The 105,776-nt window shown below is 47.6% G+C and overlaps 16 protein-coding genes, 1 long non-coding RNA gene and 2 pseudogenes across 25 annotated transcripts; 6 read left to right on the top strand and 13 right to left on the bottom strand.

Annotated features, from left to right (window-relative positions):
- The first annotated feature begins 1,406 nt into the window (after positions 1 to 1,406).
- Positions 1,407 to 3,048, top strand: LOC112900112 (NDR1/HIN1-like protein 12). Its single transcript, XM_025968854.1, has one exon. The coding sequence runs from the start codon at positions 2,013 to 2,015 to the stop codon at positions 2,670 to 2,672; it is 660 nt and encodes a 219-aa protein (XP_025824639.1). The 5' UTR covers positions 1,407 to 2,012; the 3' UTR covers positions 2,673 to 3,048.
- A 3,798-nt stretch (positions 3,049 to 6,846) lies between these two features.
- Positions 6,847 to 7,967, top strand: LOC112901212 (NDR1/HIN1-like protein 2). The gene has a single exon (XM_025970069.1). The coding sequence runs from the start codon at positions 7,077 to 7,079 to the stop codon at positions 7,695 to 7,697; it is 621 nt and encodes a 206-aa protein (XP_025825854.1). The 5' UTR covers positions 6,847 to 7,076; the 3' UTR covers positions 7,698 to 7,967.
- Positions 7,968 to 10,692: 2,725 nt separating this feature from the next.
- On the bottom strand, positions 10,693 to 12,566 carry LOC112900079 (probable aspartyl protease At4g16563). The gene has a single exon (XM_025968810.1). The coding sequence runs from the start codon at positions 12,480 to 12,482 to the stop codon at positions 11,055 to 11,057; it is 1,428 nt and encodes a 475-aa protein (XP_025824595.1). The 5' UTR covers positions 12,483 to 12,566; the 3' UTR covers positions 10,693 to 11,054.
- Positions 12,567 to 13,931: 1,365 nt separating this feature from the next.
- Positions 13,932 to 16,316, top strand: LOC112900080 (annotated as a pseudogene).
- Positions 16,317 to 16,666: 350 nt separating this feature from the next.
- On the bottom strand, positions 16,667 to 19,868 carry LOC112900081 (mediator of RNA polymerase II transcription subunit 7a-like). Of its 2 annotated transcripts, none has more exons than XM_025968812.1 (7): positions 19,522 to 19,868; positions 19,337 to 19,438; positions 18,565 to 18,719; positions 18,413 to 18,482; positions 18,047 to 18,213; positions 17,893 to 17,966; positions 16,667 to 17,110 (listed from the first exon to the last, which is right to left on the bottom strand). In XM_025968812.1, exons 3-7 carry the CDS (start codon positions 18,700 to 18,702, stop codon positions 17,041 to 17,043), a joined length of 519 nt encoding a protein of 172 aa, XP_025824597.1. In that variant the 5' UTR covers positions 18,703 to 18,719; positions 19,337 to 19,438; positions 19,522 to 19,868; the 3' UTR covers positions 16,667 to 17,040. The 2 variants fall into 2 exon arrangements, with proteins under 2 accessions (XP_025824597.1, XP_025824596.1); XM_025968811.1 differs by having other exon boundaries at positions 19,337 to 19,435.
- Positions 19,869 to 24,550: 4,682 nt separating this feature from the next.
- On the bottom strand, positions 24,551 to 25,883 carry LOC112901255 (transcription repressor OFP13-like). Its single transcript, XM_025970124.1, has one exon. The coding sequence runs from the start codon at positions 25,583 to 25,585 to the stop codon at positions 24,848 to 24,850; it is 738 nt and encodes a 245-aa protein (XP_025825909.1). The 5' UTR covers positions 25,586 to 25,883; the 3' UTR covers positions 24,551 to 24,847.
- A 4,312-nt stretch (positions 25,884 to 30,195) lies between these two features.
- LOC112899995 (probable CCR4-associated factor 1 homolog 11) lies at positions 30,196 to 31,265 on the bottom strand. The gene has a single exon (XM_025968686.1). It carries the CDS (start codon positions 31,184 to 31,186, stop codon positions 30,332 to 30,334), a length of 855 nt encoding a protein of 284 aa, XP_025824471.1. The 5' UTR covers positions 31,187 to 31,265; the 3' UTR covers positions 30,196 to 30,331.
- Positions 31,266 to 35,361: 4,096 nt separating this feature from the next.
- LOC112898957 (ubiquitin-conjugating enzyme E2 variant 1C-like) lies at positions 35,362 to 36,538 on the bottom strand. The gene is made up of 4 exons (XM_025967283.1): positions 36,388 to 36,538; positions 36,165 to 36,304; positions 35,921 to 36,046; positions 35,362 to 35,783 (listed from the first exon to the last, which is right to left on the bottom strand). Exons 1-4 carry the CDS (start codon positions 36,413 to 36,415, stop codon positions 35,625 to 35,627), a joined length of 453 nt encoding a protein of 150 aa, XP_025823068.1. The 5' UTR covers positions 36,416 to 36,538; the 3' UTR covers positions 35,362 to 35,624.
- Positions 36,539 to 38,075: 1,537 nt separating this feature from the next.
- On the bottom strand, positions 38,076 to 38,850 carry LOC112901395. The gene has a single exon (XM_025970302.1). The coding sequence runs from the start codon at positions 38,576 to 38,578 to the stop codon at positions 38,273 to 38,275; it is 306 nt and encodes a 101-aa protein (XP_025826087.1). The 5' UTR covers positions 38,579 to 38,850; the 3' UTR covers positions 38,076 to 38,272.
- A 1,082-nt stretch (positions 38,851 to 39,932) lies between these two features.
- Positions 39,933 to 46,486, bottom strand: LOC112899922 (pentatricopeptide repeat-containing protein At5g04810, chloroplastic). The gene is made up of 12 exons (XM_025968581.1): positions 45,636 to 46,486; positions 44,682 to 44,809; positions 44,322 to 44,462; positions 44,129 to 44,215; positions 43,833 to 43,986; positions 43,611 to 43,670; positions 42,864 to 43,292; positions 42,479 to 42,774; positions 41,826 to 41,955; positions 40,993 to 41,556; positions 40,503 to 40,711; positions 39,933 to 40,342 (listed from the first exon to the last, which is right to left on the bottom strand). Exons 1-10 carry the CDS (start codon positions 46,413 to 46,415, stop codon positions 41,071 to 41,073), a joined length of 2,691 nt encoding a protein of 896 aa, XP_025824366.1. The 5' UTR covers positions 46,416 to 46,486; the 3' UTR covers positions 39,933 to 40,342; positions 40,503 to 40,711; positions 40,993 to 41,070.
- Positions 46,487 to 46,767: 281 nt separating this feature from the next.
- On the bottom strand, positions 46,768 to 48,011 carry LOC112901248 (casparian strip membrane protein 1-like). Its single transcript, XM_025970119.1, has 3 exons — positions 47,523 to 48,011; positions 47,327 to 47,450; positions 46,768 to 47,177 (listed from the first exon to the last, which is right to left on the bottom strand). Exons 1-3 carry the CDS (start codon positions 47,885 to 47,887, stop codon positions 46,962 to 46,964), a joined length of 705 nt encoding a protein of 234 aa, XP_025825904.1. The 5' UTR covers positions 47,888 to 48,011; the 3' UTR covers positions 46,768 to 46,961.
- A 919-nt stretch (positions 48,012 to 48,930) lies between these two features.
- On the bottom strand, positions 48,931 to 55,173 carry LOC112899870 (probable serine/threonine-protein kinase BSK3). 2 transcript variants are annotated; one of them, XM_025968515.1, is made up of 12 exons: positions 54,986 to 55,173; positions 54,677 to 54,882; positions 54,059 to 54,279; positions 53,080 to 53,215; positions 52,828 to 52,961; positions 52,643 to 52,748; positions 51,957 to 52,042; positions 51,317 to 51,505; positions 50,843 to 51,007; positions 50,284 to 50,397; positions 49,720 to 50,006; positions 48,931 to 49,480 (listed from the first exon to the last, which is right to left on the bottom strand). In XM_025968515.1, the coding sequence occupies exons 2-11, from the start codon at positions 54,813 to 54,815 to the stop codon at positions 49,761 to 49,763; spliced, it is 1,536 nt and encodes a 511-aa protein (XP_025824300.1). In that variant the 5' UTR covers positions 54,816 to 54,882; positions 54,986 to 55,173; the 3' UTR covers positions 48,931 to 49,480; positions 49,720 to 49,760. The 2 variants fall into 2 exon arrangements, with proteins under 2 accessions (XP_025824300.1, XP_025824299.1); XM_025968514.1 differs by having other exon boundaries at positions 54,734 to 54,882; positions 54,986 to 55,169.
- Positions 55,174 to 62,585: 7,412 nt separating this feature from the next.
- On the top strand, positions 62,586 to 66,502 carry LOC112901408. Its single transcript, XR_003230275.1, has 3 exons — positions 62,586 to 63,256; positions 63,577 to 64,959; positions 66,367 to 66,502. It is a non-coding gene; the product is annotated as an uncharacterized LOC112901408 (long non-coding RNA).
- Positions 66,503 to 71,154: 4,652 nt separating this feature from the next.
- On the top strand, positions 71,155 to 73,416 carry LOC112901406 (AT-hook motif nuclear-localized protein 9-like). Its single transcript, XM_025970320.1, has 5 exons — positions 71,155 to 71,713; positions 72,191 to 72,258; positions 72,385 to 72,552; positions 72,681 to 72,848; positions 72,986 to 73,416. The coding sequence occupies exons 1-5, from the start codon at positions 71,155 to 71,157 to the stop codon at positions 73,211 to 73,213; spliced, it is 1,191 nt and encodes a 396-aa protein (XP_025826105.1). The 3' UTR covers positions 73,214 to 73,416.
- LOC112901407 (probable phospholipid hydroperoxide glutathione peroxidase) lies at positions 73,262 to 75,523 on the bottom strand. Of its 3 annotated transcripts, none has more exons than XM_025970323.1 (7): positions 75,179 to 75,357; positions 74,882 to 74,958; positions 74,728 to 74,789; positions 73,984 to 74,102; positions 73,717 to 73,884; positions 73,572 to 73,645; positions 73,262 to 73,484 (listed from the first exon to the last, which is right to left on the bottom strand). In XM_025970323.1, the coding sequence occupies exons 1-6, from the start codon at positions 75,236 to 75,238 to the stop codon at positions 73,616 to 73,618; spliced, it is 516 nt and encodes a 171-aa protein (XP_025826108.1). In that variant the 5' UTR covers positions 75,239 to 75,357; the 3' UTR covers positions 73,262 to 73,484; positions 73,572 to 73,615. The 3 variants fall into 3 exon arrangements, with proteins under 3 accessions (XP_025826108.1, XP_025826107.1, XP_025826106.1); XM_025970322.1 differs by adding an exon at positions 75,367 to 75,523 and having other exon boundaries at positions 73,335 to 73,645; positions 75,179 to 75,280; XM_025970321.1 differs by having other exon boundaries at positions 73,335 to 73,645; positions 75,179 to 75,356.
- Positions 75,524 to 75,818: 295 nt separating this feature from the next.
- LOC112901405 (FT-interacting protein 1-like) lies at positions 75,819 to 80,787 on the bottom strand. Of its 5 annotated transcripts, XM_025970316.1 has the most exons (4): positions 80,555 to 80,787; positions 80,226 to 80,295; positions 79,602 to 79,745; positions 75,819 to 79,115 (listed from the first exon to the last, which is right to left on the bottom strand). In XM_025970316.1, exon 4 carries the CDS (start codon positions 79,079 to 79,081, stop codon positions 76,043 to 76,045), a length of 3,039 nt encoding a protein of 1,012 aa, XP_025826101.1. In that variant the 5' UTR covers positions 79,082 to 79,115; positions 79,602 to 79,745; positions 80,226 to 80,295; positions 80,555 to 80,787; the 3' UTR covers positions 75,819 to 76,042. The 5 variants fall into 5 exon arrangements, with proteins under 5 accessions (XP_025826101.1, XP_025826099.1, XP_025826100.1 ...); XM_025970314.1 differs by lacking the exon at positions 80,226 to 80,295; XM_025970315.1 differs by lacking the exon at positions 80,226 to 80,295 and having other exon boundaries at positions 75,819 to 79,110.
- Positions 80,788 to 87,206: 6,419 nt separating this feature from the next.
- LOC112899342 (oxalate--CoA ligase) lies at positions 87,207 to 89,096 on the top strand. The gene is made up of 2 exons (XM_025967774.1): positions 87,207 to 87,513; positions 87,621 to 89,096. The coding sequence occupies exons 1-2, from the start codon at positions 87,304 to 87,306 to the stop codon at positions 88,986 to 88,988; spliced, it is 1,578 nt and encodes a 525-aa protein (XP_025823559.1). The 5' UTR covers positions 87,207 to 87,303; the 3' UTR covers positions 88,989 to 89,096.
- A 539-nt stretch (positions 89,097 to 89,635) lies between these two features.
- LOC112899341 (probable LRR receptor-like serine/threonine-protein kinase At1g63430) lies at positions 89,636 to 95,039 on the bottom strand. The gene is made up of 13 exons (XM_025967772.1): positions 94,485 to 95,039; positions 93,901 to 94,039; positions 93,422 to 93,493; positions 93,195 to 93,338; positions 92,946 to 93,095; positions 92,545 to 92,652; positions 92,400 to 92,470; positions 91,783 to 92,022; positions 91,494 to 91,699; positions 91,295 to 91,427; positions 91,042 to 91,199; positions 90,620 to 90,835; positions 89,636 to 90,318 (listed from the first exon to the last, which is right to left on the bottom strand). Exons 1-13 carry the CDS (start codon positions 94,600 to 94,602, stop codon positions 90,073 to 90,075), a joined length of 2,001 nt encoding a protein of 666 aa, XP_025823557.1. The 5' UTR covers positions 94,603 to 95,039; the 3' UTR covers positions 89,636 to 90,072.
- Positions 95,040 to 101,553: 6,514 nt separating this feature from the next.
- Positions 101,554 to 105,513, bottom strand: LOC112900198 (annotated as a pseudogene).
- Between the last annotated feature and the right edge of the window lie 263 nt (positions 105,514 to 105,776).

The raw sequence follows: 105,776 nt of genomic DNA, 5'->3' as shown, positions 1-105,776 counted from the left end.
GTCTCCTCCATGGGTTGTCGCGGGCGACGGCCGGCAGGCGGGGGCGGGGATCTCCCTCCGGCCGTCCGGCGGTGCACTTGCAGTGTGACCTAGCTGAATCCCTTCGGGGAGAGGCGGCGAGTAACTTGCTCCCGACTGCAATGCCCCTACCCTACCCATTTCGATCATGCTTTCCTTTTGTACGTGCCCATGCACTGTGCCGCTGTTTTTGCAATTCAGGTCTTGAGATTCTGCCCTGTGCTGCTGTATTTATTTTTATTGTGGGGCAAATCAAACTAGCTAGGATTGAGAAATCAGATCGTCTGCAGCTTTAATTTACGTACATGGAGCCATGGTAGCTTTCGAGTTGCATGCTATGGAGTACTAGTGATAGGCATGGGCTGGATGACAATGTATGAATTTGGTAGGCGTATCTGTGTAATTAAGCTTGTGCTGCACATTTGATACAGCTGCTAATGTTAGTGGTGATGATACGTTTGAGCTGGGAGGGACGCCATCGCCATCTGATCGATCTGCCAATGCAACAACCATGCTCATCGTAGCAGTTCAGTGCCCCAATCAAAGTTGTTGTGGCCCAAACTCGAAGAGGAGAAGCTTCCATTCCGTCGTGACGTGTCCGGTCATCCATTGACGTTTGTGCATGGATGATGATAGAATGAGCAGGTGATGCCGTGATGGGGAGGGACCCACATTTAATTTGAGTATGGATTTCCTGTTTCGCTTTGGGATGGGGATGGGGTTCGCCTCTTCGATCGATCTGATGCCGACGCGCCACCGGCCGTCACCTTTTCCAAGTTGCCAAAGTTTCTTTCTTTGCTGCTGCTGTCCATCCCGCTGCTCCGTTGCTATCTCCCAATCCTGCGGCTGCTCCGTCTGTGCCTGCCTGTCGGTGATTACATAAGCGCCGCCTGAAAGGAAGACGTACTTGGTTTGCAGGCAGAGATGAGATGAGATGAGATTAGTGGCGTACGTGACGTGTTTCGTGGACTTACTTATTGCTTGACGCGCGGCGGCCTTCTTATTGCTTCCTGTGTGTTTGATCATTAGATGAGATCACTCCCCATGAGGACTCAACGTCTAGAAAGCAGGATGGATAGGGGAGTGCCAACTGCCAACTGCAGTGCAGAGCATCAGGAGATGAAGGCGCTCTGCTCCTCGTCGCTGCACGCGCTCCGACCCCCCGGGCCAGACCTAACCAAAAAGAAAATGTTAGTTAGGCGCGCACAGCAGCACTCTTTGCGGCAAGGCAACTTAACGTTGCCCCTCTTTCTGTCTCGTTCACTTCCTCCTCTATTTTATCTTATTTTATAAGTACATCATCATCAAGGGAGCAAGAAAAAAGGCCGTCTTTTTGGCACCCAAATCTTAAGCCCGAAACTCGCCTCAATCATTGCTGCTTTTGGATCGCAGTATGTACTCGCTCCACTAGCCTCCACGCACGCATGATCCGATGCTTAACCAACTCCCTCCTCTGCTGCTACCTCTACTACTACAATTCCATATCATCATCCAATCAAGAATTTGGACACAGAATCTGGAAGTTGAGGCGCTGTTACGTTGCAGCAGGTACCAAGCATGCAGTGGACGGTGTAGTGGCACCGGTAGTTCTCCTGCCCTTGATTGGCACCAACTCAATCTGTCAGCCAGCGATCGATCACACTCCCAGATGCTGATCCCCTCCCTGCTCTGCTCCTCCTAACCCCAATTAATCACCCTGATCGATCCGTAGTCAGTCAGTCCCGTCGTCGTTGCCTAGCTCCTACCAATCACAGTCCCCTCTTGCGTTCCCAAGCAACTCCTAACATATATACTCCTCCACGGCCCGGAGCCCCGAGCTCTCCTCCCCCGATCCCTTTTCTTTTCTTCAGCAGAAGCTCTCGATCTCTCTCTCTTCTCTCCAATCTCCAGACATCCACACAGCCCAACTAGGTAGAAGCAAGTCGCCGGTGGCCAAGCGGCTAGTAATTAGCAATCACACTGCAGCAAAGGTAGCAAGCAAGCGATCGCCGGCCATGACGGTGAAGAACTGCGGCGGGCACAAGGGTTGCGAGTGCGACCGCGAGCGGCTCTACCGCAAGTTGTGCGCCGCGCTCGTCGCCTTGGTCCTGCTCGTCCTCTTCGTCATCCTCATCGTCTGGCTGGTGCTCCGGCCGCACAAACCCCGGTTCTACCTGCAGGACCTGTCCGTGCTGTGCCTCAACGTCACCCCGCCGGCGTCCACCTACCTCTTCACCACCATGCAGGCCACCGTCGCCGCCAGGAACGGCAACGAGCGCGTCGGCGTGTACTACGACCAGGTGGACGTGTACGCGCAGTACAAGGACGTGGCCATCACCGTGCCCACGCGCCTCCCCGTCGGGTACCAGGGCCACGGCGACCAGTCCGTGTGGTCCCCCTACCTGCAGTCCATGGACAGCGTCCAGCTCCCGCCGGCGCTCGCCGTCGCGCTGGCGCAGGACGAGACCGCCGGCTACGTGCTCATCGACATCCGCGTCGACGGATGGATCCGATGGAAAGTGGGCTCGTGGATCTCCGGCCACTACCACCTCCGCGTCAACTGCCCCGCGCTGCTCACCGTCAACGAGGGCAAGGGCAGCTACGGCGCCAACACCGGCGGCGGCAACGGCTACTTCAGGTTCCAGCAGGCAGCCGGCTGCGCAGTCGACGTCTAACTAGTTTTGGTGATATAATTTGAAGCAGGTAGCGATAGATCGCTCCAATTCATGGGTGGGTTCTGGGTTGGTTGGTTGCAAACTTTGAGTGCAAGAGAAGGGAACTATTGGGCATATTGATCGAGGAAGAGATGATGCGCGCGGATGATGAGCAGACGTGAAGGTTGCTCTTGCTCCACCAATAATATTGTGAATTGTTCATAACTTCATATATACACACACAAGTTTATCTTGGTCTAGCTAGTTGAATTCCCATCAGTTTAATTTGCTTTTTCCATGGTCGATATATGTTTGCTAGCTTTTTGATCGATCGATCGAGATCGATCGATTCCTCGAAAAGGAAAGGAAAAGGTTGGGCTTTCTTTGTCGCCGAGAATTGAAGGAGACGCTTAGCTTGTAGCGACTAGCTATATGGTCGTCCCTTTAATTTGCTATCTTGTGGCTGAGATAATTGACCTTTCTCTTGGATGGATCTGAGGCGGCAGCTTATTTCGCTGAAAACGATCATCAAGCTAGACTGATAACGAAAACCCTGCAGCTTAGTTAGTGATTGATCGAAGCAAGCATATATGAGACGAGCGAGCGAGCGAGCCCGGCAAATATAATGCATGGGCTCTAGCCTCTAATAAACTGGGAGCACGTCACCCGCACATGGCTACGGCGGCGGCGATGGTGATGCTGACGCGGCCGCGCGCGCCATGCTAGTTGCGAGGAAGGTCTTCTCGCACGCAACGCAAGCATGTACCCGCCCGTTTTGGTGACACCGCCGCTCCGAGCAGCAGCCACAATCAAGCTATATGTTTGTGATACAAGATTGTGACGAGTTAGCACGGCTTTCAGAAACATTCAGGAGCCGAGAGGATGGAGCGCGTGTGCAGTAGTAGCTAGGTGTCGACATGGTTGGTGAATGCTACCAAATGCTAGCAACTTCCGATCCACACAGGATTGAGTACTCGACAGATATAGAGTATAGACTATCCAGTACAAGAGAGTAGAAGATCGAGTCAGGTAGCAGAAACCCGGCGCAAAGGCTTTCTGTTGCAAGTCTCTTTCGTGTCATCGTCGCAGCAACTGCTCTGCTTCCGTAGGCGTAGGGCCTGGCCTGGCCTGGCCCTGGCTGCAGCATCGATCCGATCATAGCAAAACAAAGGACAGAACAAAGTGGCTTTCAGGTTGGTTGTGGTTATATATACTGTGCGCCACCAGCAGGCAGCAGGGTTTTCATCAATTCAATTGCGCGCCGCTCCGTGGAGTTGCCACATAATTCAGAGACTGAATATGATGCTGACAGACAGACAAGAGTGCAGTTACGAAAGGTTCAGTGAGATAAGAGTTTGCACTTTGCACACACACATGAATACATGATCCCTAGGGAAGAAAGAAATAAAAAACTGATGGTAAAATGCAGTGGTGGGAGGAGTAGGCGGAAGAAAGTGCAGCCAGCGGAACCCTTTGCGTTGCTCAGATGCTAAAGGCGTACTACTAGTAGACTAGAGGAAGGTGCAGTCTAAAGCGATCCTGGTGGCTTCCTTGCTGTTTCGCTAAAGCCAGGAGCAGGAGGGTCGTCTCGTCTGCTATTCCTATTCGGGCCTAACTTAGCTTGTAGGCAGGAAAAGTATTTCAAAAAAACTTGATCGGATGGGTACGACGGTCCAACCGTTTTTTAATAAAAGAAGCAACCGATTTTCCGATGGAGAAAATCTTCCGAACCCTAGTCACGCCAGCGAGAGGAAACTTTTTAATCTCAGCTTAAAATTCGCTCCACGGAGAGCCCGTTCAACACAAAATATAACAGAAGGGGAGCGAGCAACATGCATGATTGATTGATCTCGGCGAATGATAATGTGAAAAAGGCCATTAATGGAGCCGAGTGGGGTTACAGGTTGAGCGGACAAGTTAGAAGATTCCTTCCGTGGATTTGATCATCCAATCATGCAATTTTTGCAACCATGTACTGTGTGTGGGCCTCTGGCTTTTGGTTCCGGGCCCTGGTGGTGCGCTCCCCGGATAGTTAGTTGGTGGGCCGTCCGTAGCTGATGGATAAATCGATGCAACGGAAAACGGCCATAAAAGCTGTTGCGCTTCTCGGCGGTTTGCTGGCCCATCCGAGGAAAATTGGGAAAACGGCCCATGTACATTGCAGACGCGGAGCAGCTTCCAATTTTGAGATGAGGAGATGCTACGCGGCGCGATTACCTATCGCTTATTCGCTTGAGGTGTGCGCATATTAAATGGGGCTCAGACGTCAGCCCAATAAATCAAGCCTAGCATTCTCTAATTAATTTGCGTATATTGGCTGAAGTAGTACCACAAAAAGTACTCTCGCCCGAATAAAAATATAATAACATATGCATACGTACAGGTGCAGATAAATTGATGATATCACCCACAAGCAAGGAGAGTTCAAACTAAAAAAAATTTATAAATCTTATATCGTACATCCAAATTAAATTCTGATCACACCATTATAATAAGATTTTCAAAATAAGATCACACTTGTCTATATTTGCACGATATTTTTTAAAAATATTTTTTTAATATAAAAATTTAATTTCGGATTGTGAGAACAAATATTTTAACAACACGAACAAATAATTATTTTATAAAAAAATTAAACGTAATGAAAAAATAATAATATACAGCGGATAAAACACTAAACATCATGAATATTTGATTCTATAGGATAAATAATAAAAAAATAAATATCGTGAACAAATAAGTCAATATGGCCGAACAATTTCATCCACAAAGCGAACAAACAATTTAACACCGCGAACAAATTAGTTACACGCAAACAAATAATTTTATGTGAAGAGCAGATAAATCTAAACCGCAAAAAAAATTCTTACGAGCATATATATATATATATATAAACAAGTTAATATATAAAGAATCTAAATTTTAAAAAAAACTCTGCACAACACGTCCACACTTTACATAAATTCTAAATCATAATTAACAAGTTAGTTAAACAAAAAATAAAAATTAATGAAAAGAAAATAAATAATTAGCATTACTTAAATGAAGAGAAAAGGAGAAATGAAGAAGATAATAGTAGCTTTGTCTAATGAATAAAGAAAGTTAATAAGTTAGAAAAGACCATTATAATCTGTTCATAGAATATCTGTATTATGTTTAGAAAGAAGAAACAAAGAATGAAAGAAAGAGGAAAGAAAATGAATGAATGAATATAGAAAGAGAATTAGAGGAGAAAAGGTAAATAAAAATTAGAAAAAAGAAATAAAAAAGAGAGAATTAAAGGAATAGAAAACAACGTTAATGCTGAAACTAGCTTTAAGCCTGGGTTAAAAAAGAAACGGGCAAAAAACAAATATGCACCAGAACGGGAAGAGAAATAAATAAAAAGAAAAAACGTCGGTTGGTCCGTGAAGGCGTGTGCGCGGTGGGCTGGTTTGTGGCTGGATTGATGCTTCTGTTTGTTGGTTTCTCACAAGCATGCATGGCCACAGGCCTATTGGCTGCTGGCTGGGCTATTGCGCTATATTGGGTCTAATAACTAAAACAGTCCGAAGTGATGAGATTGCTTGCCCAGCTCCTGCTCAACAAAGAACCCAAAGACGGCGCTGAAATTTCGCAACACAACGTGTTGAGCGGAACGAGTGGAACTCAAGACATTGAAAACGACATGTGAGCGACGTGGCCGGCCTTGAGTGAACGGGAAAGGTTGCCGGGCAGAGCAGAAATGCAGAATGGATGGGGTCAAAAATATCCTGACGGTAACGGTGTCATACTGCCATTGATAAAAAGAAACGACGACGAAGAAGATGTATTTCAGCTTAGTGGCTGGGAAAAGAAAGTACCGTGACGGTAGTCGAAGGGATTTGACCTGCAACGGCAGGCAGGCTGTATTTCAGCTTTGGGGCCCGTGTTTGATGGGTTGAAGCAGAGGCGCCGTCGCAGTTGCTTTTGTGGCCGTCGTCCCTTGGTGTTTTTTGACGCGAATGGCCCTGGACGCTGATGAGATAAACAAATCAGATTCAGATGGATGGTGCCCAGCTTTGGGATGCAAACGGTCAAACCAAGCCAGGCCGCCCCCAACGGCTACAAGGAAGGATATGGTAGCCTGGGCAAGTGTCCGGGCCATATCCCATCACCTCCTCCACCGCGCCCGCCACTTCGCCGCACCTTCCCCTCCTCCCTAACCTTACACGACCCGGCCAAACCCCATACCAACACCGCACAAGGAAGGAGGAGACCAACACAACCTCCTTCCTCCGGTAGTCCAACCTCCCACGCGCTTACACAACCGCGTCGCCTCTCTCCCCGTCCGCCCATATAAACCGGCAGCCACAATCCCCGGCCTCACCAGATCAAATCCACCGGATTCCTCCTCATCGAATCGAATCGACCAAGACCACCACCACCACCACCACCGCCGCCAGCATGGGCTCCGCCAGCCGCGCCGTCTCCTGCCTGTGCTGCCCCTGCAAGTGCCTCGCCTGCGGCCTCTTCAGCTGCCTCTGCAGCATCCTCATCTCCCTCCTCGTCACCGTCGGCGTCCTCGCCCTCGTCCTCTACCTCATCTTCCGCCCCCACATGATCGCCGCCACCGTCGACTCCGCCTCCCTCGCCACCTTCAGCCTCTCCCCGACCTCCTCGCTCGCATACAACCTCACCGTCGCCATGACCGTGCGCAACCCCAACAAGCGCGTCGGCCTCTACTACGACAACGTCGAGGCCCTCGCCTTCTACAAGGACCAGCGCTTCGGTTACGAACCCATCGACGCCTTCTACCAGGGCACCGAGGCGTCCACCCAGCTCAAGCCCGAGTTCCACGGCCAGCAGCTGCTCCAGGGGGACGTCACCGCCGCGCAGTTCAGGCAGGAGCAGACCGACGGAAAATTCGCCATCAACGTCGGGCTCAACGCCAAGCTCAGGGTCAAGGTCTGGGCCTTCAAGGTCCGGGGGCCCAAGGCCAGGATCACCTGCAAGCTCTTCGTCCCGGCGCCGGGAGCCACCAACGGAGCCACGTTCCAGCCCACAGACTGCAGAGTCTGGTTCTGATCTGCTTCCGCTTGGTGCTTTGCCACCTGTTACTGCTAGCTAGTAGCTATTCATGATTCTTTCTGTTCTTCGGTTTTCGATTTGTTGGTGGGAGGATGTTGCTGTACATCGCCGGCTGCTATAGATTCTAGATTCCGTCCCGTACCCTTAGGCATGCACATATTTGTTTGTTATATCCATCCATGGATGACTCTCTTGTTTTGCCATTGGATCGATATTTACCAGTATACATTTATCTACCATCATCTTGCTATTGCTGTTCAGACGAGATATTCAGATTCTGTTCTGTTTTGTTGTGATTCATGATGCTTTGATGCCCGAATTCAGAGGATTCCTCCTCGAATTCGGCGATTCGAACCGGTTTCTTCCTCAGTTCTACGATGCTTAATTTGATGCCGGAAAATTCTGAGGATTCTTCCTGGGATTCGAATCGGTTTCTGCTCAGCTTTAGTTATCACAATGAACCAGGATGCAATTTTGCAATCACAATGGGTTGTCGCCTCTGAATCATGCGCTTTGGTGCTCGCAATTCGAAAAGTGGTTGGGCTTCACTATCATGAGACCTTTTGGGTGTTGCTGGATGAGCTTTGTTAGTCACGGGCGCAGGCAAGAGAGTAAGTAGATTGCACACGGAAAGCTTGCAACCTTTCTACTCAAAAACAGCAAACCTTTTCAGTGCTCTGTCTATCTATCAGGCAAGAGAGCAAGCAGCAACGTGTTTGGTTCCGGAGGCTAAACTTAGCCCTGTCATGTAATAAAAAAATATTATCATTTAGAAGTATTAAATAAAATTTAATTACAAAATTAATTGTAGAACCTATTTAATGAGATATATTAATCCATAATTAGCAGGATCATCTCGCGAATTAGCACCATCCGTGAAAAAAATTTATAAACAGATTTTATTTAACTAGCCTATCAACCCGTGCTCACCCACGGGCTAATTAGAATTAATATAAAAAGTAAAACTTATAGCTAATAATTATAATAATCTATCTCACATCCTCTTTCATCTACTAAATATTCTAACACATACTCTAAAATATATTTATCATTATCTAATTACAACAGATCTTATTTTGCATCACGTCTCTAGATGTGTTTAGTATATATTTAATTGAACCATTTGTTTGTGAATTGATATTCTTTTCTCCTCCATCGTATATAAATACACGGTGACATGTATGGTCGGTACTATTTTTATATAAGAATAACATAAATAATATTTTAATAATGATAAAAATATTAATTTAGAATTTTATATTGATGCACTTTAATATTTTATTATAATTATATAATCTAAATTCAGATTTAGGAGTTATTTTAACTTTTAATAATAATACAATTGGATAATTTATATGTAGATTTAGAGGATTATTTGTATTATTTTTATAATGGCAGAGATGGGTAATTTATTAGGAAAGATAACAAATCAAATTAGAGTTGTCGGATTGATGGCCGGATGCTTCAGATTTTTGTGAGAATTTCTAGAATTTCTCTATTTTTTTATTTTTTAAGTGTCCACCTAGGATCCTAGGTGACTTCATGTGAAGGTTTCGAAAAAAATCTTAAATAGTAATAGTAAGATACTACTAAACGATAATATTCTTGTTTCATGCGATGGACTAAAATTTAGCCCTCCGCAACCAAATAGGTCGAAGTTACAGTTAATCGGGGAGATCCATCCACTCAAACCAAGAGTGGAGCGGTGATGACAGCGCAGCGCTTGGTTTGTTTTGTTTCGCTGTCTGCGTCTCTGTCATCGGAGCCAGCTGACACAAAACCATTGGCGCTTCCATTGACGGGAGGGGGCATTCAGGCCAGGTCAGCATGCTTCTGAATCTGACATCGATCCTTCAACTGCAAGCCTGCAACTGACCGAGGAAAGAGCCATCGGTGGCTGGGTTTCAACTTAAAGCGATTTTGCAAGCAAAGAGCAATCTTTGTGGTGCTGCCGTGCTGGTGCAGGTGACCAAGAATAACAACCGGTCCGTCCTTGCAGAAAATATCAAGGAGGGAGTTGTTGGGTTGGCCATGTTCTGCTCACGAGCGCAAGCAGCAAATAATGCACGCGGCGATGTCGCCCCAGCTGAAAAGACGACGACAAGAGACGGACAGACAATGGTGGGACAGGACAGCGAATGCCGAATGATATGCGGTTCCAATTCCAAGGACCAAAGAACACCCACCATGGGCTGCGCCGATCCTGCTGGTGCCCTATCGGTGACTTGTTTGTACAATATGAATTCCGTTCTCGGCCTCGCATCGGTGACTAGGAGAGATTGAGAGATAGGCCACCAGCCCACGTTCATTTCGAGCTTTTCGTCCTTTTGTTCGACTCGGCCCACCATTAAGGCCCACTGTACAAAGGAGAGCGTGCTAGACCAGATAGGTGCGAGCCTGCCCATTCAGTACGTGTTGGGGTTCTGGAGTAAAATAGGCACAAAAAAACAGCACCAGCAGGACAGCAGGACAAAGACCTACCTTCATAGTTCATCCACACAAATTGCTCATCCAAATGCCAATTAAGCTACAACGTCTTTATTGAGGAATTACCGGCTCCACTGTAACCTTATTCGTTCATTTTTTAATATAAGAAATAACCTTATTCATACGCACAACGCTCTGATGCAAAGTTGGTGCAGATTTACTGCCGGCAGTGCGAGTCAGGACGAGCTTTAAACGCGAGGAGAAAATGCGCACATCAAAGAGGGGGGGGAGAGAGAGAGTACAGTGCCGACACGGTGAGGAATGGCACATGCTCATTTCATCAGTACCGTCAGAGTACTCCACTGAAATTAGGCCATATAGTTTCATGGTATGGTTATCAAGATGGGAAAATCAAGCACCTATATCAGATGAGTTTTATGTGATGAAACTCCTCTCACGTCCCATGAAACTCTAGTCTTTATCTCTCCTTATTAGCAAAATTGATGGTATGATATAAAATTTAATGCTACAAAGCTCACAAACTCGTGCTGAGACACACCTTGGGTGACAGAATTTAAAACAAGCAATGAAGCCACGCGACAAGAGATAGAAATGGCAAATTACAAAGAAAAGGATGATTACTGTGGTAGCACATGCTATCCCTCTTCCCAAAGCAATCCGTCCGTAAACAAAAGGAGGAAAAGCATCGCCGTCTTTTTGCTCGTCTTTTATTTCTCTAGCAATCTTTTACCTGCACGCTTATGGCTGACTATGCATCACGCGACAATGACATGGGTAAGCAAGCACACACGGTAGGTAAATGCAGTAATTTTATTAGCAGTAGCAGGACAACCCGAGCACACAATTAAAGAAAGCAAACACCTTTGCATTGTCATTAGCAGCAGTACGTGGCGGTGGAGCAAGCAATTAATTCATGGACGACGACGACGACGCGGCGCACGGCTGCCGCCGGAACCCCAGCCTCTCCTTCTCCAGGTCGTACTCCACGTAGTAGTTCTGCTGCTGGAAGCTCCCCAAAATGATGGCCGGGCCGCCGCCCACGTCTCCCGCTCCACCGGCCCCTCCCAAGTCGGTGACCACGGCGAGGCAGATGGCCTCGGCGGCGGCCGGAGCAGCGGCGTCGGCGCCGGGCACGGGAGCGCGGCCGGCGACAACGAAGTAGTTCTCCAGCGGGAGCTGCATCTCGGCGCCGCCCTTGAAGTGGAGCGACAGCTCCGGCAGCGCCATGGACTTGGCGCCCTGCGGCAGCGCGAAGCAGGGGCGAAGGCCCAGCCCGTCCTCCGCCTCCTTGGACCGCTTGTACCTCCCGCCCACAGCCGCGATCACGGCCTCCGCCACCGGCTGGAACACCGTCGGTTCCAGGTACGTGAACGTGGTGCCGGAGTCCACGATGGCGCCTCCCGCTCCGGCGGCGTTGGCGGAGAACGCCCGCTCCGGCAGCCGCACGGCCTTCCCGCCCACTGTCACGCCGGTCAGGGCCAGGTAGTAGTACACGGCGTACGGCTGCTTGTCGCCGGCCGCGCTCTTGACCAGCGGGACGTACTGCATCCCGCCGGCTCTGCCGCCGCCGAGGACCAACGAGCCGCTGACGGCGGCGTTGTCGTCGAAGCGGCGGGAGAGGAGGCAGTAGGAGAACTTGGTGAGGCCGAGCTGCGCGGGCACGGACGGCGCGCCGCGGCCGAAGCCCGCGAGGCCCGACGGCGGCTGGTGCACGGACACGAGGCTGCAGCCGACCACGAAGTTCCTAACGGCGCGGCCCGGCGCGCGGAGCGTGTCGGCGATGAGGAGCCCGCCGGTGGAGCCCGAGCCGTAGACGACGGCGTAGGGCGGGCAGACGGCGCCGGTGGTGCAGTTGCTGCCGGCGAGGCGCGCGGCGGAGTGGACCCAGAGGCAGGAGGGGTTGCGGCAGCCGACGAGGCGGGAGGAGGAGGAGTTCTTGGGGTGGAAGGTGGGGACGGCGGCGGTGGGGCAGTTGCGGCACTGGTAGCTGGAGGTGCAGGGCACCCAGGTGAGGTGGCTGCCGGTGTCGAGGAGGACGGGCAGCGGCTGCGGCGGCGTGCCGAGGGAGGCGGTGAAGGCGTAGCCGCCGTAGGAGTGCGGGTAGAGCGCGGTGGCGGAGGCGGTACCAGCTTGCCCTTTGTGGTGGGCGGGGCGCCTGAGGTGCGAGGCGCGGGCGAGCGAGGCGGCGGCCAGGCGGGAGAGCGGGTGGTGGTGCGCCGTCTCGGCGACGTGCGGGAGGTGGCGGTATAGAGGGAGCGTCGTGGTGGAAATGGTCGGCGCGGCGGTGGAGAGAAGAGGGAGGAGGAGGAGGAGTAGCGGCGGAGGAGGAGCCATGGTGGTGGCGCTGTTTCTGGAGAGAAGAGGGAGGAGGAGGAGGAGTAGCGGCGGTGGAGAGAAGGGGTTTGGGTTTTAAGCAAGCAGCTTCCAGCATCGTGTGCTTTGTCCCTGACGGAGGCATATGTGCCTTGCTTGTGTTGGAGGGGTGGGCGGTGGGGGCCATGCCCATCCCATCATGGTCACCATGGATTACACCACCACACCGCGGCACGCCGGGTAGTCACGGGCGCGCGGCGGGAGACGCAGGAAGGACGACGCGTGCGCGGCGCGGTGAAGTCACCACACCAACCAGGGTCTCCGCGACGCCGCCGCCGGGCGTACGTGGAGTCATGGGTTCGGACGAGCCAAGCTACCTGGCGTGCATGGTATGGACGACGGCGCCCGGTCGAGGGGAAGGCATGGTGCGGCCATCGGCAGTGTCAAGCTGTCGGTCGCCGGGCTGTGGGGATCAGAACGGAACTAGCAGGCTGGCGCCTTTTCTGCTGCTAGATTGGCATGCCCCTCCCAACTAGTGTCAGCATCACCATCAGGTCTATACTTATTGTTAGATAGATTGTTGGTTCTGACTCTCCGGCCCGGCCGGCTTGACAAAAGGAAACCGTAATACTGCTCAGCTCTACTGTCGAAACGAGGAACACATCGATCTTGGCATGGCAACCGTACGTCCGTACCTGCTACCGATTGAATGCAGATCTACCCGCGCCAACCACACATCTAATTGCTGGGCTCCATCAACATACCACTGAATTTAATTGAATCAACCAAACATACTGGCCTAGGTGCTCATATTTTCAGCTGATATTCGTTCAGTAGTAGATGATGATGAAGTACCTGTTGATAATCTTTTTTTTCTTTTTGAGAGGAAGTGCCTGTTGATAATCCAGTGCGGCTGAGAAAGCATAAGGGCTAATCATAGTAGGGGTTTTATGACGAGTTTTATGGCATTAATTACCATGATACATCAGCATTTTTGATGATGTGGCACTAATTTAATGAGGGAAGAGAAGGAACCAGTTTCATCCCCATAACACTCTGCTAACTCGTTTCTAAGATGTTGAAAGTGGCGTGAAACCACCACTGTGACCGCCGTTGTTTCATTGGAGATCCTGTGCGCATTTAATTACACTTAATTACACTGGTTACAAATATACATACCATACTAGATCAACTAGCATTTAATTACACTGATTAGTTTTGAAATCAGTAAAATAAAACTCTCCATTGAGGTATAGTATTTCATTTATCCCCAATCTGACGTGGTATTGTTGGAAACAGAATATGAAACCCTGGTTGGGCTACTCTAGCCCACATTATCGATCCTCCCTTTCCATTCTACGATGCTGGGCCGTTCAGTGGGCTTCGTGGGCGGCAGATTGGGCAGGCAGAAGACACGGCGGGCCACTAGATATATCCTTCCTAATCCTACCCAAGGCCCCAAGTAAAACCGTAGCTACTCGCCGCTTCGCTTCAGTTCTTTCCCCAACCGCACCGCCACGCACCGGCGCAGCCATGGCGGACGCTACGCCAGCCGCCGCCGCCTCCAGCTGCGAGGTGGACCTCGGCAACCTCATGGTGTACGACCCGTCGCACCACGTCTCAGCCGCCGCCAGGTTCGCCCCCGTCGCACCACCAAGCAGTTGCATGCCGTGCTTGCCTTTTGTGCTGTGTTGTAAACGTCCTGACGAAATTTGGGGTTGGCCGCCGGAAGCAGGGAGGAGCTGAGGCAGGAGTGCCTGCAGAAGGCGACGGAGCTGGCGCAGGCTGTGGCCAACTCCCTTTTCGCGCTGCCGCCCAGCGAGGACCGCGACGGCCCAATCGTCCACCTCCCGCCGCCAAACATCCGACTTCCGCGCGAGAAGCATGTGAGAACCTCTCGCTTCATCAATTCCTAGTGATCTAATCTGACCATCCGCTGACGATGATGTGCTGTAGAATTAGTCACACGGTCTCTGTTTCTAACTATCTAAATCTCGTCCCTAAATTATAATTTTTTTTTACTGCGAAACATGCACTAGTTGATTCAACTCTTACTGATTCGAAGAGACGTTTGCCATGAATGGGAGCGAAACCATTCTCAGTCGCCCAGTTCTTTAGCTTGATGTATGCCTTGAAGATTGTACTGTAATTAAAGGTGGTTTGCATGTTTAATAACCCTGTTCCTGTTCTCACCAGCTACCCAAGCCAAAGCCACCGACCAAGTGGGAGCTCTTTGCAAAGGCGAAAGGTGATACCATTGCCCATATTATATTTCCATGACTCTGTCGTGCAAATTGAAATTTACTTACTCTTTCATCCTTGACTGGGTCACCATGATGCAGGGATTACCAAGCGCAAGAAGAACAAGCGTGAATGGGATGAGCAAACTCAATCCTGGAAGCGGACTTATGGCTATGACCGTGTTAATGATGACAAAGACATTCCGATCATTGATGCCAAAGCCACTGATGGTTAGTAATTTGTCTTCATGAACTTTTGCCAACAATCCTGTTGACTGTTAAGCAACAAGAGTAGAAGACTGCTGTCTCTCCCCAATCCAGTAGCATACTGCCGGTTGTCATGGGCATCTGCTTGTGTTCGCTGATTTTGTCTAGCATTTTTATGCAATGCTTTACCCTCGAGAAGCAGTCATTTTATAGTTAAGACCTGAATCTGAAATACTTTCCCGTTGCCAATGATTCTCATCTAGAAGTGAATGTGTCCTAAACCTGGTTTGTCAATCTGATATACCCTTTAAATTGACAATTTCCCTTGTTACAGAGCCTGGTGTTGATCCTTTTGCACAAAGAAGGCAAGAGAAGAAGAAGCGGGTAGAAAAGCAAGAAAAGAACAGACTGAAGAACTCAAAGAAAGCTGCAAAAGTTGGTGCTTTGCCAAGGTTGTAATCCTTCCCTAGTTATTACTGCTGCCCCCTCTCTCCTATGAATTCTTCTTTGTATCAGTAAGGAACCTTGTAAAATTATCCAGTATAACAATCTAACAGCTCTTCTGTACCCCTCTTGATTGCAGTCATATACAGCTTGCTGCAAAGGCCTTGCCCATCACAGGAACTAAAGCTGATCTTCCGAAAAAAATCTAGAAAAGAGGATCTTGAGAATGTTGCTGGCATGGCTTCATCAGCAACAGCAAGTGGTGGCAAGTTTGATGAGAAGTTGCCTGGCGAGAAACCTCCAAAGCATCCTGGCAAACATAGACAGGTTTTTATATCTGGGTGGCTTTGATTTCTCAGCCTGCCTTAGCAGGCTGATTTTGTGCACTAGCTGAATCATGTCGTTTCTGCAGTTCCTCCCAGTTGCTGAAGGGAAAGGAATGGGCAACCTGGAGAAACAGCAGAACGACAAGATCCTGAACTCTCTACTTGCCAGAAACTCTGACGAGCAGCTTGATGTTGGCAAGGCAAGTTCCTGGACTCCATCGCGTCTATTAAATTTGTTTTTCCAATCATTATTGGTACTGCTCCTTGTTTGTTTGAGTGAGCTAACAGCATCTGTGAACAATTTTGTAAGCAGGCAATTACAATGTACAAGGTGAAGAAGGAAAAGCAAAGAAGGAAAGACAGAGAGACGTTCCCAAAATCTGATAAGCTTAAGCCTCAGAAGAAATCCCTGAAGAAATCATCGAAGAAAAAGGCTTAGGCTCACATCTTCCTTGTGACTTGCTTTAGGAGGTGACCACACTTTTGAAGGCTCAAGGAGACCTGTTGCATCTTGCTATTGTATTTGTCCGCTTGGAATCTATGGAAGAAATATTATTGTTCCGTTTACTGGTTATGACACAAAGACCTGAATGATATAACATATGCTGCCCTGATATGCGCATATTATATTTTTCAAATTTTGTTTGGATGTGGTTTGCAACTCATATCTATCGATTCCCGAGAGCCATCCCAAAGGAGCAAGTCCTGGCAATGGACAAACTGGTTTGTGTGTGTATGGTAGCCCAGAGCCAATCTGATGCCTGGTTCTCCAGTGCCAATCTGAATCATCTGATGACCATTGACCTGTTCACACTTCACGTGCTCCAGGCCTCCAGCACCTTCAGGTGCTCCCGTACCCCACCATTAAAAAACACACAAAAACGGGCATGAAAAATTGAACCAGAAATATGTATGGATAGAGGATGCAACACGCACTCAGTCCCGTCAAGAGAGTCAGAACACACTGGTTCTCGTAGAAACTAAGATAGGATTAATCCGTTCGTATTCCATCCACTTGCTTCGGCATGCAATCACATAGCAACAAAATAAAACAAACACATCTAAAGTACCGACATCAGTCTAACAATCCGCTAAGACTACAAACTAATTCAACAATCTCCAACTGAGAAAAAGCACGGAACGTAAACATCACAGTTAAGCATGTTAGCATCGACCATTAAAGTATGTACAAGATTCAGTGATCAAAGTTGAAAATACCAAAAGGCCCCAACAGATACCACAAGCCAGAAATATCTCAACGCCATCTCTTGGTTGGCTCCACAAGCTATTGATCTAAAGATTATTTAGATTTCTTTAACTCAGAGCACTTATCTGTCTTCTAACAGCCAAATTGGCATCAGCCTAATTAGTTTGGCTTCCATCTAAGACAAGCAGTGATTCACCAAGCAGCTTTTGCGCTTCCTCTCTCCTCCTGTAGTAAGAAAATACTCAGGGTCGTCAAAAGACTATAATTATGCAGTCACAATCTACAATGAAACCAGAAGACTTGCAAGCAAGCGCTTAATTGTTATGTTCCCTGAGACGAAGGTTACTCACGAAAAATACTCAGGGTTGTCAAAAGAGTCAAATGCTACAATTGCACAGTCACAGTCTACAATGAAACCAGAAGGCTTGCAAGCAAGTGCTTAATTGTTATGTTCCTTGAGACAAAGGTCACTTGTGGAAATAAAGCAAGCATATAGAATACTACGTAAAATGTGTATCCAAGTTAACAAAATCAACTTTATAGAATACCATGTTTTCTACAATTTCTTATAAAAACTATCAGTTAACCATCTCCTTAATTACATTATACATTTCAAACTGAAGCAGCAAAAAGTAGTTAAATGGTCCTTTTTGATATTGCAACGGATAACTATAGTCCGCTCCTTCAGTTCCTTACTATGCCAAAGTCGAAATGCGATGGCAAAAGAAAAGGAAAACACAAAAAGAATTTTGCAACATTTGTGAACTAGGAAACGTGCCTGGAAACAATCCTTTTCTAACTCTAATTATGAATATAGAAAAATTGAAAAATATATACGACAGCTTCAGTGTATAGTGGAGCATTGTGGGGGATTAACTAGTATAGTCAAACTAATAATAGGAGGCATTGGCGGAAAGCTCATAGGTCTACCCTTAAAATTTCTACAAACCATGTCAGATGAAAATCCTAACTTATGCAGCTGAGCTGAAGAAGAACTAGTTACTCACTGTTTTATATCTTCAATTGCCTGCTTGCGACGCTGAATTTGGCTCTCAAGCATGTGAATCAATGTGGCCCTTGCCTACAAGATATTAAACAATGTAATTACATTTTTGGCAATCGAAGAAAAATGCACCATATGGAACAGAAACTGAGGCTCACCTGATGAGGCCGTAGGGAATTGAGAAGATGGTGTAAGTTCTGGAATATGAGTGAAATATCTTCTACCCTGCGAGCATACTGAGATGGTCTCTCCACTAAAATATCTGCCAGCTCCAAAATATGCAGTTGAAGCTCTCTGTTGAGGGTCCTTAGCTCCTTCTTGAAATCTAATTTAACCAATTTTCCAAAGAGGCAGCTCATTAAAAGTTATCCAGTCCTCAAAGTTGTAGTAGCCACTTATTTGGTACATAAAAATTTCAACTAGCATATGCTTATAAATATCTCTAACATTCAACAAATCACAGATATTTGAGATACATATGCATATGCAGATAAACAGATCTGTTTCTCAAGAACTAGACGCACCAATATTGGGGCCCTTTGGATAAAGCTGACGAACACCTTGACTCTCCAAGCTTGGCAACACCTGATTTATCTAGATACCATGGTGGCAAATCACGGTAAGTTTAGCACAATCAATAACAAGAGTAGCACGAAAAGTACAATAAGCAACATACTTCGTGCTCAGCACCAAATACTGTATATTTTCCATCAATTGGCGGTGGAGGTTCTGGTGCAGATGAGGGATCCTGCTCGTAATCCTTGTAAAGTCGGTAAAATGGAGGAGGCGGAGGGTATGCTGATGATGTGGCCATTGCTATCCTGCCTTATGCTGCACAAAACCAGATACTAAATCAATAAAATTTTCTAGCTTTTCCGTTCTAGTCTATTTAAGCTCAATGGATCAAATGTAACCTTAAGATATGATTCACAAGTGAAATACATTATAAATTTAAGAATTTTCGGCATACTACCAATAATTCTTAATTTATAAGTATGGAGAAATTCCCAGGCCACTCAACTTTCTAACCACAGTTGTGGCTTAAGCACCATACATTACAAGACAATATACTCTAGACTCAAAAACCTATCTGATTTGATTTAATCAAAACAGCACAGTGTAGTGAGCACTTACTCCAATTACTATTAATTTATCCAAGTAAACCAACACAAATGCAAGGACAACTTACATGATCTAAGACGTCACCTGTAATTAGTTACCCTAGCAATATACAACAAAAATGACATTTCTAATACATGTAAATCTCAACAAGTATAACCAAGCAATCACAATCTTGAAACACAATCATTCCACGCGAACACTTCACAGCCCCTTACCTACCACCAAACAGTAATTTCAGCAACCAACAATGTACACAGGAAATGAGAGGATCACTTCCTGAAACACAATGTAACCCTAGATGCATACATATTTTCAGATGAGATTACCTCTAGTGCTGCAGTTCCTTGGACGATGGAGAAGAGGGTGTGCTGCTACTTGTGTTGTCCTTTACTGCTGGCGAATCGAGCGAGGACAGGGGCGTCGATCTGCTACAAACAAGAGAAGATAGGCATTAGCAATTGTGCAGAGGAGGGGATGCTGGAGGAGGAGGCCACCAGCCCGTTCTGCTCACCTGGACCGGCGGGCGGCTTGCTGCTGGGGGCGGAAAGCGGGCGGGGGTCGGGGTCGGGGGAAGAGGAGGGAGGGGTGGGGGCGGCGAGGCCGCCTGCTCCCCGCGCGGGAAGAGGAGGGATGGGCGGCGGCGCCCGGCGTCGAGGCCGCCAGCTCCCCGCGCGGGAAGAGGAGGACGGGGGGCTGCAGTGCTCGGAGGGGTCGGGGGAAGAGGAGGGAGGGGCGGCGGCGGCGGGAAGACCGCCTGTTCCCCGCGCGGGAAGAGGAGGATGGCGCACAGATGGGAACAGGGAGGGGGAGAGGTGAGAACGAGCGAGGGAAGCGGTGACTGAACGGAGCAGAAGCTGCCTCTGTGCAGGAAAATGAGGTGCTTTCTAGGCATGCTCCGTGCGTCTCACGAACGCTGTTCGTATACCCTTTATATTTTATACTATAAAGACTGTTCGTTTAGACTGTAGTAAAGTTTATCTAATTAAAATATCAAATTCTAAGAAATAATTGCAATAGAGAAGGGTATGTAACTAATCAAATGATTAAGGTTTCAATACATTTGTATTTATCGAGGATCTAGGGAATCAAATAAACAACGCGGTCTTCAATTACAACTGCTGTTACAACCACTGCAATTAATTAGGGGTAGCATGGTTATTTTCCACTACCAGTAACATATTTGAAAATTTTCTAAAGGAACGGTTTTTGAAACGGAGGGTGTACTTGTGAGTGGGTGCAACCTTCCCTTAAAATAGAAAAGTTTTCTATTGTGGATGTAAATCTTGCTACTCATATTCCTTTTGCTTATTGATAATATAGCATTTTCTAATACTAGCCTATCAACCCGTACTTCCGCACAGGCAAATTAAAAATAATATAAACATAAGGCTTATAGCTAATAAATATAATTATCTATCTTACGCCCTCTTTCATCTATTAAATATTCTAACATATATTCTAAAATACATATTTATCATTATCTAGTTGCAATAGATTTCATTGTACGTATTTAATTGAACTATTTATTTGTGAATTGGTATTCTTATCTCTTCCATCATACATCAATACATGGTGACACATCGTGGGTAGTATTTTGATTTAGGGGTTACTTTAACTTTTAATAATAGCATAGGTGGTAATTTATATGAAAATTAGGGGATTATCTTAGATTTTTTTATAATGGTAGAGGTGGGTAATTTAGATACATGTTTAGGGGGGGTACTTTAGCCTATAGCAGATGCGGGTAATTTATTAGGAAAGATAACAGATCCAATGACTATTATAATTTGAGTTGTCAGATTGATGGTCGAATGTTTCTGATTTTTATTATGAGAATTTCTAGAAGTTCTTTATTTTTAGAGTGTCCATCTATGATCTTAGGTTGGCTTCATATAGAGTTTTGAAAAGAAATCTCCAATTAGCAATAGTAAGATGGTGTTTGTGTAAACTTTTTTGAGTGGCGCCATATTTTTTTTTAGCTCAGCTTATTCCTTTTCAATGATCAGGATGGTGTTATCCTTATAAAGTGAATTTACCAGTCTCTGGCTTTATACTGATGAATATGTTCAACTTCCTCACTAAATTTTGAAAAGAAGTACACATGATATGATGTGTTAGCATCTCTATCTTGGTTCTCCGGTATTGTATCACACATGCACAGAAGTATAGAACCCGGAAGAGAGTGTAGATGCCTACTTTTGTAGCAAAAACATACGGTTTTAAAGTTTCTCCAATAATACCAACAACTGACAAATGATTCACACATCCAAAAATTCTTAACGTATACAAGATTGAGTAACTTCTACTGATGAACTCAAGATTTAATAGTTATATTGATCGCACTCAATCCTTTTTTTTCAATGTCCTTGCATGTTCTCATGTTCCAGCTAGTGTTTCCCGCTCCTTATTCTAGGAAGAGATGTACCCTTTTTGGTGATCACAAATTTACTGAACCTATTCTCGTATGGTCATTTTCTGTGCCACAATAGCACCGTGTTTTCCCCCCATCATATTTTATTAATTGCTGTTTGCCAATCAGCATGACAGCCGATGTACCAGTTATTGCAAACTGTAACATCAGTGAAGGTAAGACTGAAGCCGCTATTGGCAATGGTCAATTGAAGAGTTGGGAGTCTCATACTGATGACGAGAGAGCATGTCATTTTCTGCCTTAGACTTATATGCACAAGTGGCAGACTGGTGGTATATTCCGTTTTAGACAGCGAGAGAGTGTAATCTGCCTGCATCCTCTCGGCCAGCATCACCAGGTCGTCTTCTTTTTTGGAGCAGCGATCACCCCCGTGATTCGGTTCCCTTTCCTCCCTCCCCTGCAGAAATCACACCAAAAATGAACAACAGTACGCAAATGTCGTCCATGTAGGAAAAGACAAGCTAAGTAGGGTGTCGCTGAGTCTATCTAGTGCAGTAATGGCATTGGCTGTCGGAAAAATTAGGAGTTTCAGTTTTAAATTAATCCGAAGATAAATCATGACCACGATGAAAATTGTGTACAGAAAACGTATAGATCTAAACATGCTCATAATATGATAGAAGATAAAATATTGCAGCAGCAATATCAATCCTAACCAAATCATACTAGGTATGAAAAGCATAGTTAGGAACAGAAAGTCGTACGTGTCTTGCGTGACTGGAATAATCAGGCAAAGATGACGACGTCGATGATCAGCACCTCCGCGCGCTTGACGACGCCGAGTCGTGCCCCACTGACGAGGAGGTAGGCGAGCCGTGGTGACGAGGATGCAGAGCCGATGTGGAAGCGTTCGAGCAGTCGCGCAGAGCGCTTCCCAAAAACCTTATTCGCCCTCTCCCGGTGCAGGATCGCTGAGGACGAGGTTCCGGAGACCTGCTCTCCCGATCGCCGGTGCACGCCGACGAACGGGATGAAGTAACGTACGCGGCGGCGCAACAAGCAGGCTGAGGCGTGTTGTGCGTTGTAGTTTTTTTCTCTACGCTGTTTTTCTTGTGCTTGTTTCTGTGCTGGCACCCGTGCGTATTTATATGGGGAACCGCTAGGGTTTTGGCGTTCCAAAACCTAGTCAGTTATGAGTCCCAAAAATCCGCGCGTGAAATCCGTAACAGATTCAAAGTGGCAAAAAAGGAAGGAAGCCGCCGGGCTTTCTACAGCCTTTTACCCGGATTTTGGCGGACCATTCACGCGCACGTCGCGTGCGCGCGCCCTTCGCCCGAAGCCCAAGCCCGGCGAGGCGAGGCGAGCGAGCGCGCGTGTGTTCTTTCTTCTTCCTCTCACCCACACTTGCAAGAGCATGGAGAGCATCCAACTATTTAAGTTAGGTTCCCTCCACCTCCACTAGTAAGGTGGGACTAACTTGTTACTATGCACCTATGCACTAATGGGCCTTTGAGATTTTACAGGAATTATTTAGATTTACATGGCTAGGCCCAAATATTCCAACATTGGCTCTCTATATACGATGATGACTAGGAGGAGGGATGGAGGAGGTGGTAGGGGCCTGTTTAGATTCCAAATTTTTATAACTTTTGGCACTTTTCGGTACTGTAGCGCTTTCGTTTGTATTTGACAAATTTTATCTAATTATGGACTAACTAGGCTTAAAAGATTCGTCTCGTGATGTACAATTAAACTGTGCAATTAGTTATTTTTTATATACATTTACTGCTCCATGCATGTATCTCAAAATTGATGTGATAGAGAGAGAATGTAAAAAGTTGGAATTTTGAAGTGATCTAAACACGACCTAGGATAGGAAGCAAGCACTACATTAGATTCTGCCTAAACCCTAGTCAAACTGTACCAGATCGACGGCCTGTCTCTGTCTGTCGGAAATTGGGGCGCGCGCGTTTGAGTGAGACAGGCTTCACAGTCGTCTCGGACACCATTTCGTTTCAGAAAATACCAGTCCCCATCAACGTCTCCGGTTGTAATCGACGATCACAACGCTGCTGTCACTCAAGGAGATCAAATTACTTGCTCCAGCTGGAGCTCTCCCAGCGGATCTGATGATGGACACTAGCTGGCATCTTGTGATCTGATCTATCTGATGAGGAGAGGGGAGGGAGAGCAGCAGCACTGTTCGGCTAGGCCAAGCCAGCAAACAGTGGCTTCGATTGCGCGCGGCCTCTGCTCAGCTCCCTGCAGCCTGCGCCCACATGCAAACAAAACTCGGTCATCTCTCTTGCTCTATCGTTTCCCTGATCCAAATCTCAGCTTGCATGTGCTGGACTGCTGGGTGCCATTGCCAATGCTGGAGGCTGCGCGCAGGGAAAATTGCATTTTTGGAATTTGCAATACCACTCAGCACTACTAAGCAACCAAACACCAGAACCAGAACCAAGCAAACCTTACTTCTTCTGTTTCGACAGGAGATCATAAACCTCCCTCCAGATTTGAGTACGTTAACGCCATTTGCCCGTTTTATTTGCAAATGTTTAATTGACTGACTAGTAGATTGTAAATAAAACAGATATATGTTGCCAGACTAAAGTTGATATAGAATCCATTTATTTTAGCTCTGAATTTGAATTGTTGTACCGCACACTTCCCGGGAATCGTGGTGCAAGTGCAACTGTGCACATCAGTTGTCGCCTAAGCTTTTTCAGGTTTGCTTCCTCTGATCTAGCTGTGCTATTTCACACTTGCACAGTGCATATGCATCTTACAGCTAGCCCTTTTCGACGAGATGCTGCAGTGAATGTGCATTCGTTCAGGCGGTAAAAAAAATAACTGAAAGTAAAAGCATTCGTACACGATGAAACGACCACACACATTCAAACGTCGTCAGTGCTTGTTCATGTGTTGGCTGTGAGTACATGAAGGACTCGAAACCAGCTTGGCAGCGTCAGGAAATGATGGTCAGATATATAGTACTCCAACCGACTGGTACCATGACTGCCTGACGCTTTCAAGGACGGCGGGCGACGCCAACAAACAGGAAAGGGGCCCTAGCCGGCCAGCGCCATGCCATGCGTCTCCCCGATCACCATGTGTTCAAGCAACATTATATTCAGAAAGATCATGAAGGGTAACGACCAGCCACATGCATGATATGATCACGATCACAGATTCTCAGATTGTATGTACATACACATCGACAGGGATGCATGGCCACAGCTGAAACTAACTAAGCTCTCTAGCTCTCAACCGCTAGCAATTCCCTATACACAATAATCATACAGCAGTAGTCAACAGCTACGTACATCTGCACTACCACGCAGGATCAATCAAACTCGCAACACTGATATCCAATCAATTAACAAGCACCATACATTTAGTGTTGTCATGGCACAAACCAAATCAGTTGCATACACGCATTGAATTCGCCCAGAGCTAGCACTCGTCACTCAGCTGTTTGCCTTTCCTTGGCAGGCTGATGATGAAGATGATGACTCTGCAGTCTGAAGCTGGAGGAGCAGGCAGGGGAGGGAGCCGACGAGGAGGCGAGCGCCACCAGCAGGTCCACGAAGGCGCCCACGATGAGGCCGTGCGTCTTCTTGCCGTTGGCCCTGAGGTACCAGCCCAGCATCTCCTCCAACCAGCCCCAGTCGTTGACGCCGTGGCTCAGCACCATCTCCTCCATGGACCGCCGGAAGTCGCCGTACGGGTCGGCGGACTCGATGGCCAGCGCCGTGGCCCCGTCGAACGCCGCCGCCCCCCGTTGCTTCTTCACGATGGAGCTCGTGGACTCGGGCTCGAAGAAGAGCCTGCTGTTGGACCGGAGGCCGTGGATGATGAGCTCGTCCTCGTCCGCGACGGCTGGTTTCACCAGCTCCGGCGCCGTGGAGAGGGTCGCGGAGGAGTCGGAGAGGCTGTCGTCGAAGTAACAGCCGGCGGCGTAGGCCGGGTTCATGGTCGTCTTGTACTCCTCCCCCTCGTGCTTGTTGCTGTCCTGGCGCATGGACACGATCTCCGGGCTGCCGCGCCGGAAGGAGAGCGTCTTTGCCTGCGTGCAAGATGGCCACTGCCACGACGCGGCCGTGCTGAAGGAGGTGGCGGACATGGAGGTGGAAGAGGAAAGGCACTGCCTTGTCTCGCTGGTGTTGAAGAAGAGGGAGGCGAGCGCGAGCTTCTTGACCATCGTTGTTCGATCCCAAATGAGCAGCTAGCCGGAGAGGAAGCTGAGGCGAGGCCGTACGTGAGAGTGTGAAGACGAGACGAGGTGGCTGGTGTCGAGGGGGCAGGGCAGGGCAGGGCAGGGAGTGAGCTAGCTGTTCTTAAAGAGGAGAAGATCGAGGTGGGCGGGGGCGAAAGGGAGGGAAGGTGCGAGGGAAGATGGGTGTGGCGGTGCGTGCGCGTGTCATGCATTCTTGCTTGTGTGCGTTGGGTTGGGTTGGGAGTCTACGCTTGTCTGGGCCCTTCCCTGGCCTGGCCTCATCTCATCTTTCAGCTGGTTCCCTTGAACTATCTATCCACCCGGCAGCAGGTTAAGCATTAATCCAAGGATCTCTGATGAATATCTCCGTACATATATGATTACGCTGTTGCATTTGCAAGTACAGACTATATATACATGCATGTTTACCATGAATGTATCGATTTTAAGGAGAAAGATGGATTAGCATTGTTCAGTGAACTAGCATGATATGATAGGGAGTTGCCGATGCCACTGCGTGTCCGAAATGATCAGATGATGATTGGTTGAAGATCTTGGTCAACTTTGTGGTGGCACCATTTCTCTCCAAACTAATCGAATAATAAACTTTGCCTCAAATAATATAGTCCTCGCAAATTCAGATACTATCTCTTTTTGAGGGAATATCAGATACTATTTCAGATGTGCTACTATTAGCTAGCAATTCAGAGACCAACTGCCTGCACCTTAATTTAGTGTAGTGTAGTCGGTTGCTCTCTACCAACAGTACAGGGAGAAAGAGCAGCGTCGTTTCCCAGCCCCAAAGCCTCAAATCCTGCAGGAGGACACGCTTGCAGCGCCATCCTGAGGATCACGCAACTCCAATTTCTTTTAATTAGTCTGCTCGTGCGTGCGCGCCGACGAGAAATACTTCCATAAACTCACACGACGACGGTGACTAGAAGGCGACGGTGCACAAGTTGGCTGCCAATGGGTTGCTGGAAGCTCCTCCATGATTGTCCACGAACAGTGTGGTGGTTGCGGGTGTCTGTTTTTGAAAGATGAGATGGATGGATGCGCATCGCATGGAGAGAGAGATCAGAGATGGCGAGGAACATGCAAGGGTGCTCGTTCCTCACAAACTGTACTTTTTGCTTGGTTGCCGCTTCAGAGAATTATGTAGATGGCGAGCTTGCAGAGAGGTGTCATGTCGTCTCAAGCTCGCTCTAGCTGGTCTAAACCAGGTCAAGATGCTTTCTTCTCCTATCCATTCCACTGGCACAAACAACATGTGTTGGATTACTGACCCAGATATCACTTCAGTTAGGAAGCATAATTAGCCAAAGAGAGAACAACTGTAGGGCCTGAACTGTCCTTCCTTCAGAGCCAAGGCCAAGCGCGTGGATTCATTTATCCGAGATTCCAAAGTCTCACTTTTCTTATCTTCTTTTGAGCAAGTCAGTTTTCCAATCTGATATGAGGATGATAAAGAAGAAATGTACCTGACCGATTTGAACCACTAAGGAGTGATGCTTCGTTCATCTGAGGTTTGAGTACCTACCGAGAAGAATGGCAAAACCTAGAAGCAAACATATGTATTGGACAGACGAGAAATAAATGCCTTCTTGATGTTTCAGTTTTTCTTTGCAGCTATGGTGGCGACCACTTGTTGAAGAAAATTCCATGTGTGCCGCCAACTTGCTATTTCTTCTAGGAGCAATGTTGCACTGGCAGAACAGACTGGTGGCGACAGAAATTTCGGAGCATCTGTGCAAGTCTGGCTAACCCAGAGACCAAATTTATAGCTCACCTCTCTAAGGTTTCCTTTTTCCAATTCTTTCTTCAGTGGTTGCCTATCCTCACCCATCATTCGCGTCCCTGTATCAGATACGCCATGCAGGTCCAAGCAAGCACAGGACAGGTCCATCTGAATTCTGAACCAAGAAAATTGCATTGTGACACTTTATCAATGTGATACTCCGCTAAGATCCTTTCTACTCAGTAGGTGACTGGAATGTACTAGTTAATAGTGATCCTCGAGTAATTTTATCTGCAAGGATCAAATTTTTATGAAGTCTTCCCCAACATTCTACTACCGATGCAGCATAGGCTCATGCATGCCCATCAGAAAATCACACCATCCAGTGAGGCTGTGAGATTGACCTTACTACTAACTCATGCCGTACAAAGGCAGCAAAATCTTCTCCAGGATCTTATACAGAAGAGAGTTGAAATAATTGACGCTTGCATAGACTTGCATTGCACAACATGAAGTTGGCGACAAGAGGAGACCGCGGCGTTGTCCTGAATGCGACGCATCGACTAATCTAACAGAGCTCCATGCCTGGGCATGGCCAGGAGCTCATATCATTCAGTTTTAGCCGGGTGTTGTTATCTTGGGCAACCAGCCTGTTATCGCCTCTCGCATCTTTGTAGTTGCATTGAATTACTGAATGACAGGTGATTAAATTACTGGCAGATATCGACGTTGTACTATGGTCGGCGGCAAGCGGATGCCATTGCCTACCTGTATTACTGCAGGATGCCGCAGCCTGCAGAGGACAAGCCCAGGTGACTGTAGGTGAAAGCCTGTATGCAGAACTGTTCGCAACAGTATTGGTGACAGTAAGATCATGCAAGAGCACATCTCAGACGCCTTTTGTTTTGTTTTCCAATTTTTGAGGGGAGCAGGTCTCAGATTGTCTGATGCTATGTGGAGCAGCTTTCCATCGCGTAATCCACACGCTAGATGCTGCAGGAGACACAGTATCCTCAGGCGCATGCTTCACGTTCTAAATTGATTGATTTTACACGGAGTAAAATTGGAGACTTATACCCCCTCAAATAAAATTGGAGACCTATTTGTTTGAATGCATTCCCTGCCCGCAAATAATCTGTCAGATCATCTTTTTGATACGCCAATTTAACTTCTCAGTATTTATGAAACAAGGAAGGAGGGGAATTTAGTTTTGAAATGTTTCAAGGAGGGGAATTTAGTTTTGATACGCCAATTTACACTTCTCAGTATTTAGGAAAGAAGTCTGCAATAAATCATGAAAGAGAAAGATGTGCTGTTGCAGTGTCCGTAGACCGTAGGCCTCTTGCTAACAATAACAGATCCACTGCTGTGAAACATGCATAGATGCAGGTTTCCCAGGGGCAAGCAGGGGTCTAGAAAGGAACTGTTGTTGTCAGATCGCCTGCGCTGCAAGGGTAGCAAAAGGAGGACTCCCAAAGTACTGTGTCGATGTGCACACCCTTTTGCCAGATCAATGATGAAGCTTTCCTGTTTGCTAATCACGACTGATTTTTAAATGGGGGCAAAGGCAGCGGCAATTGCAAATGATGGGATGCAATAATACGAAACATGTCTGATGTCTCCACTGTAGTGTATACTATTCCTTGCCTGCTATCCACTGCATGGACACGACAGCTACACAGGGAAACCTGGGGAAATAAAAAAAGAGAGGGCATCGAATCTTGCCTCTGATCTCACCAAAATGGCCGTGTTTTGTAGCCATTCCATAGGACGCATCTGGGCTTTTGATCATTTGCTGGGCTCAATCCAAAGTGGATTGTGGATCGGTTGGCCACCAAGATCCAAGGTTGGGGGCAGACAGACCCTTCTCGCTAGCAGGAGAGCTGACATAGTAGTATCTTGCACGAGGGGGAAAAAGAACAGAGAGAGAGAGGAGCGGGTGAGCTGAGCGTGCGTCATCAGCCTGCATGCTGTCGCTTGCATGTATATCTCAAGGCAAGCAACCCACATGACATGGGTGTAGTGAGATCTCACGTCTGTCTGATCCGATGGGTTGAGCTGTGAGTGTGCCAGACAACAAAATCGTGATCGTGTATGGAGACAGGGAACAGTCCCTCCCAGTGTAGCAAAGTTGCATTTCCGCTCTGCATTCACCATGTCAACCTCCGTGCTTTTTTATCAAAAAAAGAAAAATCTCCGTGCTCAAGATGAGAATGCAGTCAAAAATTTTGTATAAACCTCAACTATTTGGATCCTATATATCATTTGCTGCCTGCACACTTGAGCGGGCACGGGTTGGCCAGCAGCGAGCAGCAAAGCACAAAATGCTCCATGCATGGCTGACGACGGGTATTCAAGTGCGCACCTTTTGTCGTAACAGTTTGAACCGGCACCCGTCGTACGTAGCTCAATCACGTCCCTTGCATTGGCACTCTCCTCTTCCTTCATTTTCAGCAGCAGTCGAAGAAAGAATAGTTTATACACAGCTAGCTGCTACCTGTTGCTGGTACGCGCTGCAGAGTCCAGCCAGGGCAGGGAAGATACGGGATGGGAGTGGAATCTGGAGCAGCGTCGGCGTCGCCTTTTCCGTTCGGTTTCCCCCCGCCCCCACCACCCCACGCGCTCGTCCAAACATTCCACGGGGGCCTGGCCGGTCAAACGCCAACGGCGCTGTCGTCTCTCTGCTGTCAGCCCAACCAAGTGCTGCTGCTTCAGTGTCACGGCCTTTGGCATGTCCTGTCCTGCTCCAGCTCTGGACTCTGGAGTGCAGGACTTGTTTTCAGCGGAACAGAGGAATCGTCCGTCGTTCTTCCAGCGCTCGATCATTCACAATAATAAATCGGAGACGCAACCAAACTATAACCAATCAAAGAACCATTCTTTTCTCTCTCTTACTGTTCATTTAATTATTTTTTGTCCCCGAACGAATTCATTTCGGGAGAGGAGCAGATGGGGGCTGCTCTGTACAAGAAAAGAAAGAGAATGCCTGGTGTTCATCTGAGCTTGGCGTCCTCTTGGAGCTCGAGTCCGAAGAGCACGCCGGCGCAGAGCTGGAGGCTTCCTTCCTTGGCGAAGTAGAGGCTCTTCATCTGCCTGAACGTGTCCCAGGTGAGCACGCTGTCGGAGGCGGCCTGGTGGCACCGCCCCGCCGCGCGCTGCACCTGGAGCGCGGCGGCGACGCGCTCGAGCCCGCCGTAGAGGCCGCAGAAGCGCATCATGTGCTTGATGTCGTAGACCTCGGGCCCGAAGTAGACGCGCACGTACTTGAGGAACTCGGGCAGCGACCTCGGCAGCTTGCGGCCCATGAGGATCTTGACGAGGTAGGCGAAGTCGTAGGCGGAGTGGAAGGTGACCCACGCCACCTCCGGGTTGCAGACGAGGCCCGAGGACATGAGCAGCGCGGCGAAGGCGCGCGCGCTGACGCCCCTGGCGCGGTGCGCGGCCAGGTCGACGCCGCTGGCGGCGAGGAGGGCGACGGAGTCCGGGGCGTGGCGGTGGAGGCGCGGGTCGAACTCGCGGAGGTTGACCTGGAAGGCGAGCGCGGGCGGGGCGGTGGGGGAGGCGGCGAAGGTGAGTCCGACCTGGATGAGGTGGAGCGCGTCGACGTTGGCCTTGATGAGGGCGTAGCGCTCGGCGGGGGTCATGGCGGCGGGGTGCTTGGCGGGGCGGTGGATGACCCCCGGGAACTCGGTGTCCATGGACACGTAGGGGAAGTGCTCGATGGCGGCGCGGATGAGCTTGAACTCGCGATCCACGTTGTCCGCCCAAACCTCCCGGATCTGCAGCTGGTGGTGGTGGTGGTGCTTCTTCTGCCTCCGGCCGCCGGCGGCGAAATCCTCGGAAGGCATCTTCGTCTTAATTCTGTTTCTTCCGGTCGGGGGGATTCGATCCAATTGTTAATTGCCGAATAGAATCGAGAGAGATTTGAATTCCGTCCCGTGTCCATGGCCGCCGGGGTTTTATAGGAGGAGGGACGGGGTGGCGGGGGGGAGGGAACGGGTCCGGGCAGGAGGGTGCGGGGAAGGAACGCGGCAGGCCGGCGGGCGCGCGGAGATTCGTGCTGCGCGGCGACAAGGGAGGGATCGACAGCGGGGGGGGGGGGGGGGGGGGGGGGGGGGGCACGACGCGTTTATGGCGTGCGACCAGGAATAATGATTGGGTGGCGCGCGTCCAGGTTGACCGACCAGACCTGAGCAGGCCGGTTTCCCTTTTCTTTTCAAGGCACCAAAAAATATTCAAGTTTTTGAAGCAAATTTGAAAGCATCGAAGAAGTATCCATTTTGACTGGAGTTGCTTTAAGTAATTCTAATTTGATGCGGGCTCCATCCATATATTGAATGAATGCTGCCAATCTAGAGCTAACCAGGCCATGGAAAACAGCACGGATGCACGCTTGGGTGAATAGGGATGGACATGCCGGGCCGGATGCGTTTCTTGCCGACGGAAGCCGCTTATGATTCTTTGGGAAATAAACTTGGCATCGGCCTCATGGTATGGACACGTTTGGATACTAAGAAATATTAAATATAGATTAATTATAAAATCTATTGAATAATTCGCGAGACGAATTCATTAAGTCTTATCAGTCCATGATTTGATAATATTATGCTATAGTAAATATATGCTAATGATTGATACTCGTCTCGTGAATTAGCCCCAGCCCCAACTATATAATTAATTTTATAGTTAGCTTATTTTTACTTTCTTTAATTAGTATTAAATATTAGTATCTGTATCCGAACAGTCGAACAGCCGTCAGAGGAGAAGGAAGGGGGGCCGAACGTGGCAGGCGCAAACAAACGGGAAGCGAAACCAGCGCGCGCGGCAGCATGACCAGACCGCGGCGGACTCGTCGTCGGCGAGGACCCGGTCGGCACTCGGCAGCCATTCAGTCTCTCCAGTCATCTCTATCTCTACTTCGCACTCGCCTCCGCTCTGCTGCCTCTGTCGGAGGCGGCCTGGACGCACGTGGAACACGGCAACATTAGCCCGCTAAAAGAAGTTAAAAGGAGAAGTTGAGAAGATTTGCCCTTCATTTTAATCACTTTATTTAAAATTTTAGTTACTTGATCAAAACAGAAGTGACTAAAATTTAACCACTTTACTTTTAGTCACTTTTCTAATAGTATGTGTCAACGTCAGTGTAACGGAACGAACAAAACGCGGGGACGTCAGCGTCGCCCCTGCACTGCACCACCCCCGCCGTAGTAGTAGCCGTAGGAGTTGGAGTAGAGCTTCCTCGGTGCTGCAGCCACCGCAATTGACCCTGTATTAACAACTCCACTCGCAGATGGACGGTCAGCGTCGACCGCGTCTTGCCACTCCCTCCTCCGTGCGTGGTAGGTGAGCCAGGCACCATACGGAAAGTAGGGTTAAAATTTTGACTGAAAATATGTTTTCCTTATTCCGGCAGAAAATCGGATCGCCGGTGGCGGCACGGGACAACTCGTTTGTTTCAGTTTATGTCCAAGTTTAAAGATCCGATTTTGAAAAATTTTAAAGTTAGATGATCTCAGAATCAAGACCCCATAGTTAGCTGAATTCTTGATTCGGTCATCTGATTTTTAAAATTTTTCAAAATCGAATCGACCATAAAATAAAATAAATGGTTGGCACCGGCTGGGCGGGCTGGATGGAAACCGCTAGCTGAGCAAGTGATCAGGGCAGGATCCTACCACCACACCCAGAAAGTGCGATTCCACTTGCAATCAACAGGCCGGCGGCTGGGCTGGCCGCCGTTTTGCAGCGCGTGCACAAATTCCTGAACCTGGACATGTATATGCAACCATGCTTGCGCCCAAGCCGAACGTCCGTCCACATGAAAGAAAGCCCCGTGCAAGCAATTTCCTCACCAAACTGATCAACCCAACCACATTCACCTCACTTCGTTCCAATAAAAAGTAGCACACGCTCAACACACAAATGACCACCGCAGGCAGGCGTCTGTTCCTTCTTCAGTTCCAATCATCAGAGTACAAACCAAACACGTGCAGATCGACAACTAACGCACCAGGAACATCAAGTTATACACTCCGTACTCCGCAAGTATACACACAGCCTCTTCGATCAGCTCACGAAGAAATTGGGATATATATATATATATATATATAGACACATATACATACGATGAGGCTAAAATGCAACAAGGTGCATTCTCTGTATAAAATATCACCCACCATACACTTGCAACCTACAGACTACGTCGATTGTAACGGGAAGAATAGATCAATTGCAACTGGACGGAACTAATAGCAACTTGACGCGAACCAGTTGCAACTCAGACCGATCCGGTTGCAATTGGACACGAACTGGTTGCAACTCAAACCAATCCGATTACAACTGGACACAATCCAGTTGCAACTAGAATTGTCATAATTGCAACTGAGAGGGTGGGTGCATTCTCTATAAAAATACACCCAGGTGCTTTATAACAAAACAATATATATATAGTCTATTTGGAGCGAACCTTCTCTAAAATCCCATCATTCTAACCCAATAGCAGATTCTCGTTGCTTTACTTGCTTTGTCAAACCCTCGACCCGGTCATGCAAAAGGATGCGTAAGTCCTCTAATATCTTGATCTCCTCTTTCAACCTTTGATTCACCATAGTCATGAGAAGGTTCTCGATAGAGCTGTTTAATTTGAGCTTCGCCATCTCTCTTGGCGCTATGAGCGACGTCTCGACTCGCCAGCAAAGTCTGCACAAAACAAGCGCACCGTCCAGTCATCGCCAAAGCGGACTACACAGACACCCGAAAAGAAAATTACCTTACCTTCAAACATAAGGATGTAGGAATGTGGTCCAATGACTCGGTACCATAAGCTCCCAAGCCCTTGTTGAACTCTACAAGTTACAAAAGATTTAGCAACGATGACAACAGTAAGAGCAACGAGCAGGAACATTGAAGCAACAACCTCTGACATTGAAATAATCGAACTCTTCGGAAGGGCCCCCGCTTGAGCAAAGGTAACAGCCTGTGCAGATGCCTCAGCGCCGGAGGACGTCCCACCAACAACATCGCCAAGCTCGGACATAAGTTTTGCAACATCTACTTTAAGTGCATAACGAAGATATGGGTCAATATCAGGACCTTGAAAAGGAAGACGGTGAGTCGTCGGAATTTTACCTAGCTCCGTAAACTTTCAAGGCACACGTTACTCAGGCAATTTTGCCTCCTCCAAAGGTGCCTCTTCATCAACGCCGAACCCAGGCGAGCGCACCGACAGAGTCATCCCTTCAGGAAAGTCTTGAACCTTCTGCGATGCCACCAGTTTAGTCCCACCCGACGTAATCTCTGAAGGCATCACAACCTTCGAGGGGACCTTCGGGGCTTCCTCATGCTCTCATCATCAGCCAAGTTCACCATACGGGGCGGCGCACTCGGCTTCCGATGGAGATCTAAAATCACAGCACCGACATTATCAGGGCCTGCACCGACATTACCAGGGCCTGCGCGCAAAGAGCCAAATTGCTCGATATCAATCTCTATGGGCCGCCCCCTACTCCCAACCTCCCCAAGGCACACTACGCTTAGTCGCCCTCAGAGCCTTCATGAAAGCCGAACTCCCCATGTTACAATCAGCAATTTCAAATGAATACTTACTTGGGTTAGCAATTTTCTTCTTTTGAGCCCCCGCCCGGCTGGCCGTCGATTTAGCAGTGGGTTTCCTCGGAGGTTTCCCCAGCGCAATATGCCCAGAGGTACTCTCAACCGCAGGTTCAAGCTCCTTCTTCCCCTTTTAGAGCTACAAGTGCGTGTAGAATGGATTTTTCCTATATATACATTCTACACGTGCTATTAGCTACTTCTATATATGTATCTCATGATTTAGGACGTATCTGACCCAACAAAAGGTATGTACGGGATATATGTGATCATAGTAGACCATCTGTGATGGTATATACTTTAAGTATGTGACCATATATGAATGTATGGACATACTTATTTTTATATACTAGTATTAATGTATAATCATGATATATTTAAAAAATAGGGATGCTTTTGAGATTTTTCATACATATCCCTTGAAGTATTTTAGAATTAATATATGAACATACTGAAAGTGATTAATAAGTATATGGACATACGCACGGTGGTATACTGACAGCGAGAGTAGCTACAAGCGAATGTATATATCCTAGCAGCAACATCCATATATCATCTCAGTTTTTTTCTTCTTTCTAGTGATCTCTGATGAGTAGCTGCAGCATGCTGACTCGATCGATCTTACGTACGTGTAGATAGGTTCGTGCAAATCAATCATATATATATATATATATATAGTTAATCTTCTTGTGCGGCGCAGAAGAAGGTCCCTTCCGGTGGCTGCACCAGCTTCCGGTTGTGCGGCGCCGCCATCTCCTTCTTGAGCTGCGTCAGGATGTGCTCCATCGTGTACTCACGCTGCCAGTTGGACAGCATCTGGAACTTCTTGCCTTCAACCTGTGCGTGCACGCATATCATCAAGATGTCAATTAAATAGTTGATAGCATAAATAGGAACAATAATCTATCTCAGTTGGTTAGGATCGGAGGAGGATGGATTAAGGAAGAATCGAATGAAGTTGTGCTGTTACGTACGAGGCCTGTGTCCGGGTTGACGCAGGTGAGGTTGATCCTGGAGTGGAAGCGCACGGTGGGTGGCTTGTCGGGGTAATCCTTGTCGCACAAGAGCTTCAGCTGGTAGATGCGGCCCTCGTGCACCGACTGACGCATGCGGAGCAAGAGCAAAGCATGATCATCATCGATCAGAAAACATGCATGTCTGAATGTTTACACTATCCACCGCACGGTCGGCATGACGAGATCATGAGATGGAACGTACGTTGAGGGGGCCTATGATGGTTCCTGTCCACGAGCGCATGAAGATGTCGTCCCCGTCGTCCATGCCGTAGCTGACGGTGCCGTCGCCGATGCCCTTCTCGCCGCGCTCCAGCTCCTCCAGCAGCCGGAAGTTGCGGGGCACTGCAATAATGCAGTAACGGTGGGGGAAGGATCGATTGCGGAAGGAAATGAAAGGAAATCACAGCCTACGCGCGCGTACTTACCGACGACGGTGGCGGAGCCCATCGTCATGTTTGCACGGCGGCGCGGTGAGTGAGGACCGAGGAGCGGAGCAAGACAAGGGCGGGCCGGTTCAGGAAGCCTCCCCTTTGCAACCCGGTCGGGGCGGCATAAAAAGACAGGAAGGTGTCATGCTGGGTGGGTGATGCCTGTGTTTGCCGCCGGTAGGGGGAGGGAGGTGTGCGTGCGAACCACGCACCGGCTGCCGAGATGCCCACCCCACTCCTGCGAATCTCTTCTCTTGTCCCAACCTTTTTTCCTGGGTCCTGGCTAGGCTTGGCTTCTGTCAACGGGAAGGAGCAGAGTCCGTTTAATAATAATTATGAGATTATGAGATGCGACGCGATGCCGGATCATCAACATTTCTAATAATCCAATTCAACATTTTACGTGAAAGTGTTGAAGCTGTGATGTTGAACATGTACGTCAAAATGTTGAATTAGTACACTTCGAATATTGATTTTTGAAAAATAAGAATAAAAACATCTATATGGGATTCTATTTTGTTGCGTAAATTCTAAGTAACACGATTATGCAAACGGAATACAAAACTCATTTATAGTTTGAGAGAAAAATAAAATCAAAGCTCCAAATCCAAAGAAATCCCTTCCATCACTCCACATCATCCAACTCAAGGCTGACACGTGCCCCCTCCTTCCCAGCCCACGTTGAACAGTGTGTTTTCATCTGACCCATTCATTTAGTTTTGTACGCATCTCAAACGTTTCTGGGCCGGCCCATCTAAGGTGCTGTTTCGAGTCGGGGCGAAGAAGGAAGGCGAGGCCCTCCGCCGGCGGCCGCCTCTATCGATCGACCACCGTCCACCGATGTCCCTTTTTTTCTTTAGGTCACGCACGCACAGAAAGCACGCGACGAAAGAGAAGTTGGCCTGCATCCACGGTCAGTGGGTGATGGTATAAATGTAGCCGTGCTTCATCACCAGCGCTGACGTGCGTGCGTGCCTGCATGCTAACACAGCAATTCAAGTTCCTCCTCTCAACTGCCCCTTCCTAATTATTAGTAAAGTCTCCGGTCGCCGTTTATTACACGATGATGACGACGATCCAGGTAGATAGCCATTGCTATTGCATTCCATGCATGCATCTGCCCAACCAGCAATTAAGATGCACGCAAGCTACGCATGATCCGTCCCACCATTGCTCTCCTCGATCTCCTCGGGTCGCCCTAATTAAGCGAGCTGTGGAGAGGTTGATCGGACGGGATGGTCACAGGCTACTCTACCCAAAATTAAATTAAAAGTAGCTGCCTGCTATTTAATTCTACCCTGCACTGCACAAACAGCTCGATTGCACGCAACAGATGAGATTAACGAACCAGCTGCGCCCGTAACCACACGGTACAGTACTGCTCCTCAGCTCATTCCTCTTCCTTTGTCATTCATGGAGATCGATGCAAGGCAAATTTTGCCCTTCGTCAAAGCACTCAGCGGCTCTACGTATACTCCACAAGAGACATGGAAAACATTAACCTGCGTCGTCAACAACACAACAGCTGCGAATTAATCAGGACTAGCTAATTGCAGCACTTGGATCGATCTCGACTGGCTAAAATTAACTCAGCTGCATCATGGATACATTATATATTGTTTGCCTAATCTCATCCTCCCTTTGCTAGCTAGCTAATTTCGTTCCAAGTGATAGAGGAGAGGAGGTACGGTAGTACTAATAGTGCAGAGAGAATAGAACTGCTGATAGATTAACATACGAATGAAGAAACAAATTAACATGGAGGAGGAGGAGGAGGAGGAAGAAACTACAGAGCGCAGCAAATTAAATTGAACACACCACGGGTTAATATATAATATAAATTAGAGGCCGGGACAGACAGAAGAAGCTGTGGGCTGTGGCTCTAGCGCCTGGTGGCGGCCGCCGGCAGCTTGGTCTTGTTGTTGTTGCTGGCGTCGTCGGCGTCGGCGCGGAGGAAGTGCAGCAGCACGGGGCTCTTGCACCGCGGGCACTTGGGCTGCGCCTCCTCCCCGGACAGCATCACGTACATGAGGCACTGCGGGCAACCCACCACCACCATCGGCTTGGCCGCCTGCACCACCACCAGCTCGTCCTCCGCGTCCGACGACACGCACGAGCTCGCCGGCGACGACGACTCAGCTGCCGCCCCGGACATCGACGACCTCTTCCCCTGCTTCTCGCCGCTCATGCACCTTACTTGCCTTGCTCTCTGCCGCCTGCCTATAGGCTATAGCTACCTACCTACCTATGGCCGGAAGAGAGGAGAGATGAGGCTAGCTCTTGATGCTGGTTGGCTTGTGAAAGAATGGTGCAGCTCCAGAGCATTTATATATAGCGCTGTGCCTTGCGGTTGCGGGTGGAGTGAAGAGGGGGCATAGCCACTTCGGTGCATCAACTGCTCAACACTTGAATTCGAGCTTCCTCCGATCCTCCTCTGAATCGAAGGCTGCTGTCCTCCTGCAGCAGCTGCAATGCAATGGTCAAGCAGGACTCATGATATAGATAGTTTTACAGCCTTTATTTCACGAGAATGCTTGTTTCATACTAATGCTCCATCCGGTTACGACGTACTAAAGAGAAGCATTAGTACCATTGCCTTCTTATTTAGTAACCCGATTTATGTTTCTAGAAAAGAATGCCACTTTGGCCCAAATCAGTTTCGTCTCCTCATTCTGTGTCTATGCGCATGATTAGCTTGGACTTGGTCATTTCAAGCACGTGCAAGCATCTGTTTCAAAATGTCGTCCAACAACCGCAGACCAGCGGTACAGAAATTGCAGCGGTAATCAATGAAATTGAATTCTGCATAGTTGCTTAGGGTCGTACTTGTGTCCATCAACACAGGAGCTATTTTGATCTAGAAAAGTCAGACTTTACACGTCAATTAACCCAAAGTATGCATTGATCTTTTGTGTATAAAATAACATCAATACATTCGTATTCAAAGTATTTTTCAGAAAAACATTGATTTTATGGATATTGGCAATATGCAATTAAGATTTCCTTGCAAGAATTTATGGTGCATATGAATTCAGAAGGGCAATGCAGCTAAGCAAGCATAAATAACGGGCATAAATGAAGCACTGTTTTATCTTGTGGCAAGACTTGAATGTGGGAGGCCACTTTCGATTCAATGAAAGATACCGGCCAGCTAAGATTCGCAGCTCATACCACACACAAGCGCACAAGCACACACCAGTCTCAAGAAATATAATGCCGTCTTGTGCAGGCAGGCATTCAAGTGACCCGGCTAGTAAAAGCGCTCAGCTTGGACAGGGGCGAGCAATTCCAAGCTCACACTGAACCGGGCTGTGCTACGTTAAGGCTCATTTGATTGAAGCTGCTGTACTGGAAGATGCCAAACCTTAAATGAGAAAACAGTCATCATGTATCACTTGATTGGAGTTGTACTTCAGTTTCAAGAGGGAATTCCTCCCATTCAATCGGCACACAGGCCGCATTAAAGCAGAAGCCACGAATCTAAGCTCCTATTTTACCATGTGTAAAATCATTAGAACAATGGCAAGGATCCACACACATTATCTAGCAAGTCGCTTTAAAATTATGTTTAAACTCCTATTTTACCATGTTTAAAATCATCAGTTGGTTTTCGTAGCACGAAGTTCAGCTAATCAGCTCATAGCTTATCAAAGGAAGAGAAGAGCTTACAAACTGTATGTACACTAGTACTATAACATAGTACTGTCCTGACCAAGTGCAGTTACGGGTTCCGTGCTGGGAAATGCTCGCTCAATGCCGATGACAGAGCCACAGAGGTGGTAATCAACCATAGCCTCACAAACCCCTACTCCCCGTAGGTCCTAGTAATGTCATACTATGAAATGCGTGCAGAGCCCTTCTTAATTTCTTATTATGGCTGGTACATTACGAAAGAAAGCCAAGAATTTCCTTTTGCAAAATGTTGCTCCAAGTCATTGTACAAAAACCCCACCTGGAACAGATATCAAATAAGCTAAGTAAAAATATAGCTTAGCCCAAACTTCTCCAATTACAATAAACTGGACTTTAACTCATGAATTAGGTTGCAATAGAAACAGAGCAATAACAAGAATGAATTTGTCAATATTTTCAAGAGTATAGAGAATATTTACCTGTACTACGAGTCATTGATCTGTACAGCAACACACATAACTGAGTGACCTTCATCTGTTGCATTGACAGCCTGTGCCTTCAGCCCCAGCAGAACAGTTACTGAGCGTCTGCGACTTGTGGAAATGCCGCAGTGGCCAGACAGCTGAGGCTTAAAAACACGATAAGATTCCAAACCCTCCTCCTCTTTGGCAGTTCACAAGCAAATAGCCTGTGACGTGAATACATAGGGCTTCGTCAGAAACACTATCAATTCGAAAATAGTTTTAGCTGTGGCCTGGAACAAAACTATCAGAAACTCCACAAACTGGCAATTAGTGATCATTATTATTGGCAGACTTCTCTTTCAATCATGGTTGCTACAAGAACTTACGGTAAACGTAACCCATTCATGATAGGCATACTAAATTATTACGTACTAAATTATTACGTATCTTTACAACGGTCAGAAAAAAGTTTGACATATATTAAGCACACATGTGCGCAGCATACCTTGATGGCTTTGGCACTGAAGCAGTAGCGAAGGATTGCAAAAAGGTTAGCACTGTCTCGATATTATGCCAGTGGTCATCAATCAATATCATGATCCTCATCATTGTCACTAAAGTCTGAATCACTGCAAGACTCAGAATCTCCATCACTTGCAGAATTTGAAGCCTCCAAATTTTCTGATGAATTCCAATCAGGCGGAAATATTCTCTGAAGTGCTTCTGTTAGTGCCCCTCCCGTCCTCTCAATCTTGTGAAGCCATTTTGACCAGTGAACAGCAGTGCGCAGGTCAACAGTCAAATCATTCTCATACATTTCCCTACAGACACTCAAGATTCCTGTGTAGGTGCTTCCCTCCATCACAGTTGCCCTCGAGAGAAGTGAGGTCACCAAGCAATGATAAGCAGCCTCATCAGGCTTAAGCCCAGCCATTTTCATCTCCTCGAAGCATTTCAACGCTCTATCTGGTAGTGACACCCTAGCCCAACCTTTAATCAAGGTGGTATATGTCTTGACATTGGGTTTCAATCCAACATCTGCCATTTCTTGAATCACATTTTCTGCTCTCTACAATAAATAGTTCAAACAAGAGGTTAACAAACAGCGTGCAACAAAGGCCAGGATAAATACTTTCACATTCATAACCTTCCAGTAAGAATAAGATGAAGCCACGCAGGCACATTATACCAATGAAGGGCCATACAAGCATTGTGCTCGGCTGCCTTAAACAACATCCATTAATGTTTATCTCATTGCATTGTACTATCACTATCAGGCTATGCCCAGCTCTGTCACCGCAAACTAGTAATAAATATTTTGATGAAAAATGGGCATACCTGCATGTCTCCTGCTTTGCAGCAAGCATTTATGTAGGATGTATATGTATGGATGTTAGGAGGAACTCCATCCTCTTTCATTTGTTTCATCAAATCTGCTGCCTCCCAGACATCTCCTCTCCGAGCCCAACTGCACGGAATATAAGTGATGATACAAGAAAATACAATCTCTAACAAGCATTTAAGAAACTACTAGTATCCCAGATTATAATATGGCTCATATAACAATAAATCAACATGAAATGGCTGAGGTAAAATCTTTATAATTCGTCCTGTTTGAAAACATTTTTCACAAATGGGCCCCATAGGGTAATAAACTCTGAAAAAGGACCCTTTTGCCTGGCAACCTGACATTTGGCACCGTAATCGTTGCCTTGTAGGATCCTGCAAGTCCAACACAGAAGAAAGCGCCAAATGTCACAGCGATGTGCTATTCTACAATGGCACCAAATCTCACGAGGCTGTGCAAAAAGGTCCATTTTCAAAATTGTTTCCCAAGAAGTGTATATGTAAAAGAAAATCTTAAAAGTGATCGAATTGTAAAGATTTCCTTTTACCGAGGCAGTAAAAAAACTAAAAATATTCAGATGCCATAAGACTGGATAGAAATGAAGTTAAGTGGCCTTAACTAATGTGTTTATATTAGTACCTACCCATCAATCAAAATATTATATATGAATGTATTCCTTGGTATCTTTTGAAAGCTCATCTCTCGTGTGACTGCTAAGGCGCTTTGCATCCTTCCTGATTTGCAACAGGCTCTGAGCAATGTTTCATAAATGTACACATCAAGCTTTAGACCATTCTCTTTTATTTTGGTGAAATACTCGAAAGCCTTTCCAATATCTCCAACAGCAGCATAACCTCTCATAATGATAGTGTACGTATGCTCATTTGGTGCAATGCCAGCAATAGACATCTTGTCAAGCACAGAAACGGCTCTTTCAACCTGCGAACACACACACACACAAAAAAAAAGGTTCATGCCAGAAGTAAGTCTGAGTGTGAAGAACCTAACATGTTTAGTTGAAAATATACCTGGTGCTTTCTAATTAGCCCATGGATAAGAGCATTGTAAGTCATTACAGTAGGAGCACAGCCACTTCGCCGCATCAGATCAAGGGTATCCAGAGCCCTTTTCATATCTCCAGCAACTGCAAAACCTTCTATGATAGGCCTGAATGTTCGATTTGATGCTTGCATTCGTTCCTTCTGCATTTTTTCAAATATGCGAATAGCTCGATCCATATTTCCCATCTTACAAAATGCCTCTATCAGCAAATTGTATATCGCACGATCAGGCTGCAAACCTGATTTTAGCATGTCCTCAAATATGCTAAAAGCATTTGCAAAGTCATGCAAATGGATAAATCCATTGATCAGCATGGAATAAGTTTTGTTATTATGTTTGACACCACATGATTCCATTTCTTTGCTTATAGTTAAGGCTTTGGGAACCTTCCCAATCTGAAAAGAGAAATTCCAAACCAGCATTAGTTATTGTTTTTCATTCAAACAAGTGCACATAGGGATGTACAAACATTACAAAGCTTCAAGTTCAAATGATTTGTCAAACAATTTTATGACCTCACAGTTCAAATCAAAACTACACTTCAAGTATCTTATTTTGTCAGTCATCCTTCCATTGAAATTTCCAAGCACTAGTATAATGAAGCTACTTTGATGCATTGAGACAAAAAAGGAAAATGATAGAAGAAAAAACAAAGCATATTCAGCACGATGATCGGGCTGCAATACATGAGAACATACAAGAGACGAACAAACCTTGACATACAGGTTAATAAGGCAACCATAAGATATTATTGATGGTTTGAAGCCACACTCCTGCAAAGTGAGAAAAAACTTCGAATCAGATTGGCCAATACAGCACTTCATTCCCCTTCCATCCCATATCAAAAGCCTCAAACATATTGTAGGTTAAGAAGGTGATCATAATAAATGTAAAAAGCAATTCTTTCTTTGGAACACATGGCATGCCTTCCGTACCTTCAGCCTATCGAACACAATTAAACATTTCTTTTCATCCTGAACGATAGTATACCCATGCATCATACTGTGGTAAACATCAATAGGAGCATCAATTCCATCCTCTTCCATTTCACGGACCAGCTCTTCAGCTCGATCCATATTCCCAGATTGGCTGCAAAAGTACATATATCTGAGTGCTCTAACATAATATATTGGTAAACAAATAATGTAGCAATCGTTTTCCTGATAGCTATACAATTTTTTTTGCCATATGTCTATGATATTTATGAATCTGGTAGCCAGTAACTACTAACCAGTGAGCATGGATAATGTTGCTATATATGATTCCGTTCAGAGTGTCGAGCTTGGCCTTAGCTTCTTTGAACAAGTTGTCTGCAGATCTTCCAGAACAAGGTAAAATGATTAGCAAGAAACCAAGGGTACTGAACTACTGATATGACAAAGACTGTGTGTGTGTGTGGGGGGGGGGGGGGGGGGGATACTCACTGAGCATCATTGATTTTGGCATATCCTGCGATAAGGATACTGTAAGTAACAACTGTCAGCTCAAGGCCCTCAGATTTCATTTCCTCGGTGCATGAAAGTGCACCACGCATATCTCTAGCAACTGCATAAGCGTGAACAAGGCTGCATGAAATGAAGTAAATTTAATGCAGGAGACAAGCCAGCATAGGGACACTGATAGAGCTAATTTGCTGGTCATTCACACACATACACGCATATGATATTGAATATAGTAAAGTAAAGAAAAACTGATGGAGGTGACTTAGGAAAAACCTAGATGGGACTTCTATTTGTGATCAGAGGAAGGTTCAAACAACAGGAATGAATGAAAGATGCACCTACCTTGTGAAGACAAACGCATTGGGCTCTATTCCTCTTGCTCTCATGTTCTCAAATGTTGCACGAGCATGATGCTTATCACCTCGCTTGGCATAATACACAACCATCAGACCAAATTCCCTCCTTGATGGCTGAAAAATCAAGGTAAAAAAGAGACTATAAGTAATGCCACATTGCCACCAAAAGGAAAACCTTAAAACTATGAGACAACTCTATATTCTGATCATAAACTCCAAAGGAAAAAAAAATCAACCTACATATTTTTCCCTTCATTTGGAGCCCTGCACATTGAGCAAAGGAGCTATGGAATTTTTGTAGGAACTTGTTAATACTTAATACATGACTACTAGATGCCAAAAAAAAACATTGCAAGCAAAACATAATTGTCAACATAAAAAAAATAAATGACCACCAACTCCAGATCTCTAACAAATCATAGGGCAAGGTAACAAAGTTTATGTTGAAATTATCAGGGTTATGCGCTGCATGTTGCTAATACAAACAAAGAGTACCTTGCGGAATAAGGAAAGGCTTTGCACTTGAACTAGGATGGAAAGAATGGAATTGTTCATTGATTCGTACCTGAGTTAGTAGCAGAGTGAGGCTATCTGATCAAGTTGGAGATTAAGTTTTGCTATCAGCTCATGATTGGAAATGACATCAAACAGACACCATATAACATTGTAATTATCTCTACAACTAGGACAAGAAGATGGACATATTCAGTGACATCCTAGCAAAGCTGATTCTAAGCAGAGCTGTCTACTGTTTAAAAAGGCTTTATCAGAGCTGGTACCCCAGCAACGTTTGCAGATGAGAGCGCAAAGACAGGGGAAGTTCACCCCTCTCTGCATTCTTCAGCATTATGACGCTGCCTACACCTTGCAATTGCGTAAATGGCATCCTACAGTAAAAAATAAGCACGGGTGATAATGGTGAGGTGATCGGCGAAGCCACCTTTGGTATCCGCTCGAAAGCAGAGACGACAGCCTGCCAGTTTTCGGGCCGCGACTCCAGCACCCTCCGGAACTCGCGGCACGCCTCCTCCCTGCCCTTGTGCCACGGCGAGCGAGCCTCCCGCCGCTCCCCGGCTTCAACCCAGCGCGCCCGCTCCTCCGCTCTGGCCCTCCCTTTCCTCCCGTCGTCGAGTCGCACGGTGAGAGACTTTCCCCGGAATTCCACCCCGTCCACCTCCACCGCCCGCTCCGCCGCGGCCTCGGGTTCGTCGCCCCCGTAGTAGAGAAAGCAGAACCCGACGTTGCGCTCGGGGTCGTCGTGGCCGCGCACGAGCTCCACCTTCTCCAGGGGGCCGAACTGGCGGAAGAACTCGGTGATCTCCGGCTTACGCGCCCACAGCGGGAGGTTCCCCACGAAGACCTTGCCCTTCTGCCGGAAGTCCTCCTGCCGCAGCGGTTCCGCATCCTGCTCCGGCTCCGGTTCCGGCGGTGGCGGAGGCGGCGGAGGCTCCTCTATCGCCTCGAGCGACGGCGGCGGCGTCGGCGGCGGCGGCGGGGAGAGCTTGCTCGACAGCCATAGCTTGGAGGCGAGGGGGTTCGTGGGAGGAGGCGGCAGCGGCGGCGGGGGTGGAGGAGGAGAATGTTTTGGGGGCGCAGGCGGAGGCGGGGAGGGGCGGCGGAAGGAGGCGGAGGAGGCGACGGGCTTGAAGGTCGTCCTGGGAGGTGGGAGGTGGGGAGTGGGCGAGGAGGCGGCGGGGAGCGAGAGGAATTGCATCAGCATGGTGGGCGTCGGAATTTTCGAATGGCCCGGGAAGACGACGATGCCAGCTGCACCTGCCTTCTCTTCTCAGGCAGGGTGGATGGAGGGAGGATAAGGGTGCCCCTCTCGGCTCGAACCAGATTTCTGATTTGGCCCTTGGTTTGTTCTAATGTTTGGTGCGAGTCCACACTGAACTGGGCCGGGCTTCTATCGGGCCGGATCTTGCAGAGAATACATCTGTGATCTGTTCCTTTTTTTCCTTTCTTTTTTGGAATTGTACTGTACTTCCAGCCATTTCCATGACGCCCTTGCTGTTCATATGACCACGCGTCGAACAATGCATTTTAAGGCTTTAAGCTATGTTCCACTTCAATGAACACCACGTCGATCGGCTTGCATTTGCAGGCAATAGATTTTAAACTCATACACCAACAATCCACTCCACTAGCCAGTGCTCACGCACGATTGCACAGAACATCTCATCATAACACAACCGAAATTACACGATTCAAGGCAGCTAGCAAAGCACACACGTAGTCACGAAATGGGTAGAGCAGAGCATTCAGTTCAGCGTCTCCTGATGGCGAAGGCGGCCAAGATGACGAGGAATACGAAGACGAGGACGGCGAGGAAGGAGGCGACGACGCTGCCGCTGGTGCGCTGGCAGAAGCCGTGGAACTGCATGCAGATGGGCACCCAGTTGGCGCGAACGTTCCCCGAGTGCGCCAGGTCCACGATGGCCGCAGCAGCAGCAGCCGCGGCCGTCAGCATCCCCACCATTATCTGCAGCAACAATGCGTCACCCGAGCAATTCAGTACTAGTATTACCATTATCCCGACCATAATCGGTGTTGTTCTAGTGCCGCGAGTGGGTTTGTGTGATCGAGTGCAAGATATTAAAGACAGACAGAGAGAGAGAGAGAGTTAGCCACCAAGTCGCAGACGAGCAGGAGGTGGCGCAGGCCGATGGCCTGAGGGCGCAGGACGACGGCGGCGGAGAAGGGGAGGGACAGCACCAGGTACCCCGCCGCGATCGCGTTGGCCACCATGAAGAACCTGCAGCAGGCACGCGCAATTATTAATTATTGATGCTGGGGCATGGACGCTATCAATATGCAAGCTACTGACAGGAGCGCCGGGAAGTCGTCGAAGCGGGCGCGGAACTGGAAGAACTGGGTGAAGACGGAGAGCGTCTCGTCGGAGGTGGCCGTGGCGATGGCGGCGGCCAGGGTGGGCCCGAAGGCCGCGATCCTCAGCACGAAGTCGATGAGCGCCACGCACCGGCTGCCGCGGTCGGCGCGCCGGAAGAACGGGAGCCCCGTCTTGCGAGGCGCCGCCGTCGTCGCAGCAGCCGCGGGGGCCGCTGCAGGCGGGGCGGCTGACGATGCCGCGGGAGGAGGCGCCGGGACCTTGCCGTGGTGGCGGGCGACGTCGTCGATGGGGATGACGGTCGCGGCGGGGGCGGGGGCGGGGGCGGCCTCGCTGGTGCTCATGGTCGTTGCTGCCGTGCGCGTTGAAGTTGCTGGGCAGTACGGGCTTTTCGTGAGATGATGATGGGTGCTCGGCTAGCTTGCTTAATTGCGTTTGAGTGCATGGAGAGAACTAGCTAGAGAAGATTATATTTATAGAGCTAGCTAGAGAACTACTCCTAGTATAGATATAGATATAGATATACAGGAGCTGTTGGAGTATGGTCTGTCTGGGCATTGTGAAGTTGATCGGTTCGTGAAGAGGTTGGGAGCGGGAGGGTGTGGTGGCGTGGTTTAGGAGAGTGGTTACCAACTGCTATGCAAGCGCCAAGCAGATGGAGCGAGCTAGGATGAAACGGCCAAGTAATGTCATAGGTATCATTTCCAGGTCCTCTTTAGCTGCAAGCATTTGGTACAGTTCACGACACCCTGAGTACTAGTACCTGACTAGCGCCTGGCTTGCTCGACCATCACCGGATCGCCGCTACCTTGCCCTGTGGCTCTGTCTGACTGTCTCTGGACCATCAGGCTCCGGCACTCCGCTCGATTTGTTGCTCTCTCACGTCTTGAGCACCAACTGCGCCTGCGCGCCGCACGGCCGTCGACCGCCGCTTGGACGCGATCGGCGCACGCCTGCCCATGCCGGCGATGGCCTTTTGCCATCTCGCTTGGCAACCGTGCGCCGGTTGCATGAGCGACCAAGGGCCAAGGGCAACGGCGCATGAATACCCGGGGTACTACTAGAAATTAACTGGAGCAAGCCCGCAAGGGATGAATGCGTCGAAGATTAAAGAGCTGTTTGGACTCCAGGGGCTTATAATAAGTTCTATCAAATCGAATATTTCGATACCAATTATAAATATTAAATATAAGCTAATTATAAAACTAAGTACATAAGCCTAGAGCTTATTTGCGAGATGAATCTATTAAGCCTACTTAATCCATGATTAGCACATGCAGCTTCACATGGGCTAATTATGGACTAATTAGGCTTAATAGATTCATCTCGAAAAAAGCCTAGAGTTATGAAATTTATTTTATCATTAATCTATATTTAATACTCCTGATTAGCATCCAAACATCCACGTGACGGAACTTGTAATAAATCGTGCAGTAACCAAACATAGCCTAAGAAATGGAACAGCCCATCGAACACTGCTATTTTTCGCCTCTGAAAAGAATTCCACCATCTTCACCACAAATATACCAATGGGAGCTAACACATATGAAACAAAGACGGGCAGAAAAAAAAAAACAACGCTCGCTGTACAGGTTTACACACCCACTACCATCACGATGGAAATGTACATCAGCAACCCCCTTTTTGACGTTTCCCTTCGGTTTCCTTTTCCAGCTGGACGAACCAAGAAAAAGTTTTCCTTTCTCCATTAATTTCCTGTCTGCGGTACTTATTCACCTTTGGATGTCTTTGCCATCTCTTTCAGGGCCTCTCTGTTGTCGCTTTCTTCCATATATACATCATCCTACATAAAGATATGGGAGGGACGACGTTCCACACGCACAAAATCTGAACAAGGTTAACCAACCCCTAGCCGAATCGACAAATCACCAACACCTGCTTCCATATCCAATAATACTCTCTGTTCAAACAAGCACCTGCACCACAACCAAAATAATGAGAAAAACATAGTGATGATCATGCTTATGGAACTTCCTGAAGACTACTAGGTTCTGACAGCAGCATATTTCTGACAACATTTAGCAAATTGAAACTCTGGTCATGCCCTTTAGATAACCAGGATATTTCCATGGTATTTAAGCAGGGTTAAATCCAAAAAAAGAGTTTAATCATTTAGGCACCTAGTAAAACATTAAGATTTGTAGAGAGTATGTACCTGAAATTATGTGCATTTTGTGACTGCAAATCTGTTCGCACTCAATGCCCACTGCTGCTACTTTGCTCTAGGTTACAACCATCTTTTAGTGCTTCTTGAGCTTCATTCTCCATGCCTTGTGCTAGTAGTGCTGCTGCCTGAAGATAGAATGCTGTTGGCCACGTTGGGGATATTACTAGAGCCTGCATTGCATCACTCAATGCTTCCTGTGGCATGTCATTCATCAAATATGACAGGCAGCGCCGAGCATAAATGGTTGGTGAAACCATTGTGCCAACTTCAATGAACTGCATGTTAAAGAATCAGCAAAAAAGATGAAGTCAACAACAGCCATGAGGTAACTCCAATGAACATTCCCATTCTATTGCCATAGTTAAAATATGGAACAGCAAAAGTTTTAGGCTATGCAACCCAGAATTCTTCTTTACGATAGTGCTTCCAAATATTAGGAGGCAAATTGGAAGATGTTCAACCTATATATGATTCTAATCACGTTCAATCAATCAACTCCAATATCTCTGTTACATCCATATAAACAAGCAGAACAAAGGAAGAGAAAGCAACCTGGGAATAACAATCAATGGCTGTAGTAAAATCCTTCTGTCGAAAAGCATTGTCACCCTTCTTCTTTGAGTTCAGAGTATCTTGCATTTGATTCGTCCACATTTGAAATGAGAGCTGCGGCAGATAGGGCATGAAGAGGATCACATAACAGCAAAGTAATATGAACAGTTTGGTGAAACAAATAGGGTACCAAAGCTCAAATTTCAAACTACATGATGAAGACCCAAAAAAAGAGTCAGTGTAATCTGCGTAATTGACAATTATGTAGCATATGAAGGGCTTTTACATGCTGCAACTATATCAAATGAACACCATGATATTTTGCAGGATAAAAATATTAGTTGTGTAACTATTCAGATTATCTGCAGATGAACATTGCATTATGATTAATACTAATATTGCTCTAGGAGACTGCTGCGCATCAAAATGATTAACTGGTAAATATTATCTATGTTTTCTTGTGCAACAGATTATACCAGTGCATCTAATAATGTTTTGTTAAAGAATGGACAAGCAATTTTATTAATCTCTAAAGAAAAATAAAAAAAATGAAATGAACCTCATTTGCTGTCCCCTCGTCATCCTTGTAGCCTGTCTTTTCTAGAATTTCATGTATTGCTGTCAGATCCTTTCTGGAACAGGCTTCGGCAAGAGGGGAAAGAGGTAATGATTGGATAGATGATGCACCGCCGCGTGGAATGTCCATCAGTTCGTAAGACGGAGTCTGCAAAAGATTTAAATATTATATACTAGTTCAACATGATTGGAAAACATTATCTCGTGACAAGGGCTAAAATGTTCTAAATTAAACAAAAAGACTGATAATTGCCCTTGCCCAATCCAATTATTTTATCAGGTAAACTTAGGAACATACTAAAATGTTATGCATAATGTGTGCTGATATAAATCAACTGTCGGAAGACAATGACTGAAATGGCCTACCCATTGCATAATTTTCTCAGCATAGTCATGGATATTGGATAGTAGACACTATAATTCAAGCATGGTACAAATAGAAAGGGAAAGTATTCACCTCAACATCCTTCTGAAGAGGAGCCAATGATTGCACAAGTGATCTTACGTTAGGTCGCTCACGGGGTTCATAGTGAAGGCACCTTGAAGCTAATCGCACCAGTTCTGTTCCTTCCTCATTCGAAAATTGACCCTCCAAACACGAGTCTGTAAGCATATTAAAGTTCCGATCTCGAATCAGGTCAAGAGCCTGCACATATTTGCCCCAGAGTCATTAGTCTTGTAAAGATGATAACAGATACTGTTGACTTGTTATACTTGGTTCTTAGACAGGTATGTCAATCATCATCAGACGACTCTTCCTCACAATTCAAAATAGTCAAGATGATAACCAAATCACTAGATTGGCCTTCTTATTGTCTAGATAACACCAATGCTTCCATGCAGGTTGATGTGAATTAGGGCCTATAATCTGATACTATATCACCTCAAATTGCTTCATATAGATGTAGACTGAAACATATAGACAAAGAAAGGGTATATTTCTTGCTAAATAAGCCTTTCTATGGACTATGAGCTAGCTAGTCATATTCACACTAAATTGATAGCACATGTTTCCATACCAGTAAGTGTAAAAAGAGCGCTTAAAAGCAATTGAAAACAAGAACATTTCTCAAATAATTAAAGCTTAACGTTATTACATGGCTAGGAGGAATATGCTTCCCACTAAGAACATCCAATAGCATGGTCCCAAAGCTGTATATAACACTTTCAGGAGTGATTCGTCCTGCAAGTAAAACAAAAGGACAAATGTGAGTGGGATGTTAATGATTCGAGGTTTATACAAAGTTAAACAAAGATAATTTGATCTTCTTGTACAAAGAACGCAAAAATAAATGGTCTGTAGCTTCCAACCAGCTCAAGCTATGTATAATTTTTAAGCTAAACATAAGGCCATCACAAAGGACACACGATCAAAAATATGAATTCGCATGCATGATGGCCAGTTGAAATTCTCATCATCATTTGTATCAAGTAGGCCTTGCTTCGCAAATCAAACCATCAGTGTGCGGAATGTTATGCCCAAACTGTAGGACTGCAATAAAATGGTTCTGAATTATAACATAAAATAAACTTGCACTGTATTGGGATGCTCCATCGAATGGCAGAGCCAGATTAACTTCACAAAGGTAGCTACGCTTCTACTACATCAAAACTTTCTTTGTTCCACAAAAAAAGAAAAAAAAATTGATCTCGATATCTCACAGTACATGACAATGTTATTAATAGTTTCTCAGAAACTCAGCATTAACTATTGAACTCACATCAAATGGCTATTTAACAGAACTAGGTATAGGTCATTAGAAAATAAGAGATTTTCTTTTACCAGTCCTCATGTATTCTGGAGGTGTAAATGCTAAATTGGTACTGTAACTTTTTCCATCCCGACTGTTCTTCATGAGGCCAAAACAGGAAAGTCTAGGATTACAGTCCTGCAGCGTGTAAACAACATAACTAGGTTACAGAAAACACCGCTGACCATGCTGAAAACGTAAATCACATTATACTCACGTCATCAAACAGAACTCTGTAGGCATTGAGATCATGGTAGAGAGCACGACCCTTGCTGGTGCAATATTCTAAAGCCTCAGCAAGATAGAGAACAACCCTTAATCTCATGGGCCATTTCATTGCTTGCGATTCCCCTGTTAAATGCACAGAATAATGCATCAACCTTGTAGTACTTAGCCATGGATTTGGGAGAATGGTGATTGTTTCTAATGCTAAAAATAATTAAAACATCAGCGTTTTGAAATGACTCACAATGGAAAAGATGTTTGGCTAGCGTGTCATTGGGCATGTACTCTGCAACAAGCAATCTCTCATCACCTTCACAGCAACAACCAAGCAAATTTGCCAATCTTTTGCTCCGGATCTGGCCAACTGATTTAGCTTCTTCCTGAAGGATAAATATTTATTTCCCCAAAGGTCAGTTTCGGCACATCTTAGAAAGTCTGTAATTAGTGGTAAAGAAAATAGATTCTGAAATTACACATCAATGAAGAGGATGCTTTCCTCTGTGTATTACACTATTACATGTGACACAAACCAAATTTAGAATGGACTAACAGAACCATAAGTGAGAAAATATCTTGTGGGGTGAGTATGGCGATTTGAAAGGCACAAAAGGCACTAGCAGAAGTAGACCTGATAGAATCAAATGGAAAATACAAAAAATGTTGACAAAAGTTGATGGCCACTATTAAAGCGGCGCCATCCAGATGGATAAAAATGCTGACTGACTACAGAAATATCATTATTGAGATGACAACATGCATTCTATTTCTAGATATACGTGTAAGCTCACATTAACCAGTTCAATCTGGAAAGGAAGGGGCCAAAGGCAATGTTAGGGATGGACAAAATGATGGGGCTGATACCAGCTGGTATGATTGCTGCCTCACACGGCTAAACACTTATTTAGGAACGGAATCTAATAATCAAACAAAAGAAAAGAAAAATGTTAGGCAAACAGTTGGTAGGTGCCACATTCCATTTGCAAGTCATCATAATCCATCCAAAAGCGAAATTAAGTAAATAACAAGCACGCATATCATCTATGGAACAGGTACAAATCAACAACCTCAGTCCTCCATGATAAGAGGCACTCAAAGTCGAAGGCTTAGGTATGTGAATCAAAAGGTTTGCAAAGAATCTATCATTCCCACAATGACCAACCAGGTGTTTCACCCACCAAATGCACATAATTAGAAAGGGCAAAAGTGAAGGCAGCGGGGTATACCAGGAACTGGCGTGGGTCAGGCCAGGCGGAGCGGTTGAAGCGCTTGACGGCGATGCGGCGCTGGGCATCGAGCTTCCCCTTGTACACCACATTGGGCGCCTTCTCGCCGTGCTCAGACACGATGTTCTCGACCGCGAACCCTGACGTAGCGAGGCGCAACTGCTCGAAGGTGAACTCCTGGAACATCGGCAGCTCGTATGCCTCCCCCTGCTCCTCCGTCACTATTATGAAAAGAAGAGGAGAGGTGTTCCGCTCAAATTAGTCCGAATTGCATGGAAAAGGTAATCCGCAGGCCTAACAGAAACCCATTTCCAGCCCTAATCACTAGGTATCAAGGAGCGCCGAAATCCGAAACAGTTCCTCAAGGGGGGGGGGGGGGGGGGGGGGTAGTGTGAACACGTAACTGCAGATATCAGCAATCGAACTGGAATGGGCGGAACAAATCAACAAGCACTCTACTCAATCTAACAACCTTCCAAATGCGGATGCGGCAACCATACGCGAATCCAAACACCCAAAAATCATACTCTCGGGTGGGAAATAGATAACAAGAAAACAGATATAGTAAACGCCAAAAAAGTATGAATATCTGTGGAGAGAGAGAGAGAGAGGGAAAACCAGCCGCCAAAAATAGCAAGAGCCAAGCAGACATGGGAGGCGGAAGCATCACCCCACCAGCATCAGTGTTCTCGTTGGTTATCCCGTTGCGCGGCGTGCGGCAGCAGCAGACGGTGACCTTGGACACGCAGGCGCCCATTCCGATCCAGCCGAACCCGGAGACGGAGAAGGAAGAAAGGGGGAGGAGAAAAAAGCCGGAAGGCAACCTGCACGTGAGCAAAGAGAGCAGCAGGCTGGGAGGTCAGAGCGGAATTCAAAGCGCGCTCGGATCTGAGCACCGAATCGAAGTGGAAGCAGCAAGCGGGTCACCTGCGCGGAGCAAAGCGAAGCGCAGCGTAGCGTAGCGCGGAGGAGGGAGACGGCGACCGGAGTGGATTGGATGGGATCTCTCGTCTCCTCCTCCTCCCCTGTGTGCTGTGAAGGAGGAGAGGGGGGGAGGAGGGCGCTGCAACTGCTGCTGGTTCGAGTAGGAGGAGACCTGGAGGGCAGGAGGAGGAGTCCTATTATTATTTCCTGGCCATATACATACTAATTAATACTCCTGCCGCTGCTTTATTTCGCCGGGTGGTTTATTAATTTATCTATTATCATACCGACATGCCTGTCTGTACTCGGGAGCTGTGCGGGGTGATCAAATCATTCGAACGAGAGCAGGTCTGAAATTTGATTTGAGCTCGTGCGCTTGCGCTTCCACCCAAATTGATCCCAGATTTGACGCTTTCAGCTTTCTCTCCTTCCTTTTTCCTCCAGAATTCAGAGGCGTGGCTCCACCTCAAAAGGCTGCGGGGACCAGACCAAGGTTCCGATAGAAAAAAGAAAAATCTGCGTGGAAATCAGCGACGCACGCCTGCGCTCCGGCGAACGGCCGGCGTCGCGGCTTTGCATACTCTACGGTGCTCCTGTTTGACCGTGTTTCGAATCAAACGGCTCCAGTGTGTTTGCAGCCAGCAGGACTGCGATGTTGCCATGACCTTTCCGCAGTACGTACATACTGTATGCAGCAGCTGAACCTTCGAGGCTAGCCATTTGGTCGTCCTGGTGCTGGTGCCCGAGACGATGCCAGCATGACGCACACGGCACTAGTAGGATGGCATGGCTGGTGCGCGCACACGGCAATAGCTTCAACCAAAGTGCTAAGCTAAGCTGCTTTTGGCGTCAGTTTTTCATCGATGACCAGCGCGAGGAGTAGTTGCATTGCATTGCTGCCTGGCATGCTGAAAGTGATGCTGCGAGAAAGGTCACTGACCTGGTCGCTCGCTGAGGAAAGGATCGGATAAAACAAAACAATGGAAAAGAGATCCGTGCCCGTCAAAAGCGGACCGGACCTACGGCTGCGGCGAGGAAAATCACCCACCCCTTCCGTGGACCGTTGCCGCTGAATGTGAAGCGTCATCACCCGCCTACAAAAGGCGATCGAACCCAGGTACCAAACAGAATCCACAGCATTCACATGTGTGAAAAATGACTGGTCGTCTAGAAACAACAGCAAACAATCCAAGTCCTGCCGGCCTAACACGCGATCGACTCATCATCAGATCAGGCCAAGAACGCACTTGCAGGCCCTGAAAAAGCAAGGCCTCACGGCTTCACAGTTCACACGCAGGCGCGCTTAAACTAGCAGTACTTGTTACAGCTACTAGTGGTGGTGTCCGGTAGAGTAAGAGGGCCGGGAAAGTGACGGGAGATAGAGTCATGCCTGCACGACGCAGCAGCTGATCCTGATACTCTGATGTGTGCTTGTCTGAATTGAACTGGCCGTGGCCGATTCGATCGTCTCCGTCGGCCGGCTAACGGATGCCAACATGCCATTGCCAGCTCGCTCGGGCGGCGGCAGGAGCCAGCAGGGGGTCGGTGATTTCGTACGGATTTGCTTTGCTCCTGAATGCGAGCTGGCGGCCCACCCCTGCTAACCTCCTCACGGGAGCACAATCCAAGCTGGACACGAACAAATAATCATGCTGCATCTCTCGCATCTGCCGCTTTGTTCGTATTGTATCCTTCTCCTTGTTCAGTTCTTCTCCTGGTGGTTGCACACGACGGAATGCTGCCCGGCTAAACAACTGCAAAAGAGAAGGCCGGCCGGCTGCTCACTCCAATCAATCATGCCCCCATCAGCTCCATCATACATGCTCGATCGTATCAGCGCGGCCAAGCATACAGCTAGTTGCAGCGGTGTACGTACCTAGCAAGCTAGCTAGCTACATGCATGCAGCCTGTGCAGCAGGAACAGTACGGTGCTCCATTACAACCACAGGAAATGAATTGAGTCGACGATCCACAGAAGCTGCAGAGCAGGGTCGAGAAGAAGAACAAGAGGAGGGAAAGGAAGGAAACGTGGGGGCTGTCACCTCACCTCCTCCGCCGACCCTGAATTAATTGAGGTCTCTCTCTCTCTCTCTCTCTCTCTCTCTCTCTCTCTCTCTCTCTCGACTCTGCCAACACGCCCAGATTTTATTTAGTTGAAGGACGACGTCCCGTTGACCTAGGCACGCGGACACGACGCGTGTTTGTGGACTTGCCATTACTGACGCGCACGTCCGGGATTCCATGCGACCGACGCCGCCTCCCTTTGTACCCCTCCCCGCGCCTTGCTTCCTCTTCTCTCCTAGTACTACTACTACCTGTGCCGGCTGCTCTGCAGACCATCAAATCCTTCTCGTCAGATCATCAGCATCGCATTATCGAACATGGAAGCCATGCATTCTTCACTCTTTCTCGCTAAACATAAGCTACTAAATCCTTCTAAACTTTATACACTTTGTGTTTTTTTTTTGGCCAAAAAAGTTGAGTAAAATAAACCTTCTCAAATGTAGGGGAAATGGAGAGAATTTTAGACCAAAGACAGCATTGGCCCTGCTTTCTTAGAAAGCACTGAGATTCTGACAGAAGCTAACAGAAGTAAAGCGAAGCAAAAGAGAATGATCTTCTTCAGTGAACCGGCGGGGCTCTGGGAGCAGCAAGTTGTCCAAAAAAAAAATTATGAGAACGTAACAGATGATGAGAAAGCCCACTCCACTACTGGCAACGCTAACGCCACACCTAAGGCCCACTTACATGAGCCCAGCAATGGAAGCCCAAAAGAACGTCAAGTCGCGAAACTCGCAGCCCACTTCCACTCGTCCGCCGCTTGCGGTTGCAGGCTTGCTCCATCAGCAGAGATCATCATCCCCTCTCTTGCCAGTTGCAGCCGCGCAGGGGGTCTACCACCACGACAAACAATGGCGCTTGCCCATGGGTCTACCACGGCTGCTGTTGCTGCTGCAGAGAAGAAGCCCGGCCGCAAGCCGCACTATGGATCCCTCGACACGCCCGCGCCAAGCTGCCCGGTGCGGCATGCTATTGCACGCCGCGGACACGCACGCCAAGTGTTCGACGAAACGCCGGCCGGTGGCAGTGCCAATCACCCACCATGTCTTCGGTGGCCCTGCCAGCCTGCCCGTGCTGTTCTGGTGAATTCCATTCCATCCCATAATTGCGCTGCCACTCCCCGTTGGTATTTCATCCCGTCGTCAACAGCTTTAACCTCTTCTCACCTTGTCCGTGCAGCTGTGCCTCTACAGTGGGATGGCCACTCGGATCCGAGCATCTCAATGCTTTAGGACCAATTAATTTCGTGTTATCTGACATGACTGTATCTTTCTGGTTGGCGTGCCGGGCTTCATGTCCACCACTATGCCAGCACAGTGTCCGTGCCGTGGGCATCAGCCCGTCATCATCCAAGCTCCACACCGCTGCTTCCTCGCCGTGGAGATGCCAAATAAATCTAATCGACTGTCTTTCAAGTGGCCAGCAACATCCTTTTCTGGAGGATATATTGCACAGCATCCGGGGAGCTGGATGATCTCGACCGGAATCGCCTTTTGTTCTCATCTTCCTCGTCATCAGAATTCACAATTCAGCTCACCTGGTTTACCAGCCTCGGTTCTTCAAGGGCTGAAGGTACCGTAAAAGACCCATTAATGCTACTTCTATGGGCTCTTACTCCTTATCCTTTTAATTCCTGAATGCTCCACATTGGATGCACTGACGCGCTACTCCTGCTTGCTTAGGTTTTATTCAGTGGCACATGACAGAATGCTGACCACTGCTGATATATGCCACTAAACCATGTGGAGGTCAGCTTTACCGCATCTTCACCTTTTGCGCTTGTAAAGCCACCCGTAACAGTTTCATAATCGAAGTGCTTTCTTGGATGCCTGAAGAGCTACCAGCTAGCTCTGTAGCTAGTTCGGCATCAGCTATTCACCATCTCCACCCCAGAACAACAGACTGCTGGGCTCTTAAACGCACACATGAAAATGCAGGAATCTGTTCCTGGATCGACCTGTTACCCTTCATCGAATGCCCGACAATTCAATCGTCCTCAGTGTCCTTTTACATGTCCAAATGCCACCACGCATGCCTGTCTCCATTTCTTTGTACATTCTTGAAGCTGGGAAAGCAACGTGACGCTGTTAAACAGCGACCTTGTATCACCAAAGTTCTTGCACGCAGCTCTCAACATTTGCCTAGCTGTCTTTGCAGTAGTTGGAGAGTTCAGTAGCCAGTCCACTTTTCCCACGGTGAAATATTGTTCTCTCAGAAAAAGAAATGTTCTACTCCATTTTACTATGCGTGGATCGGTGTCTGTTCTCATGGTTTTGTCAGCTTCAGGCAGATCTTTTTTTCCCCTAAAAGAAAGTTCCAATTGAACTCACAATGAATACATGCTCTGCTGAAGAATGGAGATCGTCAAAAGGGAGTCAACACAAAACACACTGATGTTTCACATCTTGAAAAAACTTATGTCTTAATTACGACCAGAGTCAATAATTACTTCAAGTTACGATGCGAGTAAATTATTATCTTATCTTGGCCCTTTACTCTCCCTTCAGCTTTTCACTTGTGCCATCACTTGGAGAAATGGTTGAAAGTTGCTTTTCATTGACAGGTAGCAATATCTATCTGCCTTGACTAACTGCTGTTTCTGCGCACCCCTATGAGGATCTATTTCGCAACAAGTGCGCTCTGCACAAAGTGGTACCGACTTCCAAGAACTTTGCATTTCCCCTGGTCTCACATGGTGATATAATTGGTGATAAAGTGGAGCATTTCCATCAGTGAACTTGTCCTTTCAAAAGTAGAATCATGTCATTGTTTTGCTGGTCTATGCTATGGCAACTTTCTAGCACGGTAAGCTTGTTTTCTCTTACTCGGTTCAAAGCATAAGAAAAAAGGAAGGACATCGAAAGTTTGCCTCATCTTTTGGTAGCAACGCGGGTATTGAAAGGAGGTACTATCTTGGGATGGAAAGTTGGCAAACGGGAAAGGCGAGAAGAAAATTTCTGGAATAGAGTTCTAGAAGTTTTGGATTTGATTGCCTCGATCCTGTCTTTCTTAAGGTAAGTGATCTGTCGAAATCATATGAGCTGTCTACACTCTGTTGCTTCACTTTCAGGTCTGCAAGAGTTTTTCATGTCAATTATACTATTATGCAGATAGATATGAATGCTCGTCTATAAAAGCTAAGCTTATAGCTAATTCAGATTCATACTTTAATCATCTCTTAAAATTTCGCAAAGTCCTATGACCTTTTTTATTATTATTATTTTTGGAGGACCCGCGTAAGGTTGTTTTCTTGCTAATTGCGGAGGGGTTTCACACTCTTTAATCTTTATAACCAAGAAGTAGTTTGAGAAGTGAGGACACTCAAAAGCCAATTAAATGGAAAGGACCTTTTCTTCTGTGGCACACTCATATCCTCAGATCATTGCAATTTACATGATAAAGAAAGAGAAAGGCAATAGATTCGAGCATCATCATGATACAATACACGAATCATTAGGCTGCTGTGTATCTACCATACATATCTCACGAGAAGCTGCACAAATCTTGAGTTTCCCTGGACATGTTGCTTCCTCTTTTTTCTCACTCTCCCCTCACCGTCTTCTTCTTGTTGCTGAAGCATCTTCCTTTGGGAGAATTCTAACAGAAGCTAGCTAAGAGCACCCAGGAGTCTGATGTTTTTGGTTATTTCTTCCTCACTCTGGAAAGAAGTTCAGAACGCAAATCAAATCTTGTGAATACATAAATATTTCTTAATGCTTCTCCATCGAGCTGATCATGCACCTTGGTTTACTGCATGCTTTTTTTTATTATTTTTCTAAATGACAGCAACTTACGTACCCTCTGTTAATGTTTAGAGCAGTGGTAAAAGAGGGTGAAGTGAAGAGGAGTAGAGGAGGAGGACAGCATGATGGCGCGAAGCACTGGAGGAGAGTGGACCTGCGTGAGCCACAAGAGGGGAGGCAGGAGGACGCATCGCTCACAGCATGTGGGCCCGTTTCTGTTGCTGTGGGGCAAGCGGGCTTTTTACTTGCGTGTGGGGTCGGCCTCTCAGACACTTCACATGACCATTGTCTTGGGGGCTTCGTGTGGTGCCACGTGGGCCCCGAGGTGCATGCACACACGCATCCCAAGACCTTGCCTATCCATACGCCCCCGGCCGTCCCTGAATGTAGAGGTTTACTACACTAGAATCGTAGGAAGTTAATGGAAGGTCTTCAGATGGTACGAATTTAAGTTGTGTATGAATTCGCACTAAATTTGTGTAGGTGGGTGGGTATATGGAGGTTTTGGAAACCCTTGGCCCAATGCAAGTCGTACGTCGTCAGAAGAATATACAGTGATCGAGTGGTGGTGTGAATCTATATATGGAAGACAACTTGGACAATAATGATGAGGATCATCAGAATAAGCATATGTAATTATCCAATAAGAGTGTGATTGATTGCATTGCTTGCACGCATGGGTGTGTTGGATGTAGATGGGGGCCGGGCGCATGCACGCGTGCGCCTGCAAGGAGTTGGAGTTGGAGTTGGAGCGGATCGGACGGCGATGGCGCAACTGCCTCTCCTCGATCTGGCAGTACAGTACAGTGCCTGGTTGTGGTCTGGTCCCTGCACCCTGCTGCATCTTCATCCATGGCCATGTGTGCATGCCTCATCCGCTGGCAGCGCTACCTAGCTGTTCCCATGCAGTCAATGCATGCATGTGTGCACAACCACAAAGAGAGCTGACTACTGATGAGAGCGGGCATGCAATGCCACTGAGAGAGAGCGAGAGAGTCGACGACGATTCGCGTCGACTTGCATGCCCATCTCCATCTATCTGTATCTGTATCTGTATCTTCCAGTCCAGCCCATCCATCCATCCATCCGGTTCAGGGTTCAGGTTGAGATCCAGAAATTATTATGGGCTGCCTGGCCGTGGCCGCGCCGGCCTCTGGACTCTGGACTCTGGAGTAGGTAGGTAGGTATGTAGGTAGGTAGGTAGCCAGTGCAGTGCGGTGCGCCGGCATGCTCGCTCTCCTCCTGCTGGTACTTGTGCTTGCAGCTGATCGATTCACTGCTCATCAAGAAGCAAGTGTGCTCGCCGTCGGTGTACATGTCGTACTGTGCGCTGGCTATCGATCTGCTCGCTACAAACAAACACAAACATGCATGCATGCTGCTCGAAGCCTCCTTGAAATGAAAGAATTATATGTGCTAGCTTTAGCTTCTCATCAATTACTACTACTAGCAACAAGTACTCCTCCTAGCAGCTAGCTAGCTAGCTAGCTATTAGGCAGCTAATCTAAGCATCCATCTAGTACTAACCAACAGGCATTTCGCTGTGGGCGAAGACTCGATGCACGGCCAATTCGGCATGGCTACCATGAGCCACTCGCTCACTTCACTTGGGGGGTTCTGTTGGCTCGGATCGGGGACGCGAGGACAGCCTCGTCATTTCCTTCCCCGGTCGGATGCACGCAGCATCTCCGTGGCGGGCCCGCCCTGTCCCCCAGGCCCATCTCACGTCCAAAGCGTGACAGGGGCGCTGCCTGCCTATACCTGCCCGCTGCAAGCGGCTACGGCGAGCAAAGCAACAGCCATCGCCCAACTCCTGCCTGCCCTGCCCTGTAGCTCTCCGTCCCCATCGTCTACCTCGCTACCTCTTGCATGTCGTTGCCTTGGCACCTTGCGACCTCCTCCCATCAAATCCATGGCGTTATAAACCCCGGCCCCCTCTTCTCCACCGTACCCCTAGCTACCACAACACCATGCTGCATGCATCATGTATCAGGAAGCCAGCCGCATCAGCAGTATAAATAATTCTCTCTCAGTGATTAGCTAGCAGGCTGCCTAGCAGCAGGCTCCTTCTTCCTCGGTTCTTCTTCATTCAGGAAGCTAGTGGAGGACTCCAAAGGGATCGCATTGATCTCACCATCCGCCGCCGCCGCCGGCACGCACAGCTGCGCGCAAGGACAGGATCAGTGCAATCCCTTTGGAATTTTCCACTTGCGCCTCCGTCCGCACGCACGCCCTCGGTACCCGCGCCGCCGCCGTAAATCTCCTCGATCGCCGAGCCTGCGACCCAACCCGAGGCATGCAAGAACGGCTCAGATTTGGAGGAGGATACTAGACATTGCTCACCGCCGGTAGGGTTCCAGGCTTCCAGCAGGCCCTCTGTTAAGGACGACGACGAATTGAAGCTGTGCGCTTCTCGCTGGTCTCCCATCCTGGGCTTGATATGATGATGATGCTTTAATTTCCTCGTGAGGTAAGTAGGAGTATTAATTTTAGTGTCGATATATACTAGTTCGATCAAAGATGTGATGATTAGACAGCAGAGGGAGAGAGTGATTATTTCTTATTTCTTTGCAAACTAAACGTTTGGTGCATGATTAATTTGGTCTGTTCTTTTTCGCCCTTCATTCGTGTTCTTCATTTCTGCTTGACTAGATGAAAATCGAGAAAATTCATTTTGCTAATCACACACACACATATAAATATATAAGGGACGAGAGCTGCTCGCTTCATTTCTGCTTGATTATAAAACGAATCTCATGCATATATTTTTTTGCGTCTGTATATATGCAGCCTTGAGAGAAGTACTGCTTGTTTGGGAAAATTTGGGAGGACAGGACCGGAAGAACACACAATTCCTTTGCAACTTGCAAGATCCTCGTTGTGCAAACTTAATTTGCAGTGGGTGGGTCGGATGACAACGAAGTGCAAGTGGTGAGAAAAGGAAAGGAAACGAAACGAGATAGTGGGGATCGATGAAACGTGGAGAATCGGTTTTGCATGAACTTTGCACGAATTAAAATAAAATTCTTAAGCACATGCATGTTGCCAATTCGCATCTTCAGTCTTTTATTCCCCCGGGCCCTTTTCTTGTTGGGCTAGCTAGCTGCTGCCTACTGATGATCATCTGCTATTCTCTCTCTCTCTCTCTCTCTCTCTCTCTCTCTCTCTCTCTCTCTCTCTCTCTCTCTCTCTCTCTCTCTCTCTCTCTCTCTCTCTCTCTCTCTTCCAGAACACGTTTATTTAGGCCAGTCGTGCCACCTGCCTAAAGTAATTTTTTTTTCCTTCCCTACGCCTGTACGCCGAACAACAGAACGGGTTTTGCGCGAATCAGACCAATTTCAGATGAAGGTGAAAAAATGAGCATACAAAGGATGAGTCAACAGTACATGAAGACGTATAAATGAAGGATCCTGCTTCCTATTAGCTAGCTGCACTATATTATTCGGAAAAGAAAAGGGAATGGCAGGTGAGTGGATGTATATATATACAACCCAGGTGCCTTGCCTTCTGAACATAAATTGGATCTGTTTGGATGGACTAATGTTAAATGCTAAACTTATTAGCCCTTATATATTTGCTAAAGTTTTTGAGTTCCGGCAAAAACGTTTAGCCGAGTTTAGCCGACATTATCAGCTAGCATTCCTATCTGGATGGACTAGTGCTAAACCTTAGCACTCTAGGGCATTAGTATTTGAACCGAAACATCCCTAAATACTGGAGTAATTATTCGATGTTGTTCATTATCATACTAATAACATGGTTAATATGCGTATATGTAATTTGTGCATGCAGAGAAAGATGTGGCATGCAGTGGGGCTCTTTAATTATTTCTCTTTGCCAGTTAGGGTAAAAGATGCAAGCAAAGCCCAGACAGGTTGCATTTATGAGGATTGAATATGCCGGCAGGCTGCAGCTCTAGGATCTCTCGGCTCTAGTATGGAATCTTGCTTGCTTCGAAATATATGCATGATCTCTTCTCTGTGTCCTTTCTCCTTTGTCCAAATATATACCAAACATATTCCTCAGACACTGCTGCTGCTTAATTTATTTTTCTTTATTTCCTGCACGTTTCTCGCCGATCGATGGGATGTATGACACGCGGATGATCATTTCATGCTTTTATTGTACACTGCACTGCACACACGGTGATGACCGAATCTGAAACCAAATCAGGTACGTAGGTGCTTCTAATAATAATAATATTTTTGGCTCCTTCTATCCTTATAGCTAGTGTGGATAATTAAGCCGATACAGCCTGGTCAATTTTTTTAGTGTGACTTTGCATTGGGACCCTCTCTACCTGCTGTATATATTATATTCTTATTGGTAGAGCACATCATTTTTTCTTAATAATGAACTAGTAGAGCTAAGTGCCAAAAAATGGCTCGCCGACGATGATCCTCGCGCGCAAGCTTAACACTCTAGCTTAGAAGATCTGCTTAGCTCCCGTACATATCCTAAATTTTGAGGTTTGTAGCGTGCCAGTCAATTTGATTCTGCAACTGATAAGATAGACAGATAAAAAGTCTATTTTAAACGATATCAGATGATGTCTATAGGATTTTAAACGATTGGCTATTTATCTGATATAGGTCCTGATAGATAAATAATAAAATGAACCAATCGGTCGATAACGATACAGAATATTAAATCTAGGCTCGATGATTATAGCACACATCGGCTATGAGTCTGATGTAAAAATAACTTATCGACTAGTTCCTCGATAAAAGCCATATCGGCTAGCAATTCGATGAGGATGGAGCAATTACTAAACATCCACCTTATCGCAAAAAAAACCACCAAGCCGATATCAATTAATCTACCGTTACCACCAATCGAATCGGACCTAACCGAGACAGCGTTGGCAGCAAAGCGATAAACTAAAGGCTACAAACCAATGGATCTAACTGCGACAAGATACACATGCAGCAAATGCTCAAATAAGAACAAGATAAGAAACTATTGGCTAACGAGGACTAATCTGATGCTTACAATAAAGAAATCAATCTTCTACTAGCAGCTAAGCAACAAATCCAAAAGATATAAGCCGATAGATCTAAATAAGATCAAGATAACTTTGGTTCTATCAGATCTAGCAAGAGGTAGAACGATGCAGACTCATGAGACTTGATAGGAATTGATAACTGGAAGGTGATTATACCAACCGAACCAGAGCAATCCAAGATATCGAAACAATGCAGTCTTGAACGGCGCTAATGCAGTTGATACAATTGTCATGGCCCTAAGCTAACACAAAACTTGCCAAACAAGAAATACCTAGAACAAAACTTGCCTAACAAGAAATATTTTTTAAAAAACACTAAGAATACATGGATTCTAATTTTTATTTTGTAGAGCTCTTGTTAATAAAGTTTACTTGCCGATCGTGTCCTTCCTTTATACCGAATCATCAGCTTCTTTCCATATACTTCATTGATCATAAAATTATTAAATTTTAGTGCAAACACTGCTCATGCCTGAACTTCGTCTACACCCGACGATGTGATGCTGCAAAACAGCTGGTGCGATGTGAGAGAAATGAAATCGATGACTGACCGATCGAATTAATATATAATACAGTAATTACCTGGAGGCGGAGGAGCTGTACGTACACTGCAGCAGGTAGACATGAACAACAGCTAGCAGCGCTCGCTGTGCATGGTGTCGAGACAGAATTGAGCAGGCAATAAGCGACAAGGGGATAAGTTGTGTGCATGGGAGAGGACGGAAGAAGAAGCGCTATCTAGCTAGCTGTTGGCTTCCCCGGCCATCTGGTCTGGCGAGTACACGTACGTACGCACGACTGTGGCTGGTGTGCATGTCTCGACTCAGTGTCTGCCTGGCACTTTGTACCACTGTACATGCGTGCTGATGCTAGCAGTAGCAGCGGGATTAGACAAGCCAAAACCTGAATGCAGGCTGCAGGGTTTCTGCAGGCTTTCAGCTCAGAGAACATGAGGCAAATCCAAATCTGGCCCATTAACGCGGCCCGAAGTATGTCAGCCTGTTATTTACTGGTTAGGATTCGGCAACAGTTGCTTGGGCCCTATTGAAGAGTTGGGCCTGGCAGCCTGTTTACTCCATATGAATCGATAGAAGAAAAAAAAGAGAGGAAATCTCAGCGACCATCTAAAATAAACAAACATTTGGATTCGGCCATGGGTGAAGCGAAGCGAGAGGCAGTGCAGGCGAAGACGTATTGAAGCCGACCGGCAAGCCAACCCGGCGGGGCGTAGGCGTAGCTTTCTTCTTTGTTGGCGTCAAGTTGCGGAGCAGAGAGGGATATATGTCGATATGATCGATCGTATGATGGAGAGGAGAGGGAGCGGCGCAGCGAGGCATCCAGATCCGGGGTCGCGATGCGCATCGGCATCGTCGATCGCCCACCATGATGATTGCTCAGATCAGACCAGATCATCAAAGGGAAGGGAAGGGAGCTGAGGGCTGAGGCTGATGATCGAGGGAGAGGCCTGGACGCCGGGCTGCGGGCTGCGGCTGCGCGGAGCCAAGCAATGCAAATTGGGTCGCTGTTGGTTGGTATCTTCCGGCCTTATCCTGTCAGCGTGCGGCCGCACTTATCCATCCCTTCCACACTCTCCCTCCCTGGCCAGTCGTCACAACCAAACCAACGCAGGGAAGAATCGCGGTAGATAGATTTCATTTCGGCATGGTCGTCGTGCGCTGGACGACGACGGGATGGCCGCTTGCTCCTCCGATCCACTGGCCCCGTAGGCCATTCCCTCCCCTCTGCATGCCTCTGTCCTCCGGACGCAAGCAAGCCACTTGTCGCCGCTTGCTGAATCTTCAAATCACAGCTGAACAAACCAGCTCGTTGCTACACTATTTCTGCATTGTTGTGTTTCAAATGAAATTGCTGAAAACTCCATGGCTTGCCGGAAGCTAGCCTGATGAATGGAAACCTGAAAATTTGTGATTTACTTGCTACTAGATCTAGCGGCTGTGACATTGGACTTTTTGTTCATAATCAGACTTTTTCTAGCGCTCAATTGCTGTCCCTGCCGGATCGCAAGGCGATTTCAATCGTGAAGGGTGCAGCAGTGGAGTTAATTTCTACCACGGAAGGAGTACTGTACAAACTGATTTGCTGCAAGTGGCATATATATAGTATACATGTTCCCAGAACCGCATCCTGAAAATATTTGGCTAGCTGCAAGTCGTGATGCATGAAGAGCTCCAAACCATAGCTTTTAATTAGAAGCCAATAGCTAGGCGATATATGGGTGTACGTCGTCGGTCCTTGTTAAAGCATGCGACTCGCAATCAGGCAGGTCAGGTGGCGCGTCCTGTTGGTTCCTTGGCACGCAGGGCGGCTGCTGGATGCTTGCATTGCACTAGCACTACTACGGCCGCGTTCCCTCTCCGATCCGTCCCAGCTTGGACGCGACAGCCATTTGCGCCCAAAGCAAAGACAGCGCCGCCTGCCGCGCCCCCACCACCGTTTGTCGTCCGGCGACCCGCCTCTCTAGCTGGGCGTCGCCGGCCGGGTCCCCCTCCCGGCCGGCCACAACTTGCGATCCAGCACCCGTATGCTCATCGCCGATCGGCATGAGCACGACTGGGCAAGTGGCCAGCGTGGCGGGCAAGGCGCGGCAGCCACTCGTCCCCGGGCGGCCGGATCATCGGTTATTCTATCTATCCAGCTGCCGTTGCGAGCGGATCGGAAAAGGACGCCACTTGGAATAGTATTATTATTATATACTATCCATCGCTCGATCGTCTTGTAGATATTTTCTCGCAGCTAGCTCTCGTTGGTGACTCGATCGAACTCGACTGACCGCAGACAGGATCGGATGGAGGAGATGAGACTTGCTAGTAGCAGCCTGCCCTAGTGCCCTGGCTAATCGGATCGGATGGATGCCGTCCTAGCTCTGGCCTTTTGATGGGTCGCAATTGCGACGTCGTGTACGTGTGCTGGCCTGATGGGATCGCAGCGTGCTGCAACCACAGTACTGAACCGGCCACGACGGCTCAACCAGAGATCCATCCATCATTGGATCGATCGAGTGCTGACCTGGTTAATCGTCGGAGTGACTCTCGGGCACTGATTGGCATGGAAATTAAACAGCGTGAAAAAAGCGACCAGGGTTGCCGTCGTTCACCCGACCCATCCCCTTTCACTGTCAACGAAACGAATCACAGAAAGAATCCACCATCACAAGAAGAAAGAGAAACACGCACTACTCTACTGGACTGTTCAGATTACGTAGAAACTAACCATGCAATGTGCGTGTAGTCACAACCGCCAGCTTTGGGATAAGCAAGCTGCCTAATTTGACTTGAGGAGCGCAAGCTAAGCTAGCTAGTTGCTGCTGGCAGTTGAGAGCTGGAAGCCAACAGAAAGAAGGAGCGATGAGTGCAGTGAGCTCATCATAAATGGCAGCAGGTTTGTGGGGGACGAAAGGGATGGGCCGGCCATATGCTCGTATTCAAGGGCATCACGTACGGATTGATCTATCTATATATATGTATATAATCTTGCAATACTCATATATATGTGCATGGTGCTAGCTCGATCCGCACGTTACCACTCAGCATGACACGCAGTTTTAAGCGTGAATGGCCACGCCAGCTGCGAAACTAGCTTAATTAGTTTGTCCCCCCCCCCCCCCCCTTTGATTACCTTTCCGCACCTCCAATTTTTTTTTTTGGGCAGATCAACCCATTGCCTCTTCTTCAACAGAACCAACCGTAACTTGTATTATTGAGAGTTTTTAATTGAAATTTGCGATTTTGAAGATACATGAGTAACAATAACATCAACTTGACTATGATAGTTCAATCAATTCAGATGCACGACAGAAGAAAAGGACTAACAAGTTAGCCAAAATATATATGCCTCAAAAAGGATCCAATACTTGGACTTTTTTCACAATTTAACCTGTCAGATATGTATTCCCTCCGTCCGTCCTGTAATATAAGGCATTGTAGCATTTTCATGACAGATTAAGTAGATATAGAAATGACGCATGTACCCTATTTAATATCTTGTTTGGTTGTTATTTTGCTGATTTTATGGTCGGTTGGGAATAATTAGTTTTCAAAACATCCTATGATGCTTTATTTTTAGATACAAATTTTGAACCCTCTAATATCTTATATTCCAGGACAGAGGGAGTAATTGCTAAAACTATTTAAAGTCTGGACTCGTGGAGCCCACACCAAGAAGGTTAGCATAGAGGATAGATGTTTGTTTTGCATAAAAAAGATAAAACTGCAACTTTGTGGGTCATATTTTTTGGTCATATTTTTCTAAATTTATTTTCTAAATTAATAATAATATTTTTTTGTTGCAGGCGACGTGCCTATCAGCGGCACGACGCGTGTGAGGACTTTATCAATTTTATGATCTAACAACACAGTTCCTTGGACGTGTTTATTAAGGTAGAATTATGTGCATGTTTCTATAGGATGAATATGCGCAAGTATATGTGAACATCCGTCTTTCTGTATTTATTTTTGGAAAAAGAGCAATCTCGTTCACTTATTAACAAACTCTCTCCTTCCTAAATTTTTAATCATTTTGATTTTCTAGATATATAATTTTTATTATATATTTAGATATATATCAAAACCTATGTATCTAGAAAAGTTAAAACGACTAGAAATTTAAGACGGAGAGAGTATAAATTACCTCGGCTATCCAATTATTTTTCTACGTGATATTCATCCCACTCATTTTTGCATGCTCCTCCAAAACGGTTGTCGAACCCGAACTGTGGAAAAGTCTCTCCGGTTCCAGCGAAGCTGAACTGAAGAGCGCGTGGTGTGCTGGGTCGGCAGGCACTGTGCGTGGGGCTGGCGGGTAGCGACAGGCCACCGCCCGCTGATGGATGGAATGGAAGCGACGGCGTCGCGCAACGCAACCAAAGGAGAGGAGAGCGGCGGAAATCGGGGCGCCGTTGGCCCGCGCCGCTATCTTTTCGTCGGGTGCACGGAAAATCTTATCGGCTCGCGCGCGGTGTGGGGTGGCGCTGATGCTGGTGCCCATCCTGAAAAACACAGCGCCGCTGCCGCCTGCCCGCCGCTCCTTCCTCTCTCTCTCGTCAGCTCATCGTCTCCCTCCGCTCCGCTCGTGTAGGCCAAGCCAACCGCGTCGCGTCATCTTATCTCTCCCCCATCATTTCATCCGATCTATCGTCTCATCTCCTATCTATCCCCTTTCCTTTCTCTCTCCTCCCCATCCTCCGCCTGCCTTGCACGATTCTCCAGCAAGGCCAAGGCCAAGGCCAAGGCAGCTGCACCTCCGTCGGAGGAGGAAGAACGACGACAGAGCGTTCCGGTGATCGGTCGTGATCGGAGAAGCAGAGGAGAGAAATAAAGCCTCGTCCTTGGGGGCGACTTCCATGCATGGATGGCAAGGAACTCATCTCACCGTCCGACCTGCAGTCATTCTACCAGCAGCAGCAGCAGCACAGGGCGGCGCTCGGCGGCGGCGGCGGCGCCCATAGCCCGTCCTCGCTGGCCGGGATGCACTCCGTCATCCGCCCCATGCCCAACATGCCCAACATGAACATGAGCGCCGCCGCGATCCTCAACTCCATCGGCGGGGGCTCCCTCGCCGGCATGCAGTTCCAGATGGACACCGCGCCGCCGCCATTGATGCACAACAGCACCATGGGCTCCGTCTCCGCCTCCGCCTCCGGCACGGTCCCGCCCGCCCCGGCCCCCGCGGAGCCCGTCAAGCGGAAGAGAGGGAGGCCGCGCAAGTACGGGCCCGACGGCACCATGAAGGCGGCGGCGGCGGCGCAGCAGCAGCAGCACCTCGTCAGCGCGCCGCCGAGGATGGGCTCGTCCATGTCAGGACCCGACATGCTGGGCGCCCGGGGGATGGAGGACCCGGCGCAGAAGAAGCGCCGTGGGAGGCCGCCGGGCACCGGGAAGAAGCAGCAGACGTCGCCCTCCGTAGGTAAGTGGACCAGCTAGCTGATCTTTGCCCTGGTCTTTTAATAATTACCAAATACTCTAGATGATTAATCTGAAATATGATTCCAAACGACTTTAAAACTTGTTTTTACCTTTTGGTTTGATATGTTGTACATGTAAGACAAATCTTCTCGCTAAAGAAAGTATAAACATGTCAGATTTTGTGATGGCAATTGCACCTTTCATTGTTTAACGAGCAGTTGGAGAATCATTCTGTGGTCTCCGAATTTGTAGGTTTTGCTTTCTCCCTTCCACCCCCCCCCCCCCCTTCTGCCACCGTATCCAGAGCCTGCTGCAAACATAGCCCTCTGAACTCGAAAAAACCATGTCAAACTCAGCTACAGACCAATGTCCATTCATTGTCTGGATGAAGAACATGTTTTGTCAGTCAACTCAGAAATCAAAAGTGAAGACAAGGATTTCTATTTTCCTGTCCCCTGACCATGATTTCGTGTTTCAGGCAATGCGTTCGCTGGTTCAGCTGGAACGAGCTTCACTCCGCACATCATCACGGTATCTCCTTCAGAGGTGCGCCGGCAATGCATAGTATACTGCTGTTTCGCTACACTCTTGATGTTTCAAGAAAATGCAGCTAGCTAGCATTCCCGTTAGTTGTTCTTTCTGACAGTCGCCGTTGGTATGCACTTTGACCAGGACGTCGCGGCGAAGATCGCTGCCTTCGCGAACCAGTCTTCAAGGGCGGTGTGCGTCCTCTCGGCGACGGGGTCCGTGTCCAGGGTCGTGCTCCGCCACCCGGGCGACGCCTCCCCCATGACAAGGGTTCACTCGTCGCCGCCTTACAAGAACCCTGCCATCTACGAGGTACGCGCACAACGCAATGCAAGGCCTGTCTGGGACGACGGATTCCACATGAACTAGGTGGAATTTCCAAACGGGGCCTGACGCTTTTCAACTTCCAATAACTCTTTGCACGTTGTGCATGATTGCAGGGGTTCTATGAGATCCTGAGCCTAACAGGCTCTTACAACCTGGCCGAGGGCTCACAGCAGCAGGGCCAACAACAAAGCGGCGGGCTCAGCGTCACGCTCTGCAGTCCGGAGAGGAATGTGATTGGAGGTGTTTTGGGTGGACAACTGGTAGCTGCAAGTACCGTGCAGGTACCGTTCCAACTGAATGAATGAAGTTTGTCAATGTTATACTAGTTCAATCATTGTTTGGTTGGTTGGCTACTGAATGTTGAGACATGAATGGAGTTTACAAATATAATTTTGGCTGGCCTATATATGCTATGCAGGTTGTATTGGGGAGCTTTCACCAGGGAGGGTCGAGATCCAAGTCGAAGAAAGCGGCGGCGAAGCAGGCGGCCTTCAGCCCTGACGGCGGGCAAGAGGCGTCGCCCAGCTCCGGGCACAACCAACAAAATCTAACGCCACCCTCCGTAACAGGAGGCGGAGGGTGGCCCACCTCCGGGATATTTGACACCAGAAGCTCCAGCATTGATATCAACTCATCTAGAGGCTAGCTCAGCTCATTTGTCGATAATTCCAGTTCAATTTTCTGCTTGCACAAGAATACCCAAACCATACTTCGAAATAGCTTATTCGGTTTTTTTTTGAGTAAACTGTTATAGAATTCACATTCACTAGGCGTCGCTCAAATGTTGCGAGTTGTGTTCTTGCATTGCATTGCTTATTCGAATCCGAAGATCCCCGGCCCTTCTTCTTCCTTGTATGATGATGTGCCATTCCCAGTCATGCAATGCAGTCTAGTATTACAATTTTCTCCTCCCTATGCTGAGGGCAAATGCATCTTGGATGCAGTCAGAACAGTATGCATACAAATGAATAATTACCAGTGGCGAAGAAAAGCAGGCAGCATATAACAGAACCGGATGCTGGAATGGTCTTCCAGTCCACACAGAGCTCTAGGCTTCCAAAAGCTTCTCGATGTCATTCTGCAGAAACGACATCAACCAGGTGAATCACCATGTTCTTGCAGAGAGCAGACTATGTATTGAACCATCACCTCAATGCTCGACGGGGAGCTGATCGGTGCAAATCTGCCCACGACGTGCCCATCTTTGTCAACTAAGAACTTGGTGAAGTTCCATTTTACGCGCTCTCCAAATAGACCGCCTTTCTCTGACTTCAGGAACTTGTACAACGGAGCGGCATTGCTGCCGTTCACATCAACCTGCTTGACAACTCCCGGTCTATTTAGATCGAAACGATGCCTATCTGGTTCTATGCTAACAAACACAAGAAAACAAGAAAGGTTCTTCATTGGATATACCTTGCCAAAAATAGGATACTCTGCTTTGAAACGGGTGCAAGCAAGCTCAGCAATCTGCTCATTGGTACCTGGCTCTTGTCCAGCAAACTGATTGCATGGGAACGCCAGTATCTCCAATCCTAACCAGAGCAGAAAACGGCAAAGATAAATGGAAGGTGCAGAGAAAAAAAAAGTTTTGGGTTATTGGCTCTACTGCTGAGAGCAAGTTATGCCAACATCAGAAAAGTATACACTTGTTAAAAAATAATGATAGGATATACAAGAAAAAAGGATGCAATAGCCTCCATTTCCAGATAAATGCCAGCTCTAATGATCTGAGCGTCCACAATAGCACGAGGAAAATGAAAGAATCGATGCAATGTGAATTTGGATAGAAGTACAAGGGACGCTGGAATTTACACTTTGTATAAAAGTAAACAAGAAATAGTTTAATTGAGTTCCCCAAAGAAAATGGGGAAGCCCGAAAGATCTAGTAGGAAAAAATACCATATATTCCCTACAGTTACAGATAAGCCAAATCAACTAGTTTGGTTTTGACACTAGTCGCAGCATGCTCAATCAAGGAATATTAGCTATCAGGTTCTGGTTTTAACTGTTCTCCAAACAACTGAATCAGGATTTGTTCATACTACAAGAAAGTTAAGGGTAAAATCAGGAGAACACTGCTTATTTGCCATTGTTACTTTGAGCCTTGAGGGAACTAGAAAAATACATGCAAGTATGCAATGGACAAATGCAAAGTACCTTTGTCCCCATATTTCTTATGGAGTGATCCCAACTCAGTATAGTTGGAATTCGTCAGACCACTGCAAGTGTATCAAAGTCAGGTAGAAAAACACACACAAAAAGAACGAAAAACTCGATAAACCATCTAAATGAAATTATATAAAAATCTAACCATTGGGAAGCCACATTCACGATAAGCAGAACCTTCCCCTTGTATCTGCTAAGCTCCACATCATTTCCCCTTGAGTCCTGCAAAGTAAATTGTGGAATTCAAGGTTTCAAATACCATAACTGTTAAAAGAAAACCAAGAATTTCGATTTTGTTCTCTGCTTCACACATAGTACAAGTGCATTCATTAAAAAAATCAATGCAGTCTGTCAAAGTTTCACATATAAACCAGGCCATGTTCGATAAGAGAAATGGATGCCAGAGAGAAATCGAGGGAAGGGTGGAGACTAGAGTCTAGACCTTCACGACGAAGTCATGGACGGAGCTAGCGAGCTTGGAAGAAGACTCCGCCGCACCCATCTTTGGTTCAAGCAATGTTCAAATGTTTTCTTGGACAAGGCGCTGGAGAAAGGATTGTTTGTAGAAGAAGAAAGTAAAGTGATAATACTTGGAACGAGAGGAACAAAATTATGGCAACTGGCGAGTACCTATCATGGAATTTCGTTCTGCATTTCAGAAAGCATCCCCTTCAAGAATTCTCTCTTTTTGCTGTCCAGATGCTTTCCATAGATGCTAATGCCAGCCACACACAAATAAAAGAACGAAGTGATACTTGACTGGGCTAGTTCTGAATCACAAATATTTCAATGGCAGATAATGCTACACTGAAAGTAGTCAGGATATTATAGAATGTTGGACAACGCAACAACAACAAAAGATAGCCTTCCTCCTATCCTTACATGAAGCTGAATTACAAGTAAAACCCGCATGCACAAACCTGGACTAGTTTAAAAAAACAGAAATCAACCACAGAAAATGGGCTGCACAACGATCAGTAGTTGCTCAAGATTAAGGATTTGAGTATAAGCTAGCAGATCCATAGCTAAATGCAATTTTAGGACTGCAGATGAGGGGACAGAGCACAGAACAAAGCGAGCTACTAAACAGTGGCTAAGTAGATATTTCAGAAACGATCAACACAAAACAAAAGCTCATAGGTCTAAACATGATTTTGGCAATTATTCCCAGAATTCAGCAACTGATACGATTTACAGGCTCTCAAGTCCTGAACATAATTAAATAGCAACAAAGTCAACCAGACTACAGTATCAGAGAAAGCATCTCTAGGTATTACAATTTTAAGACCGCCAAATGGCAGCTTATTTATAGCATACTGTCGGTCCTTGCTGGCAACCGCCTGAAGAAGTTCACTGGTACTGATGGTAACCTACGTCTGAACCTTGGGTGCCTCATGACATAGAACCCTCCTAGTGCAGCAAGAACTTGAAGTGGTGTAACATACAGGACTACTGCTGCTATCAAACAAAATAGGACAAAGACTGCTGTGGCCCGAGGGTCCCTCCAGCTAAGCAATGCTTGAACCCTCTCCCCTTGTGTTGCTATATCACCAACCACTGTTTGAATCCTTCCAGCAACACTCCTCAATCTGTCATACCTCATCCTTACAACCTCAGGATTGCGGCTGGTAGGGAACGTATCAAACTCCTCATCAAGTTCATCGGGGTGAACAGCCTCTGCATGAGAGATCTTGGTATTCATGTGTGGAGGATAGCGAGGTCGGTAGCGGAAGTTCCAAATCCCTATAAGAAACATGTACAAGAACACTGTTGGGAGTATGAGCTCCGGAAAGCACACCAGCATTATATAGAGAATGTGAACTAGCACAGTGGTAATAGGATTCTTCCATGCACAGACACCACTGAACCACTTGCTAACAGCAAACAAGCCTGAGAAAACTGTCATGAGTCTGAAGAAGTTTGCTTTGCTTTTCCTCATGCTCCACAAGTGAGAATCAAAATCTGTCATGTATTCAACAACTTCCTTTCTCAAAGGTGGCTCCATCCGGCTAAGTCGAGCAGCCACAATCTGGACAGCTTGATGGCGCAGCATATCAACCTGAAGCACAGGTATTGGGCGCACATAGTGCATTTTTGGAAGCAAAGGACGAGAGTACAGACACAACATGTTTACCAATGATGTTGAGGAAAATCGAATCGCTAGGTGCAGTTCGCCCATCTTTTTGACCCCCGATGAGTGGAGAACCAGGAGAGGATATGAGTGGGTGTACACACGCCCAGTTTCAAGTGTGGAAAGGCGTATTCGAACCTTGCCTATCTTCCCATCTTTGCCAATGGATGTCTTCTCCCCACTCTTCTCTCCAAGTTGACCATTGTCAAAAACACCAATAGTCAGGACAGTTGAAGGATCATAGACTTCCCAGGTGTACTGTTCGTTGAATCTGGGGTTTGGGTTGTTCATGATGGTACGTGTCCTTACCCACTTAGACCCGTACTTAGCAACACAATAGGTATCTGATGAACCTTTTCCATCTCGTGTTTTCATAGGAACAATCCCTTGAGCACCAAGGATACCAAGTTCAAGCAAACCAATGGATGGCTTCCAGAGTTGCTTGGCTGTTGGTCTAAGGTCACTGCTGTAGTTTGTCGACTCATCAAGAACATGGTACCCTCCATCAAGACAGAGACGGAGATGAAGCCGAGTAGAGAACTTTTCCTTCTTCAGTTGGTCCACATCAACAAGAACGGGCTTCTCGAGATTGAACCACTTTCCATGGACAATACGGTCATCAGCACGTCTATCAATCATTGTCAATGGTATAATTACTCGGCCAAGCATTTCATCTTTAGTAGGAGCTACACGATCCTCAAGAGTCAGAATAAGGTTATCCTCAAATGGTTCAGCAGCCACAAACAAAAGGTCTTCATTCCAAAATGGGTTGAAATTTCTAGCCTGCACAGGTTTTGTCCTCCCCAGTTGATGCCCCACCTGAGCTCTCACAAATACATCTGGATAGCGGGTCTTATCGAACATAGCAACATCTTGGGCCTCAACTATATTAACTCGCAGGTACCACAATCTGGGAGCATGATAAACTTTAGACTTCATGTGTGTTACAGCAGATGGATCTTCAAGTGTTGCAGCATCTGAATGCCAGGCATCAGGAAATGCTTCATCAGCTTGGGTGCCAACCCAAACTGCAAGCATGAGCTCACCCATAGACTTATCCCCGTTCTTACCAACAAGCCGGTACCATTCTGGAGCCAGTGGGCTGTCAGGGGGCACACGGATTGGAACATCATTCAAATCAAATCGCACCAAGCCAACAAAGTCATCCTTAAGCAAATCTTTGTCTTTGACCACAACTTCAAGGACAGATGCCTGCATACGGTCCCTGGAAAAGGCAAAGACTGCATTCCACTCAGGATTCCTCTGCTTCTCAAAGTGTTTAGTTATCCCTCTATAGTTGCCAATTCTCACTTCAACAAAAGGATCCAGGCTTCCAGTGACATCCATGTCAGGCAAGTCCCGAGCCCTGACCACACGAACAAACAGATACTGCATTCGCTCCACAAGGTCATAAGTGCTAGCATGCTTTTCACCACGTATAACCCGGCCACCGACAACCTGCCCACCACCAAGAAATGGACTGGTCTCTTTGAGTGCATAGTCCATGGGCTGCTGGGAGGCCGCTGAATACATTCTGACGATCCTGGGTGGTTGAGGTTCAGGTTTCATCTGGTCTACAGAGTACTTGGAAGGCTGCTCACCAAAACTAGCTGGAAGATGGCCATGGTTATGATGATGTTGTGCCTCCTTAGCAATGGTGTGTAAGGTTCTCGCCTCAGACCTATGCTCCTGAGATTGGTGCAGGTTAGTACCAGTTATATCAGCTGCAATTTGCTCTGCTGAACTTGGAGCTGGAGGAGGATTATTCGAAACAGGGTCCATTGCAGGAAGAGGGTTTGAAGCTTTGATGGCGGGGTCATTGGTGATGTATACTTTCAGACCCAGTTCTCCTTTGACGCGCGAGAACATCCCGCGCTTCTCTAATGGATAGTGCATGACCACCGAGTCAGGAAAGGGCACAAATGAGGTTCCAGCAATCCTGACCTTCCCAAGGAAGGACCTGGAACTTTCCATGGTTTTGTTGACATTGTAGACATATGCTTCAAGGGCGAGCTCAGGAAGATTAGAAGGATCTGATATATTGAAGTAGAAGCGCTCATTCCACACCGGGTTCAGGTCCTTCTCCTTGATGGCAGTACGGAACCGCTGCCCATCAAAGGTGAGCTCGACGCAAGCACTGGCAGAACCTTGCCCGTCCTTGGGCATCAGGTCATGAGCACTTACGACCTCCACACCCAGCTTATATGCAGCCATTGCCTCGGCTGATGTTGTAGTTCACTATACTGCACTGCACAAGAGAGATGAAATTGTTGGAACTGCCTAGAAATAGGAATCCACGAATTAGCTACTTAAGCAAAAAAATAAAAATACAATTGTAACAGGCTAACACAAACAGCAACAAAAAAACAAACAGGACGTGCAAATTGAATAACTAAAAAGTATACTAGTATTTAAAGATACAGCTTAAGTGAGAATTATACTTCCATATACTCATTCGGCAATTTTTCGATCATGTCGTAAAACTTGTAAACAGTCAACGTATATTGAAAGACTAAATCTCTAGGAGTGTTCAGTTGAACTCCCCAACACTTTTTTTTTTGGAAAACAAAACGATATTACTACTACTACATAGTGCAGCAAACATACCAGAAACAAACTGAGTGGAACAGGTGTGTGCCAAGATCAAATATTTGGATTTGAGGACTGAAAGTGAAAGAAACTATTCCGCGCCAGCAGGATGAACAATCTTCCCAAGCAAGCAAGGTTTCCCTACCAGCAAAAGAAGTAGTCAACTCAAGGCTGGACGGATCTCCACTCCACACGTATGTGGAAGGAAGAGAGGCGCAGTTGCGTTGGAAGGATGACTGGATCTAGATCGAGGAGTGTCGCAGCTGATGCTGTAGTTGAGTATACTGCGCTGCAGAGAAAGAAAAATAGTGACTGTTAGCAATGCCTGCAAATATGAATCCATGTAGGATTTATGAAGCAGGCTACCATCAGTAATCAAAATAAACAATAGAATCCACTTTTCTTAAAAAGGAAGAAAAACAGTTGATCGATCATGTCCTAAAACCTGTATCAGTCCACATCAATCAAGCGATGACTAGAATCCCTTTCACACCTGATTCTGGGACCACACATGAGTCTGAGGCGATTCGCTAAACACTGGTCGGTGACACCGATGTTTGGTAGTTGAGAGCTGATGTCGACAAACCCAAAAGAAAAAAAAATGAGGCTACAGATATTAATATTTGGCTTTCTGGACTTATCTGAGGCACAAGCACATCAGACTTTACAGATACAGCGCAGGAATCATAGGACTGACGCGTATAATATATTGAATCTGAGCACGTTGGCGCGATTAGTTAAATCAGGAAGTATATCGAAAAAGTTGTACCGGTGCAAAAGAGTGGCGCTCTTTGACGTCGCCCCGCAGCGCTGAACTCGGACGTTCGAAAGCGACGCAACTGACCGGGGAAAAAGAAGGAAGGAACTAAGATAAACATCCAAGTGAAACTAGACTTTTCAAACGCACGAAAAAAAAAGACCTACGATTCCATAAACACAGAGAGGGAAAATAATAGAATTCGACGCACAGACATGAAGAACCTGGAATTCGACGTACAAAAAAAGACCCTAGAGTTGAACACGGGAGGCATCGCAGGACGCTGGATCAAAGAGACGAAAAAAAAAACAAAGAAAGAAAGGAGGTTCAGATCCGGTCACCTGTCAGCGCGGCGCTCCCAGATCCGGCTTCCCCAGCCTAATGCCTTGCGAATCCGAGGCTGGCAGGCGCAGGAAGCAGAGCACCGAGGCGATGGCTCCCTCACGCGGCGGCGTCCGCCATGGAGGCGAGGCGGGGATGGATGGAGCGGGGGATGGAAAGGACGGATGGGGGCGAGGCTTTTGGAGGGGTTTGGTGAAGAAGAGGAAGGGAGAGGAGGAGGGGCGTCTGGGGAAGGGAAGCCAAAAGCCGAAGGGGGCGTGGCGTGCTCTTTGCGTGCGTTACCAGTGCGCTCTACTCCACTGTACGCTTGCTGTCATGCCTGGGATTAACGGTCAAGTATGACTTGAACAACCAAAATTTACGCCCATCCATACATCATCATCATCATCATAATACTCTAGGAGGAGTTGTTGATTTCAGACCCAGAACTGGAGGCACAGTATAGCAGATAGAGGAAGGTTCCAGGAATGTCGACGGCGTTGGAGCATCTTCAAAAGATTTGTTACATCTTCATGAATAGAGATTTTAGTTAGAAAATTGAATTTCTCGCTAGGTAAAAACTACGAAAAGCTGTTGGAGATTATATGGATATAGAAAATAAATTTTACTCAAATAAATTTCTAAATTATGATTTTAAAAGTAGATTTTAGAAAAACTATTGGAGATGCTTTTAGCAGGCAACTGGTAGAACAAAATCTGATCATATCCATCTGTACTGCACTATCAATGTTTGTTCCGTTGAATATGGGGATGAGTGACCGTATCTCGACGATTCCTTTCCTTGGACGACGCACAATAGTACTAATATAAAAAAAAATCAGAAGACGGCCAGATGGGACCTGGCTTGCGTACAGGTAGGTGAACGCGTGGGTTTTATTGCTATCTGTCCGCCCAGGCGTCGGCATACGTACCACATGGGACGGCTGCGCTCCGTCATGGGTGTGCGTGCGTGTGCATCTAGGCTCTGGAGGCCTACCTGCGTCTGGGAATCGCAACGGGTCCGGTAGCAACGACGGAGCGTGTGTGGCTCCGAAGCTGCACCGCATTTTTTTTTCCGTGCCAACCAACCTAACCTTCCACGCCCAACCAACAGGGGCTAATAACAGCCACGCGCGTGACTGCCTGCATGAGCATCGCACAAGAGGCTGCTTGGTCCGCTGGGCCGGCCCACATCCTGAAGGAGATTTGTTATGACGAAACATTTAAGACAAAGACTATACCTATATGTAGTTGGATAATTTTATATCTAAAATATTTTTTGTTATGTTAGAACAATTTTATTATAAACGTGGAAGAATTGTTCTGGTTGTACAATAAAAATTGTTCCAGGTCTCAAAAAGTTTATTCTGGGCCAACCACTCTCTCCATGGGGATCTGCCACTGCGCAGAATGGGACCGCGGGCTGAGGAAACTAATAACGGGCCGCGACGCGGAAGCTAATAATGGGCCTCTTTTCCACCGTCCGTCTTGTCCATTGGAGGCCTCCTCGGGACTAGGCCCGCGTGTGGCATGCATCTTGCTGCCAGCCTTTTCATCAAAGTGGAAACCAAAAATTATCCTGGGATGCGAATGACACTTTGGCTCCTTTGGCGTAGCTTGTTAGGCTGACTCCGGTGGTGGGGGGTAACTTCCCGCCACGTCAGCTCTCACCCTCACTCTCACCCCACTCTCACCCTACCCCTCCAATGCACGGGCTATAGTGCCAGCTCTCACTCCTCTCTCCTCCACGTCAGCTTTTCTTTTCCAGATTTAATTATTTCACTCTCTTTTGTTCGCGTACGCAAAATAATTCAATAAACTAATTTTATTCAACTAAAAAAATTACCGATTACATCATAATTAAAAAAATAAAATTACATCGCAATTAAAAATAGTAAAAATATATAATAATTAAAAGAAAATTCTAATCCTCCTCTGAATCCTCGTCTAGTCCAAACTTTTTTTCCACCATCTTGACGGCCTTGAAATGAATACGTTTTTCTGCTTCGTCCATATCCGCGGTTGATCGGGACTTCATTATGTTCCATTGTTTGAATAGTTTAGCCTTCACTAAGTCACCCCACATGTTCTTCATTGCAAATGCTTTACTTGCTACCGTACTGCTTGATGAAGATTCCTTCCCCCTTAGCCTTCTCCTTCCGCCTAGCCGCCTTGGCCCTATCACGGCCTATTGGACGAGTCTCATTATCCTCCTCGGTGTCTTCTGTTCCGCCAGAGCTGTACGCACCCAAAACTCCGAGGCGGGTTCTCTTGCTACTCACATCGGATCCACTGCCAGGACCATGTTTCGCTGCCCACTTGGGTTCGTGGCAAACAGCTCTCCACCAATGATGGCGCTTCAATGTTGTCGTCACTTTCGGGTCGTTCTCGTACCTCGCCATTGCCCCCTCCATGACCATTGCATCATCTGCTCCACTCTGACGTACTCTTTCTTCTTGGATGTAGTATCCATTAAACAGAGTCACCTCGCGGTTGTACACATTCCAATGATCCTTCAGTTGCTTCGCGGTGCGACGACGGGACGGCTCCGCGGTAGAGTTGAAGGTCTCTGCTATTTGGCGCCAAAAACTCAAACCGGTCTGATTGTTGCCGGTGATAGAGTCATTCGAGTGATAAACCCAAGCATGTACCTAGCCCGAACATATTGTTAGTTATTTGAAAAAAAATACGATATTTAAATAGATGAACACTAATTAAATTACTAGTTTTTCCTCCTTCGCAATCGTCCGGTCAAGCGATGCTTTGGTTCGGTCGCTCCCGCTCCTTCATTTTGAGACTCAACGGAGACGGGGCTTGGAACCGTGGGTGCCGCGTGCGGAGGTGGTGGGTATGGACCATATGGAGGTGGAGCGTATGGAGGTGGAGCATATGGAGGTGGAGCGTACGAAGGTGGTGGGTATGGACCTTCAATCCTGCTCCTTTTGTGCCTGGTGGTAGAGCATATGGAGGTGGTGGGTATGAGTACGGACCGTACGGATAATGATATGGCGGTGGAGGTGCCCCCGGAGCCGGAGGTGCAGCAGGGGGAATACTGCCCGAGGTTGCGATGAAGAGTTGACATCGGACCGACGACGCATGGAGAAGACTCATCTTGGGGAGATGCTTATGACCCGTCGGACTGCAAGAGATCGGTAAAGGTATGGAAATCTGGAGACCAACCGGTCATGGTGGAAGAGATTTCAGATTGTAGAGGAGAGAAATGAGCTCAAATGGGGTGTGGAAGGAGTGAAAACCGGGTGGGATATTTATAGGGGGGTTGGGGATGAAATTTGGGATTTTTTGCAAATTTTTTTAATTTTTTTGGAGTTCAAACGGTCAAATAACAGCTAGTTCAATGGATAGTCCGCGTGGGCCAATCGAAGCGCGCCACGTCACTCCCGCCCCACCCCCTCTCACCCGCGCACGCCGACGCCAGCGCGCCGCCTCGCTCCCGCCCCCGCGCTCCCGCCAACACAGGCGAGAGCGGGGCGATAACGCCCGCTCCCGCCCGGCGGGATCCATCCCGCCCTCTCTCTCCCACTTGCCCGCCTCCCGCCTGCGCCACGCCAATAGGGGGGCGGTACCGCCCCCATTGGCACCAGCCTTAGATGGCTTCATGAAAAGCTTCGCTCAAAACTATACTAAACGGGTATCTTTTGGACCGGTTTCAGTCGTGAAGCTGTTCATGAGGCCACAAAACGTGGCTTTGACCGGCTTTCACGGGAAAAAGCTGTTTCGCCGAGCGTTTTTCAAAACATCTTCAGCTTCATGAGAGAACCTACTTCACCAAAAAATATGCTTCAGAAGCCGTTTTAGGAGAAGCTGAAGTCATGCCAAACGGGGACCATTATTTTTCTTGCTTCCTTGATTTATGACTAAGGATGCAAGTGGATACCAATAGTATTTTTTTGATCAGCTAATTAATTACGATGGCATGCTACTTTAGTTTATTTCTCCTCTCAAATTATTTACGAATGATATTCTAGTTCATTTTATCAACTTTTGATTCGATCCATGACCCAAAATGTATATAATATATATAGCTTGCATATCCCTAATCATGGTTCCTTTTTTACGCATCTTCCACTCTTACCCTATTCCATTCTCCATTATCTTTTCGCGAGCCGCGAGGAGCTATATATGTATATATATTCTCGTTGTTGCTACACCAAAACATCTATCTATATATAAGTATCCGGTTCCTTTATAAACAAAAAGAATGTGCTTTAGGGTGGTTCATCACGCTAAGCTAGGGTCATTTCCGTATGTATGTATTCGCCCCTTCAAAACGCCAAAAGGCAGAATACATAGCATCAGCCGCCTTATCCTAGCTAGGCCCGGTTCTCCAATTCCGATCATGATACATGAAGCTGCCAAGTTGCACTGCCACCTGGATCGGAGTATATTGGACTAGTATTTTCTTTTGGCCACATGCCACATGGATGAGCATGCACCACTGCTTGCGTGCGACCACGTGTGCAGCTAACCGCTTTCATTTAGATTTCGTTCGTTGGGCACACGGGGAACGAAGACATTTCTTTATTTCTATGATATATATTGCCGGCCCGTCATGTCACCATCGCGAGTACGCTGCCGATTCTCCTTCATCTACTCTATTATTACTGCTAAAACAAACAATAATTTCTTATCCGTTAATCGATCGGAGTTCTGATGACTAAAGTCAAAACTATTTAGAATTAGCATTTGACGAGTGCTGTAAAATGGAAAAAGACTAAAGTCGTCGACGGACACGTACTATATATATACACACATATTAATTAATATATTTTTCGTATCGACGCACGTGCATATTTGCTAGTTTTTTTAATGTTAACTTGATGGATACTTGCCTAGATATTGGGCTAATAATTAACGCCAAATATATATGAAGTACGTCAAAGATATTGCTTTCCCCTAACTACTTGAAAGATGCTTTCGCGCGCGCAGCTGGTTCTTCACCGTTACTTTACTCTGTGACGTGAGTGCGTGCGGTGACTTGCTTGTCCGTGGGTGGCGGGGGTCCAAAAAAAAAAAGGTTTGCCACCGCTGTCACGTAGTATATCGTGACGTTTTTCTCAATTTCTCCGTGAAGAAGAGCAAGATAGGTCACAGTCAGTGATGGAGCCTTGCGTCCGCTTGGAGCGAGTGCCGTCATCTACAGTAGTTTATATAAACAGTACACGCATGCACCTTGCCAGCAAAGGGAATTGAAGGGCTAAAGAACGTGACGCCACTGCACCAGGTTTAGACTTGGACTAGCTGGACAGGTACAGCTCCTAGGCAAGGTCGCCCCCGGTTCCCGCCTGTCCGAACACGCCGCGTCCACCACGCAACACGCCTCCTGCCCTACCTCCGAAACCTCAGCCTCCAGCTCTGTCGTGCTGCCACGCGCACCCGTCGGCCTTTAGATGGTCGCACACGATGGCTCTGGGTAATAATATATATGAGCTAGTTAGGCCTGCCATAGTGCGTGTTCTGGTTGGCCGCCGCTTGGGGTGTCGTCATCGACTTTATATACACGAGTGGAATTGATCGGGTATCGTATGTCGGTTGAGCCGTCCGATCCGATCGCACATGATGCCGCCTGACCTAGCTAGCTTATTAATTTTAGACGTACACTGCCGTACCGTGGAAGGATGGATCGTCGTCAGGTCAGAGAGACGTGTACAGTACAGCAGCACGGCGACCGTAAAATCCATTCCGCACAAATTTCTCATAATGTACCAAAAATCTCATAATCTAGGATGCCAACCGCCCCCGCAACGTTCCAAAGAAGTATGTAGTGAGTGTGGCTTGCTAGGCAATCACTCCGGCCGCCGGGTGCATGCTCTGCTGCTGCTGCTCCTGCTCCGGCGGATCCGCGGGTGTAACTGGGGGAGGGCGCCGTCGCCTTCTAGTGCTAGTGCGTGTGCGTGGTCGCCTGAATTCTGCAATTGCTCACTTGCAGTTAGCCGTGGACAGCAACCGGTCGGCCTCCAGCTCCGCCGTGCTTCCTGCCTGCCACCCAAATGAGCCATGGCCTTCCTAGCTTATTCGCAGATACTAAGATTAATTAATCACAACAGTGGCACCCATTTGCATTGGATTGTCAGAATTTTCTTTTTCATAATAATTATTCTGCGCGTGCCCGAGCGCTGGTTGGCCCGGTCCGTGTCGGTTTGTCCGGTCCGGTCTACGGTCTACGGTCTGCCTAGGGCGGGGGCCCACTATCTCGGTCGTGCCGGCCGGGCTCTTTCCCGTCGTTTCCTGGAAATGGGGAAGACAATCGTCCTCGTCTTCTTTCCTGAAACCATCTCTAGTCTAGTCATAGTAGCTTAAGCACACTCACCAGGTAATCCGGACACGTCATCGAGATACGAAAGCTGGATCCAACTCCATCTGGTAGTCACACCTTAAGCACAAACATGTCAGTCGTGCTGCTGAAAAGCGGCCATGGCACACGAGATTTTTCTCCCTTTTTTTTTCCCCCAAAGTTTGATTTGAAGCACGGTCCACCCCTGTAAAGTTAGTCGCAGAGGAACCGTTCCGTTTTCTGGAACCACCTCCTCCGATGCCTTCTTCCCGGCAGAAGAAGACGAGACATGTGACACCAACCGCCGGTGACGAGGCAGGCAGCCCGCGGGCCCCGCCCGCCGTGTCAGGTCACGCGCCGGCCGTATAAATACGGGAGGCCACGCCCACGGCCCACGGGTCCGCGAGAAAAGCGCCAAGCAAGCAACCGCCCAAACAGAACCACCTCTGCTCTGCTCTCCCCTGCGACTCTTCTCCAATGGCGGCGGACGCCCCCACGCTCACGGCGCTGCTCAAGAAGGCGGCCGCCGCCTTCCCGGCCCGCCGCGCCGTCTCCGTCCCGGGAAAGATCGACCTCACTCACGCCGCCCTCGACGCGCTCGTCGACGCCGCGGCCGCGCGCCTCGCCGCCGACGCCGGGGTCCGCCAGGGACACGTCGTCGCGCTCTCCTTCCCCAACACCATCGAGGCAAGCGGCAGCATCCTTTGCCTTTGATTCATCAAATAACAAACCTTTCGATCGATTGATTGATTGATTGATTCCCTAACAAGTAACAAGCAACCCGGTGCGTGCAGCTGGTGATCATGTTCCTGGCGGTGATCCGCGCCCGCGCCGTGGCGGCGCCGCTCAACCCGGCCTACACCCAGGACGAGTTCGAGTTCTACCTCTCCGACTCCGAGTCCCGCCTCCTCATCACCAACGCCGAGGGCAACCCCGCCGCGCAGGCCGCCGCCGCCAAGCTCGGCCTCGTCCACGCCGCAGCCACCCTCAAGGACGCCGCCGGCCCCGTCCACCTCGCCGGCCTGGGCTGCGCCGCCGCCAACGGGAACGGCTCCCACTCCTCCCACCAAGAGGACACCAACAACGACCCGTCCGACGTGGCCCTGTTCCTGCACACCTCCGGCACCACGAGCCGGCCCAAGGGGGTGCCGCTCACGCAGGCCAACCTGGCGGCGTCCGTCCGCAACATCCGCTCCGTGTACCGCCTCGCCGAGACGGACGCCACCGTGGTGGTGCTGCCGCTGTTCCACGTGCACGGCCTCCTGTGCGGGCTCCTCAGCTCGCTGGCCTCCGGCGCGTCCGTGGCGCTCCCGGCCGCCGGGCGGTTCTCGGCGTCCAGCTTCTGGGCCGACATGCGCGCGTCGGGCGCCACCTGGTACACCGCCGTGCCCACCATCCACCAGATCATCCTGGACCGGCACGCGTCCAAGCCGGAGGCGTCCTACCCGGCGCTCCGGTTCGTCCGCAGCTGCAGCGCGTCGCTGGCGCCGGTGATCCTGGAGAAGCTGGAGGCGGCGTTCGGCGCGCCGGTGCTGGAGGCGTACGCCATGACGGAGGCGTCGCACCTGATGACGTCGAACCCGCTGCCGCAGGACGGGGCGCGGAAGCCCGGCTCGGTGGGCCGCCCCGTGGGGCAGGAGCTGGCGATCCTGGATGAGGAGGGGTCGCGGGTGGCGGCCGGGAAGCCCGGCGAGGTGTGCATCCGCGGCGGCAACGTGACGGCGGGGTACAAGGGCAACCCGGAGGCGAACGAGGCGGCGTTCCGGTTCGGGTGGTTCCACACGGGCGACATCGGCGTGGTGGACGACGAGGGGTACGTGCACCTGGTGGGGCGCATCAAGGAGCTGATCAACCGCGGCGGCGAGAAGATCTCGCCCATCGAGGTGGACGCCGTGCTGCTGGACCACCCCGGCGTGGCGCAGGCGGTGTCGTTCGGCGTGCCCGACGACAAGTACGGCGAGGAGATCAACTGCGCGGTGATCCCGCGCGAGGGGTCGGCGCTGGGGGAGGGCGACGTGGTGGCGCACTGCCGGAAGAACCTGGCGTCATTCAAGGTGCCCAAGAAGGTGTTCATCACCGGCGAGCTCCCCAAGACGGCCACGGGCAAGATCCAGCGGCGCATCGTGGCGCAGCACTTCGTGCAGCCGGCCAAGGCCGCCTGAATGTGAAACCCTCCTCCTGCCGGCACCACCCACCACCAGTAGCTGCCGTTGCCGCATTGACAAATTACAAGAATAATAAACATTCTCGCGGTGCGTGCGATTCTCATCTGCTGTTGTTGGCTCTTCGTCGTTCTCTCTGTTGTGTACCCGTTAGCCTGGAGTAGCGTGGTAGATTCCGGAGCGCTGCGTGGCGCCAGGGTTGGTAGGTTCTTGACTGTGCCTGCGATGGCGGCGCGAGAGGAGGAAATTGCATCGAGATGGATGTCGTCATGGCATCTCTCTGCCCCTGACCTTGACGTTACCGCGAATATTCGTGGCGGCGTCGGGATTGAAACAAATGGCGTTGCGAAATGCGGATGGCGATGGAACAACGCAGAAACGGACGGACAGAATGCTCTAGCGGCGCTTCTCGAATACCGACCGGCATCCAATACAGATGCTGTCTTGATCAAAGTTTCTGAAGCTGTTCTGTTCTGTTCCGCATCCGATCAAAGTTCTCAGATAGATAGATCGATCGATCGATCCAGCATCCGTCGATTTCAGTCAGGTTTCTGAAGCTGTTCTGTTCCGCACCAAGCGGGGACACGCGTGAAGATCCATGGGATCTACTACTGGCTACGACTGACATTCTTCCTTCAGTTATGCTATGCAGAATACAGAGTATTGCCATTCACAAACAAGGTCGACATTCTTCCTACAGTTACGCAACGCAAGTTCCACCCAACACAAACACACAGGTCTGGGCAGGCCAGCACCAGCAGCACTACCTGAATACCTGATGATCACTCAGTCTATAGGGGCGGGGGGCAACCGAGATGCCACACAAGTTCTCATTCAGACAGGCGACAGCATCGCAGATACACTCGCAATGCCTCCCCCGCACACCATCAGCTATAACAAATCGTATTACATCAGTCACAAACAAATCAGTGCCCTGCGCGAACCTGAGCAGCTCCTGCTCCTCCGCCGCAGCGGAAGGTAGGTCCTCTCTCTCTCTCTATACGTCAAGCAGACAGACAACCACGGCTAATATTAGCGTGCGCGACGATGGATTTACAGGGTGACGGGCGGAAAGGCAGGCATGTCACAAGGCCAGGGCGAGCTCGGCCCACGCCAGCGACGACTCCTTGAGGATGGCGGCCGCCGACAGGTCGATCCCGTTCTCCAGCACGCCCGTGATGATCTGCATCGACGGTCTCTTGGAAGGGTCAGGGTCGATGCACCGGCTCACCACGCTGCACAGGACCGCGAGATCCTCCGTCCTCACGTTGCTCAGCTCGGGGTCGACAAGCTTCCCGATCTCCTCGGGCTGCTGGAGGAACTTGGTAGCCTGCGTAAAGAATCAGAATCAGCGCGCAGTGAGATGTGAGCACACTTTTCTTGCCCCGAATGGCCTCTTTCAGTTAGCCAAAACAATAGACCGCCTTCACATATGTTAGTACTAAGCGTAATGCTTCTGAACCCATGGTTTTTCCAACCTGCAGTCCCCCATTTATACTTCTGAACTTCCTTTTGCAGACAGTCTACTTCATGGTGGTACGAAATTAGGATTGTGGAGCAGGCTTGCTTAGCTTTTTATGTAAAATCAGCAGTGCAGGAAATAGATCTATAAAGGACATAGATTGGCTCACCCAGTCAACCAAATATCCTTTATCCTTGCAGTATGGAAGCCGTCCACTGATAATCTCCAGTAAAATCACCCCGAAAGCATATGTGTTGCCTTGGATATCTGCATGTTTATCCTCCGCAGAATCCCCATGACCAGGAAAAGAACCTTTACTATTGAAGTGGCTCGGAGCCTTCTCATGTTTCGAAAACATCATTTTCCAGCACTCGAAATCAACCAGCTGCAAAGAGACACAGAACAGGAAAAATTATTGTTTCGCCAAGTTGGTGAGTATTTACACATAGGATAACTAAAAATTATTAAATGTAAGACAAGCAAAAACATGCAGAAGACGATATCATGTTTTTTCTGAGGAGCAGAAAGGAACGTAGTCTTTAGGGGTTGAATCAATTAATACGCATGTACCAGCTTATGTGCAGAATATACCTTTGGCGTAAAATCTTCTGTAACGTACACAGAATTCGAATTCAGCTCAGATATAGCAAATGGGGGCTGCAACTCGGTATGCAAGTATCTTAGACCCTGGGCGATCCCAATGGCTATTTTCATCCGCCTGAGCCAAGATAACTGGGCTCCTTCTCCATCTAAAGAAAAACGTCCATAATAAAATCAATTAGACATGAAACGGGAATTGCTTAGGCTGCAGGTAACTACCAAAACAATAGAGCAAACGGCTTACAATGTAGATGTTCAAATAAGGTCCCATTTGATGCGTACTCAAAGACTAGCATCCTTGAGAATGGATCACTCTCTCTACAGTAGCCTAGAAACTTTGCTATGTTCTCATGATTCAATCTTGCCACATCAATAACCTGAAAAATCATACGTTTAATTTCCAAGAAAGGAAGTGGTTGTATCCCATAATGTTCATAACTTACCTTGTTTTGGTAAAAGAGTTCATGGTGGCTAGTCCAATGACCTTCAAAGGCGCATAATGATATGACAGAAACTTCAGGCCCATCCTTCATGGTTCCTTTGTAGACTACTGTCTCAGGAGACGAGCCAATAATGTTGCTAAAATCCTCACAAGCTACTTCAAGCTCCTGGCGACTTAGTTTTGGTAAACTTTTCAGCATATCAGAATCTGGAGAGAACATGGATACATCAACCAAATACATATTAACTTATTCATTGACTGTTCTTTTGGGCAATGAACTTAATACTAACCAATCAACACTGTTATCTCATCGCTCCAACTCTTCGATCGATTCCATGAGGATATTCTTATAGAAGGCTTCAGCTTGCAGCTTCTGGAAGCAGTAACAATACCAGTAATCACAAAGACAACCAGAAGAATGCCAGTTGCAATTTCTAAAACAAGAAGCCAAGTTGGTTGCTGCATTCTTTCATGCTTATGTACAGGATGTTTGGATCCATTTATGCCACCTCGCTGGCCAGTAGAACCACCTACACCAAAAGAGTATATTCATGTTCAGTGGGAGTTCAAAAGTGATCTTGGGAGACTACAAAGTGTTAATTATAAAGTATACAGCTGCAATCCACATTCGCTGCTTGAATTTCAATTTGATAGGTCATGCTGCACTTCCTCAGGCAGCAAAAAGTAAAAGACTGGCGTAAGTGCATGGAAAAAAAAATGATACCTAGCATGACAAAGTGATAGAAAACTCTAAAAGAAAACATCTAAAGGTACAGCATGGATAGTGTCAACAGATGTTTAGTATTTCAGTGATTAAATCATTCCACTCAGGTACAACATACAAAAGTAGCTGAAATGTATCAATTTATAGTGATTCGTCTGGGTCGTAGAAAACAAAAAAACATACTTATACAAATTTGCAAAGCTCGCTGTTGGGTAGAGTACTCATCCTGGAAGCAGTTCCCTTGGAAACTTGACCTGCAGAAAGGCCTTGTAAATGGACAAACTTAATGATATACAGAAATAGTAGCAAGTATATCACGTAATAGTACCTTGGTAGATATTTCAAGCAGGGTGGAATTTTTCCAACAAGAAAGTTGTAAGAGAAATCACCAACATATAATCGGTGAGAAGGGCATAGTCCATTGTAAGCTGTGGATCTGATGGAGCAAACAAATACTAATTCAGATAAAGTAACACAATATCAGGACATTGCTCATTTGCTCTGAAGTTAATATCTTTTGTTTGTTTTCCCATGAATCATGAATATTTTGATGATGCAAATTAAAATTCAATTTGGCTATACATGTATGCATTCCATGAATATAGAGTATAATAACAGCACTGTAACTAGCTGCATTTGTTATTCTGGCAATTCTCTAAAATGTAATATAGATATCTCTGTTACAGTGTGGAGCACCACGCACAGGGGGAATTAGGAGAAGTCACCAACCCGATATTTGAAGTAGGAGAAAAACTGCCAGTATTGCTTCCCGGAATTGATCCCTTCAATCTATTCCTGTCCAACCTCAGCTCGACGAGGTTCTGTAGTTTTCCCAGCTCCGATGGTATTTTCCCAGTCAACCCATTTGAATGGAAATTTCTACATGAGATGAATGAAGCAGCAGCCTTTAGTTCTGATATCAAAGATGAAGCCAAACTAGAAAGTAACAAATGCAAAAACAAGACAGATATGCCTTACATTACGCTCACGCTGCTCAACTCGCCTAACTCAGATGGGACAGGGCCAGTGAGCCGATTAACACTCAAATCCAGAACTCTCAAGTTCCTCAGCGAGCCAATTTGTCTCGGAATTGTACCAAAGAACAGGTTTTGATCCAAATAACTGTTTGGAAAATGGGACAACTTTAAAAACCGTATAGCTAACTTCATAAAAACTAGTTGAAACGACATAAAAAAGGAACATACAGCTCTTGCAAGAAATTAAGACGTCCAAGTTCAGGTGCAATGAATCCCTTGAGAGATGAGTTTGATAGCTTCCTGAAAGATGCAAAGTCCACATCACTAAGTCATTGACAGCAAATCCATTAGAAAAAGATTTTGACCTGATAAGCAAGTACAAAATGTTGTTGGGCTGTGCCCGTGAAGTGTGAACCAAACCTACTGAATACCGAGTAACATCTAACCGGCAAATCGCACTGCATCTTTTGAGCTGTTTGCACATGCACTGACGGGCCAGTGGCAGTGGTTAAGTACCAAGCAAGACTTCACTTGAACACCTAATCCTACTGATTCGAAGCTTAAGCAAATAAAGCTCCTTTTCCCCTGTCGAGTTAAGTACCCAGCAAAAAATAGCAGGTTGTTGGTACTGGCCAGCTGCTAACTGGGTGCCGAGCACGAAGCAAGAGACCATGAGTGAGATCTAGGAGAGCGGCGGAGTTCCTTACAGTGAGATGACGGAGCCCTGCGGCGCGGAGCAGATCACGCCGTGCCAGTCGCAGGCGTTGCCGTCCGCATCAGTCCAGTCTGATAGCACGGAGTGAGGATCCTCGATGATTGCGCGTTTGAATGCCATGAGCGCCGACACTGGCACAATGAAATCCACGCGTCAGAGAGAAAAGATTGAGAATTTCGCAGGAGCATAAGGAGACCAGAATGGGGAAAATTAAAATCCTAATCTGCTTAGCAGTTAGAAGCGAGCTCGCAGATCACAAAATGTATGTGCGAAATGAAAAAGTATTTTTCGACTTTGCAAATTGAAGCTGGTGCAGTGAACTGGAATCAATTGTCGCAGGCGGTAATGCGGTTGCATTTGGCAAGGACGGATTTCTGAAGTGAACAGATCAGGACGCAAAAACTAAAGGGCCGTTTGAAATCAGGAGGGAGAAGAGAAAAGGAAAGAAACTGAAACGTATCTTCCAGAAATGGAGGCAACGGGGAGCAAATTGAGTCTGCAAGAATTCGAACAGAAACCGCACGAATTCCCCGTGGAAAATGAAGAACGGAAAAAAGAGAAGGAAACAGCACTCACCGTCGCCGCTCATGGCGGAGGCGGCGGAGCATTGCAGGAACACGACCCCGCAATGCAAGGCGAGGAGGACCTGCAGGAGGCTCGGCGGTGCCGCCGCCGCAGCCCAGCGCCCGCTCATGTCGAAGCCTAAGCAACGGCACTAAGCTAGTGGTGCCAGATCGCTAACCCCCAGCTTGATCACGACGAGTGAAGAGTCCAGGAGAGCGGCCGCGAACGGGTTCACGGAGCCATGGGTGGCGCGCCGCTGCTGGGCACCGCCGCTGCCGCTCGGCACGGGCACATGTGGATGAAGGGCAGAAATGGGAGTGGGGGAGTGGAGTTGGTTGGGGAGTGGGAGCAGTTGGAGTAAAGAGAGGAGGAGGAAGCCGAGGCGAGGCGAGCAAGGGAAGCAGCAGACGCCCGCCGGGGCCAGGGGCAGCGGCAGGGGAGGAAGAGAGCGAGAGGGAAGCCGGCAGAGGATGCAGAGAGAGAATGTCGTGTGAGGAGGATCTAGCGCGAGGAAGGACGAGGAATTAAATGGCGGCTCGGTGACAGAGAGGATCGGCGGAGGAGGAAGGTGGCGGACTAGTTAGTGCGCGCACTACTAGTCTAAAAATGTTTTGTAATGTAATATTGGCAGCGGCGAGGCGAGCATAATCAGGGATTATGTTATGTAACAATGGGGGCATCAGCATCTCTCTCTCTCTTTTCTTAAGACTGCTCAGGCTAATCACAATGAGGTTTTATGGCGAGTTTCATAGCATTAATTCTCATAACATATCAGTATTTTTGATGATGTGGTACTGATTTAATGAGGGAAGAGAAGGAACCAGTTTCATCCCAATGATACTCTGCTAACTCGTTTCCAAGACGCTGTAAATGGCGTGAAACGATCACTGTGACCGCTATTGTTTTATGGGGGATCCTATACACCACTAAATCAACTAGCATTTAATTACACTGGTTAGCTTTGGAAACAATAAAATAAAACTCTCCATTGAGGCATAGTGTTTCATTTATTCCCCAGGCTGATATAGCATTCTTGGAAATAGGGATATGAAACCCCCACCGTGATTAGCCTAATGGGGTGGAAGTATTAGCACTAATTTAATCGGGCTCCCTGCTGCTATTGGGGACTCCTGTCTCGAGATCTTTTCCCTTTTAAAATTTTGTTCCTCTCTGGTTTGATTCGTCGGAAATGTGTGGTTTTGACTGCTGGTACGTCTTGGTGACCTCTCTTCTCTTGTTCCTTTTCTTGCACCACCTGTGGTCCTCCAATTTCTGAATCTTCTTCTTGCCTCGACATGGACTGGACCATGAAAATGTACGCTAGCCATTGTTCGAGAGAAAAAAAAAGATGTACGCTAGCCACACACACAAAGAAAAGTTTTTTTTTTGAGGATTTGATGAAGGAATCATTAGCTGACAACTGAGAGTAGTTTTCAGATGTGTTTTATTTGGTAACAGCGATGGTGTTGGGCACGTACATGGCTGTGTCAATCGTCGACAGGAATGCGAATGGGATGGTATGGTAGCAGTGAGCACCAGTGAAGACTGTCCAGGACAGCATGGCAGTTTCAGTAATTAGTTTGTCTCGACCCTTGTCTTGTTGCACTTGGACACTCACTGTCACTGGGAGGGGATTACTCCCTCCCTCCCTCCCTCTCATCGTAATTCGTAATTTGTATTGCAGCTAATGAATATTGTAGTTCAGAGAACTCAATAGTTCAAATCCTGGGAAGATGGCAGCTCAGTTCAGTTCAGCTTTAGCCCTCTCGTGATTTCGTGAACAAGAATCTTTTCCTATTCCTGTTTCTGTTTGGGGCTAGGCTATAGTCAGGATTTGACTTTGCCAAAGTCCCTGCGGCTGATTGCTTACGGTTGCATCTCACCAAGCTGTATCCCTCCCTGCAGCGGTTACGTTGCTCCAAAGACCGGCCACAGCTTCGTTTCCTGCTGGATTTACATATCCGTGTGACCGAGTTGCAGGTATCCAGAGAAAGATGAGTCGACAGTGCCTTTTCAGCTACTGTATCGTTCATGTGCTGTTCAAGGTTCAGTTTCAACCGCTTGGCTTTCGGATTTTCTTCCTCTCCCATGGCCATGGGTGAACTAGTTATATGAAACAGTACTGTAGTGTTCCTCAAAGGTCCTCTTCAACAATTCGCATCTTCGTTTTTTTTTAAAAAAAGAAAAACAATTCGCATCTCGGTCGCACAGCTACCTAGCTTGTCACCGGAAGAAAAAGAACGAACAATTTGATTTTGATGGCAGGTAACTCGGGGGACTGACGGACAACCGGGCGGAAACATCGTACCCCGGAGGTCAGGACACGCGACAGCGAGGAGAGAATGGGAATGAAGAAGAAGAAAAACGAAGCAGAGGATCGGCGCTAGATTCCAGCTGCGGCAGGGCGAAAAGGCAGGCGGACGCCGCGATCCGATCCCAGTCTCCCAGAGAGAGCGCGACGGGACAGACTCACTCAACTGACTGACCGCCCGTACAAGCAAGGGAAAAGATGGCTGGCTGCCTGCAACCAACGACGGCGTCCCATCAGCAATCATGCATGGCTGAGTGAGCAATCGGCGATCGAGATCAGCCATGGCAGATTGAGTTTGGCAGGTAGTAGCAGTGTAGAACAGTGACCATCAGGCCATGGCGGCACCTTAACGAAGGAACCTAACCTTGTTGTTGCTGCCGTTGCGGCCAGGCCACCGGCGCCATCGCCAACGCACCACCATACCAACCGGCAACCGCTGGCCCGGATCGGATCGACTACCCACCGCAAGGGAGAGGGAAGGAAGGAAGGAACACCAAGCGAAGCGAGCATTCAAGGCCGATCCGCTAGAAAGACTCTCGTCTTACTATGCTACAGTTTTTCCTTCCCTTGTACAGTATGCATTTAGCTGCCACTGTCAGGACAGTACACTGTCTCTTTCACTCGGATCGTCTAGTACATACACTACACTACTCCATAGGATAATTTCTTTTTCTTTCTTTAATTCCCCTTGAAGAAATACCCGCCAAATTAGCCCGCCAGATCTGCTCCAAGCCTCCAACCAGTCTTGCCACCACTGTGGGCTGTGGCTATGGATGAAGAGCAGATATTTGTCTGAATTTCTCTGTGCGTCTCAAGATGTATGGGGAAGAGTAATAATGACATAAAGAATGCAACACCCTGCGTGCAGTCCGTATCATCATCCCTCGGGTGGATATATGCAGGAAGGAATGACCTCGGATCCCACTACCTGCTCGTACATGTCGTATACAAGCAAATCCGGGTCCTGGACGTTTGAGTAATTTGGAAGCGACCGGCCTTGAAGTGGGCAGACAAACGCAAGCTCTCCCAGTCCCAGATGGCTGTCTCCTTTCTGACACCACAATAGCTTTTGTTTTTGCTCATGTGCTTGCTTGAAGCCATATATAAAAATACAGGCAACATTTTATTTTCTTCAGATGGTGGGTACTGGTGGCATATGTAAATGCAGGCAAGGCAGCTCATGCTGTCATGGATGCATATAGCACTATCATTGCAGTGAGCACCAAGTGTTTGTTGTGCCTCTGCCTAGCTAGCTACCACCTTGTTGAACCCAGAATTCAAGCAAGCGGGAGGAGAAGGAGGAGGAGGAGGAGGAGGAGAAGAAGAAGGCCCTCTGCTTTTGGCAAAAAGGATGCAGCAGCAGTAAACTATTGCAAGAGGAGAGGAGGATCGGGCTTTGTCTTTGATCTCTGACTGAGACGGCAACATTTTCTGGCTGCTGGGGCCCTTGTCTGTGGAGTAGGAATAGCCAGCCGAATAGGACGGCACACCACCTAAAGATCTCATGGCTGTGTCTCCGGCTCCTATGATGGCGCGAGGCATGCGGTAGTCGCAGTACTGTAAGGCCCCAGGGAACATGACCAACCGTGTCTTTATTTTGTATACTCATCCAATCACAAATGTTAGCTGTTAATATACTAGTTCTGTAAGGTACGACTTTGTCCACCAATTCAGAAAAAATATATTAATTCAAATGGAAAAGTCATAAATTATGATATTATTTTTTCATAATGAATTTAGTAGCTAACATCAACTTTACATTGCCAAACTATATGTATTTTTAGTTATTGACGGTCAAAATATAAATAAAACTTAACTTAGAACAAACGTTAACTATTGGAATCTACTAAATCTTAGTCATCACCAAAGATCGGTTGTAGATTTGATTCTCCTATTAAGAAATCGTTTCTCTAAGGGGAAAAAATAAAAGTAACAATTAAGGAACCATTTTGAGACTTGATTTTCTCTTAAGAAAACAAAGCATCAAGTGTAGTGTAAGTACTAAAGTATGTTTTCCCTACAAAAGGGAGCACTCACACTGTTGCTTGTGTACAACTGTTGATGCATGTATTCAAAGCAGGCATGTGGTCGAGCCCTTTGGTCCAGCTCTGTTTGGTCCAACCTCATCGCTCGCAATCATCTTCCTTTCGGTCTCTGATGTTGGCCTCTTTTAATACCTACCTGCACCCGCTCATCTCATCCATGGATACATGGATCGGAGCTAGTTAGCATCAGCAAATTAGCCTTGGGACCTGGCCTAGATCCTGCAGCAATTGCAAAAATGGTCCCGTACGTGCTGTGAACAACCAACCAGCCATCCGTCACCCACCTCACCTCTCTCTCTTCTCTCCAGCCGATCACCTCTCCTCTTTTTCCACACTAGCTCACAAATCTGAGCTCAGTGGTGTCGATCACCAGATTGTAAAAAATTCAGAGGCTGGGATGCAGTCATCATGCATGCTTTTTCGCGAACGATGCAGTCATGCATGCTGACTGGTCGTTCATGCTGATCGATGAGGCTGGATCAGTCTATATGCATGTTGCAAGTATATGATTAGACTGCACTGACCACAGCACCGTGGTTTTGTTAATTGAGGAGCAAGTGTACTTAGCAATGATCGTCTGTGGAGGAAACAGATGCTGGTGGCCTGATGAGCTTTCAAGCGTCGTTGCTTTTGGAAAGCAGTCCGCGCTGCTGGTAGTTTAGTTTATAATGGAGAAAAGGAAGGGCCATGAGGTGGTAGACAAACAAAGAAAAAGGAGGAAAAAGAAGCTGGATGCTTCGTCATATATTTGTACTGCTAGCTAACTGCGAGCTATTGTTCCATGTTTTAAGTATAGCAGGAAATCTTACATAGATTCTGCACCTCTTAAAAGTCGAAAACGACTTATAAATCGGAAACCGTCATCTGAAATCAAGGCAAGCCGCTTGTTTTTTTGTTAATCTCTTTCAGTACATTCACTGTTTTTTTTTCTTTCTTTTGGGTGACACATGTAAGAGTAGACAGTTCACCGCTGAATGGAAACCAGACTGACACACAACTAACAACCAACCATGTATCTTTCTTTCTCCAGTTTGTTAGCTTATTCCCCCCCATGGTATCTTACTAGAGGCCAGTAGTAGTGTGAAGCCTAAGCAAGCATACTTGCATGACATGCATGTTTCAAGGAATCCCCTCGTTAAGCAAGCGGAGGATATTTCTTTCAGTTTCAGGAACTGCGTGCATTGCTAGACCAAACTCTGCACTTCAACGCACAGCCCACCACCACCATACCTTGCATGCATTGTGGCACCGCCACTTCCAATTGCTCCCTTCACGTACAAGTGAAGGATTTCAACTCAAAGAATACCATACCACGCATAGTTAAGTTTCTCCCTCTCTTGCAACTGAAAGGAAGGCTGCTGCAGAGTCCAAGTCCTAGTTGAGAAAGTAAACAAGTGTAGACCAATTCAGTAGCTGGAATTCATGCTAATTCATTCCAGTGGTGAGAGCCTGGACTTGAAGTCTCGAAGTCAGAGTAGTCCTTGGTGTGCACTCGCTCGCTCATTTGGGCTACAGCTGGAGCTGGGAGAAAGACTGGGCGTTGAGAGGACGTCTTCATAGGCATGGTGGATCGGAGTAAAAAGGACAGGAGTTTGGTACGCTATACTCCATCTCGAGGGAGTGGGGAATGCTGCTTAGACCATACTCCTAGACAGATGTAAATTAAATAAAGTGCCCTAACTCCTACATCTGCTGCACATCTTCCTTGGGTCCTTCTTACTCTCACAGTTTGTCGTCCAGAACAGTCAGTGCTGAACGGTGAAGAATGAGAGTGCTCATTCAGTGGATGCAGATCAATTCGCCTGTGAGCTCTGAATCTAAGGATTAAGAAATAGTAGCTGCTAGTTGACAGGAGCAGTCAAAAAGCCAGAAACAAGAAGAGACGATCCCAGCCTCTGCTTTTGATGCATGGCTTCCCCGAATGGAAGAACTAACGATTCTGGGAGCAGGACCGGCAGGTGACGCCGCCACGCGTTTTCTCTTGACCCCCGGGTGCCGTGCCGTGAAGCATGGGAGGATGTGTTGTGTTGTGACCACCGTTGCTTTTGCCCTTTGGAGAAATTAAAGACAGAGAGTAAAGGGAGGCCTCAGGTCGCCATGGACTGTTCGTTGCATAGATGCTCCAGGTCAGGGCAGACTTGGGACTTGGGAGCAGCGAAATGAGGCCTGAGCCTTAGCCTAAATCTGATCTGACACTGCGACTCCGTGGAAATTTGGTTCAGAAGAATAAACACGCTACAATCACACCACAGGTACACATGAGAGGAAGCAGTAGCGAGGAGGAAGAAGAACAGTTTCCTGACAGAGAGATGCTTCTTTGACTACGGTGTGTTGCTGCATCTTCTGTACGACTACGGTGTGTTGCTGCAGCTTCTGTACTCTGGAAGCATGTTTCCCACTGAGCTTCTCTCTGTCAGGAAACTGTTCTTCTTCCTCCTCCCCACCTCACCATTGCTGAGTCGCTGAGGCCCATGGACCATAGGTGGCGGCCCAACATAGGTGATTCCCACTGAGCTGCAAGCCTGCAACGGCCAACGTTGTTGCACCTTATTCACAATCTTGGACAAGTTCTAGCTAGTTGATCCGTGAAATAAGTCACATCATCGTCAATCCTAGGGGTTTTTTTTTTACCATCGTCCTGGATGATGTTAATTAGGGAGATATAGCACAACTATATATAAATGCTTAGATTTTAAACTTGTACTCACTAGTCCCTCTGTAAAAATTGATGAACAGAGCTTCTTTTTTTCTCCCTCGCAAAAAAAAGTACAATACATTATTATGGATCAGCAGGCAGCATCCACAGCGGTCTCCCTGACTCTGGAGCCTCCTCGATGTTTTCAACCTTCATGGTTCCCTCTTTTATGTTGTAGATCATGAGGCCTTTGTCCCATGGGTACGCCACGTAGACACAGTCCTCCTCAAATCCGCACTCGTCAGCCCGGCGCGAGGCGGCAAAATTCGCAGGTGATATGAGGAAAGCGTGGCCCTCGAGGTCCTACACCCGGCGCCATTCTTGCCTGGTGAAGTCCATCCTGTAGACACCGATCTCGTAGACCACGTTGGAGAAGCTCCCCTCGAAGAGCAGGTTCACCATGTGCAGCTGCCCCCTGGACTCGACCATGAGCACCAGGGCGGAGTGCGCGACGCCGTAGCCCCCGGTGACCACCTCGCGCATGGCCACGGAGCTGAATGCCGGCGTCGGGCGGAACTCGATCACGCCCAGCTCCTCGAAGTCCGTGCAGAAGTAGAAGTAGTTGCCACGGCACGACGAGCTTCTCGTGCAGGGTCTCGTCGGGGTAAAGGATCTGCGAGCCGATGTCGTACTCGTGCCTCGCCCACTCCTGGCCGCCAGCGTCATCTGCTCCTCCTCCTGCGACGCGGCAGTACCACAGGACAGGGCCCATCATCTCGAGCAGCAGCACGACGCAGCCGCCGCCGGAGACGACGGTTGGCTCGTCGGAGAGAAGGCAAGTGCAGTCGGCGGGCACATCCTCGTGCAGAGGCGGCAGCTGGATCTTGTCGCCGTTGCTGGGGTTCCAGAGGAAGGTGGTGGCCGGGGTTTGGGGGCGAACCAAGAACCAGCCGTGCGGGTCGCCCAGGTGGTGTTGCCCGCCAGCTCGTCCATGTTGGAGAGCACGGACTTCCTCTCCGAGAGGTTGAACAGGATCGGCGGGTCGGAGTACTTGCCGCTGTTGAAGGCGAGGCACGGCAGACGAACGCGGCTTGGCGGCGGCATGTTTGTTTCTTAGCTGTTGCTACTCTATAGCGACCGATCGGATTATAGGTTGAGGTGAAGAAGAATTACTTGCGATGGCTTCTGCTTCTCGTAAAAAAGAAGACAGGCGGCCTCCTGAACCGTGGCCTTCCCGTGCAAAACGTGATCTAATCCCAGCGAGCTCCACCGGTTGACCTCTGAAACTGGGATGATCGTCACCTTAAAACTGCAAACGAGTCGAGAGACGCAGGCTTGGCACGCCAGCAGCTGAAGAATGGGGCCTTTCTTAGAAGCTCAAGCGTGTGTACTCATGAGCCTCATCCTGCAACAGAACCCAACACGCTTTTCACAATCAAATATGGGATCCTTGGACTAGTTCACCCGCAAAACAAAAGGATGTTAAAAGGGTAACCATTTAACACGATCCGACTGTACATACAGGTTCCCTGCGTTTTTTATGACATGGCAAATGTATGCACTCCAATGGGGATGGAATATTACCTTCATGGAACGATAAGACAGCTCCCCAGAATTGAATTTTGTTACCCATGTATGTTCAAGTGACATGAAAGCTTCCACCAATCTTCTCCTGTCATCAGTAGCCAATACACAGATCATCGCAACAGTTTACTCAAGAGTTGCTTGCAACAAAGGAAGACACCACTCTTGCAGAGCAATGACTCAGTGGAGGGCAAGCATGCTGCCTTTGAAGATGTTCCTTGTTTCCTTCCGGTTGTTCCCAGGACAATTTCATGCAACTGCAAGCCGGATTTATTCCAACAAATTGAGTACCTACCAAGAGATAAGAGCCAGTTAAAATATTTTTAGCAAAACAATGATGCATGTAGTAAAGACTCAAAAGGGAAAAAGTCCAGCTCACAAGGCAACAAACCCTATACTACCTGCAAGTCAAAGGTGGTACATCTCCAGTAATCTGTTGAAACTCTTTAGGTGGAACAGGTGCCTCAAAAAACATTGGCTGCAGATAGATAGGATCCATTGTCATGGAGAAATTACTGGAAAACTAAGAAACGAAGGAACACCAACCTTGCTTAATCTGAAAGAAGCAGGCAATCTGCTGGATAGAGAGGACAAGCGAGCATCAAGAACTTTCTCAAATATTATTTTCGATAGAGAACCCTTCAGGAGCACCATCAGGTAATTATCCAATGGTAAAGGTGGTCAAATACAAGGGTTCCAGTATGTGTGAGAGCAATGCACCTGTAGAAGAATGCAAGGGAAAATAGGATTTATCACAGCTGACCCCGTGAGAGAAGAATACACTTAATAAACCATAAAGGGGTATATCTAACTGAAGTAGTAATGAGATGCCATAAAAATCATCATCCTAAAGAAAGTAAGAAATATGCCCATTTCTATGTGAACATAGCAACTTTGACACTCCAGACAAGGGACAACTTTTCTTCACATGATGAATGGCATCAATATGTTAAAAATTTCTAATCTTATCAATAGACATAATACCGATCCAGGGATGGTCTTGGGCAGCAAACCTTGAATTCCAACAACACTCCAGCGAGTGATTTTGTCAAAGCAGCTCATGGACAATGTTGTATCACCACAGCCAGGCTTCCTTTGAACAAAGCCGATGTCTGATATAAAAAAAACAGTAGATTTATTAGAAACATGTAATAAATTAATAACAGGAAACATGGTTTTGTAACATTGCCACAATACAATGAATTAGATACCAGTTGGCAGGACCATCATAAACAAAGCTCAACAGCTACCGATCTTCTGGACCACATCAAACATCTGTGGCATCTATAATGTGATCCCTCATTATGCATTTAAACAACAATGTAAGCCCACCAGCTCCAGTCTAGCTGCACAGTCGCACTGTGGTCACCAACTTCGAGTAGCTAGGAGTTACAAACTTCTATGACACTATTTTTTTCCTGATACAGGCAGCGGACGCGATTCATGAAATGCTCATAACTAAGACCCATCTGAGTAGTAACACTGAAGAATTCTCAAACAAATTGTTTTTAGCTAACATTTGTACAAGAGCATGCACCAAGCCATATCAGATCTAACAGGCTACTGTACATGAAAATTGCCACCTCAAAGCTTGAGATTTACAATGACATAGAACACAAATATTTAGCTAGAACCATACCACTGCACCCATTAACACCACCATCCAGCTGTTCCCTCGGCAATACTGATTCTGATGGTGGTACTGGCATGAACCCACCTGCACCAATTCACCAAATCAAGAAACCATATCAGCTCTGACTATGCTCTGTAACTAAACATGGCTACACGCCTACATCAGATGAGACTAAAGGATCTGTTAGATTTTGAATAAATGCTGCTCAGAAAAACCACATAGCAGCAGCTAATGTGACAGTTCTCAATGAAAGATGCGAATTATTGATCAACTAGTTCGAACAATGCAAATTTTACTATTACTAACTGTCTAGCTTAGCATTCCACAAAGCATGCTTTAAAGCAACCAGTCGGAATTCAAACAAATAAGATTGACACATACATGGGAGCTGGGTGATGTAAAGATGAAGGCAGTGCTCATCCCTCAGCTTCCATCTCCCACCATCCCCGGAAGCAACCAGCCACTTCGGCGAGGTCCCGCGGCCGATCTTCGAGTAAAGGAAGCGGAGCAGCGCGCGGCGAGCGATGACCTCGGCGTGCGCGTCGTGGACGAGGTCCCAGCGGCCGCTGAGTCGCGAGGCGCCGAGGCACTTGGTGCCGGTTCCCATGGATAGGACGGTGGGGCTCTGCGGCTCCTGCGGGGTGGAAAGGAGGAAGGCGGCGAGGACCGTGGACTCGCGCCCCTGGGACTTGCCTTTCTTGGGCAGGGAGCGATAGTGCCGGAGTGCCGACGAGGACGCGGCCTCCGCCCAGAGGGAGGGGGCGACGGTGCCCTCACGTGGCGCCGCCGGGGAGGAGGAGGGCAGCATCGACGGCGTCGGCGCCCGGCGGATCGTCCAGAGAGGGGAGCTTATTTGTAAAATTTCCAGGCAGAGAGGACTTTTAGAAACATTTCCAGGTAAAATTTTACATAAAACCCCCTTATTTGGATCGTGATTACTGGTCGCACTCCGGATCAGGGGTCTTTATGTAAAAGTATATCCGAATTTTTACATAAAACCCCCTGGTTAGGATCGCGATTACATTTTAGGGGGTTTAATGATAAATATCAGAGCGCCATTAGATTTGGTTTTGGGGTGGGGTCTGGCCGCTGGCAG

This window comes from Panicum hallii, chromosome 7 (assembly GCF_002211085.1).
Source record: "Panicum hallii strain FIL2 chromosome 7, PHallii_v3.1, whole genome shotgun sequence".
NCBI classification, from domain to species: Eukaryota; Viridiplantae; Streptophyta; class Magnoliopsida; order Poales; family Poaceae; genus Panicum; species Panicum hallii.
This window is presented reverse-complemented; position numbering and strand designations above follow the sequence as displayed.

Bases quoted from the DNA above. Each gene is read 5' to 3' on its own strand.
- LOC112900079 (XM_025968810.1), bottom strand. From the start codon at position 12,482: ATGGCTCCTCCTCCGCCGCTACTCCTCCTCCTCCTCCCTCTTCTCTCC.
- LOC112901248 (XM_025970119.1), bottom strand. From the start codon at position 47,887: ATGAGCACCAGCGAGGCCGCCCCCGCCCCCGCCCCCGCCGCGACCGTC. The intron at 47,451-47,522 runs GTCAGTAGCTTG...TGCCTGCTGCAG, and splicing joins GACGACTTCCCGGCGCTCCT to GTTCTTCATGGTGGCCAACG. The intron at 47,178-47,326 runs GTGGCTAACTCT...TTGTTGCTGCAG, and splicing joins TCCTGCTCGTCTGCGACTTG to ATAATGGTGGGGATGCTGAC.
- LOC112901406 (XM_025970320.1), top strand. From the start codon at position 71,155: ATGGATGGCAAGGAACTCATCTCACCGTCCGACCTGCAGTCATTCTAC. The intron at 72,553-72,680 runs GTACGCGCACAA...GCATGATTGCAG, and splicing joins AGAACCCTGCCATCTACGAG to GGGTTCTATGAGATCCTGAG. The intron at 72,849-72,985 runs GTACCGTTCCAA...TATGCTATGCAG, and splicing joins TAGCTGCAAGTACCGTGCAG to GTTGTATTGGGGAGCTTTCA.
- LOC112899870 (XM_025968515.1), bottom strand. From the start codon at position 54,815: ATGGGCGCCTGCGTGTCCAAGGTCACCGTCTGCTGCTGCCGCACGCCG. The intron at 54,280-54,676 runs GTTTTCCCTCTC...TTTTCATAATAG, and splicing joins CTTGCTATTTTTGGCGGCTG to TGACGGAGGAGCAGGGGGAG. The intron at 51,008-51,316 runs GTGAATACTTTC...AATCTTTTGCAG, and splicing joins CTCTTCAGAAGGATGTTGAG to ACTCCGTCTTACGAACTGAT.
- LOC112898957 (XM_025967283.1), bottom strand. From the start codon at position 36,415: ATGACGATGGGCTCCGCCACCGTCGTCG. The intron at 36,047-36,164 runs GTACGTTCCATC...CGCATGCGTCAG, and splicing joins CCATCATAGGCCCCCTCAAC to TCGGTGCACGAGGGCCGCAT. The intron at 35,784-35,920 runs GTACGTAACAGC...GTGCACGCACAG, and splicing joins TCAACCCGGACACAGGCCTC to GTTGAAGGCAAGAAGTTCCA.
- LOC112901405 (XM_025970316.1), bottom strand. From the start codon at position 79,081: ATGGCTGCATATAAGCTGGGTGTGGAGGTCGTAAGTGCTCATGACCTG.
- LOC112901212 (XM_025970069.1), top strand. From the start codon at position 7,077: ATGGGCTCCGCCAGCCGCGCCGTCTCCTGCCTGTGCTGCCCCTGCAAG.
- LOC112900112 (XM_025968854.1), top strand. From the start codon at position 2,013: ATGACGGTGAAGAACTGCGGCGGGCACAAGGGTTGCGAGTGCGACCGC.
- LOC112899341 (XM_025967772.1), bottom strand. From the start codon at position 94,602: ATGAGCGGGCGCTGGGCTGCGGCGGCGGCACCGCCGAGCCTCCTGCAG. The intron at 94,040-94,484 runs GTGAGTGCTGTT...TCATTGTGCCAG, and splicing joins CTCCGCCATGAGCGGCGACG to TGTCGGCGCTCATGGCATTC. The intron at 92,471-92,544 runs GTACTATTACGT...GCCTTTCTGCAG, and splicing joins TGCTTGAAATATCTACCAAG to GTCAAGTTTCCAAGGGAACT.
- LOC112899922 (XM_025968581.1), bottom strand. From the start codon at position 46,415: ATGCTGATGCAATTCCTCTCGCTCCCCGCCGCCTCCTCGCCCACTCCC. The intron at 44,810-45,635 runs GTGGCTTCGCCG...TTGATTTTTCAG, and splicing joins CTTTCGAGCGGATACCAAAG to CCATCAAGGAGGGAATTTGG. The intron at 43,671-43,832 runs GTACGGAAGGCA...CTCACTTTGCAG, and splicing joins TTGTGTTCGATAGGCTGAAG to GAGTGTGGCTTCAAACCATC.
- LOC112901407 (XM_025970322.1), bottom strand. From the start codon at position 75,238: ATGGGTGCGGCGGAGTCTTCTTCCAAGCTCGCTAGCTCCGTCCATGAC. The intron at 74,103-74,727 runs GTACTTTGCATT...TGCTCTGGTTAG, and splicing joins TAAGAAATATGGGGACAAAG to GATTGGAGATACTGGCGTTC. The intron at 73,885-73,983 runs GTATATCCAATG...GTTGTCAAGCAG, and splicing joins AGTATCCTATTTTTGGCAAG to GTTGATGTGAACGGCAGCAA.
- LOC112899995 (XM_025968686.1), bottom strand. From the start codon at position 31,186: ATGCCTTCCGAGGATTTCGCCGCCGGCGGCCGGAGGCAGAAGAAGCAC.
- LOC112901395 (XM_025970302.1), bottom strand. From the start codon at position 38,578: ATGAGCGGCGAGAAGCAGGGGAAGAGGTCGTCGATGTCCGGGGCGGCA.
- LOC112899342 (XM_025967774.1), top strand. From the start codon at position 87,304: ATGGCGGCGGACGCCCCCACGCTCACGGCGCTGCTCAAGAAGGCGGCC. The intron at 87,514-87,620 runs GCAAGCGGCAGC...CGGTGCGTGCAG, and splicing joins CCTTCCCCAACACCATCGAG to CTGGTGATCATGTTCCTGGC.
- LOC112901255 (XM_025970124.1), bottom strand. From the start codon at position 25,585: ATGGTCAAGAAGCTCGCGCTCGCCTCCCTCTTCTTCAACACCAGCGAG.
- LOC112900081 (XM_025968812.1), bottom strand. From the start codon at position 18,702: ATGGCCACATCATCAGCATACCCTCCGCCTCCTCCATTTTACCGACTT. The intron at 18,483-18,564 runs GTATGTTGCTTA...CATGGTATCTAG, and splicing joins TATTTGGTGCTGAGCACGAA to ATAAATCAGGTGTTGCCAAG. The intron at 17,111-17,892 runs GTGAGTAACTAG...TTCTTACTACAG, and splicing joins GCAATTGAAGATATAAAACA to GAGGAGAGAGGAAGCGCAAA.